At 51.5% G+C, this 141,113-nt stretch overlaps 3 protein-coding genes across 3 annotated transcripts in view; 2 read left to right on the top strand and 1 right to left on the bottom strand.

Moving 5' to 3' along the window:
* Nucleotides 1-11,574, top strand: part of LOC311597544 (uncharacterized protein) — a gene marked incomplete at both ends in the record, with an annotated part of 20,528 nt that extends 8,954 nt beyond the window's left edge. The window contains 3 exons of the mRNA XM_084781736.1: nt 8,306-8,710; nt 10,673-10,778; nt 11,538-11,574. Of these exons, the coding sequence (XP_084637862.1) occupies nt 8,306-8,710; nt 10,673-10,778; nt 11,538-11,574 (548 nt within the window). The remainder of the gene's footprint in view (nt 1-8,305; nt 8,711-10,672; nt 10,779-11,537) is intronic.
* A 25,603-nt stretch (nt 11,575-37,177) lies between these two features.
* SLC12A7 (solute carrier family 12 member 7) lies at nt 37,178-90,487 on the top strand. The gene is made up of 24 exons (XM_084781633.1): nt 37,178-37,418; nt 59,200-59,294; nt 59,725-59,847; nt 63,346-63,492; nt 64,753-64,807; nt 65,286-65,416; nt 67,003-67,244; nt 68,494-68,705; nt 69,658-69,825; nt 70,121-70,219; nt 70,962-71,019; nt 71,711-71,885; nt 72,654-72,772; nt 73,176-73,274; nt 73,647-73,766; nt 74,762-74,866; nt 75,344-75,512; nt 79,496-79,691; nt 80,132-80,301; nt 80,412-80,543; nt 82,338-82,445; nt 84,606-84,784; nt 88,052-88,185; nt 88,725-90,487. Exons 1-24 carry the CDS (start codon nt 37,292-37,294, stop codon nt 88,814-88,816), a joined length of 3,255 nt encoding a protein of 1,084 aa, XP_084637759.1. The 5' UTR covers nt 37,178-37,291; the 3' UTR covers nt 88,817-90,487.
* Nucleotides 90,488-92,603: 2,116 nt separating this feature from the next.
* Nucleotides 92,604-118,199, bottom strand: NKD2 (NKD inhibitor of WNT signaling pathway 2). The gene is made up of 10 exons (XM_084781088.1): nt 117,297-118,199; nt 117,163-117,198; nt 116,794-116,897; nt 99,138-99,198; nt 97,916-98,043; nt 97,290-97,385; nt 96,537-96,684; nt 95,728-95,812; nt 95,209-95,336; nt 92,604-94,051 (listed from the first exon to the last, which is right to left on the bottom strand). The coding sequence occupies exons 1-10, from the start codon at nt 117,319-117,321 to the stop codon at nt 93,474-93,476; spliced, it is 1,389 nt and encodes a 462-aa protein (XP_084637214.1). The 5' UTR covers nt 117,322-118,199; the 3' UTR covers nt 92,604-93,473.
* Nucleotides 118,200-141,113: the final 22,914 nt, after the last annotated feature.

The raw sequence follows: 141,113 nt of genomic DNA, 5'->3' as shown, positions 1-141,113 counted from the left end.
ATGTAAATTTGGCTGTGTCCTCATCTCCTCAGTAACAGTCATTGCATCCCCGGTGGCCACATGTCAGATGCAACCAAGCTAGGAGGGCACTCTTTCCAGAGTCTCAAGAATTAATATATTCTGTTGGTTTGACTCTGTAAATTTAGGCCTCAATTTTTAAAAAGATTTATTTACTTTTATTTCATGTGCCTTGGAGTTTTGCCTGCATGTATTTCTGTGAAGGTGCCAGATCCCCTGGAACTGGAGTTACAGACAGGTGTGAGCTGCCATGTCGGTGGTAAGGATTGAACCTGGGACCTCTGGAAGAGCACCCAGTGCTCTTAACCACTATGCCATCTTTCCATCCCTCAAGCTCATTTTTAAGAACAGTTTAGAGTTACAGAATTTAGTGGACAGAACAAGGCAGGTCCCACATGTCTGACTACCCCCACCTTTCCTCCACTGCTCCTGTGAACTCAAGTTCCCAGAAAAAAGCCACACCTTTGATAAATATTCAAACCGCCAATTGGCTGACTAACACGCCTGTGATTCTGGAGATTTGGAGTGTTGTAGGTCTAAAGTAAAATCTTTAGTCCCTTTAATAATTAACTATTCACTGGCCACCTCTCTGTCGGACATAATATCCTATGACTATTAAATATATTCTTACAATGTGTTAATTTAGCAGACTAGCTTTCACCAACCCAAAAGCTAAGAATGTCACCAGAGAGCGCACCTGAGACTTCCGGTGGAGAGTCCCCCACTTGGCTATAAGCAATCTATCCGATGTTCCTGCCGATGTCTTTATAACCTCATTTGTAACCGAAAAACTTAATGAAACCTCCTCATGGTGCATGGCATTTTGGGGCATCCTGAATCTGTGATCTGGGGCCACAGCCATTCATATCTGGCTCCAGCATAAATTCTGCTTCCCTTTGAACTGGATACCACCTTCTTGCAGTGCTGAGCCACATGAACATACCAGGATCGGCGCAGCCATCTGGCTTGTAGTTGCCCTGTAATCTCTCCCACACGTGTGGACCTGGGGGTAGAGATGATGAGGTGAACAGGGAGAGAGGCTTCTCTGCTTCTCTCAGCACCCTCAACACGGCTACCAGCACAATAGTGAGAGTCTTGGGACAAGGAGATGAGGTCCAAGACTTGCAGGAGGGGTGTCAAGGTACAGACACCTCCCATAAGCCATGGGGCTAAAGGTCTCTGAGAGACAAAACTGTCACCAGAAGAGGAGGCCAAAATAAAAGGAAGCCCTTTTGGAGTGCAAAGGAAGCAAGAGTGAACAGAACCTTTTTTTTTTTTTTAATTTTTAAAAAATGACTTTTTAAAAATTTTATGTGCATTGGTGTGAGGGCGCCAGAACACCTGGAACTGGAGCTACAGACCCTTTAGCTACCATGTGGGTGCTGGGAATTGAACCCGGGTCCCTTGGAAGAGCAGACAGTGCTCTTAACCACTGAGCCATCTCTCCAGCCCCAACAGACCCATTTTAAGTGGAATTTCCCTCTCTGCCCAGAAAGCCTCAAACTGGTCCACAACACATCTTCCTTTCCTTTCTCCTCCACTCAGGAGGGGCCACTTGTTTTTCTGGGAATTCAGGGTTGGCAGCAGGGCGCCCTCCGAAAACCCAGAACTGGCTGGATCTGGTTACTGTGGGAACGGAGCCTTAGGGAAAGTCTGACCTCCTGCTGGGTGAGAACATCCAGGAATTGTTAGAATTGGTGGCAGGTTCCAAGACTGAGAGGGATCTGTGACTATTCACTCCCAAGCCTTCAGCAGGCTGGGATTTGGTCCACCTTAATGCCTAGGGCGGAGGGGGTAAGGGGGGGGGGGCACAAGAGAGTGGGCAGGACCTCACTGTCCTGTATCTGTGTGAAGTTCTAGTGTGAGGAACCCTGCAAAGGCCAGAGCCCCAGCCAACCAGATCAGCTCCGCTGGAGCCCTGGCTCACACCAGCCTCTGGCTCACACCAGCCTCTAGCTCACACCAGCCTCTGGCTCACACCAGCCTCTAGCTCACACCAGCCTCTGGCTCACACCAGCCTCTGGCTCACACCAACCTCTGGCTCACACCAGCCTCTGGCTCACAGCTCTTGGCTGATCCTCTGTGGAGAAGAGCAATGCCCCATCCATACCTCGTTCTAGGCCCTGGTATGTGGTGGAAGAGCTTGTGACACCCTTCTACCTGCTTCTACCTGGAGAGGACTGAGCACCTCCCAGGGGTTGTTGAGCCTGGCTGGAAAGAAATGCTTACAGGGTCAGAGAACAGTTGACAACATCTCCTAGGTTGCTCCCTGGCCAGGTGGGTAGTGATGAGGGTCTCTGACCAGGCATGGTCCTACTGTCCTGGGGTGTCCACGATGATGGGACAAGCTTCAAACCATCTGTGAAATAGCATCTAGGGTTTCCTTGCTCAGGCTTGGGTTTCCTCTTCAGCACCTGCTTGTGTGCAGACATGACACAAATCTCCATTCAGGGCAGTGAATGGGGGGGACCCAGAGACGGACAAGAACCACTGAAGCCTCCAAACTCCACTGCCCACCTCTGGATGGAACTTCTAGTCTTTGTCATCTACGATAGTTGCAGCCAAACACACGGACGCCTCCTAAATGGGCACCAATGAGACTGACTGCCAAGAGCCGCATGGGGTCTGAGGGAACTAGCATTTCAATCCAATCCGTGGGCCACGTCTCTGGCCTATGCAGCGGCTACTGCTCTTACTGTCTCAGCCCATCCCATGAGGGCCCTGAAACCCCAAAGTCCTAAAGGCCCTGTCCTGTGGGGTAGCTGGGGCCTGTCATCCTATGGAGAGGTGGCTGGTAACAGCCCTGTCTCCCAGCCACACTTCTCTCTCTACATCTCCGTTTCTCTGACATCTCTCTGTGACTTCCTTTCCCGTTTCTCCGTGTCTGACCTTCCTGCCCTTTGATCACTCACGCTTCTCTGGAAACCCACGCCCCAGGCAGGAGGAGGCACACCCTGGGACACTCCCCACCTCCAGGGGCCTGCTGGAGTGAGGTCAGAAGAGCCGGATTCTGAATCTGGTGACCTTAGAAGTAGTTTCCCAGGCCAGCCCTGGAGCCGCCGCTCTGCCAAGGTCTCTCTGAAATAAGTTGAAATTAAGTTCAGGCCGTAGCTGCCCGCCTGGCATGGGGTCTGGAGCAGCCTTATTCGTGCTTCTTCATAGCTCTCTCCAAAATGAGGACTTGTGGACCTCACCTTCCTTTGGGCACTATCTGCCTCCCTCCCACCACTTCTACTTAGAGTGCCATCTTCCCTCATGGACTCAGAGACCCTTGATGCTTTTCCAAATGTTCCTGAAGTCTCTGTTAGCTCTCATAGTGGCCTGAGCAATGATCAGACATACCTTAGTGTCCCTTCTGGAGGCTTTGGCTCAGGTTCAATGGTGGCCTAGACAGTAGAAGGGCCACTACCCAATATGGCAGGTCGCATGCTCCAGGGGACCCTTAAGGATGCAGACATTGACAGACTGGGTTTCTGTAGCCAGCGCCTGTGGCTGAATGGGCAATGGAGAGGCCTCCTACTCATACAGTCCCATGACAGAAGTTCCATCTCTGCTACATGCTCTCTCTCATCTGTGTCACGGCCTTCTGCTTCCTGTGCCTGTCATAGTGACATTCAAGGTCCAGCCAAGGATCCATGTATTGGCACCTGTAGTTTGGAGAGGACTATAAAGTCCCGACCCAACTAAAGTGGTTCCATTCCATGGCCAGGGAAGTGTCTTCCAGATCGAGGCTCAAAATGTTCCTTTCAGTAGGAGGTACCCCTGCAGAAAAGACAAATCGTTTGGACAGAGTCTGGAGGGTGTGGGATCAAAAGTATGGCCTATGGGACTCTGAGGAAAGCATGACACTCACAGGGTTAATTCAGACCTCAAGTAACAGTCCAAAAAAAAAAAAAAATGCAGAGGCTATAAATAGTTTGCTAGCCATCAAGACTGGGATTACAATTATAGCCCAGGGAAGTGTGGCTCTGAGGCCATGTCTGTGTTGGAAGAACAATGTATTATCATCAGTGTTTTCTTCTTTACTGAGACATAACAGAGGCAACTTGGTGAGACCTGGATGAGGTGGCGCATGCTTGTCCCCCAAGCACTTGAGGATGGCCACGGGTTCAAGGCTACCCTGAGGATTGTGTTCCAGACCAGCCTGGGCTATAACATGAGACCACGCTTTCAATTCAGATGAAAAGAAGGAGGAACAAACTAAAAGCAGCAGTAACTGTAGAAGCTCACTGATGAATTATTGGAGACGACGCTGGAGGAGCCCTGTTGTTTCCCGGAGATGGCGCTCCATCCTGGACCCTGCCTCCCGCATGACACCATGTCCTCTACCTGTCTCCTGCTGTCTGAGCCTCCTCCTGGCTCAATGTCACCTAGTTTTCCATCCTCACCCCATTTACTGCTCAATATTTGGGTTTCATGTAAAGCAGATTCCATTTCCCTGTTTGTCATTGTTAAAAAGTCTCTAGACTTTTTTTTTTTTTTTTTTTTTTGGTTTTTCGAGACAGGGTTTCTCTGTGTAGCCTTGGCTGTCCTGGACTCACTTTGTAGACCAGGCTGGCCTCGAACTCACAGCAATCCGCCTGCCTCTGCCTCCCGAGTGCTGGGATTAAAGGCGTGCGCCACCACCGCCCGGCTCACTAGACTTTTGATGGCTTTTCTCTTGAGCAGATACACAGCGGTGACCAGGACGAGCTGGGCTTTCCATGGGGCAGTCTTGTCTGGCCCCAGCCTAGATGTGCCCAAGCCCCAGGGAGGCATTTCCAGGACCCTGGCCTCTGGCTGCAAGACACTCCCCACCCAAAACTCCTTAACGCTGGCTGTGAATAGTCTGGCTAACATCTCTGGGTGGCTATAGAGCCTTGCAGATTCTTGGGACACTTGCAAGCAGAGGGACAATGTGACTGGACGCTGTGTCCAGAAAGGCTAGATCTGAGCATTCTTTTTTGTTTGTTTGTTTGGTTTTGGTTTTTTTGAGACAAGGCTTCTCTGTGTAGCCTTGGCTGTCCTGGACTCATTTTGTAGACCAGGCTGGCCTCGAACTCACAGCGATCCACCTGTCTCTGCCTCCCGAGTGCTGGAATTATAGACATGCGCCACCACACCTGGTCGATCTGAGCATTCTTAAAATTTAAAGGTAAAAGTGTAAGCTGTCTTTGAGGGGCTTTCTGGGGTGCTCTCAGGTTGTGAGGCCTCCTTCTCTACCATCCCAAGCTGTCTCAGAGTGAGAAGGTGTGTCTGAGGCACAAGCCTCTCTGGCCCAGCCAGTGCCTGAGGTGGGCAGATCACAACACTGAGTCTCACCTAAGTCTATGAGATGTTCCATGAACAAAGATGGTGAGGGCTGCCCTGAAATTTCTAAAAACAAAACAAAACAAAACTCTTCAAAATAAGAGCCACAGATGAAAAGAAAACAGTAGATGTTTAAAAGGGAATGGAAGTTTTAAAAAACTATTATTTATAACATAAAAAAAAAATTACCTTTAGTCTCAGCACTCGGGAGGCAGAAGCAGGCAGATCTCCAAGAGTTGGAGGCCAGCCTGGTCTACAGAGTGAGTTCCAGGATAGCCAGAGCTGTTACACAGAGAAATCCTGTCTTGAAAAACGAACAAACAAAAATACCAAACAAACAAACAAACAAAGAAACAAAAACCCTCAACAACAAAACAAAAACAAAAAACAATCCTTGCAAAATGCCAGAACCGAAGCAGAAAAAAAATCATTTGAATAATATAATTTAGAATTCCAAGCTGGGAGTGGTGAGCACACGCCTTTAATTCTTGCACTTGGTAGGCAGAGGCAAAAGGATCTCTGTGAGCTCAAAGACAGCCTGGTCTATAGATTGAGTTCCAGGATAGCCAAAGCTACACAGAGAAACCCTGTCTGAAAAATAAATAAATAAATAAATAAATAAATAAATAAATAAAATATCTTTTAAAAAACCCCCAAAAACCAAAAAATAAAAAAATGTGGAAGTTAGCCAAGCAGCGGCATTCATCTCTGGGGAATGCTCAACATGGCTAGCTGCCTCGTGCCACCATCATCACAGCCTCCCACTAAAATGGATTGTATCCCTTCTTAAGCCATGAACCAAAATAGGCATTTCCTTTTGTTTGTTTGTTTGTTTTTGTTTTGTTTTGTTTTTCAAGACAGGGTTTCTAGCATTTCCTTTCTTAAGTTGCTTTTGTCAGATATTAAGCAATAAGCAAAGTAACTAACACAGGGAAACTTAAAATATGATGCAGAAGCTCATCTTGGGGGAGTATTTTATCCTCCAAATGATAGCCAATAATAGCCTTAGAGATGTTGGAGATTGATTGGAGGAGAGGCCAGACTCCTTGGAGAGCCTCCTCCTGCAGGGACAGGACCCTGAGAGGGTGCATCTGCAGGAGAGACAGCTCCTATCCTGGTTGGTTGCCCCCTCCCCTCTCCGGCTGACAGACAATTGGAAGTGGGTGGTGAAACTAACTTCCTAAGAAAGAGACCCTTGGGCTGGAGAGGTGGCTCAGCTGATAAGAGCACTGTCTGCTCTTCAAGAGATCCTGAGTTCAAACCCCTGCAACCACAAGGTGGCTCACAGTCATCTGCACTGGGATCTGATGCCCTCTTCTGGCATACAGGTGTATATGCAGATGGAGCACTCATACATAAAATAAATAAATACAATCAAAACATTAAAAAGAAAGAAAAGAAAAGAGATCATAGTTTTCACAATCGAAATGCTATCTTTCCCCGAGCTGTGTATATGCTGGAGAGGCTTCACGCATAGCTAGTGGTACTATATGCCACAGCCAGGTTATACCATAGGCCGGGCCACATAACTTCCCCTCTACTGCTGAGGGACAGATGTGGTAGCTGGAGCAACAGTATCCATGGTGACTGCAAGAGCAGAAGCCCTGCTCCCTTAAACTTCTTCCCTTTATTCTTTGCCTCTTCATCAAATACTTTCTCTCTACTCCACTCTGCGAGGCATGCTTCAGAGAAGCAGGCATTTCTGCCTCTTGTCACTTTCAGAGCCTGGCACCCGTGGCTCTGATAATAAGTATTTGAGTGAAGAAATACACAAGCCATGTTATATACGGTGAAGAACTAGGTAAGTGAAGAGCTATGAGCAGGGGCTGGAGCAATGGCTCAGCGGTTAAGAGCACTGACTGCTCTTCCAGAGGACCCGGGTTCAATTCCCAGCACCCACATGGCAGCTCACAACTGTCTCTAACTCCTGTTCCAGGGGGTCTGACACCCTCCCACAGATACATGTGCAGTCAAAACAACGATGGGCGCAGCGGCTCATGCCTTTAATCCCAGCACTTGGGAGGCAGAGGCAGGTGGATCACTGTGAGTTCGAGGCCAGCCTGGTCTACAAAGTGAGTCCAGGACAGCCAGGACTACACAGAGAGACCCTGCCTTGAAAAACCCAAAAACAAAAACAAACAAACAAACAAACAAAAGCCACTGATGTTCATAAAATAAAGAAATTTAAAAAAAAAGAACCATAAGCAGTATTTGGTGTCCCCACTTCCCCATAACATTAATTTCGTTGCTACTTCATAACTATAATTCCGCTACTGTTATCAATCCTAAATGTACATAATTTTGGAGGTAAATGTTTGCCAGAGGGGTCATGACCCACAGGTTGAGAACAGCTGCTCTAAGCCCAGTGGCCAGAAAGGCCTCCACACCCCCCTACTCCTAGAATTCCCTTACCCAGGCCCTCAGTGGACGTTCATCAGACGACATTCCATTCCCTGTCCCTCCAAGGTCCTGAATGAGCTGTGCTTGCCTCCAACAACTAACTGTCCATTCCATAGCCTGTCCCATCCCAGCCTGGCCCTGTGCCAGATCCCTCTGACCTTGTAGGTGGTTGGTAGCGAGGGATGAGGGTGGGTGGGTTGGGGGTGTGGCGGTAGGACTACCCTACTCACTTGTCATAGCCCTGAAGCTACGCTGAAGTGACTTGACCATCCTGGAATCTAAAGACCGAATCTCTAGGCCTGGCAGTGACCAGTAGGATACGTTCCGCCATCATCAGGTAGGCCATCAGATGCCCTTCCCAGGCCAAATGCCTGTCACCTTCCTGCCCCAGCATCTTGCCTGTCTAGGTCCAGGACAGGTCCTTCCCATAGGTCCCAATTTGTCCCTGCCTCTCAGGCCCACTCCACGGCCCTTCCCTACCCTCTTCTAAAGCGCTCCCTCCTCCTACCCAGGCTCCTGCTCCCTTCCCACCCCTGACCCAACTCCAACTTTCACACACTCCCTATGCCCATCCCAGCCATATCTTTTACTCTCCCAGATCCACTCACTTCTATCCAGGCATCCTCGCCCCGACTGCGCCTGTCCCGCCCCTCCCCACCCCTGCCTCGGCTTCCTCCTGCCCCGCCTCCACCTCGTGCCCCGCCCCTGCCCCGCCCCGCTCCCCGAGACCCACGGTCCGCACCGGCAAGCTTCGCATCCAGCAGTCATCGCGGCGCCCGGCGTTCCGACGCCAACATGTCTCAGCGCTTCGTGGTGACCCCAGCACAGAGCGGGACCGGGGACGCGGGACCCCGGGCAGAAGGCGGCGGCAGCCAGCTCCTGTGTTCGGATCCCGACCCGGACCCGGACCCCGACCCCGACCCCAGCCCGGAGGCTGTGCTGAAAACACTAGAAGTAGATGCGCTGCCCATTCTGCGCTACTGCCGCGAGCCCAGCCGCTATGGTAGGTGCAGTTAAGACGTCCTCCTGGTGTGTCACTGCTGCCCCTGTGTGGGAGCAGCGAGAGGCAGACTCCTTGCCTGCTGCCCAGGTGTCAGGAGGTGGCCATTGCCTGCTGGCCTTGGGAATGGCTGCAGGTCATCAAGTGTTACAGCGCTGGCTCTGGAATCAGCTGGTGTCCTTTGTCCCACAGTTTAGTCCTGCTAATCCCTGGCCCTGCCTGATGTCCTGTGGACCTAGGATAACTTTCTGTAGAGAGGCTATAAGAGCCAGGGGATATTGGTGGTTGGTGGAAGACAGCTTCTGGGATTGCCTTCTGGTCACTAACTCCGGATTCCCCACAGTTAGGACCACTGAGAAAAGGAGCAGCTGTAGCTGCTCACTTGACTTAGGGTCCTTTATAATGACTGTGACCCATGCCACGCATCTGCTAAACCAGGTTTTTCTGGGGAGCAAGAGACAGAAGCAGGCTCTCACCGTACACTCTCCAGATTGTTCTAGAGCCCTACTTTGGGTAACAGAGTGAAGATGAAACCAGAACTGGCCCATGAGTTGGTGTTTGCCCCACACACCTAGAGGACAGACACCACTGGACAGGCATTCTCTGAGAGACTGCTACCTTCTGACTCTGCCTTCCTGGTCTCCTCAGTTGGATTAGCACTGGCCTGAAAGCAACCTGTCTAGTACCACAGATGCCCTGCCCTGGTCAGCTGGGGAGAGGTACCATCACAGCTACCCATGTTTGCGTTGCACACATGCAGAATTTTAGAGATCTGGGTGAAGGTATACCGTGACCGTGTGACTAAGAACTTAGAACTGTCACTTTTCCTGGAAGTTAATTTTTGTAACAAAATCTGAGCGGTTTGATTCCCCTTGTGAAGCATTGACTGTTGCAGCGTGTGTGCACGTTCATGTGTGCTCGAGCACGTACTCACCACAGCTGCCCATGCCCTAGGTTGCTAGCCCGTGGGCATGTTGAGCTATGCCCCCACCTGCCTCTGTTCTGAGCCTTAGGGGACAGAGTTGCCAGGATGCTTGTCCTGTTGGATAATGGTTGACTTTCCCTAATCTTGGAGTGGCAGCAAGGTCGTTATGTGGCTGCTTCCCTACTTGCCAAGGGACACGTTTCTTTCGGATCTCTCTGTGGAACCCAAGAAGCAAATTGGGGATCTGTTAGGTCACCAAATACAGCGACTTAGAGCTATTGTGGTATCTACAGGCCAGCCGGAGGGTGTGGGTGGGAGAAAGCAGGACAGCCCTAGCGACGGGATCCTCTTGAGATCCTGAGGCAAGGAGCCCACTGTCCAAGTATCCCCACCATTTAAGCAGAGCATCTGCTGCTGGGTGATGTGACAGGGCTGGGGTCTATGTTGACACCCCCCCCTCCCCCAGGCTTTCTGGCTCCCCGATGCTCCCAAGGAAGTCAGGCCTCCAGGACTTAGTCTAACCTTTTAGGCAATAGATTGATGCTTAAAAATAGTGTATATCACCAGGCGTGGTGGCGCATACCTTTAATCTCAGCACTTGGGGATGCAGAGGCAGGTGGATTGCTGTGGGTTCGAGGCCAGCCTGGTCTACAAAGTGAGTCCAGGACAGCCAAGGCTACACAGAGGAACCCTCTCTTGAAAAAACTAAAAACAAACAAACAAACAAAAGGATATCGTACACAAACAGCACCTTGAGCCAGGAGCATGGGACAGGCCAACGCTGTAGTGTCTTCTGCACCTCATCTTCAAAGCCCTTTAGGCCGGACTATAAGCCCCACCAGAAGTCCTTGAAAACAGGATGGCGGGGACAGGTATGGATGGAGACTTCTCCACACCCCCTTCCCCATTTCAGGCTGCTGAAGTAATGTGAAGGAAGAACAGGACCCAAAGTCCTGTTTGTAGCAGGTGAGGCAGGAGTAGCAGGGGCCCACCAGACCCCCCCAACCCTGCAGTCTCCACCTTTTGCTTCTCTCTTGTAGGTGGGGTCTTTGACTTCAGCTTAACAGGCCCAGAGGGCCAGCGGTCCAGGGCTCAGACCCAAGTGGAGGCTGGAGATAGGGCTGGGCCAATCCCTGTCACCCCCATGTGGGTTCTAGGGAGGTGGGACTCAGTGCTCTGCTGGGGCCCCAGCTGTGCTGTCGCATGGCTGCCTGACTGAATCTGTCCGTGAATCTGGCTCCAGTTGTGTGGGATTTCGTATGACGGTTCCAGACAACGGTCAATCCATTGGTTTTTGTGCCATGTTCCTATGTGGGAACAGAAGACCTATTATTTGGTGTTTCATTAACACAGTGTAAACTAAGTTTGAAAAAACAAACAAAGGTTTTATTGGTCCGACTTGGGCCCAGTGCCAGAAGCCAAGCCCTGGACGGGATGCTGTCCTGAGTCAACCTTTGGTTATAGATGTGTGGTGGGTGATGACAATGAACTTTCTAAATCTCCAGAGACATCAGGTCTTGTGGCTTACAACTCCCTTTAGGACCAGTTCCCGAAGCTTTCCACTTCTGTTGTATTCACCACGATACATGGATGCTGGCCCAGTTGGCCTTTTGACTCAGGCCAGGACCCTCCATGAGTGTTTTGGCCTCATCTCATTGGCTGGGGTGTGAGGGGTAGGTGGCACATGGTGGCATATCCCTTTGCTGTATGGCAGGATATGAGTGTGTGTGATGCTGTGCTTCATGTCTCCAGAGCTTGCTCAGATTGCGTCCCTAAGACACAGAGCTCGACAGTTTTTGAACTGTGTTCCCTTTGCTTTGATGAAGACGTCACACTCATAGAGGGACAGAGTGAGTCTGTCACTTGGTAGGTGTGTGACCACCTGCTCCCTGGTTGTTACTGCAGCTTCTGTGAGCGCAGGGGGAGAGGCAAGGGCACATGAGCCCAGGGGAAATGACTCAGGAAAGATCCTGGCCCCGTGGCAAGGGTCCAGAGAGGTCCCTCTCTGCTCTCCAGTTGAAGGGGACTCTGGTGAAAGTCCTTCCGGTAATGACTTGGTGGAATAGTCCAAAGGTGTTCTCACAACCATTAACTGACATACAAAATGAGCAGTCACCCAGAATGCTCCCGAGACAGAAGGGATGAGGAAAAGAGTAGAAAAGATGTCCAGAGGGCAAGAAGAGCCTTATAAGCAAAGCTTCCCAAAGAGGACCCCCAGGGAGGTCACAGCAGCCTAGAAGGGTTGTAGGTGGCCTGAACACCCTCTGCCTTTCCTGGTTCCCCTCCCTTGCGTGGTATTTGAGCTTGCAGACCTCTGTGGTTTCACCCCTGTCCAGGACAAAGGCCATTGTGAATCCCTGATTGGAGGTTGGCATCTTGCTTCCCGTCACTGTTATGGCTGGTAGGACCACATGTCTGCCAAACCCTGATGATTACATTTGGAGGGGTGGCAGTACAAGGCTTAGCCACAGAGGTTCAGTGACGCTGCCTGCAGCTGTTCCTGCCCCTGGAGACCCAGATCCAAGAGAAACATCATGTCGCCCTCTATGACAGTGGCCTCTCTAGTCAGGTCCCCAGGGAATGCAGGCTGAAATACGCTGACGGGTACATATATCCACATGTGTGTGGCCGTGAGTCTGTGTGTCCTGTGTGTCTCCTTGTTTCCTGCAATGTCTCCATGCTGTGTATGTGTGTCTTTGTGTTTTCTTGTGTCTCTCTGTTCTTCCATATTGTCTTTGTATGACTCTAGGAGTCCTAGTGTCCTTTGATGTGCATGCCTATGTGTATGTCATGTTTTCTCTTTGTGTCTCTGTGTGCCTGTCTCTGTATTATCTGTGTGTTCGCATGTTGTCTCTATGTTGTCTGCATGTGTGCCTGTGGGTGGTCTCCATGTCCTCTGTGTGTCTCTGTGCTGTCTTTGTTGCCTCTAGTGTCTCTGTGTGAGTTGGTGTTGCCTTGGTGTGCCTGTCTCCATGTTACCTGTGTATCTCAGTGTCTCTGTGGTCACCACATGTGTCTCTGTGGACTCAGCCCTGTGGTTTGTTGCTTAGCATTTTTTTCTGTGGCCTCTGAGGCAGTTTCAATGAGAACACTTCTCAGTGAGTCCTGTGAGGAGTGCCAGTTCCGTGATGGGTTCACACATTGGGCAATGTCTCTCATCTCAGTTCTAGGTCCTGCTTAGGGAGAGTCTTGGGGAAATTTTATTCTGTCTTGGTTCCCCGGGACAGAAATACTACTAGGCTGCCTCCCCTCAGGCTTGCAGAGGCTGGAGAGCTGGTCCCAGGTGACGGCCAGGCTCCTGGTGCCTGAAAACCTGCTGCCCGCTGGGCAGACTGTTTACTTTTTCTTAAATATTTCATAGGGTGTGGCCCTCCTGGTAATCGGTAAGATGCCTCTAGCTCTCCGTGAGCAGCGCCGGCTCAAGTTCTGTCACTTTGCTGTGAAAGAAGCCTTGCTTTGGTGACTGTTGACTTGACTTAACAACACAATGCTCCATGCACGTCCTGTTCTCTTCTTGGCTACATAATATTTGATTTGACTTCTTTTTTCCACTGGGGTAGGCTAGGGTTTGAGACATCACATCTCTTTATGGGAAGGAATTTTCTTTAAATAAAGCAGCAGCGTCCAAAGGAGATTCACAACTAGGTCACAAAGAGCCTGAGTTAGAGGCGTCAGGATGGGTAGGCCCTGTGCAGACCGACAGCAAAGCAGGGGATCTTGACATCAGGCCATTCTCCCCAGCCCGTGGGAGAAACAAATACATGAGAAATCCATGTCTGAGTGACACCCACCTTCTCCAACCTACTAGAGAAACAAACACATGAGCATATCTGTGTCTAGGGTACCCCAAGCTGAGTCCAAGCAGCCCTGCTTGCAGAAGAAGCAACTGGGTGAAGCTGGTGTTGTTCACATGCAGATATGGGTCTGCAGGGATCCAGCTGGTGTGTGTGTGTGTGTGTGTGTGTGTGTGTGTGTGTGTGTGTTTCCAGTTACTGTATGCATGTGAAAGTGGAGAATACAGTTCCTAAAGCCACAAGGTGAAGGGTGTAGCTGCAGGGCCCGGAAGAATCTGTTAAATGTGAATGGGTGGGGCCCTGGCAAATTGTCTAGTGGTGATGGGTTAATGCCCAGGATAGAAGGCCCTTCTGTAACGGCAATTAAAACACTCAAATGAGCCAATTTTAAAATGGACAAAGGGGCTAGGCATATAGCTCAGTGACAAAGCATTGTCTAGAAAAGGCCCTGGGTTCCATCCTTAGCACCTCAGAATGAGCACGAGGACTTGATAGCTGGCAAGGAGGCTCCTGAAAAGATGCTCAGTTGGCTGCTCTGCAGAGAAACGCGGGTTGGAACCTCAGCTGAGGCTGAGGATGTAACTCAGTGTCAGAAGGCTTGCCCCTGCCCCGCTGGCTTTTATCCCAGTACCAAAATACAAACCAAAACAAAACATTCCAACCCATAGTCATACTCCCGCTGACTATTCTTTTAAAAAGTCAAAAATATCAAATATTATCAAGGATCTGGGGAACCAGAATCCTGGGCTCTGCCGCTAAGATGTCAAGGGCTACAGCCCTGGGAGGAGGCGGCATAGATTTCCTCAAGGGTTTAAATGTAGTCATTTGGGGCTTCTCAAGATGGCTCCGAGGGAAAGGTGCCTGCCGCTGGACCAGACAACATGACTTCAATCCCTGGGACCCATGTAGTGAAAGGAGAGAACTGACTACTGATTCCCATACATAGTGCTCCCACCGTACAAGTGTCATGGCACATACTCTCCCACATTCTCTCTCTCTCTCTCTCTCTCTCTCTCTCTCTCTCTCTCACACACACACACACACACACACACACACACCACACACACACACACACACACACGCACACACACGCGCACACACACACACACCACACACACACACCACACACACACACACACACACACAGAGCTCACAGATAAATGTAATATAATTTTTAATTTAGTTCTACCATAACTAAATTAACGACAGTTGCATCCCTGTACGTGCTGGGATGCAGTGCTACAGACAGATCTCTGCACACCTACACCTACAGCAGTTCTGCTCATAGCAATTAAAGATGGAGCAGCCCAGTGTCTGTCAGAGGGTGAGTGGAGACCCACAGTGAGGTAGTAATGGTGTGAAATGAAGGCATGGAGGATGCTGTCTAGGTCGAGCCTCTGCCCCAGGCCCCAACTATCAAAATCAGACCAACATACTGTATCATCAGATGGACTCTTACAGGCAAAGCAGCGGGTCCCAGGTGCCACCCTGACACTCAGGCTGGTAAAGAAGTCTCTGCTGCGTTAACCTTTTAAAAAGAGGTAACCTGGGCTAACCAATCAGGTGTTTCCTGTGGTCTTATTTCCTGTTCCCGCTTATAAAACTCACCAGCTAGGGTTGGTGGCTCGTAGTACCTGAGTTCATTAGAGTTTTACCTTTTGACAATGGAATGTCACCCAGCCTTTAGAGAAGGACACAAGTGGCCTGGAGGACAATGTACCTAGTGACAGCAGAGACTAAATAATTCTGCTTATTTGAAGCTGCTGGATTGTCACATTGTGAGAGACAGAAGGTGGTCCAGAGGTGATGGGGGCAGGATGTCATTTAGTGGGGACAGAGCCTTGGCTTTGAGATCTGGATTGATTTTACCAGGTGGATGGTTGCGTGTACACAGGTACACAGCCAGGCTCACGTGCTTGATGCTGCTGCTGAACCTCACCTAGAATGGTTGAAATAGTGAAGTTTATAAGATGTGTATGTATTTTAGATAAATTTATTCATTTTTACTTAGTGTGTGTGTGTGTGTGTGTGTGCGCGCGCGCACGCCACATGTATACAGGTGATTTTGGAAGCCAGAAGAGAGTGTCAGACCCCCTGGAGCTGGAGTTACAGGTATTTATTAACTACCTTATGTTGGTGCTAGGAATTGAATTCAGGCCCTTTAAAAAGAAGCAACCATTCTTCAGGCACACACAGACACACACCACACACACATGCGCGCGCGCACACACACACACACACACACACACACACACACCAGGAAAGAAGATGCAAGCAGGAAGTAGAGGCCTGAGAGAGACAACCACATCCTCTCTGTCCTCCCTTCCTGGAGGTGAGAGCGTCTGCTGACTCCTTTAAGGGAGGTAGGAGGGGTGTCAATCTGATTAAATCAATTTACACCAAGGCAGCTGCTCTCAGAGGAGTCCTTTATCTTTTAAATTACTCTCAGCAAGGCATTCCTTGAACAGATATTTCTGTCTAGGGATCTTCCTGTTCCAAATTACATCCTATTACTTGTAGCTGTGGTCCTGTAGGGTGGGGTTGGGAATGTGGATATGTCACGTGTGCATGCACACACACACACACACACACACACACACACACACACACACACACACACACACCCCTGAGTGTGCAGGCAGGCAAGCTGTCTTTGGTGTATTGTAAGCCCTATCTAGTGTATCAGAAGTTACTTTTCTGCTCAGAAATCCTTTTATTTGCTTTGTGCTTTCTTTCTAATTTTAAAGGCAAATCATTATATTTTAGGGTACAATCCCATGCCTGTAATCTCAGTACTCAGAAAGCTGAGGCAGAAGGATTTTCCAAGAGTCTGAACTCAGACTGCGCTGTATCGTGAGTTTCAGGATGGCCTAGGCCATAGAATGAGGGCCCTGTCTAGTACTTAAAAAAAAAAAAACCAAGACAAACAAAACAACAACAACAAAAACTAATTGCAGACCCAACCAAATCGAATTCAAATAAGCCAATGTCTGGGCAGAGTGGCGCATGCCTGTAATCTCATTACCCAGGAAGCAGAGGGCTTACAGGGTGAAATTCTGTCTCAAACAAACCACAGCAAAAAAAAAAAAAAAAAAAAAAAAGAAAAGAAAAAGAAAAAGAAAGAAAGAAAGAAAAAAGAAAGAAGGAAAACAAGACAGCCGATGCTGGTGGGGTGGCCGCTTTCCCTCGTGACTCAAAGTAAGGCCGAGCCTCAGTTTCCATCTCTCTAAAGAGCCATGACTCAGAATACACAGAATAGCCAGCCCAGAGGCAACAGTGTGGCCCGCATGAGACGGGGCCTGGTGCTGTAATGTGGCGAGGCGCCTTCTGCTGCAGGTTCCAGCCTCATCCTGGGAGGAATCAGAGTTGAGAATAAACTTGTCTCCACAGGTCTTCTCACCAGTCACACCTCTGTGCTCTGTATTGTGTAGCCAGCGTGGAGCGATCGAACACGCTCTTTGTGCCATTGTGATGCGATGAAATTGGCAGACGGGGCTGTAAACAGGACATTTGGGTGCTGGCTTTGCATACATCACTGTCTCCCCACCTGGCAACCTGTGAATCTGCAAGTAAGAACCAGATGATGAGTGTACAATACAGTGTACACCATATAGTGCTGCTGTATCTGCTCCTTCTGACAAAGCAAGTGCCCACAGGGCAGCTTCAGCGTCTCATTTCGTTCTGGTGTGTCAGTTTCTGCACTGTGAGAATCAAGAATCTTCCCACTCACAGTTCTGTCAGTCCAGGGCCTCTTGTGCTGATCAAGAACGGTGGATGAGAGCCAGGCGTGGTGGCGCACGCCTTTAATCCCGGTACTCGGGAGGCAGAGGCAGGCGGATTGCTGTGAGTTTGAGGCCAGCCTGGTCTACAAAGAGAGTCCAGGACAGCCAGGGCTACCCAGAGAGACCCTGTCTCAAAAAAAAAAAAAAAAAAAAAAAAGAACAGTGGATGAGGAAGGCTCAGAATTTCATCTGTGGGATGTCAGCAGAGGGGTAGAGCTCTCCTCACTGAAATCACTTCTGTGCCAGGGGACCCCAGTGGTGGTCTGAGGTAGAGTCAGGTACCCACTCCATAGTGGGTGCTGGGTATTTAGAGATGCCTTTCTAGAAATTATACATCTGCATTTTTTTCCTGAGAACATGTTAGGTGAGCCTGCACAAACCAGACTATAGGGCCTCCTTGCCTCAGGAGCAGGGAGGGAGGGTGGGGGCGGGGGGCGAAGAGGTGGGCAAGTGAAGGAGCAGCTGAGAAACGCGTGAAGACTGCAGGGTCTAGAAGCTGGGCACAGATGCCCCTTGGGTTATCCTGAGCTGGGATTTCGCTAGCAATAAGGCCCTGCTGTAGTGCTGGGTTTGCTGGGCAGACTGAGGAAAGTCTGTGGTGTGCTGAGACCAAGCAGTGACAGGCACCCAAAGGTGTATGCAGGGTGGTTGGTTTGAGGCTGCCAGACTACCTGGAGCTCAGGAGCCAAGAAAAGCCCTGGTTGAGAGACAAGACTGGAAGGTTAGGGGAACCCCTCAGAAAATCAATATAAAGAATACATCTGCTATGACTGGTGAACAGGTTAAATTGCCTCTGAGTAAATATCCAGAATAGAGCCAAAGGAGGCAGCAAGGAGGCCCTGGGCTGCTAGAACAAACAAGGACAGAGAGTATTGGGGACATCAGAAAACTGAAGAGAGAGGCCCCAGGGACACTGGCCCTTCTGGGCAATGCCCCACGGACGCATGGCTCTCATGCCCTGTGCCCCACATTTCGCTCCTCCCCATCATTCTTCCCATGGTGGTTCACCAGGAGGTCACTGTAAGCCTGCGTGGCCAGCACCGGTCCCTCTCAGGTGAAAGTGTTTTGTCAGTTGCTTACCAGGGAATACCCTGAAGCCACCTCTACCAGGTTCTGCTGCAATCCCCTCTGCTGGCCACCTGTGCCCTCCCTGGGGCCCTAAGCTCCTCTGATGCCTCTACCTCGTTGCTTGGCAACTACAGCTTTCTTGTCCCTCCGGACTAGACAGCTCAGGGCCTGGACAGCCCATCTTCCTGGGCAAACCAATACCCCTGGTAGTCCTGGGCCTTCATCTCTTCTGTTTACAGAACAAAGCTCCCCTAGGGGGCTCAGGGGAAAGCCGAGGAGTAACCCTGTGAACAGGAAGTACCAGCAGCTCAAAGTTAAAACACTGCCTGCTGCCTCCTGCAGTTCACCTGTGACTGGCAGGCCCCCCCACCCCCCCACCCCCGTAAGTGGTGATCTGGACACAGGCACTACGGCAGACAGTTACAACCAACCTGGAAACCTTGGATGTCCTCCTTGGGCATCCTTGGAACCTTGGAGCTGCCCTGGTGTGGGGGAGGGGAGGGGGCTGCAGGTCCTGTGGGCTTGGGTCTCCTCCAGCTTCAGGCACAAGAGAGACCTATGTCTTCCCAGGAGCCAGGCCCAGCCATGCTGGCTTCCAGGCAGGCAGGCCCAGGACATGTTCTTTGTACTCTTCAAGCCCCGCACACCTCTGCAGCTCGCACTAATTGTGAACGCAGCCTGTGGACTGTGGGATGCTGGTCCTCAGCCAGCTGCCACTAAACATAGCACTTCACAAGTGGCTCCTGAGAATAGGATGGCTCCTGGAGGAGACTCTAACAGATGCAGAGGTAATGTGGCCCCCTCCCTGGTCAACGCGTGCTGGAGTATTCTGGACAGTAGCAGAGCTCAACTGGGTGGTCTCAGCTCCGTGCCTCCCATGTGCTGTGGTTTGATGATGCTGTAGATGCAGGGGTGTGTGTGGGGGGGGGGGGGAGGAGCCATATGCGGACCATTCTGGCATAGTCTGTGACCACAAAGGTCTTCTTGGGCCAGTAGGCTCCCCAACAGGCCTAATTCACAATGACTCATTTTCTGAGACACCTGAGCCCTCCATGGAAGGAGATAGGGGTGCAGAAGTGGAGAATAGCCACCCACTGGCTCAAGAAAGACTCTTGCAGCCACTAATAGGCAATACAACTGAGTTGACTTCTGACAAGCAGCTCTAAAGGTCATTCTGACCCCTTTCCTTAGACACACATGTTCCCAGGGACCATTGGCCAGTCAATTGTCGAAGGGACCGTGTGTGGCACTGTTACTGCCATGCGGTTCCATTCTCAGAGGAAATGAGTCTTAGTAGACTAAGGCCCAGATGATAAAAGCTCTCTCTTCATAGTCCTGGTCTCTGCCAGTTATGCCTTCGAGATACTGAGCCACACGGCATTGCCTGGGAGTGTCCCATGTCCCTCGGGAACTGCCTTTCCATTCAGCCATGGTGTGGCCACTGTGTCACTGGCCGTCTTTCCAAGCACCAGCAAAGGCCAAGGGATGCCGTCCCCAGGGATGGGGGTAGCCTGGGCTATAGGACCAGAGAGGCTCCCACTGGGACCTGCTGCTGCTCAGGGTCTCTACATATTTGGAGAGACCCTGAATCAGCCTGCAGCTCTAGTGGTCACCTGTATGTGGAGGCAGCTGCTCGAATGCCAAGTCCCCGGGGAACTGAACATTGGTAAGAAGGAGTCAGATTTAAGGAAGGGTGCCAGTCCTGAGAAGGCTGTGGCTTCCTCAAGGCTCAGCCTTGGGCAACCCAGAGCTACCAAAAGCTTTTTGCTGGGAGGGAAAGGAGTTCCAGGGAGACAGTGCGCGGGTGGCTACTGCTGCTGAGCAGTTGTCAAGGTGTATCTAATTCTGCTCAGGAATGCACACTGGACTTGGACCTCCTGCCTCTCTCTTTTTAAGCCGATCCTTTCAAGAACTGAGTATAAAATGGGAGGAGGGTTACTGAGGTCAGTAGAGGTCCTGGGATCTGAGTCTAAAGAAAAGCCAATGTGCTGCAAAAGATCAGGGACATGAAAGGATTAGGGAGGCACAGCAGCCTTGTAGAAAGTTGCCAGGGAAAGCCCAGAGAGTTGCCTGTTTGCAGCGGGCTAGGCCATGTTGTGGGGAGGTCCCTGTCAGAGATATGTTTCTGGGGCGCTCCTGCTCTGTGGAATTTGCATACCTGCTGCCCCTGTCTCAGGGCCATCACTGCATCCTCATCCCTTCTGTCACTGTGTCCTCCATGCTCTCCCATGTATGGCTGTTCTGCATGCCCAGCTTAGGCTAAAGAATATATCTTGTCTCCGTGGAGACTGAACATCTGAGCCCTGGCCCACTGAAGGTGGCGCCTTTGTTCTCTGGGACTTCATGGGTCCCCTATATGAGGTGTGGACAGCAGTGTGGGATGGAGAGGACAACTCATGGAGAGGACCCAAGCCAGAAATTCAGTGACCAGAGCAGGGAAGCCAAGGGGGTACACAATGGCCAGGTCATCTGCTCAGAGGGGAATAGAGGTAGGGTACCCAGGAGGGGTCATTATTCCCATTGGTTCACCAAAGCCTCACCATTCCGCCTCATGGGATACCTTCTCTTGACCTTACCCTAAGGATGTCAACAAACATCTGCAAATCCAGATTTCCTGAAGGAATGTGAAGGTAGCCCTCGATGGAACTGTGGGGAGTGACATGTCCCCCTCATGTGCCTGCCTGAATTCTGTCTTAAGCCAGGGCGTCCTGCACTTTGCTCATGTTTGGGAAGAGCTTAGCTTGGAAGCTCAGTTGTGACTTTAAACCCAGCTCAGGTCAACATTTTGCTGGATAGCTGCTTTATATTGCACCCTGGTTTCCTGATGGTGACATCGGGTAACTGTTCTCCTGCACAACAAGAGCACAGAGCTGCAAAGGACTTGGGGTCAGGCCAGTAAGCCAGAGGGGGACACAGCTGGGTGTCCATCAGAGATGCAAATGTGAAATGAGCGGCAGAGCTAGCCTTGCCCTAGCAGAAGGGACCTTATTCAGTGTCTGTGTTAGCACCCCATTCATATGCTATTTCTAAAGCTGCAATCTTGCCTCCCCCCCACCCCACCCCCACCCACCCCCACCCCCAGACAGGGTTTTTCCAGTGTAGCCTTGCCTGTCCTGGAGTTACTTTGTAGACCAGGCTGGCCTCGAACTCACAGTGATCCACTTGCTTCTGCCTCCTGAGTGCTGGGATTAAAGGCATGCACCACCACACTCAGGCTAAAGCTGCAGTCTTAAGAGGTTGGACCTTGGGAGGTCAGCCAGGAGAGTCAAGCTGTTGGGCCTTTCCCAGGATGGGTGATGTGTTTTAACAATGGCCTCTGTTTACCAGGAGGCTGGCCATCGGCAGTTTGACCCTGACCTTCCAAGGCTGTAAAAAATGTCTGCCGTTCATGAGATATACAGTCTAGGGTGTCTGGCAGCCAAAAGAGGCCAAGGCAGAAGGCCATGTGCCATGTTGGAAGTTTACTTGAAGACGATGATGGCTATTTTTAGGTGTCAATTTGACGACATCTGGAATTAACTAAAACCCAAGGAGCTGCATAAACCTGCGAGGGATTTTCTTAATTATATCATTTGAAGTGAGAAGACCCACCCTAAATCCAGATATTTTGAGGTGACAAGATCTACCTTAAATCTGGGCCACACCTGGTGGCAGCCTACATAAAGGACATGCAAGAAGGAAGTGCTCCCTCTTCGCCTGTTCACCCTCACCCTGGAAGTCCATTCCGTCACTGGCATTAGAGAAACTTCTTTGGGACTCCAGCTTATACTGAAGACCATTTGAGAGACATCCAGCCTTGTGGACTAAACAGCTACTGGATGCTAGGACTTTCTGTTGGTAGACAGCCATTGTTGGACTAGCTGGACCACAGCCTGGGAGTAAATCCATTTACACACACACACATGCTTTCACTAATATAAAAACATTGTATTGAGTTTAGTTCAGAGTGCAGCTTCACTATATGTAGGCTGATGGGATAGCTGGATGTCCCCCCTTCTTATCTGGGACAGGGAGAAGAGCTGTCTTATCTGTGGAAGAGCTAATGCCGACGAAGCCCCTGGGCAGCAACTCCTGATTGGGGGCTGTGGGCAGTTCACATGTCTGGAAAGGGACCCCTTTGTTGGCTGTTTTTTTTTTTTTTTTTAACAATTTAACTTTATTATACAACCCAACTATCCTATATAAGAGGGGGAAAAGGTTAAAGGGAAACAAGAATAAATCTTTTGGTGTCTGTTCTACTTGGTCCCCCTGCTGCGCCTCCCCCCACCCCGCCCCCACCCCGCCATCCGTGTGTGTGTTTCTGCTCCATTCGAACCTGCAGCTTCTTTTTCTCTCTGCCTGCACATTATGGCCAGTCTCGCTCTCTGATCTCTCTTCTCATCGAAGTTCATTAGAAACACAATAGCCTGGTCTGTTTCTTGAATTTTGGACCCAAAATGGTTCCTCCCAGCCTTTAACAATGTCCGTCTTGGTGGGGTATCAGTGGTGTTTCCAAGCAGCGTAGTTGGAGATAATACCCACCCAACTGTTTTCACCTGGGATAATGTCTACACTCCTTCTACACCCCTTGGCCAGCAGGTTTCCTATATTGTCCTTTATTCTGTGTGTAATGATCTCTAGAAAGATCAGTGTGGTCCTGTAGCCTTTCCACCTTCTAGTGGCACTCCTCCCCTAGCCACTAGGGCAGGAGGGACTGCTGAGGAACGAGGCCACCCGGTGGGGGCACACAGGTGGTCTGAGGGGGTTAGACATTGGGCAAGGGTAGCTGTGGGTTATGGAAGTGTGCCTGAAGCTCAGAGAGGCCCAAGTTCCATGGGGGGCTTTTCCTGTCCTTTATTGCCTTACAAATCCTAAAAAGCAGTCTCTCCCTGAGGGTCAAGCTCCCTGGGTTTTCCTGGAGCCCTTGCAGGGCCTCCTTGTACCTGAGGAAGCCAGAGGCCCCCTCCTCGATCTCTCACCAGCCGTAGGCAAGCAGAAGAGGAAGCGAAGCAGTAGTTCCTTCCTCCCTGTCAGGCTCCAGGGAGTGTCTGCTCCTCTGCCTTGTCCTTACAGCTCAAAAGCTGCTGCCCAGGCGCTGAGGCAGAGAGTTAGAAGGGGATCTTCCAGGAAGGGTTCCGTGAGTCACAGGCACAAGCAAAGTTGCCACCATTTCTGGGAGATTTCTGCCACCTGAACGGAATAGCGGAAAAGTCACTCATAAAAGAACTTGCAGGTCAACCAACCAAAAGCAGTTTTAGGATTTGTTTGTTTGAGGTTTCACGAAGCCTAGGCTAGCTTTTAAGTCTTTAGGTAGGTGAGGCTGGCCTTGAACTTCTGATCCTTTTATATCCCCTTCCCAAGTGCTAGGATTCGTTTAGTGCACCACCACACCCAGTGCCAGTGTGAATTCTGACCCACAGCTAGAAATAAAGCCAGGTGTAACATCCAGGCCTCCTGCTGGGAGTTTACGCTCTCCTGTTTAAGGGGAGAGGCAGAATAGAGCTCTGCTTCCCCGCTGGTGACCCCAAATCCTGCGCGTCATGGCCAGGCTTCGGGTTTGGGGACAATAGCAGAATAGAGCTGCCTCTGACAGCAGCAGGTGTGGTTAGTCACCAGTTTCTGGCAGTGGGTAATGCAGAGGCTGGAGAGCGAGGGCTCCGTGCTGCTCCTGAATGTAATCTCAGCCAGAGTCTTTTATTTCCTTCCTGCTTAATCATGTCCAGAAATTATATCCAGGAGAGTGGAGCTGCAGCCTCCTTCCTGAAACAATGGGTGGTTCCCGAGAGGTCTTGGGTTTGTTTGTGTGCCTGAAGGCCTGCCTAGAGCTGCCAATCATGTTCTGGGAAGAGGTCGGCTGATGCCAGCCATCGCCTAGGAATCCCCTGGGGAGGAAGGAAGGAAAAGAAGGTGACCTTATATCGGGGAAGCACTGGAAGTGTCTGTGGTCCTCTTGAGACTGGAGTCTCCCGGGCATATTCCTTGTGGTCCTCTGTGCCATGCGGCTCTGCCAAAGCTCCATAAGACTCTTTGCCCCAGAAAGAGGGTTCTGGAGAAGTGTCCCCAGTGTATCCTAGGCTTCCCTCAGAATCCGAGGCAGCACTTTCTGCCACTCAGGCCGGCCCACAAAGATGGACGAAGGAGCCAGTGTCAACGGCAGATGCGACCATGGGAGGCGCATATCTAGGCTCTAGGCACAGCAAGCCTGGGTGCTGCTTGTTATCCTGCCTTGCGAGGGTGTAGTCCTCACAGAGGAGCACTCTGTGTGGCCATCGGATTTGGCTCCTATCCAAGTCTTGCAGGAGTGGCAGGGGCGAGTAAAACAGAATCAGAGCAGGTAATGGCGACTTAGCCGCGCCGTGGAGAAAGGGAAGGTGTGGCAGATCAAGCCACAAAGCACCGCAAAGATGGGAAGGGTTGAGGTGACGCTGAGGCTCCCTTGTGTGCCTGTGCGAGCGTGTTTGCAGTTGTGCCCAGTCTAGAACAAGCCTGAGGGGAGGAGGTGAGGCAGAATCTGGTACTGTGGGGAAGAAGCTAGGTCACCTCGGGTGGATTTTAGTCAGGGTGTCTGTGCCCCCTTCCCCAAAACATTTTCTTTTCTTTTTCTTTTTCTTTTGTTTTGTTTTGTTTTTTGAGACAGGGTCTCTCTGTGTTAGCCTTGGCTGTCCTGGACTTGCTTTGTAGATCAGGCTGGCCTCGAACTCACAGTGATCCACCTTCTTCTGCCTTCCAAGTGCTGGGATTAAAGGCGTGTGCCACCACGCCTGGCTTCTTTTTGTTTTTCAAGACAGGGTTTCTCTGTTAGCCTTGGCTGTCCTAGACTCACTTTGTAGACCAGACTGGCCTTGAATTCGCAGCGATTCGCCTGCCTCTGCCTCCCTAGGGCTGGGATTAAAGGCATAGGCCAACGTGTCCGACCCCAAAGACATTTTATGAGGCATTATTATATGATATTTAAATAAGGGGCAAGTCTAAGTGTAGAGTTTCCGCAGAGGTTGTAGAACTTGGTTTCAGCAGGCCTCCGCAGGGCCACAGCTCAGCCTGTTTTTCCCAAAGACTCTGGTTATGGAAGATGTCTGCCTCAAGCCATATGTGACAGGAGCGCCAGGAACATAAAAGCAGCACATGGCACGGTTACATACAGTGTGCATACTCCACAGACCAGGGGGTCACACAGATGTGCCCCAGCTCACTGGAGTTCTCACTCTGTCACCTTCCTGATGGTCAGGGCAGTTCTTAATTTTGTTTTGCTTTGTTTTGTTTTTCTGAGGCAGGGTTTCTCTGTGTAGCCTTGGCTGTCCTGGACTCACTTTGTAGACCAGGCTGGCCTGGAACTCACAGTGATCTGCCTGCCTCTCCCTCCGGGTAGCGCTAGGTTTCATCCAGCCTTTTTCCTTCCCCCAGCATGAGATTTCTGAGAAAATTCAAATTTCTTGGGGGTCCATAGTTTCAATAGTTTGATAACCACAGGGAGGGGCACGAATGTCTCAAATATCTTTATTTCTGCCAGGATGGCAAGTGTTGTTGCTGGATTCATTTCCAACTTCTCAAAGGTCAATATTCAAGAAATGTGAGCTGGAAAGAAGGATCAGACTTACTCAAGGTCTGGCCCCTGCAAATGGAAGGCCTGCCATTCTCAGTGCTCTGTCTGCGGGTACTTGGGGATTTCATAGAGCGGGGAGGAAGGACACAGGACAGTGGTCTGAAAGGCTGTGTGCCGAAGAGCATCTTTGTCATCTCCAATGGGTCATTTCCATGTCTCCGTTCAGTCTTCAGGTCTTTTCCCATGAGGATGCCAGGCATGGAGTTGGTGACCGCCATACCGCAGGGCACCCAACTAGACGTTTGCAGAGATGCAGTTTCCCATCAAGGTCCATTCCTCTGGGTTCAGGTCACATTCCCTGTGATTCCCATGCTAGGACCCACTGTGCTCGAGCAGCCTAGGGAAATGAGAGCTGCTGTGTGGGGTAGCAAGGCACCTGGGGCTGGATTTCCACATGGCTTCTCGGAAGGCAAAACTTAACCCTTCTGGGTTATCTTTATAATTACTGCTAGAGCCACAAGGAGGGAGCTCCCCGACCCCACCCTGGGGAAAAGATACTGCTAGGTTTGAGCTGTGACTCTTTCAAGACCTCAGGTCCTTGGAATGTGTTGCTTAAACCCTTAAGGCTCTAACAATTTTCTTGTGGTCTTTCTGTGGCTCATTCCTTTGTGTGCAGAGGTCACATTCTCTTTTGTTCCCACGGTGGAAGGGTAGCATGGTGGGGTGAGAGGTGCACTTGTGCCAGCTAGTTTAGTCTTGTTTGGTCTTAATCTCTGTTTTTCTGTCCAGTAGGTTTTGTTTGTTTGTTTGTTTTAACCAGTTACCCAGCCCAGTGTTTTGAAATCGCTAGCTTCTCACAGCAAATTACTTATTATTGGGTCTGCAGGCCCTGCAGTGAATGCCAGGGGTGTTCTCTTTTGCCATCTTTGGGATCAAACAAGCAGTAGCTATTTGTTTGTTTGTTGCAATGCTAGGGATTGAACGTAGGCGTGTGCCAGGAAATTGTTCTACAATCGAACTGTGTTCTTTTCTCAGAAGAGCACTTTTTATAAGTAGGAATCACAGAATGTGGCTCTAGCTTTTGTTGAAACAGCTGCCCATGTCTTGCTCAGAGAGCTTGTAATTAAGGCACTTGCACCTGAGACCTCTTAGGAATTACAGCCTACTTCAAAGCCAGCTCTGTTTTTGGACTCTGTTCCACATATACCCTACCGCCACGTCTAGGCAGTAGCTTAGATTGACCTCCATGGCTGCCATCTCACCGGTCTATATTTTTGAACTTTCTCAGGGCCAGGCCTTCTGCCTGGATGCACCCTTTGGTTTCATGGGCTTGACGATGTCTTAATTCTTCCTTCATTTTCTTTCTTTCTTTTTAAAATTTATGTATTAATTATGTATACAGTGTTCTGCCTGCATATAGACCTACAGGCCAGAAGAGGGCACCAGGCCACATTACAGATGGTTGTGAGCCACTATGTGGTTGCTGGGAATTGAACTCATGACCTTTGGAAGAGCAATCAGTGCTCTTAGCCTCTGAGCCACCTCTCTAACCCCTGCCTTCATTAGCAAGGAGACATTTGCTGAGTGGTAATTTAGGTAGTACACAGTTCAGGCTCCTGAGTCTGGCCTTCTAAAACAAGAATTCTGCCATGGCCAGAGATGGGGTTAAAAATATTTTTGCTTTTGTTCTTTTTAAAATTAAGTTCACTTAACTGATACCTAAAAACACAAAGTTAAAAAGAGGAAGAAAGATTTTTTTGTGTTTTTTTTGTTTTTGAGATAGGGTTTCTCTATGTAACCTTGACTGTCCTGGAACTCGCTCTATAGCCCAGGCTGGCCTTAAACTCACAAAGATCCTCCTGCCTCTGCCTCCTGAGTGATGGGATTAAAGGCGTGCCGCCACCACCCAGCTGGAAGAGATTTTTTTGTTGTTATTTTCTTTTTGTTTTTTTTTGAGACAGGGTCTCTCTGTGTAGCCTTGGCTGCCCTGGACTTGCTTTGTAGACCAGGCTGGTCTCGAACACGAACTGCCTCTGCTTCCCTAGTGCTGGGATTAAAGGCGTGCGCCACCGCCTGGCTGGAAAGAGAGATTTTTAAGTCAGGGTGAGCATATCTATCTCCTCAAACATAGACCACCCCTATGGTAAAACATTCACAATCCTACTCGGTGAACTCTCTCTCCAGTCCTCCCCTCCCCCATCCTTTTCTCTCTCCTCTCCTCTCCCTCTCATAGTGCCAGATAGTGAACTCAGAGCCCCGTGCATCTGTGCAAGCTCTGTGCACACCTCAGCCCAACCCTGCCTCTAGAGTTTTGTTTTTTGTTTTTTTTTCCCTGGTCTCTGGACTCAGCCATCTCTTGCTATTGCATGTGTTTGGACTGAGCACTTTGTCTCATAGGAAGGATCTAGCTTGCCTTGGGGAAGGCTGACCTGGTGTAGTGAGTTTGGAGCTGTGAGGGCCATGTGACGTTGCTGTACTTCAATAGCAATCAAAGCTCATTTTCAAAATGTATTTTTAACTCATGCCCCGAGGAAGAAGAAATTAATGACTTGCATTATTTGCACAAAGAAGTTCACTCTTGATGGCAGCACTTTTAACATTGTGTTTGTCTGACTCTGTCATGGGACGGAAGCCAAATATTTAAGGTTTGGATAAGGTGATTAAGCCAAGAGAGTTATCTAAGTCAGCAACTGTGAGGCAAACATATTTCTCCTTCTCTCTTCTTTTAATGAAATCGAAGAAGAGAACTGGGGTAAAGAGGTAGATTTGAATTTAGTCTTTAAAGCAAAATTTGAATTTTAAAATATGAGAAGATGAAAAGACAGTCTGTTTGGCAAGCACCCTTAGCAACGTGCATGCAGGTCCCCCTGGCACATTAAAAAAAAAAATGCTCAGAGGTTGAGTGCTCCACAGCCTGTTGGGGGAGTGTCTACCCACAGTGCCTCAGTCTCCAGCTGCGCTGTGGCCTTGCTGAGCGGCTGCCCCTCAGGGTGTAAAACCTGACTAAACAGTTTTACTTATTTTCTGGGAGTCCATCCTCTGGGTTTTGAGGAACTGGTGTTATTTCCCAGCAGGGCTGCACTGCAGATGTCTGAGCCCCAGGGCGCAAGGGCCCAGGGTTGGTCTCCATGAACCCTCCAGCGGCTGAGGGTCCTGTAGTAATTTTTGCCCTGTTTGCTGCGGTGCCTTTCTCTGCAGCAACAACACCCCCAAGGGTCTGTAAGACTACCATCTCCACCTGCCTGCAACCTTTAACCCCGGCCCGTGGCACCTTATTAGTGCTAGGTTAATTATAGGACAGAGATCATGGTGGTGGTGGGGGGTAGCCTGCTTATCTCTGGGCAGTGACATCTGGTTAATTTAAAGGCTTGTGACGTCTCTGGACAGTGCTGCCCATGTTACAATATATGCTTGGTTTAGTCAGGCCAGGAAGTCATCCCCTAGCCCTAGCAGAGAGACCCCCGCCATGCCGTGTCTTGCTTTTCCCTTGTATGTGAATATGGTTCTCTCCACAAAAGCAGCGGTGCCCTTTAACTACTTTTATTCCGCTTTAGAAATACACCCCAGGAACTGTCCTGCTCAGTCCTTAGAGCGGAAACTCATTTAACAAGAAAGAAATATTCATAGTAGCTAAAAGGTGGGAAAGAGCTGCTCAAGTGCTCATCAGGTAAGCTTGGCACGGCCCGTCACATGGCGGAGTGCTACTGGCTCTGAGAAGGAAGGACATTGGGACGCAAGCTGCACCATGGATGAGCCTCGGGGGCAATTGTGCTCACTGAATCCAGCCAGTCATGAAAGGACAAATGTGTGACTCCATTCCCATGGTGTCTCCACAGTCACTGTGCTCTGCTCGTAGACCAGGAAGAATGGAGGGATCAGGGGCTGTGAGGTTGGTGTTTCTTGGGGACAGAGTTGCAGTTTGAGAAGAGGAGAAAGTGCTAGAGATGGGTATTGGTGATGTCGTATAGCTGTGGTAAGCAGTTCAGACCACAGAATGATTGTTAACATTTCTTCTGGTTTTTTTTTTTTTTTAAACAATTAAAGAGAATAAATTCCTTCAAAAAGAAAAAAAAAAAAAAGAAAAAAAAAGCAAAGTGTGTGTAGTGGTGTATACCTATAATCCCAGCATTTGGAAGTCAGAAGCCGGAGGTTGAAGTTCAGAGATCAGCTTGGTCTACATATTGAGTGCCAGGCCATGAGGGCTGTGCATCAAAAGTCTGTCTCAAAATAAGCAAGCAAGCAAACAAACACTCCCCTCTGAAAACCAAGCCCCCCACCCCCAAGCCAGGAGAAAGCAATGAAATGACTAGATTAAGTTTTTTTCTTTTTTAATTCATTAGTGTATGTGAGTGATGTGGGAGCAGGGATACTCCTTGGCATGCATATAGAGGGCAGAGCATAAATTTGTGGACTTTATTCTGTTACCTTTGCTTGGGTTGGAGGATCAAAGTCAGGTTATTGGGCTTGAGTGGTAAGTGCCTTTACCCATGAGCGATCTTGCCAGCTCTAAATAGATGCTTTTTAACAATCTCCCACAAGGTACCAGCAACAGCTAGAGGGACAGTGACCCGTGGCCAGCTCTTTATGTGACATGTGACAGCTTAATGGCCACAGCTACTCTGCAAGGAGAAAATTTCAACTTGGATGGATGCCAACCAGGATTCTGATACGGAGTGGGTTTTGTAAGTCTTACCTCCAAAGTCACCTTGGTCTTGACTGGCCCACGGGTGGGGGGGCATGGGGGTGGGCACACCACTGGCTTCATCAGAGGGTCAGCTTGCCCTGAGCATCACTCAAACTGGAAGGAGAATGGGAGAGTTGATGCAGCTTGCGTGTCTAGAGCGTGCAGGGGTGGAGGAGAGGAGCGCACTATTGGGGTAAAGCTGGCCCTATCTCTGTAGCCTGAGACAGATGAGACAGAGCTACCCTTGTCCTACTGTGTGCACAGCCACAGCTGTGATGCCATCTTGGAGATGTCACTTAGGAGTGGACTGCTGGGTCAAGGAGGTTGGTGTGGCACTCACCCTGCAGTTCAGGAGCCACACGCTAGGCATTCTACCACCCACAAGTCACTGGGTACCAGAGTGAGCATCTATTCTGAGGCCAGGATAACGGCTTTTCCCAGCAGAACTTTCTCAGTTCCTAAGGGCAGCCTGGGCATGTATCCCATGAGGCCTGGGCAAGGCACTGATGGGCAGAAGCTTCCTGACCCTTCCATTCATTCCAGGCTCCTAGAACTTGTTTCCTTATCTTGACCCTGTCTTCCTTTTTGAGCAATTGACTTGGCCACCCTGGAACCCGCAGAAAAGGCATATATTATTATTATGCCTATAGATGTTTGTCTTCTCTTCCGGGGTTATTTGAGGCTATGAAAAAAAAAAAGGATGAGTATTAGTCAGGGTTCTCTAGAGGAACAGAACTTACAGGCGTACATGTTACATACATACCTACATGCATACACACATATATGACATGCATACCCACATATATGTACCACACACCCTAGGGTAATTAAAGAGCTTCAAGTGTTCCTAGGGCAAAGTAGACTGCTATCCTGATGAGAGGGCAAGCACTGGCCTTGAATTTAGTTCTTCTACCTACCCAGTGTGGCTGTAGAGGTTGTGAGCTGTTGGGGAGAAAGTGTTGGGAGTCTTCCTGGTCTTGGTGCAGGCTGGCCACCATGGGGCCAGATCCATTGTGTGGGCTGGACCACTGTCTGGGAGTTCTGCCTGTAGAAATTCATGCCTTGGAGCCAGGCACCTTTGTCCCGGACCGGGGACCAGATGAGTCCTTTTATCCTATGTCGACTTTGTGATTTAACAAACATGCTGGCTTGTTCTGTTGTGTTGACAAAAGGATGTGTCAGAAATAACCCAGGCCTCTCCTTGCCAAGTAAATATAGAACTTGCAGACTAGCAGGCAGTCACTTGGGCATGGGCCAGGACCCAGGCTTAGGTAGTCCTGGAATCTCTGTAACAACCTGAAGTGAGTTTTGGGTGCTGAGATTAGGAACTAGGAGAATGCTCCTGTGCTTTCAAAGGCTGAATCAACTTCCTTTCTCTTACTGAGGGCAGCTCAAGCATAGTGAGACCCATGTCTACAGTCTGAATTCTCTGCACACAGCCCCTGCTCCCACCAGATCAGGTCAAAATATGACACCCCCACGTGCCGGAGGTGTCTCCTATATGGTCCTCAGGTCTGAGTTTTCCACTTCAAACTACAGGTGGACAGAATTGCAAGCACCTGCCTTGGCCCTCAGCAAGGTCACGAGGGCACCTGTGAAATGTGTGGCAACGGCTCTAACTTTCAGGACTGTGTGGATACTCTGGGTAGCTCTTTGTAACATGTCTGCGGTCTGAGCTGTTGTGAACATGCCCAACCCCCTCTGGTGTCTGTTGAGCTGGTGCTTCCGGGTCATTGGCTTTTCTGGCCTCTGCCATATAGTGCATCAAGGTGACTGTAAGTTAAACATGCCTCTGCTGTCCTGGGGACCCGGTTTGCTACAGCAGGATGGAACTGTCACTCGGAGAAGTCTCCTGCATGTGCCTACAAGGACTACCCGGGCATGATGTCCCCTGTAGAGCAACTGCTTGGTCTCGGCCTCTTTTCTATTGCTCTGTAGCCAGCTGTATGGAATCCACATGTGTATAGTGGCTGTCTTGTACACTGGGCGCCCTCCTCCTCCCCCTATGGGGGAACAGAAGTGTGCAGATTTCACACGGAGGACATTTTCCCAATTGACCCTGGGCGAAGATTACATTTGGAGGTCACAAAGGGATACTGATCGAAAATCTGCACTTGACAGCTGCTGATGACAAAACAATACTGCAAGCTAATTTTCCTTGTCAGCCTCTGGGGGCCACATATGGGGTCTCCTGCCCAGCCAGGCTCCCATCACTTGAGAACATCTGAGCAGCGAACTGGACTTGCCAGTCCCTACAGCTGAGCAGAAGGACCCTGAACTGATAACAGTGATGGGCAGTGTAATCTGAGAATGTGACCAGACAGTGACATTGAATGGCCTTTTTGGTGTACACTCTGTGCATCCCTTTGGTTAAGTGGACTGGATTTTGGATGAAGAAAGAACAGCATCGGGGAGCTGGTTGATGGAAGCCAGATGGACCTTACAAGAGCTCAAGGCTCCTGTCCCCAGCTCACTCCTCACAGAACAGTGCTAGGGGGTCGCTTCCTGACCATTGCTGGGATAATGTGCCTTGGGGAAGTCCTTTAAGAAAGAAGCTATAGCCGGGTGTGGTGGCGTACGCCTTTAATCCCAGCACTCGGGAGGCAGAGGCAGGCGGATCGCTGTGAGTTCGAGGCCAGCCTGGTCTACAAAGCGAGACCAGGACAGCCAAGGCTACATAGAGAAACCCTGTCTCAAAAAACAAACAAATAAACAAACAAATATATATATTTATTGCCGGGCGTGGTGGCGCACGCCTTTAATCCCAGCACTTGGGAGGCAGGTGGGTTGCCTACAAAGTGAGTCCAGGACAGCCAAGGCTACACAGAGAAACCCTGTCTCTGAAGAAGAAGGAGGAGGAGGAGGAAGAAGGAGGAGGAGGAAGGAGGAGGAGGAGGAGGAGGAGGAGGCAGCTATGGCGTTGGTCTACTTTGGAGGTAGCCTCCCAAGGAAGGGCTCAGGCTCGCCCTCAGGTGCTAGCACCTAGGATTGTGGGTGACAAAGCCTAGTGGCTACAGGAAGTTCCTTTCTGCCTATGACTGTGCACCATAGCCCTGGACAAGAGGTCACAGATAGAAGTAGGTGTAGCCAGTGTGCCATGGTTTCTTGACGCTAACAACTTGAGGGAGATGATACCATATAGTGGAGACAGCTCCACCTGTAGCTGGGGATCCGTCAGGGCTTCAGTGTGGCCTGGCTGGTCCCCGTGAGCAACGCGGACTCACCTCTGAGCGTTAGGCTGGGGGAAGAGGTGACCGGAGGGAGAGCCAGGCCTTTGCATTGGATTTCTTGATTTTTGTGCTTTAAAAGTGCTTCCGAGGGACTGGAGAGAGGGTCTGGTTGCAAGTGTTTTCCCGAACCCCAGAACCCACATAGAATTCTGGGTGCTTCTTTGCACTTGTAATCCCAGCACCACTGGAAGATGGTGTGTGGAGGCAGGTGGCCCCCTGGAAGCTCAGTGGCCAGTTTAGATTAGGCTATGTGTCAAAGTTCCCAACCAACGACAGACCCTGTCTGGAGCAAAAGGAGGAAGGGCCTAAGGGCCCACAGTGGAGGTGTCATATGCACTATACATGTGCATACTTACAACATGTGAGCGCGCGCGCGCGCACACACACACACACACACACACACATACACACACACACACGGAGGGAAGGAGGGGCCACAATGGAGCATATGATACATATCACATTGCAGCTCACTGAATAACTGAATAACGTTCTCAGAGTTAACCACGCTTCAACCTCTGCACAGGTGGTTTCATGTCATATGCTTTTCTTTCTTTCTTTTTTTTGGTTTTTTGAGACAGGGTCTCTCTGTGTAGCCTTGGCTGTCCTGGACTCGCTTCTTAGACCAGGTTGGCCTAGAATTCACAGCAATCCGCCTGCCTCTGCCTCCCAAGTGCTGGGATTAAAGGCATGTGCCACCACGCCCAGCTGTCATACGCTTTTCATAGGTTGAGTGTTTACCCATCAAGACATTGGTGTCCTGTGTGGAGCAGTTGTAACCTTTGAAGTCAGAACACCATCACATGCCCAGAGCGGTGTGGTAGCTGACCACTGGTCCTGTTTGTGGTAGCTGACCACTGGTCCTGTTTGAGCCACTTACTCCCTTTCAAGTTAGCATACTTGGCGCCGTACTGGTCCTGAGGCTTTCCACACAGGGTCGATGGAAATCTTCCATCTCTACTTCGTGGGGATCTAAATCACTCCCTCAGACTACTCTGCCCTGGTCCGTGGGCTCTTGCTTCTGTTAGCCAGCCATAGTTTCACCGGGTGCACTGTTCAGTGTGGTTCCCCAACTTGTGGGTATCACGCCGTAGTTGTGGACCTTGCTGGTGATCAGCCAGCCAGATGAACTGGGGCCGAGGGATGGACATGTTTGAGAAATGAATTGTAGCTGGGCACGCCTGCACGTGTGTGTAATCCCAGTACTTTGGGAGCAGAGGCAGGAGGATCAGGAATTCAGTCATCTTTGGCTATTTATCGAAAATTGAGTCCAGCCTGGGCTATGAGACCCTGTGTTTAAAAACAATAGAGGGGCCAGGCATGCCTTTCATCCCAGCACTCGGGAGGCAGAGGCAGGCGGATCAATGTGAGTTCGAGGCCAGGCTGGTCTACAAAGTGAGTCTAGGACAGCCATGGCTACACAGAGAAACCCTGTCTTGAAAACGCCCCCCTCCTCCCCCCCCCAAAAAAAAGCAATAGAGAGGTAGGGCAGGGAGAGAGTGGGACTAAGTATCAGGGGGTTGCCTGTCTGGAGAGGGCACTTGTAGGGAGCTGAGCTTGAGAGGGTCCCTGGAGGGCTTCTGGGGCTGTACTCTACTGCACAGGAGTTCTGTACTGACCCACTTCCACAGGGGTCCTTGTACCTGTGTCTGTTCACTCCAAAAGGGCTCCAAATCTTCCCAGGTATCTCTTCTGTGCTCACTTTGGGGATGAGCCTAATAGGGTCCCTGTTGAGTCTTGGTACTGCACTGCGGGATGCAGTCATTGGGTGACTGAGGGCTTGCCCTCAGGGACCTGTTCTTTTTATTTATTTATTTATTTATTTATTTATTTATATATTTTTTTGATAGCCTTGGCTGTCCTGGACTCGCTTTGTAGACCAGGCTGGCCTCAAACTCACAGAGATCCGCCTGCCTCTGCCTCCCGAGTGCTGGGGTTAAAGGCACGCGCCACCACCACCACCGCCCTGATGGGGCCTGTTCTTAACTGAGAGGCCACTTGTCTCCCTCCCAGCAATGCTTCCCCATCTTTCAACAACCAAGGGTGTTCTGAGGTAGGAGGTCACTGTCTCCACCTAAGGTCCTGCCGGTCTGGGGAAACAGGTGATAGCCCTCCCCTGTTTGCAATGGATAGCTCCTAGAGGGGTGACCGAATGGCCTGAGCAAACTACTGCACCTTACCCCCTACAGGACCTGGAGTTAGCTGTATAAGGGGCCGTTCCTGAGTGGCCCATGGCCCCCTCAAGCTCCTTTCTGGCACAGGGCAGAAAATAGGCCGTGCTGGGCACGATTGGGCTTTCACAGATTCGGCTTTTCTGAGTCGGTTTCAGAACGTTTTATTCTCATTGGTAGTATATGCAAAGTCCTGTAACTTTTGCATCCCAGCCTGGCCACTGGCCTTCCAGACCTCGTCCCTGACTGAACTAGGCAAGGCCTTCCTGGTTGGCCCTGTTCCACTAGTTGTGAGCGGCTCTAGTGGTGCCACCTGTGTTTCTATTTGTCCATCTAAAACTGTTTTGGGTGACTCCTTGCACCTGGGGGCTATGGCCTTTTGTGAGATGTGTTGGGTCTCTGAAAATGGTAGGGAAACGCTCTCCTACAGAGCGACACCCCAAGCCTGCCCCGTAACATTTTAGTTCAGTTCTCTCCTGATGAGCATTTGTTTCTGGTTTTTCAAGAGTCTTTCATTGAAAATGTACAAGGTCCTGAAAGGAAGATCTGTTATTTCCTCCATGGTGGTATTCTAGAACTCCTTGCTCAGAGCTTCTTGTCACTGTTACCCTGGGAATTTACCTTTCCTTGGAGCCAAACCTAAGGGAGGAAGTGCCATCCTCCTCATTGGGCTACAAGGGTTCCCCAGGTTGGGTCGTGGGACACCCTTGCAGCAGGTACAAAGAGCCTGGGGATTGGCAGGCCAAACCAGTGACATTCTTGGGTGGGATTACTTACCTCCCCCCCACCCCCCCCACCCCCGCCCCTGTCCGGGTGCACAACTCTTCCTGACTAGCCATGGATCATTCGTTGGGCCAGGGTCCAGATCGCCAACCTCGGTAGGGATGGTGAGCTGCAGACAGGCTGTGGGGTGGTGGGAGAAGAGCCCCACGTGAGTTTGGAGTGAGAATGAGAGAACTGAAACTGAGGAAGTGGTGAGTGACCAGCTTTGAAGGGCGGGAGGCCACGGAGCCTGTGTTGTGAGTTGGGGGGAGGGGAGGACGCGGTCCTGCGGGGCGGGACTGGAATCTCCTAGGTGCTGAGGGAGGTCTGCTGCTGTGGGCAGTTCATTAGGCGGTGGCCTCTGGGGGCTGGGTTTGCGGGTGTGGAGTCCTTGAGGATAAGGGATAACAAGGGACTACGGCTACATGGGCGGAGTTGTAGGGGCGGGGCCTTGAGGGGGCGGGGCCATCTGGGAAACCGCCCGGCCCCGCCCCGGGCAAACTTTTCCTGGGCCGTGGGGGCGGGCAGGTGAGGTCACGTGGCGGCCGGGGCGGGCCAGGCGGACCCCGCCCCTACGCCGGAGTCCCGCGGCTGCTACGGAACAGCGGGCGGCGTGTGGCTGCGAGGCACAGCCGAGCCTAGCAGAGCCATGCCCACGAACTTTACCGTGGTGCCTGTGGAGGCGCGCGCCGACGGCGCCGGGGACGAGGCTGCTGAGCGCACGGAGGAGGAGCCGGGGTCCCCGGAGAGCGCGGATCCTGCCTGCCCTACGCCGGGTGAGCTTGGCGGCACCTGCCGCGGGACAAAGGCAGAGTCTGGGCCCTCTTGCCGCCGCCGGCGGGCCGCACTGGCTTGTTAGTTGGCGGCGGCTCGTAGCGGGGCGGTGGGAAGGGGTCAGGAGGGCCAGCCGCTGCCTGCTTGCTTTGGAGGAGTGACCCGGGACCGGGAGAGGATTCTTGGGCTGGTGGTTTGTTGGTCCTGATCATTCGATCTCTAGAATCCACTTCCCTGCTTCTCGCTCCGGCTACAAGGGGAGCCCCACTGCATAAGTCTCCCTGTTGGCCTGAGCTGCTCGGTCAGCCCTGGGGGCGCGGTCTTTACCTCTTTGCAAATCTTGTCTGGATCCCGGAGGCTGGAGCACCGGAAACTACTTGGTCTGGCAACTCTGACGGGACTAGGGAGGAGTTGCAGAGCTGGTGGAGGTACCTATGGAAACGGCAAGGCCCAGGTGCCTAGGTGGCACCTAGGAGAGCTTAAAGTACAGACCCCTGGGTGGGTGGTCTTACTGACTTACAGCTTCCTCTGGCCAAGTTTCCCTTTGCTTCAGGAAAGGACTGCCCAGGGCGGTTATCCAATAAATTCGACTAGGATCCCAGATCTGCCTCCCCTGACCTTGGACCAGCCAGACCTCCCCGGGATCTTAGAGGAAGGACAGAGGCCTGTGTAAGACTGGGGAGGGGGCTGTGCTCTGTGAGCTGAGCGCGGGCTTCTCTTCTGCGGGTCTTTGTTCCCTGATTTGGAGCTCTCTGGCACTTTCACTTTCCGCGGGGTAGGGATGGGCCTGGGAATCACCATCCCTTCCCCAAGCACCCAGCTTCCCCTCTGCTGATGGCAAGTCACCTTGTACTGGCTGCTGCCTCTCTGTTTCAGCTCTCCTCTAGACCCAGATCCTAACAGGCCCTTGACTCAGGCGGTTGAGGTGAGAGGACCCAGCACAGAGCCACAGCTGCAGCTGGCCTTGCACAATCCACAATCCCCCCCCCCCCCCATGTCTCCCATTGGAGACTCAGGCCCCAGGCTCTGGGTCTGGAAGGAAAAGAGGGTGCACTCCTCAAGAGATGGATTTTTCGGATGGCCTCAGAGCTTCTGCTGCCCAGTGCACAGGCAGGAAAAGCCGTACTTCCTCTGGTCACACTTTAGGAGCCTGCAGACACAGGCTAGGCGTCCTGGGCCGGAAGTGGCCTAGCCCAGGTCAGCAGCCTGCCCATCTTCACTCTGTGACCCTTTCCATGGGGTGCTGGACTGTCGAGGCTTTCTCTGCATAGACAAAACATGGTACGTCCCAGGGCTGCTGCCCGGCTAAACTCATTCAGTCAGTTGAAAGGTGGAGGCAGAATCTAAGAAGTCCAGACTCAGTGTCCGGCAGTCAGGGAAGTGTGGAGGGTCTGCGGCATTGCAGAGACCCCCAGAGTCTCGCCCTGACAGCCCTTCCTGGTGCCCAGTGGCCCGAGGCAGACAATTCTGCATATCTGCAGACGTCCCATATGATTACTGTCTTAACCAGAGGTAATTTTATTCGGTTCATTTCGTGTTCCCTGTACTGTCAGGGCCCTCAAGTGGTGCCTGAAGTCAGGGCTGAGGATTCCGCTTCTAAGTAGCTATCAGGGTTCTTACTGCTTGCACATGTTTAGACTAATAGGAGGGCAAGCATGTGCTTTTAATTTATTAATTGTTTTGAGACAAGGCCTTAATGTAGCCATAAACTCGGTAAGTGGCTGAAGGTGACCTTGGTGATGATCCTGGTGCCTCTGCTGACTGCCTGTATTACTGTAATGTGTTGCTGGTTGGGATTGAACCAGGGCTTGGTACATGCTAGGCAAAGTCTCTGTCTCCTGACTGAGCCACATCATGAGCTTTTTTGCTTTAGTGACCCTTTTTATGGCTCAAACTGAACTTGTGTGCCCTGGCTGGGCTCATGTAGGACTTGCAGTTTGATGTTCTGTTTTCACTTCATGTCCCTATAAAGATGGTTTTAGAAGCTTCAGCCGCTGCACCTTGATGGGGGTGAGCGCGCTGTAGTCTCAAGTCCGCTGGGGTTTTGTCCTGATTTCTAACAGCAGCTGCAGACCCCAGCCAGGGGTAGGAAAGGGACCGCACATGTGGGATCTTGGTGGGAAAGTCCTAAATAGGTGGGAAAGCGGCTTTCCAAAGGTCTGCTGTGTGCATCTACACTATGTGTGTGGGCAACAGGTCAGGGCCAGCTTGCCTGATCCCAGGAGTCATCTTTGTGCACTGTAGCCTTGTCCTGCCTCCTATGCAGATCCCTTGGTAGTTCTTGGAAGTGCTGTTTTCTGGACATGTCTCGTGGCGCGTTGCTTGTGGTGAACTTAATGGGAGACCTCATTAGGTGTGCCTACAAAGATCAGGCTGCAGTGGAACTGGGGCCTCCTAGGCCATCCCAGCTTACACAGCCAGAGTCTTTGGGACCAGAATGAGGGGCTGGCGTCTGTCTAGTCTGTCTAGAGACCTCCTCAACCTATAAATCATGGCTCTAGGGAGCCCGCAGCCCTCTTGGGCCTGCTGCAGCTTCTATCCCAGGGAAGTGGGTAGCAAGAGGATAGGAAGTGGACCTTCCCCTGGGCCATACAGCAGGCTGAGCCTTTTTCTTCTTTCCTTTTTCCCCCCCACCAAGACAGGGTTTCTCTGTGTGTCCTTGACTGTCCTGGACTCGCTTTGTAGACCAGGCTGGCCTCGAACTCACATCGATCTGCCTGCCTCTGCCTCCCAACTGCTGGGATTTAAGGCATGCGCCACCCCACCGTCTGGCGGCAGGCTGAGTCTTAACCTTGACCTCCTCTGTTGCTGTGTGACCCAGGCAGGGCTTGGGCTGGCAGGTTAGTGACAGAAATGCATTTGGCCTTCTTATCTGGCCCTGTATGAGGGGCCAGCCTCCCAACCCATGTAAGTGAAAATTGTTTGGGCAAGGAGAGGGGCAGGTTTGGTAAGTGTGACACCACCCACATTTTGTTTCCTCAGTTTCTGAGCTTCTGCTTCCCACTCTCTCAGGGTCTGTCCCTTCAGCACTGGGTCTGGAAGAAACAGGGATCACATCCCTCAGCCGTTTCGTAGGACAGAAGTTGGACCTGGCTTTTACTTATTGAGATAGATTCTTCTAGAAGTGGAAAGGGCACGTGAATTCTTGGTGTTCTGTTGGAGTATGGTTTTTTGTTTTTGTTTTTTTTTTTGAGACAGGGTTTCTCTGTGTAACCTTGGCTGTCCTGGACTCCCTTTGTAGACCAGGCTGGCCTCGAACTCACAACCATCCGCCTGCCTCTGGGATTAAAGGCATGAGCCACTATGCCTGGCCTGTTGGAGTATCTTAAGTGAGTCGAGTAGGGAGGATATTGCTTGGGGCCAGGACACTGCCTATCAGAGTAGGGTATCATTAAATCTCAAGACCTTATGGGAAGCCCCTAGTGAGGTGCCCCAGGCCTGGGAAAGTTGCTTCCTCAATGGGTACTTCCAGGTTTTACTGCACTCTAATTGCTATCTGGTGCCTCTTCCACTCTGGCTCAGATCTGCAGGCCTCTTTCCAGGCCTGTTGCAGGTCCCCTTCCAGATTCCATCCACGTGATGTCATGCTCTGTGGCTGACTTCATGCTAGTCACCTGGGGACTTCTTATTTCCCTGTGTAGAGGTGACCCTGTCCCCTGATACACTGAGGCAGTCCTGCGTCACCTTTGTCCTGTCTGGGCGTTGAGTGTAGTCTGGGCAGTGGTATAGTGTCCTGTGTGTCCCTCAGGGCTGCTGCTGACAGGAAAGGGATACTCTGCCCATTTGGCCATGGGGGGGGGTGCGGTGTCACAGTTGAGGGCGTGAGGATTCAGAGAACAGTACCGCTAAGAAGTGGACTGAGCACGAGGCTTCAGGCCCTGCCCCCACTAAGGCTAGGACAGGAATTCACAGCCTCATACCGGGATTTTCAGGACCAGGATGCACCATACTGGTGCTGGAGATCCAAGCAGGGCCTGGTGAATGTGGCACTTACGCCCTCTTGCCGGGAGGCCTTGAAGGGGATGCTGAGCATGTGAGCACAGACCCTAACACCTTGTTGGGAGTTCTTAAAGGTGGGATTGAGGGTCATTTACAGAGATAACATTTGATGTGTGTGGAGTCAGAGTAGGAGGGGAAACAGGCTGTTTACCTTTTCAAACCAAAGTTGGTGCTGGGTTATTATTGGTCAGTGGTAGAATGCTTGCCTTGGGTTTTGATCCCCAGTATTGTAGGACAAAGCTGCACAAAACAGGTGGAGGAAACAAAGGTGAGCAGGTGACTGCTGGGAACCCAGATGGCTGTATGCTGTCTTACTTCCTGCCAGCTGTATCCAGTGCGACAGGCACCTTCCCTTAGGAATCATGTGTTCGTGTGTGAGCATGCATATGTGCACATGGTATTAGGCATTGCCGTTTTCCTTCGTCAGACTGCCCGGTGAATGGCTTGGCATCACTCTTCCTGGTCCTTAAGGAGTGTGATGAGGCACCTGTATATTCTAAGTGTAGGCTCAATTTTCTTAACCAATATTCACTTATAACCCAACTAACCAAAACAATAGGAAATGAGGATTAAGGAACACAACAACAAAACCATAAGGATGTCAGTTCTGAGGAGCAATTCTCCTTGCATAATCAGTAGGATTTCTTCTGTTGGAACCTGGAGTAACCAGAACCTGTTACCTCAGCAGGAGCCGGAGCCCTGAAGCCTTCCCTCGAGCGGTTCTCTCTAGGAGCGTCTCGAAGTGCAGCGATGAACAGCCAGATCTATCCAAAGTCTCCAAAAAGCCCCCTCCTCTAGTTCTGGGCTCATTTATATATGTCCTCCCAGAGTCTGTTCACAGGATCTTTTCAGCTGGCAACAATCAAGCTCCCGCACGAGGTGGTTGGTCTTCCAGTGGATTAACATCACCTGTTCTCTCACGAGACCGTTCTGATCCCGTACTTGGGATCCTAAAAAACAGGTTTATCTCTCCCTCATCTAAGTGTGACTCTTTCCCCAGCCCTCCCCTACCCCCTCTAAATTTTATTTTAATTATGGTGAGGGCCCTTCTGGGCCTGGAAATGTGTCCTTTTCAGGGATGTTGCCCAGGCTTCCTGACTACTCTGCTAGGTGGATGTCTGAACTGCTCCAAAAGGTTGAAGAGACAGGTCCTGTGTTGAAGGGCTCTCTAACGGTCCTACATAATACCGTGACCCTTAAGTCCAAGCAGACTTGGGCTGTCTGGGCACTGGGCATTGCAGCAACATTGATCTAGAAAGATCATCTACTAAGGGTGTGTCCCTCTTGGGCCTGGTGCATCTCTGTCCAGATGATTCTGTGCCTCATCCTGGCACAGTCGAAACAACAGATGATGGAGAGTGAGCTCTGTGGGGCTGGGTGTCCAGCGGACACATGTAGGATGCTGGAGCAGGGGGAGAGTGGACATGTATTCCCTGTGTGAGGGCCGGATAGGAACCACGCACCATTAGTGACAAGCCAATAGTTGGGGTCCAGAAATGCAGCCTTATAGCCTTAGAGGACATGAGAAGGGCCTAGGCCGAGGGTGAGCCTAGCTCTGGATGGTGAGTCAGGGTAGCCACGGGGTGCTGAGTTGGCCACGGGGAATTCCTTAGGAAAGATGGCCTTGAGCCTGCCAGGTGCAACCCTGTGTACAAGTGCGTGCATGCCACAGGGGCCGAGGCAGCTCCCGCAGAGCAGGGCTCACGGACTCTCTAGCATGGAAGAGGCTTCCCCCAGAAGGAAGCCAGCAATGGGTAGCCTTGCTGAGCTGCTGGACTGTGTGTCCTTAGCGTATTATTCCACCCGTTTGTGCTGGGTGTCGTCCCGTGGAGTCGCCTGCTAGTCCTGCTACATCCCAGGGGTAATCTAAGAGCTGCTTTGGGTGTTAGACTTTGGCTGCAGGCATAGGCAGCCACATGCAGGGACACAGTGTCACCTTCTGATCCTGGAGAGACACACCCCCGCCCCCTCCATTTTAACTTTCATCTGGTACACAGTTGTGGAACAGCACTAGGGACCATGTTACTCTGCCTCCGTGAGCGGTGCTCATAGATTCCGGGGCTTTCCTTTAGGTAGACGACCTCAAATGTCCCTCGCTTAGAGTCATATAGCTTCTGGTGTACCTGACCTGTTCTGCGCTCAGGAAGAACACTCAGAAAGAGGAGGTGCCCAGAGAGGAGAGAGGTTTTATGGTGGCACAGTAGCTGTTTACCCAGGCAGCCCTGGAGCTCTCAGCAGTATCTGCCTGGATGGGATTTTTGCTGCACCCCAGCAAGACTTCTCAGACCCCAGCAGGCATGGTGGCCACATCCACCCTCAAGACCATCTGGGCGCAGTCTCACTGGCAGCCTGGCTGGCAGTGAACGAGAAGAGGAGGTGGTCAAGGAATGAAGAAGTCATTGCCTCTGCCCACTGGATGTAGGACCGCCATTTAGCAGACTAGATCTGACCCGGAAGTGTCATGGGCAGGCCTGTGCTTCAGCGTTGAGGGGCAGACATATCGGGCCAGGGCCGAGGCCTCCTGGGGCTTTAGACAGTGGCTCCCTCTTGTTAGCTGTACAATTGGGTGCAGTGTGAGGTCAGACACCCAGGAGTATAAATGGGGAGTACAGTGGGCTAGGCTGCCTGCAGCTCCTCTTTCTCTCTCATCACTAAGCCCCCGCCTTTGCAGGCCTAGAGGGCAAAGTTTGGCGGCCAGTGTTAAGCATTAACCACTGTTCCCAAGCTCCCATGGTGAGGCCCTGGCCAAGTGGCCGGGGTGGAGTTCCGTCATTTGGAGTGACAGCTGCACTGGAGTGTGAGTCCTCCTGGGCTGGGCCTTCCAGAGGGAAGACTCCTTTACGTAGAGGCAAGGGAGCCCTGTGTAGACAGGAGTGGGTGACACGCAGGAGTAGGGGGATAGTCTTGGGGCCTTGGGTGGTGTGAGGTAATGCTGACTCTGAGTCCCCACTAGGGATCGATCAGTCATAGGAAGCTTGCTACCTTCCTATTAAGAAAGGAAGGAAGCTGCCCTTGAGGGTAGGGTCTGGGCTGTGCAGAGAAGCCTTCCACTTCTGTTCTATAGCAAGCCCACCTTGGTGATGAGGCTTCCAGCCTCTATTCATGTGTATGTCCATGCTGGGTTTGGAGGTTCTGCGCATGTCATTTTGGGGGTCTCTGCGTCTGAGTTGCTGAGTAGGCACGTCAGATGTCCTCTTTGGCTGGAGGTCTCAATAGAATTCATGTCCCTGCTAAGTAAGGGCCTGTGTTGCTGGTGCTGGTATTTTGGGGTCTAGGATGCTTGTAGGTGGGAGAGAGGCCTGGCTCCAGCAGCCAGTCGCTAGGGTACCTAGGCTGTTTCTTCCTTCTTGGGTAGGTTTGTTTTAAGAAAACCATTGGGAGCCGGGTGGGGTGGTGCATGCCTGTAATCCCAGTACTCAGGGAGGTAGAGGCAGGAGGATTGCTGTGAGTTTGAGGCCAGCCTGGTCTACAAGGCAAGTCCAGGACAGCCAAGGCTACACAGAGAAACCCTGTCTCGAAAAACCAAAAGAAAAAGAAAAAAAGAAAGAAAGAAAGAAAACCATTAGGTCAGGGTGTAGAGTTGGGCTGCTGTGCTAGCATATGACCAGGTAAGGTCACTTCTTGATCTGGTATTTTCAGAACCACACAAGCTGCTGACCCACAGCCCCATGAGGAAAGGGTCTTCTAGGGAGGAAAAAAGGTGGCCCCAGACCTATGTTTTTACAGTTAGACACACTTTCTCTTTCCTGCTGGTTTGAGCGGCTCTAAGCTTTCAGTGCTGGGGCCAGGGAGTTGCCGTCTCTGTCCTTAATGGTAGCCTGAACTCCTGTCTTAGATGCCTGTCCACCTTAGGGTGACCCATTTCTGAAGATGGTAAACGACTCTTGAGTTTCTCTGTGTGCCTCAGTTTTCCTCACCAGGGCTTGGCCTCTTACGAAGGAGGCCACGACCTCTCGTCTGTTGGCCCATCCTTCTGTGGGTCTCTGGCGCCAGCAGCCTGGGCCTGGCTTTCAGCGAGGCCCAGGAAACATCTGATGGTCACGGTGGAGGGCTGAATGCTCTGGAGGTCAGAGGAGAGAATGCCAAGTGGCTCTTGGGTTTCCCTTTTCATTTAATGGAGGGACTTGACCACAGCCCAGACTAAGCCTGTAACTGAAGCTGCCCTTGGGGAGGGTCTAACTGGTGTCCACTGGGGACACTGATGCAAGCACAGGCCCCGACCTCCTCTGCTTTGTCCTAGGTATTTGGGGATCAGCGTAACCCTTCTCAGCCTCAGTGCTGCTCTGGTCTCCGGGGAAGACAGGCTGGATCATGGCTAGCACCAGCCGTGTGACATGGGATGTTGGAGAACAAGGTCACCAGAGGCTCTTTCCTGAAGGGCAGGGCAAGTCCCGGACACTGCTCAGGCAGCTTCTAGGGCTGAAAGAGTGTAGTTATGGTGTGTCAGGCTCTGACCTCCTGGCTGCATTGGCTGCATCTCTGCATAGAGCCCCTCAGCGTGGCAGGCTGTAAAGTCCCTCTGTCTCTCTGGGTTTTAGTCTGGTTTGGATGTTAGATTTAAAAGCCCGTTGGAAGGGATGCCTACCCAGGCTGCCTTGTAAGTGGACATACAGAATGCCAGTTTTGGGGCACGTTTTGGGGCTAGTCCTACATGTCCCAGGGTAGGAGGAGGTGGAATGGGCTTGCGGCATCATTTGGGCAGCCTTGCTTTGCCTGCTCCCTGGTCCCCCAGATCTTTTTAGTGTTCCTCTGAGAATTTTTGCTTTTCTAAACCGTGTGAGACACGTGGTGCCGCTGAGTTGGGGTGAGCAGGAGAGCGGAGGGCTATCTGTGCATGTTTGTTTGTACAAAGTCGCAGGGTTTCCAGCCCTTGCTCATGCACTTGGTTCTGCTCAGACCCGGACTGCGCCTATGGAGCCTTGTGGAGGGATGTGGTACAGGGGCCCAGAGAGGCTAGGATGCCACCACTCAGCGTGTGGGTGATGTCAGGGCAAATGTTCTTCAGCCTGTACATCTGCAGCTCACCATCCGTGCAGTCTTGAAGTTAGGGGTGTTGTTTTGCAGGAAGAAAGTGGGGCCGGGCCTGAGTGCAGAGGAAACACTCAGCCGCTCACTTCAAAAGTTCCCACACTGAATCAGGGTGACGGAGAGGCCAAGTGGGGCCTGAGAGTGTTGAGCAGGACTTGGGGCAGGTGGGAAAGGGCAGGGCCTGTTCCCTGAAGGACAGCGGCCCTCTACCGGACCTCACTGTCCTGGAAGCCTGAGACGGGAGACAGGGCTTAGAGGAATGTGCATGGAAAATGCCACGAGGAGTAAGCGGACCTCTTGGGCTGGAGTTGTGGGTGGTTCTTGTTTCTCAATATTTCCTTTGTTTTCTCTTTAGAAAGTGTTGTTCGCTCAGCCAGCAGTTTGCTGTTGGAAGTGGAAAGGCTGTCAGCTCAGGGCCTATCAGTCAGCCTGTGGTTCGCTCTCATCAGCCTGTGTGCTCTGTAGTCTGTTCCACTGGCCCGGATCTTCAGATAATCTGGAACACAGTCAAGAGCCAGTGGTCATTCTTTGATTTTTTTTTTTTTTTTAAAGGGCCCTGGAGCTCTGAAAGACATTCTAGCACATAACCATTTCAACAGCGCAGCCACCAGGGTGGTTGTGTGGTGCTGTTCCTAGCTCGGGCCAGACTGTTCTTAGGAAGCCAAATAGCACCTCGAGGTTACCAGGTGGGACTCCGTTTTGTTGTGAGTACTTAGTAGCCAGCCTTACCAGCTAAGCAGTTTGTCCACCTCTACCCCCAGGCCTCTGCACAGACTGGGTTCTCTGTGACCCATGCCCCATCTCCAGGGTTGCTAAGCTAGGTAGACTTTCCGCCTACACTTGATGGCAGGAAAGGGAGGAGGCTGCTGGACTTTGCAGCCAGCTCTACTGGCCAGCCTACTCAGCCTACCAGGGGATATGGCAGAGTCTCAGAGGTTGCTTTCCACCCCCTCCACTGGGGGATTGGTGGTAATACCCTGGAACCCTGCCCCAGGAAGAGTGGGGGTGTGAGGAGGGCAGTGTGTTGACTACAGTCACGGAAGAGGCCATGCCAGGGTCATGCTGTTAAGGTCTGGCTGCCTGGGAATGGGTCTCAGGGGCTGCCAGGTTGTGCCTGGCTTCTCCCTTCTAAGACACCACTCTGCAGGGAGCAGGCTGGGAGTGGGGATTCAGCTTGCTGTCCTGGGGCAGATCCTGGGCTGTGGGCCAGCAGTGACTGGGTACTGCTTGGCTATGTCTATGAAACTTGGCTGACTTTCCCAAATACCTGATGCTTATCCGGTGGAGAGGTTGTCTCCTCCCATGCCCAGGACCCTGGTCACCTCTGGCCTGTACACACACCTCTCTTACAAGCACGGTCAGGTTCTCTTGAAGGGACAAGACAGAGTTCCTGAAGCCTGTAGCCCATAGCCCCTCCTTCAGGGGGACCCGAGAGACTGACTGCAGCTACAGGAAGGCATTTTGTTATCTGCTTGCTAAAAAGGGATGCTGCGTTTGCATGCCTTAGAGGACTCCATTAAGATATATTTGAGCCGGGCGTGGTGGCGCATGCCTTTAATCCCAGCACTCGGGTGGCAGAGGCAGGCGGATCATTGTGAGTTCCGAGGCCAGCCTGGTCTACAAAGTGAGTCTAGGACAGCCAAGGCTTCACAGAGAAACCCTGTCTTGAAAAACAAACAAACAAACAAACAACAACAACAAAAAAGATGTATCGAGAAGCTAGACTTGAGGTTGCCTCTGAGGACAAGGGTCTTAATGAGAAGGTGTTTGAGGGGTTTCCAAGTAGAAGATGAGTAGGTACAGATCTGCTTTTCCATAGGTGAAGTCGTCCAGACAGAACCTTAGCATGGTAACTTTTCCAGGCATTGTGCTTACAACTATCTCTGGTCATGTTTGTGTCCTTTAAAATGCATCAGGCTTCAGCTGGCCGTCTGTGAAGCAGGGACAGCCTACAGTTGGTGGGCGTATATGAGCTGCCATCCCGAGGCTAACATAGGGTTGTCCCCATGTAAGATGACAAAGTGGAAAACTAAGGTGAAGCTCTTTCTCCAAGTTGAAACACACTCTTGTAGCCTTCATAGTAGAAGTCAGAGTTGCTAGGGTTTTGTGCAGCTTATAACATCCCTTCCTGAAGAAGCGTTTGATCCATTTGTAAGAAAACTCCGTCATCTCTGAGGGCCCAGAACTGGCCCAGACAGTATGGGTTATTTTGGGAGGCCTTGGAGTGGCTTTTCCTTGTGAAGACCTCCAGCCTCGGAGGATAGATGGGCTTGTGGGCAGCGTCCACACAACTGCTGGACCTTGCGGAGTGAGTGACAGTGTCATGTCATAGACAGGATGTCCAGAAACCCTGACCATCCAGGTCAGAAGCAGGGTGTTTGAGCAGATGGGTCCTGTAAAGCCCTGGGGGCTTCCAAAGTTGGCAGCTGTTGGGGTGTATGAGCAGGAGCTAGGCTTCCCCAGGTCCCAGGTAGGAAAGATATTTCCAGCCTGACATCAAGGTGGGATTGTGAGGCTGTGCTGGCCCTAGTCAGCACCAAAGCATCATGACAGCACCTCTCCCTGCTGGGCTGCCAGATTCTGGAGGGGCTCTGTCTATCGATGCCAAGGTGCTAGGAGTTTTTTTGTTTGTTTGTTTTGTTTTTTTTTGTGTCATGTATGTCTGTGCCATATGGGCATCTGGTGCCCATGGAGGCCAGAGAGGGCACCAAATAGTCCAGAACTGGTATATATGGATGGTTGTAAGTCACCTTGTGGGTGCTGGGAATTGAATCCTGGTCCTCCAAAAGAGCAGAGTTCTTAGTGTCCCAGACTTCCTCAGGCTATCTCGTTTCTCATTTCTGATAACCTGATAGTCCTGGGAGTGAGGTCAGGCATCCTGGAGATCCTCTGCAGAGATTGTTTCACATCCCCCCCCTGGGTCTGTGTCTGGGAAGGAAGGATTCAGGGGGCGGATGTTTGTCTTCTGGTATCATATTGGGTCATCCACTGTCCCATGAATCAGCGCTGTTGAGGCCCCTCTACACTACCTTCTCTCTGGGTATCTCCCTTAGGGAGTTGCCTGTCCCTGTCTCTTCACTGAATTCTCCACAGTCAGCCTCTTTAGCCTTTGTGAAAATTTGTGTAATTTTTTTTCCCCCAGCAAATGACATGAGACTTAGGGACACTGCGCTGATATTCTGTCACTCTCTAGTTTCTGTTCAGGCCATCAGCCCTTGGAACGGTCCTTTGCTGCATCAGCTGGCAGGCTGTGGGTATTACACCAGGGGTAGGCTCTGGCCGCAAATGGCAGTGAAGGATTCTGGAGCCACTGGCTGCAGGAGACGTCTGAGACCCTTAAACGTGCATCTTCAAGGCACAGGATACAGATGTCAGAAAACAACGAGGCATGAGGGGCAGGGCTCTTCCACTTGCATCTTTTGGGAACCACCAGTTGTTTCTTTCTAGGGGTCTGGCTGGCTTCCCTTCTTTTTGAGGTTCTTTGCTATTTCTGTGATCAACTCGGCCCTAGTTTTTTATATATGATGTTGCCATTGCAGGCACCAACTCGCTTGAGAGGCTTGACAGAAGTGCACGCCTTCGTGAGGAACTTCCATGGCGGGTAGCACCCTCTATCTCCTCAATGCTTTAGGTACTTTCTTCTGTGTACTAAGTCTTTTGGGTCTGTGTGCTCGCAGGCTGTGGGGGGCTTGCAGCAGATCCGTGACAGCTCAGCCACACAGACTTCACCTTTCTGTTGTTTTCTGTGAGCAAGGCTTGCAGGAAGAGAGAGGGTCCATCCATAATTCATTTGTTCTAGTCTAGATTTTTGACTGAAGATCCTTGTTTTGAGATCTTATTTGTCATTTATTGTTTCGTGTTTTGTGTGTGTGTGTGTGTGTGTGTGTGTTTTAAAAGATTTATTTATTACATGTACAGTGTTCTGCTTGCATATACACCTGCACACCAGAAGAGGGCACCGGCTCTCATTTATAGATGGTTGTGGTTGCTGGGAACTGAACTCAGGATGTCTGGAAGAATAACCAGTGCTTTTAACCGCTGAGCCACCTCTCCAGCCCTATTGTTTTGTGTTTTGTTTGTTTTGGTTTATGTTTTTTGAGACAGGGTTTTTCTGTATAGCTCTGGCTGTCCTGGAACCCACTCTGTAGACCAGGCTGGCCTCACAGAGATTTATCTGCCTCTGCCTCCCAAGCACTGGGACTAAAGGCGTGTGCTACCACTGCCCAGCTATTACTGTTTTTTAAAAAAAGATTTGTTTATTATGTATACAGTATTGTGCCTGCATGTGTGCCAGCAAGCCAGAAGAGGGTGCCAGATCTCACTATAGATGGTTGTGAGCCATCATGCTGTTGCCGGGAATTAAACTCAGGACCGCTGGAAGGACAGACAGCGCTCTTAACCGCTGAGCCATCTCTCCAGCACCCCCAGCCCCCGTTTTTGTGAGACAGGGTTTCTCTGTGTACTTCTAGCTGTCCTGTGGACCAGCCTGGCCTCAAACTCACAAAGATCAGCCTGCCTCTGGGTGCTGTGATTAATGGTGTGTGCCACTGCTGCCAAACTTTGTCATGTTTCTTTCTTTCTTTTTTTCCACTCGAGATAATGTTTCTCTGTGTAACAGCTCTGACTGTCCTGGAACTCTCTTTGTAGACCAGGCTGGCCTTGAACTCACAGGGATCTACCCACTTACACCTACCCAACACCCTGCTTTGTCATGTTTCTTGGTTTTTGTTTTTTTGTTTTTTTGTTTTTGTTTTTGTTTTTTTTTTGCTTTTTTGAGACAGGGTTTCTCTGTGTAGCCTTGACTGTCCTGGGTTCACTTTATAGACCAGGTTGGCCTCGAACTCACAGCAATCTAACTGCCTCTGCCTCCTGAGTGCTGGGATTAAAGGCATGTGCCACCACCACCCGGCTTTTGTCATGTTTCTTAATGACAAAAGCAGTCAATAGAGATAGACACTGTGAGGAAAAAAAAAATGGGGGGTGGGTTTGAGTGACTTACGCATCTCTGCCCTTGTCCCATCACCCACCCTTACAGACCCAAGCTATCTTCAGGTTGTGCCATTCTGTCTCCCTGCTCTGCATTTAGAGAGACTACATGGCTTTGCAGTTTTCTAAATTCTGATACCTCTCAGCCTTTCAGGGTCCTGGGCTCAGCCTGACTGTGACTTCCAAGTGAACCATTTCCAATTGTTCCGTCATGGAGTAAATGGCAGGCTACTGCTGCCTGGGGGGGAAACAGACAGGTTTTTTAAAAGTATCTCTGTAAATGAAGGAAGTTGACCACTTCTGATTCTTAAGTATGGAGGGAGGGCTAGCTTTGCTAGAGAGCCTGTGGTCTTGTGACCTGGCTACATCTTACCCACAGGTGAGAGAGTCTGTCTGCCTGCAGCGCCCAGGTGCCTGGATTTTCCTCCTAGCTGGTGATGAGGCCTGTATTTAAGTGCTCGGCTGGCAGTGGATACCTGACCTAGTGTCCATTCCTCATGCCATCCCTCTGCCTCCTTGGCAGCTGTATATTCATCTGTCCTCTACCCAGGATGCTTCTGGTTGTTATACATATGTAGTCTGATACGCACATACACACGTGTGTGCAATGCATGTGTGTGTACACACACATACACACACACCCACACACACACCCATGTTGGAGGAGGTAGTGTACACACACACACACACACACACACACACACACACACACACACACACGTCTGAGGAGGTAGTATATATACACACACACACACACACACACACACACACGTCTGAGGAGTTAGTATACACACACACACACACACACACACACACACACACACACACGGCGGAGGAGGGCACTACCTCAGGTGAGCAGCTTTGCCTGTGCGGGGGACCATGAGGGGCTTGTCCTGTATGAGGGCTCCCCACTACCAGCAGCACTGCAGTCAGAGCCCCTGGGTGTGTGGAAGGATTGGCTGAGAAGACCTGGCGACTCCTGAGCTCTGAGGGTGTGCTTGAATCAAAGTTTCCTTTTATGCAGACTTTTAAGTGGTAACATATCCTCCCAAAATTTATGATTCAGATTTGTTTATTTAGATATAAAAGTAATTAGGGGAGATCTGAAAATGAACAATCATCTAGATGACAAAATGGCTCATGGTGCTTTCCTTTCAGGCTAATGCAGGTGCACTTCTCAGGTGGAGGTACTCACTTTTGTAGACCAGGCTGGCCTCAAACTCCTAGAGATCCGCCTGCCTCTGCCTCTGCCTCCCAGGCGCTGGGATTAAAGGCGTGTGCCACCACACCCGGCAAGTCTATGATTCTTAAGTATCTCGTGACTCTGGTAGAATTAGGAAGGGAGGACCTTTGGATGCTCTCTTGATGCCCTGTGGATGAGGTACCATAAGCACTTCTCGACTGTTTGGCTTAGGTGTGAGCCCAGCTGTGATGGAATCTCTTCGTATCTGCCCAGCTAGGGCACTTTGCAACATATGCTTGGGCTTTGATGATGGGTGTAATCACCCCCGCACCCCCCCAGTCAGCAATTCCCTGTGTGTAGCTTTGGCTGTCCTGAACTCACTTTGTAGACCAGGCTGGCCCTTGTACTCAGAGAGATCTGCCTGCCTCTGCCTCCCTGGGATTACATGGGTGCGCCACCTCACCTGGTAAATAGGTGTATCTTTTAAAGAATTGGTGGAGTTGTGGTCTGTGACTGGGTGTGGGGGATGGGGATGGAACTAGAGAGAATGCTGTGGTTGAGATTGCAAGCTTACAGGATTTTACCGTAGTCCCAACTAGGCTTACTAAAATTCTGATGATGTGTTTTGGTGTCTTTAAGGGGTGGTGTTGTTGTTGTGTGTGTGTGTTTCTGTGCTATGAACTCATATATTGCTTTGATAACTGATAAAATGAAAAGTCAGCTGTGTATGAGCTACCACAGTGAACGGCTGTCTGTGAGCCAGGTTGAAGCCTGTGTCATGTCTACCTCAGTCTTCCCAGCCTTTGTTTGCATCCAGGCTTAGCCGCCTCGACCATCCTGTATAGCCATCCCATTGGACAGGCTGTTTAAATATCTAGTCCTCAGCTTCACAAGTGTCTGGCCACCTCATTAGTACAGGGCACCAGTGCCGCCTCTCCCCAGGAGTGTTGGTCGGGCTGTGGGAGTGGTGTTTCCTTAGAGGAGTGATCACTGCTATACCTTACACATCTGGGCAAAGGGTCAGATAAGAATCTTGAGAACACAGCTATGACCGACTGCTCAGGATGGCGTTATGGCTGTCCTTTGTGAAAGACCTAGGCAGTGGGTGGGTGCCAGAGGGATGGCTTCTGAGTAGCTTTTGCCCTTTTGTGTCCTTCCATGTCCTCCCCCCTCTCCCTGGAGACTGGCAACCTGAGCCGCACTGGAGGTGAGCACCAGAGCCTTTGTTCAAGGTCATGAGCTCGGCTCCATCTTAGCATCTGAGGGAGAATCTGAAACCCTGTCTCCTGACCCCTGGAGGGTAGATGGGTTGAGTCACACCCTGGTCCTCTGTGTCCTCAGAGCTCGTGACACCAGGGCGTATTGTCTGCAACTTAACAATGTAGACCAGGCTGGCCTGCAACTCACGGAACTCCTATCTGCCTCTGCTTCCCAAGTGCTAGGATTAAAGGCCTGTGCCACCACATCTGGCTTCTTTAAAACCTGATAATACTTCATTTCCACACACCAGAAAATTGTAAGAATACAATTGGCCTCCGCTCTCTGCATGTGACATTTCTCCATGATGAAATAGTCTCTTTCCCTTTCTCCTGTGTCTGTCCCTCACGCATATATTTGTTCCTAAACTGAATTGTTTGAGAGTATGCAGAGAATGTAAGGTTCTTTTGGGGGCATAATCTCCCCCCCCCAAAAAAAACACATTTTCTTTCAGGATCTCTATAGCGGTTACCAGGTGAGAGAATTAATTTTCACACAACAGAGATCTTATTTGAGTTTCACCGTGTTGTAGCCTTGTGATGTCACCACAGAAAGCCTGCTGTCTTCCATCATTCTAGAATTTTCCTGTCTGCCTCTGCTGTCTAGGCAGCGGGAACTGCAGGCTTGTGTCTGTGGGTCTTACAGTCTGGATAGTGGCATGGTGGGAACACCCCACTGATACGTAGGGTCAAGAGTACTTGCTTTCCAGCTACCCTTGACTGTGATGTGATAGCTGTGATCCCTCAGTGACTTAGCTGGGCCTATCCCACTGGACTGTGTACCTCCCACTGCCTCCTAAGGCAGGTTCTTTTCCTAGCCTGACTATCAGTCTACACACCAAGGTGTCACAGGAGGTCTCCATGGCTCCTGTGGCCCTCAGATGTCTATGTGTATCTGTGCTCCAATCAGCTGATGCTTAGATGGCCTCAGAAGTGGTCATGGGAGACCATCCACATGGTGCCTCTTGACTTTTGACATGTCACTGACATTTCCTGGTTACATTTAGTCTTAGTGTCCATCCCCCTGCCGTAGCCCTGTAGTTGATGGCTCTCCTGAGATGGTCTAAGTGGAAAATGAGCTTAGCAAGTCAGCTATGGGTACTGAGTATGCATTTTGCTAATAAGAGTGTCCACCCTGCTTCTTGGCCTGTTAGAACTGACAGAGCTAGGAAGCTTCCAGAAGCGTGTGCATGTGGGTAGCATGTACACACACCCTGAAAAGCCCAGAGTTTCCATTCATACTTCAGTTGTGTCACGACCTCAGTGATCATCTGGCCCTCCCCCTCCTGGATGGGGGCGGGGGAGGAACTGGCCTCCACTGTCCACAGTCTACTTGAGTGTTTGCTAAATTTATATCACACTTATCAGAAGACCTGGGATGCTCTGGTGTGGTTTACTCATATTCTGTGAGGAAAGAACTTAAGAATGAGGATTCTGTGTTTGGTTGTAGTGTTTTGGGTGGGTAACATAGTTATGTTGGGTCAAAGGTTATTAAAGGTAAAGTATTGCCTCAGGACCTCCAGGACCAAGTTCTCAGCACAAAGGAGATTTATTTGCAGGGAATAAGAGACAAAGACACGAGATAGAGGGTGAGGGAGAAGGGGAAAGGGGCAGTGGAGAGGGAGGAGGGGTATTTGTCCCAGAGGACAAAGGACTGCCTCTGGAAGAGAGGAGACAGATGGTGGTCCATTGGCAAATGGAGGTTTATAAAGTTTACATAGGAAGAAGGCCCATAGCAGGATGGGTTGTCTAATTTTAATTGGGCATGTTAATTTAGGTGCGCCAAAGGGGCTTTTAGTTGCTGGACTTCAGTACTTTGATAGCTGGACCTTGGTAGTCAGCCTCAGGAGGAGGGATTGACCAAACACAGGAAAAGACCCTGCTGGCAGAGAGAATCAGGGAGAAGGGCAAGGCCTGCCAGAGCCACGCTCGCCACACTTGAGCTGGCCAAGGAGACCCGTCACCTTATGCCTCTTCCCTTTGAAGATTTGAGCTACACTGCTCTGCTGTCTCTCAGCCGGGGTCTCTTATACCTGATAAGTTTCTGTCTTGCTGTGATACACCTCTCCTGCGTCCGTCAGTGCCATTTCATCTGTCACTCGACTGTCTTGTATCTGCCACATGCCATAAGATTTGAAGCTGGTGAGGTGAGGAGATCCTACACTGGTGAGAGTTGACAGTACGGACTCTGACCTCCAGGTGGAGGATGCTGGTCTGGTGTCTGTGTCATGGCAGGTATGGGTTTGTTGGGGAGCCAGGGAGCTTGTGCCTTGGCCTATAAGCCTTCGCTTGTACGAAAAGCTCTGCATGGTTATACAAGGGTGAGCATGTGTGCACAGGTAGACACACCTCACGCTGCCCCCAGCTTCCCTAGTCATCCAGTTAAAGGACCAGTCAGCCATATTTTCAGCTCCATTCTACCGAGTGGCATACAATCCTATCCCCTCCTATTTGCTCTGAGGTCCTGATGTGAGTGGAACTTGAAGGAAGTAAGGTCCTCACTAGGGAGCATAGGTCGTGTGTACAGAACGCACAGGGCATGATCTCTGGATGGGATATTGTGCCTTGCTGCCTGTATCCCTCTGCATCCTCAGAGCCCTTGTCCTATCTGTGACACTGCAGAGAGGCATAACGTGGCTGTGTTTTCAGCCATCTGTGCTGCCCCATGGATTCTCTGCAGAGGACTGCCATCAGAGGTCTGTTCCTGCCTTACTGCGGTTCCTTGGTGATCTGGGGGAGGCTAAGGGACACTAGGGGGGCTTGTAGCATTTAGGTGAGTACTGGTGAGGGAATTTCTGATTAGAACAAAGCTGCTTGTGGGCTGTGGGCCCTAATGAAGGTTTCTCCCTCTGCTTTGGTTTAGCATATGTAATCAGATGCCACATTGGGGGGTGGGGCAGGGCTAGTTAAATTCAGGGCAGGGCACAGCGCTTTGCTGTGTTCTTTTGTTCCCTGTCCCCATGACCCTGATTATTGGGGTTAGTTATCAGGGCCTGGGTCAGGTGTATCCTGAGACAGAAAGGGTCAAGTGAGCTTCAGGGACCTGCGTCAGCTCCTTCGGTTCAGGTATTGTTCCAGATTGCTGCGAAGCCGGGCTCTGAACCAGCTAATAGGGTAGGAGGTGTGTGTGGGTGTGTCCGGAAGGCCAGCATAATCCCATTGGGATTTGAGGAATTTGAAATTCAAAGCTGCCGTCCTCTCTCAAAGAGGGTTTTAGTCTTTAATGGGGCCAATGTGTTTGTGAAGATGTTGGCTTTTAGGATAGTTGTCCCCAGAAGTGTCACGTGCGCGTAATTTGTAGGACTTGAAAGGGGACATACTGTAACGTGCTGTTCGCCAACTGGAGGCTGTTCAGAGTTCTTTTTACCTGGTTCCTCCTTCCAGGTTGCTCACGACCCTGCTCCCAGACTTCTCCACCCTGTGCTGCTGGCCCAGGGAATGCTTAGGAAATCAAGGCTTTGGTTCCAGACACCAGCACAGGGGGCTCAACCAGTTACCTCAGGAATCACGTTCTGGTCCTCGTGAAGCCCTTTGGTTTTTGTCATCTGAGGTTCTGAGCCTGAGTCTTACTGCTTGAAGGTGACCTAGGCTCCAAGAGGTCACCCACCAGAGGTTGCCTTCAGCTTCCTTCCTTCTCCAAAGGTGCTCCCTTTCTGCAGACCCCTGACTGCAGTACATCGGGATCCCTGCTTATCTCTCACTGGATGCCACTTGTCGCCCATATGTCCTTTGTGACTGAATGTCTCCATTCACATGCAGCTGGAACATGAGGGTTCCAGGCCATGTGCCAATAATGGCCTGGGTATTCCCTGCTCAGGAAGCCAAACCCCCAAGGTGTGGTCTCTTCTCATCCCAGGCTCCGTAAGATTAGGCTGGTTACTGGACCTGCCTGTCAAGGGCCGTGAGTGTCCAAGGCTCTCTAGACATGTAGAGGGAGCAGAGCTGAGGTTCCTCCTGCCTGGTAAGGGTAGCTGGCTCCCCTGTAGGGTACTAGTGTGGACCACAGTGTAGGACCTAACCTGTTGGCATCACCATGTCCTCCACCCCCTTGTTGTTTGTCAAGGCTGCTCTTGATTTTTTTTTTTTTTTGGTCCCTTTTTTGCCACCCCTTGTTCTTACTCCCCAAGACCCTTGAGGCTCTGTGTGGCAGCTCTCTACCTTCCTTATATCATTCCCCTATGTTTGAATGTAGGCCCCTAGACCATAAGTTACTGGGGCTCCAGAGAAGTACTGCCCATCTTCTCCCATGAAGCTCCCCTTTGTGGGACGCCCCCTTTTGTGCAGCATGCTTCCTGTGGTAACCTCCGCATGTGATCCAGCTCGGTCTAGGTTTGTAAGTGACCAGATAGTGGGTACCCAGCTTTGCTCTCAGCTCCTGGAGGTATTAGTAAGGCCACATTTCAGTATGTGTCTCAGTCTCATCTCATGTGTGAACACTGAGGCAGAGAGGACTAATCTAAGAACCTGGCATCATGAGGCATGCCCTGTGTGGCAAGGGCAAAGGAGTGCCGTGGAGACACATCTCTGTCAGGACCCTGACACAGGAGGAGTTAAAATACAGGGTCCCATTCCTACAGACTTGGCCACTCCCTGGCTCAGGGCCTGCGTGGTGTGGGGCTGGCTGTGCTGGAGGGTTGGGACAGAATCATGTTGAGTTATTCAAATGGCCCCCGGGAGTGGATGGAGAAGAAGCTTTAGCAAAGGAAGATGAGACAGGTGTTGGCATCTGGCCACCCGAGGACACACGAAGGCTCCTTTGTGGGTGGTCTGAGAAGGCTGACTGTGTGGCCATTCCTGCCACTTGGGCTGAGAATCCCAGCTGTCTTGTGGCCAGGAGTCCTGAGAAGCCACTGTCTCTGGGTAATGCCTCTCCTGGTCCCCTCATGGATGTACATAGGGAACCATTGAACCTGGAAGTCAGTGTTCAGCTCTGGGCTGTTAGGTCCCACAACAGGAAGTGTAGAGAAACCTTTCAGTTTCCTTCTGAAATGGTGGGGTGTGCAGGGAGGGCCTGCAGGTGCTCTTCAGCTAAGGTACCAGCCCTACAAATGGGTGGGTGGGGGGATGGGGGAGACTTTCAGTCCTCAGTAGGAGTGTGGGCAAATGTACAGATGCTTGACACCTAGTCACATAGACACACAGTCCACAGTGTGGACAGCATAGACACTTGTGGAACGTGGGCACGGGAGCAGAAAGAAAGCTTAGACAAAGCCAGCCACAGTCATGCGTGCAGATGGCTTGGGAACAAGGTCTGTCTGGTGCCTGCCTCCCGGAGCTGCGAGCTCTGCTTCTGCCCTTTCTTCCTGAGGCTGACCTGACTGCCTTCCGCAGGAGATGGAAACCCCAGGGAGAGCAGCCCGTTCATCAACAATGTGGAGGTGGAAAGAGAGAGCTACTTCGAGGGGAAGAACATGGCACTTTTTGAGGTAATTTTATTTTAGTTTCTATACAAAGAAGGTAACATTAGTGAAGTGACTTTCGTGTGGGAAAGTAAAAGAGTGGTCGTCCCTTGTGTCCCAGGCGTGGGCGGCCAGGGCTCTGATGAGTAAGGTGCAGGATGCTTGGCCTCAGATCCACCGAGCTTATCTATCCCTGATAAGTGAGGTGCAGCCTGGGCGGGTTCATGCCCTACAGCTCCCGAAGCCTTGGGGAGTCTCTCAGAGGCCCTGACTTCCAGTTCCAGCCCTCCTGGGCAGATGTCCTGGGGTGTACAGATCTGAGGGATCCCGGGCATTTGGCTGTGGGTTCTTGGGCTCCCCACAGCCCTGGGACAGAGGGATCTGCTGGTCCAGTGACCTGCTGCCCTGGGATGTCGATGCACCTGGCTCCTACCTATCTGATGCTTTGCACCTGTAGGAAGAGATGGACAGCAACCCCATGGTGTCATCACTGCTGAACAAGCTGGCCAACTACACCAACCTGAGCCAGGGCGTGGTGGAGCATGAAGAAGATGAGGACAGCCGGAGGCGGGAGGTCAAGGTACCCGTGCTGCCCTCTATGTAAATAGCAGCCTTGGAACTTTCTAGTCGGGGAATGAATACCCTTGCCAGGCTTTCAGATCACACCTACCCTTTTCCTTCGTGAGGCTTGGCCAACCTTCGTTTTTCTGTTACTGTGTCTCAGTGGACACCTCCGATGTTCTGTGCTTCTGGGTGACCCCCAAACTTGGATGAGGAAGGGACAAGGTTCTGGACGTCTGCTCTGCACACTCAGTAGCTGTCCATGGGGCCATATAGCTCCAGAGAAAAGAGGAAGGACGCTAAGCCCTTTCTGAGAGCTGACCTTCTGTTTCATTTCATTTCATTTCTTTCTTTTTTTTTTTTTTTTTAATTTACTTTTTTGATTTTTCAAGGCAGGCCAGTCCTGGCTGTCCTGGACTCACTGTGTAGACAGGGCTGTCCTCGAACTCAGGAAGATCCACCTGCCTCTGCCTCCCAAGTGCTGGGAGGCCACCACGCCTGGCCTGTTTCATTTTATTATTTTGTTGTGATGTTTGTTTGTTTGTGTTTGAGACAGAGTCTTACTCTGTAACTCAGGCTGACCTGGAACTCACTGTGTCACCCTAAGTTGGGTTTGAATTCAGGGTCGTTCTCCTGCCTCACCTTCTAGGTATTGGGATTAGAGGTGTGTGCCGCTATGTCTGGTTTAAAGCCTTCACTAAAGACTTTTTATTCACCTTATGTTCTTTGTTTTTTGTTTTGTTTTGTTTTGTTTTGTTTTTTTGAGACAGGGTCTCTCTGTGTAGCCTTGGCTGTCCTGGACTTGCTTTGTAGACCAGGCTGGCCTGGAACTCACAGCGTTCCACCTGCCTCTGCCTCCCAAGTGCTGGGATTAAAGGCGTGCGCCACCACCTCCCAGCCTCGCCTTATGTTCTAGGTCCCAGAGGCCCCTGCTTTCTCTGGGGGGAGGAGTTCAATACTGGTGAACACAAATGAAGGTGTTCATTGGTGTGACACTTGCCAAATGGGGTGACAGCCAGCTCATCTGCCCTCCACCTCTTCCTTCATCTGTATCCACCCTGTGTGTCGCATCTGGCTGCTTGCTAGGTGCACGAGCCGGTGCCCAGCCTGACTGAGGCTCTAGAGTGGCATTGGCTGCCTTCTTTCCCTCCTGCTGTGAACACAGCGTAGCTTGTACTGTCTTCCAAGGCTTCGCAGTGCTTTTGAGACTATTCAGATCTGGGGCCACGTAGTCTCTGGGGCATGGACCATCTTCCTGGCAGTGGTGCAGTGGCTTCCTTAGAAGCGCTCTCTAGGCTGTGCCTTTTCCTGCGACCTCCCAGGTCCTCTGGGCACCCATAGCTGACCCTGCTGAAGTGGCAAAGTCAGTGCTGAATGAGGGTCTACGAAGGAGAATTTAGGGGATGCAGTGGTAAGTTTGTCACTCGCATGCGTTAGTGGGGTTTACTTGGCCCCAGCAGTGCCTCATGGCCCAACGGACTCTTGGACCTAAGAAGCCCCAGGCCTTCCCTGTCCATAGTACACGTGTCCATTTGTCCATCTGCCTATCTGTTTTATCTTCCGGAATTTGTGTCCAGGGAGAACTTGGCCTGTGCTAGGGAATACACATTGGCCTAAGTGCGCCTTGGAACTGACCCTCAGCTTCCACTCCACACAGTCAGGGCCCTGCTCAGGTTGGTCCCACAGTCTAGTCTTCATTACCCAAGAGTGGAGCTCAGCAGGCTCGGCTGCCCCCTATAGCACAGTGGAAAGAACCTCCCTGCAAACAGAGCGTCCAGGTTTGGGGAGATTGTACTTCGTATGGCCTTAGTGTAGTTTACCCCAACCCAGCGTATGGTAATTTTCTGGGCAGTGTTGCCTTGGGGACATTGCTTCTGGCCCGGATCTCAGTTGTTGAAGGGTTAGGCCCGCGGCAGAGTTGCTTATCTTGGTTGAAAGTGAGCAGATGCCCCACTTAGGGATCCACTGGGTTGGCGGGCAGGAGTAGAGCCTGCCCCTGTGACTCCTCTGATGGCACAGAAGCTGTCCCTGGAGACGGGAGTCACTTTCCTTTGAGCTGTCTTCTCGGCTGTAAGCAGGTCTGATTCATCTGGACAAAAGCTAAGAGTCCCCTTTAGAAGGATCTGCGAACCCTGGACACTCAGTTATCGGGCAGACAGCTAGCTCCTGAGCCCATTGTCTGCGTGGGCTCTGAAGCTACATCATGTGACCTGGCAGCCGCTTGTGCACTCTCAGGCTGCCCAGCAATGGGCTGCCTAGACAAGTTGTTTTCTGCCATGTTTCTGTTAGAGACATTGGCTGTCTTTACTGTCCACCTCACGCTGTGGGCTTGTACATATACATTCTTTCATTTAACTGAAGAATTCAAAAGACAGCTTGAAGAGATGGCTCAGCAGGTAAGGGTGGTTGCTGCTCTTCCAGAGGACCTGTGTTGGATGGCTCACAAACACATAATTCCGTTCCCAAGGGACCCAGTGCCCTCTTTTGCCCTCCAAGTGTACTTGCACTCGTGTGCATATACCAACACACCTAACATAATGAAGATAAAAATAATTCTTAAAAGCCCTAAAGGCCTTTCTCTATCTGCCAGCTTGCATAATTCAAATCCATAAAGTCTTTGTCTTCTGATCGCAGAATGCAGTGTATAGACCTTAATGCCAGGGGAGGGCATGAGGTCCAGGCTTAGGCCTCTTCCTTGGTGTACTCCTCCCTTCAGTGTGAACACTGATGCCCGCTGGCCGAGGGCTTAGTCTAAGGCCACCGGGCTTTCAAGCCCTGAGCTCTCTACACTCTGTTTTCCTGTGAGGTCTACGGACTCGAGTTGGTAGAATTGAGGTTGCTCTGCCTTGGGTGGCTCTCAGTGGGAGAGCCCTGTACAGGCCTGAGCTGCCATCAGTCCTTTCAGTTTTAGGGGGTCAGTTTGTTCTCCTTAGGGTCCACTCTTTGGCATTGGTCTGTACCAGCCTTGTGGTAATCGTCCAAAGCGAACGTACTGCAGCCAGGCCTCCATGCTCATCCTGTGGTCACCTGACCTGAGATGAGCTTCCTTTGCTGGGGTCTGGCTTCTCAGCTCTTATGCCCCCAAATCCCGAGCCTGGTTCCTTTCCTATTACACTGAGACTTTTGAACTTTATTGGCAACCGTACCTGCATTTAGCTTGTTTCTGGCCTCCTCTCTTTCATGCCTCAAGGTTCAGGCTCCTCGCTGTCTCACAGCTATTGTGTTATTTCAGACTTCTTCTCCCCAGCAGGAAAGGCAAGCCAGGAGGCTTGTCCCTGTACCCTGCTTAGCATGGCTTTCCTTGCCTTCAGCACAGTGCCCCGGACGACTGGGGTCCACTCTCTAGAATCAAGGAACCTCATCTTCTTTGGGGCATAGATTTCTGTCAGGCATCTTTGCTATCCTTGTAGCTTTGCTGTTAGCAGTGACCTCCAAACCAAAGCACAGGGGTAGGGTTCCAGGCTGGGTTCCTGGGTCCAGGCTGTGAGCCTTTCTGACAGGTGGCACTCTGTTCCAGGCCCCACGCATGGGCACCTTCATTGGAGTCTACCTGCCCTGCCTGCAGAACATCTTGGGTGTCATCCTTTTCCTGCGCCTGACGTGGATCGTGGGGGCAGCTGGCGTCCTGGAGTCCTTCCTCATCGTGGCCATGTGCTGTACCTGTGTGAGTATTTTCAGCTGGCGCAGGGGCAGGTTCTCAGGAGCTGGTGCTGGGGCCTTGAGAGACTGCTGTTGGGAAATCCTGGCCTGCCCACCCAGCCTGGCAAAGGCCAGCTTTCCCATTAGTCTGAGACCTCATCTAGCTGTATCTGTGTTGAGGGTGGGATTTCTACATCTGGGGACATCAGGAGCTGAGGACTGAGTTGGGCAGGTACCTCTTACTGGGCTATGACAAGGCTACCCCTGGTTTGGGCATTTTCAGGGTCTCTGTTGGAGAGAAAGGGACACAGGTCTGTAACTTGTTCAAATCCAGGCCTCTATCGTGTCTCCTTATTTTTAGTGACATTTTTGTCACGCCTGGTTTACCTGTCTCCTTATTTCTGTTGACACTTTTGTCACGCCCGGTTTACCTTTTCTTATGCTCACAGCCTGTTTGTCTACCAGCCCTACTCTCTCCCCTTCCCTTTTTCTGGCGAGGAGGGGTATAAATTTGTTTTAGTTACCCAAGTGTCACCTGAACGTGGGTCTTTTCTGTAGGGAATTCAAATACTGTGTTTGGATGGGAGCTTCCTTGACTTGCCATCTGACCACTCTCCCAGGCTACCTGCTGTCCTTTGACTGGGGCATTCCTTGTGGCTGCCTGCTCTCCCGTCCCATGACTGGTCAGTCTGTGTGTCACTTCAGGCCACCAGCCCATGCTTCCCAACTGGTCACTTTCATGTGTCTGCCCCACCATGGCCACCTTAGGGCTCTCGCGTATATTTCCCGACTGGTCATTCCATGAAGCCACCCCAAGGCTGTCCTCTGGGTACTCTGTGTGGACACTTCAGGCTACCCACTTCATTTGTCACCCGGATGCCACTCTTTGTGGCTTTTGGCATTCCTGATAGCTACAGATCATTTTTTCCTGAGCAAAGTGTGGTTAAATACAAGGTGAGCTTCTACGTTCCCTGCTGGGTGCACATCTAGATGAAGTGTCCCTTTTGGTGCCTTGTGGGTTGATAGAGACATAGTTGGGACTCCTTATGGGTCAGGCGCCTAGAGGAGGTTTGGCTTTCAGGGCTGGACTGAGCAGGGTCTGAAGCCTGCACTTTTCTATGACTTTCGAGAATGGATCTGTGGAAATGGTTGAAAGCAAGGAGCGAGGAGGCTGTCTTCCCTGGTCATTAGCACCTTCTTTGAGGTCAGACTCCTGCTCCCAGGGCTCAGCATGTTGGAGCGTCTTGAGGCAAATGCTTCCTGAAAGAACTGTCTCTCTTTGCAGACGATGCTGACTGCCATCTCCATGAGCGCGATCGCTACCAACGGTGTGGTCCCAGGTGAGGGCGCCGGCGCCTGTGGCCCTTGAGTTGGTTTATCGTATAGGACAAGAGCACGGTGTGTGTGTGTGTGTGTGTCTGCCATTCCTGCCCTACGCTCATGGTGACAGTGACATAACCCATGGTACTGATGTGACACTGAGGTATTGTGCTGCCCGTGGAGAGGAGAGTGTGGCCCTCTCACTAGAGGCTCTGATGTAGACACACCCTCACATCCTGCCTGCTCCTAGAGATGGACACAAACCTAAGTAGAGTGCAGGTCCTTCTGAAGCTATGGCTCTCATCACACCTGAGGTGGCCTGTGCCCATGGGCAGGGTAGACATGAAACAGTAGCCCAAGGATTCCTAGTAGTTCTGTTTCGAGGGAAGACTAAAGCTGCTTTTCCCTTCATTGGAGACACTTCTTTTTTCAGGACTTTTCAGTGTTCATAGTGAGTAGAACTTCCTGACCTATGTTTTCCTTGGGCTATCTTTACAGCGGGAGGCTCATACTACATGATCTCCCGTTCGCTGGGGCCTGAGTTTGGAGGGGCTGTTGGCCTCTGCTTCTACTTGGGCACAACATTTGCAGGCGCCATGTACATCCTGGGTACCATCGAGATCTTCCTGGTGAGTCCATCTCTGCACATCTTCTTTTCCAGGCACTTTTTCCTTTGAGCTCGTCTGTGCTTTGCCTCTGACTGTCCTCTGTTCTGCTGCTCTGGCCACCTGGGCTCTCAAAGCTGCTATCTGGGCTGAGGGTCTGGGTCCCTGATGGGTAAGACCTCATCATAGCCTGTGCTGCCTCAGGACACGTGGCTAGAACTGAACTTGTGTAGCTCTTTGAGCAGGACTCTCAAAGGCAAAGCAGCCCTGCTCAGCACTGCTTCTTACTGATTGGCATGCAGCGCCCATTGCAGAAGGGGTGGCCTGTGACTTGAAGTTGGGCTTGTGCTCAATGCCTCTGTGGGCTTTACAGCATAAGTGTCTGTAGCCCCGCCCCTTACCCTCCTCCAGGTGCAGTATGGTCAGCTTCTGTGAACCTTGAAGCTGAGACAAGGTAATGGCTGGGCCCTGCCTTATCTCACAGAAGCCTGGGGAACTTACTCTCTGTACTAGTTATTTTCCAGTTGCTGAGAGAAATACTGTTACGAAAGCAACTTTAAGGGGGTTTATCTTGGCTTTCAGTTTGAGGGTGCTGTTCATCGAGACCAGGAAATCATGGGGCAGGAGCTTGAAGCAGCTGGTTACATTGCTTCAGAGTGCATGTACAAAGAGTAACCTGGCCAAGGCATCCAGGAAGAAAACAGAGATGGATCCTGGTGCTCAGACAGCCTTTCCTTTTCATACAGTTCAAAGTCCCAGCCCAGAGCATGGTGCCATTGGCTTTTAGGATGAATCTTTTTCCACCTTTAATTAGCTCAGTATAATCCGTCGCTGGTCTGGCCAGAGGCTAGTGTGGATCACAGGTGTTCCCAGAGGCTTTTCTCCGAGGTGAGTGTAGGTTCTGCCAACTGATAATAACCATTAACCAGCACTATAGCCATCTCCATAGAGATGCCTTTTAGCTCTGGTACCCAGCTCTCCCAGAACCTGTGGGGAAGCCTTCCCACGCTTTCTAAGGAAGGTTTCAACAGAGGAAAATGCGTATGGGCCCGAGGCCGCAGACACTGTGGGAGGAGGCTGTGGGTTGTCATGCCCATCCCTAGCATCCGGCTGGTCTCTAAGCAAGCCATTTCTTACGGTAGAAAGGCTTGAAGGGCACGCTGGCTGTTTGGTAGCTCTCTAGAGATGGTGCTCAGCAGCCGGCTGGCATTAGTGAAGACAGAGGAGCTGCACTGAGCTCTGCTGAGGCTGTTGACAAGGGTCTCTGTCCCCTCACCACAAGGGTTCTCCCCTGCCTGTGAGTAACCTGACCAAGGCAGGCTGGCCACAAAGATAGTGTACTGGAGTTGGCTGGCAGCTTTCCTTCCTGGATGTGCCCGTCTCCTGTACTGCCGCTTACAATCTGGCTTGGGCAGTTTCAGGGAACTGGACAGCCATGACTGCAGGCCTGATGCCCTGGGTCCATCTTGGATGGCACACAAGATTCTGTCTCAGTGTTCCCAGTGGCCTCAAGCCTGACGACAGCATCAGGGAGAGAGAGCCAGTGTGAGGGTCAAGGCAGGGCCGAGTACCTGGGCAGGACCTTCTTCTGACCCACCTTATTCCCACAGACCTACATCTCTCCAAGTGCGGCCATCTTCCAGGCGGAGACAACCGATGGCGAGGCAGCGGCCCTGCTGAACAACATGCGTGTGTATGGCAGCTGCGCGCTGGCCCTCATGGCAGTCGTGGTCTTTGTTGGTGTCAAATATGTCAACAAGCTGGCGCTGGTCTTCTTAGCCTGCGTTGTGCTTTCCATCCTGGCCATCTATGCCGGGGTCATCAAGACAGCCTTCGCCCCGCCTGACATCCCGTGAGTCACAGGGGTGGTGGAGGTGGTGGTGGTGGCTGCAGCAGTGGCGGTGGTGGCTGTGGCGGCGGCAGCGGCGGCGGCGGCGCACTTGATCTGACGATGGGTTGTCTTGCAGTGTTCTCCTGGGGGCTGGGCCTCCTGGTTCTCTCTCCTCCCAGCTTCTCTAGGGAAGAGCATGGAGGTGTCCTGGAGTCACTTACTCCTGGCTTCCAGTGTGACAATTTAGGAACTTTGGATGTGGGGTAGTCACAGTGCCCATGCACTTGGTTCTGAGGTCAGGAGGCCAGGAAGGTTGTCCATACTTCAGGGTGGCCAGTGGCCCTGTGGACAGTGTATTAGTTACTTTTTGGTTGCTGTGATAAAGCGTCTTGATTAGAAACTATTACGGATGAAAGGGCTTATTTTGGCCTATGGTTCTAGACGGGTAAGAGTCCGTCATGGCCGGGATAAATGGAAGCAGAAAGCAGGCATGGCAGCAGGAACAGGAAGCTGAGAGAACACTTCCTTCAACCTCAGACATGAAGCAGAGGGGGTAGGGGGGAAGAGAGCATGAACACAAAGTGCAAAGTCTGTCCCCAGTAATAAAACCAACAAAGGCCTGAATGTCCCCAAACAGTGCCACCAAGTGGGGATCAAGCATTAGATGCCTGAGCCCACGGGAACATTCTCCTTCAAACCATCAGTCAGATGGTTGAGTTTTCCAGTCCATTCTTACCCTATGAGACATGGCTTCCTTATCTTCATAGGAGCCCCTCAAATGGGCTGGGCTTGAGGAGGTTAACCAAGGTGGACAGGGTCACAGCAAGTGGGTGGACATAGGACCAAGGTGGGGTCTGGGCATGTTCAGACTGACCAAAGCCATGACCCTTGGTAGGGAATGGAATGCAAGAGCCGGGATGTTATGAAACCCCCATAACTGTGGTTCCACCATCTTTGTGGAGGGTCTAGCCACCTTCCTTCCACAGCAAGTTGCCCTAGGCAGGGAGAGGACAGCCCTGACCAATTGAGTGTGTGTGTGTGTGTGTGTGTGTGTGTGTGTGTGTGTGTGTGTGTGTGTGTGTGTGTGTGTGTGTGTGTGTGTGTGTTCTGTCCCCAGACTGCTGGAGTCTGGCTTGATGCTTGCTTCTGACCCGTGGCACCTGCGGTAACTCGGGCCAAGCACATCAGAGCTACTTGGGAGGCGCAGATGCCCACCGCTGAGTCACCTGAGCAGAGTGGTGAAAACGAACTCCACCCTCTCCCGCTCTAGGGTCTGTCTTCTTGGGAACCGCACGCTGGCAAACCGCAACTTTGAGACCTGTGCCAAAATGCAGGTTGTCAGCAATGGTACAGTGACCACTGCACTTTGGCGGCTTTTCTGCAATGGCTCCAGCTTGAGTGCCACCTGTGACGAGTACTTTGCACAGAACAACGTCACTGAGATCCAGGGGATCCCTGGTGTGGCCAGCGGTGTTTTCCTGGGTGAGTGCTGGTAGGGGAAGGCTATGGCCACGGCCCTGGGATGTGTGAGGCAACTCTGAGGGCCTTGGTTCCTCTTGATAGCTAATTCCTGCAGTCCTGTCCAGCCAGACCGAAGGCTGGACTGGCCTCCGTCTGCTGCAAGTCATCTGGGAAAGACCAGGCATTCAGTCTTTTCTTTGTTTGAAATAAGCACTCACTTTGCAGCCCCTCATGGCCAAATTGCTGTGTAGCCCTGATTGGTCTAGAACCTTCCACATACTAGGATAACAAGTAGGGGGCAACTTCATCTTCTTAGAAGAAGCCATTCCTGGGGAGCCTGAACACTTGACCATAGTAGTCTACCCTCTGTGAGGTTGGGGTTCTACGCCCCCATGTGGGATGTCAGTGGGCAGCTGAAGGCTGTGTCTGGGTGGTGGGAGAGAAGCACATGGGTCCCACACTCACAGGACCTGCTGGAGTCTCTGAGGCAAGACCTCTGGAGAAAGCAACCCCCAAAGGATCTCAAGAGAGGCAGCAAGGACGCATGGATGGATGGGTGGATAGAGGACACCAGTTGCTGGCTGGAGGCCACCTATAGAGAGGCCCCTTGCGGGTGTTCACAGTCAGTGCAGAACGGCACTGGGCCAGGCTGGGATACAGTAAAGGTGGCCACACTCCCGGGATCCGTGGAGGAGCATTAGTCACAGGCTCCGTGTCCCTGCCTTGGTGGTGGTGCCCAACAGGAAGGGCACCAAGACTGGGCAGCTAGCTGTTCAGGAGCACGTGAGTGCTGAAACCTCGTGAGGTTTGGGGAAGAGTGGCCTATTGCGCAAGATCCTCACAATCAGAGCCATGGAAGAACCACCTGCAGTTCTGAATGGCGCCGCTGGGCATGGACAGTCCAGTGAGCACACTGACAGAAGATGAGGAGCCCTAATAGGAGGCCCACTGGTCCTGACTTTTTTAATTACAGATAACCTGTGGAGCACATATTCGGACAAGGGGGCATTTGTGGAAAAGAAGGGTGTGTCCTCAGTGCCTGTGTCCGAGGAGAGCCGTCCTAGTGGATTGCCGTATGTCCTCACAGACATCATGACCTACTTCACCATGCTGGTTGGCATCTACTTCCCCTCTGTAACTGGTGAGGCCACATCCCCCCTTCCTCCCTGTCTGTCTGTCTGTCTGTCTATCTGTCTGTGTCATTCCCCCATGACTCTCTCTCTCTGACTCTGTCTTTGTATCTCTCTGTTGCTGTCTCTGTCTCTGTTTTCTAGTCTCTGTGTATGTCTCTCTGCTTCTGTCTTTCGGTCCTCAGAGACCACTTTTCTAGCAAGCGGTAGTGGTATTGGCTTATCTTTTCTGACCTACAGATAAATCTTTCTGTGGGCAGCATCCTCTGTAGGTTTCTGTCACTGTCACTCCTTTCTACTCTGCAGGGATCATGGCAGGATCCAACCGCTCTGGGGACCTCAAGGATGCCCAAAAGTCCATCCCAACAGGAACCATTCTGGCCATTGTGACCACGTCTTTCATTTGTATCCTTAAAGGGGCCCTGGCCAGGGGCGTCGAACTCTAGCCCTGCTGCCCTTGCTCAAGTCCCCTCACTCACATCTCCGTTGCACCCATGTGTGGTGTACTGTCCAGATTTAGGTCCTGATAACAGCCTGCCCTATGTGTGTAGCTGTGCCGGCCCTTTGTGATGTGCCATATTAAAACATGGCATCTGGATTCCTGTTTTCCTATGATTGTATTTGACACAGTGTCTCTTATAAAATCCAAGAAAGGAGTAGGAGTTATAGTTCCGTGCTTATCTGGCATGTACAAAGCCCTGGGTTCAAATCTCCAGTAATACTAAAGGAAAGGAAATACAACATACCATTGGATTGGCGTTTGACACTAAAGGTGTAAAGCCTTGGTTGGGTGTAGTGTAGTATGTGGCATGAACACAGACCACAGTTGCTTTTGTGAGACTGACATTTCAGGGGTCCTGTGTCCTCCCAGCCTGGTGGTTAGGCCACCAACCAAGCACCTTTTAAGTACCCTGTGGCTACATTCTCTGTAGCTAGACTGATGTGAGGACCGTATATACACAGGAGTGTGGAGATACAGGACACAACTGTGGGGACAGGGTGTAAGAATATCTCGCCGCTAGGTGCCAGGGAGCAGCGTTGCTCCAGGCCCATGGGATGTGACCCACTGCCCAGCATGCATCTGTCTCCCTGGGGCTTGCATGCTGTCCTGTCCCCCTGGACTGCCCATTCCTTGACATCAACTCAGATCTTTCCTGCATCGTGCTGTTTGGGGCCTGCATTGAAGGTGTGGTCTTGCGAGATAAGTACGTTGGGTTTTTGTTTGTTTGTTTTTTGTTTTTGTTTTTGTTTTTTTGCTATATGGTATTGTCTTTCCTGAGGGAGACTTCAGCTTTGGACCTCAGAGTTGTATCTGAACTAAAAGGTCTTGTTGGGGTGGGGGTAGGAGTGGGGGTGGTCATGCTGCCTTTTACCCAGGTAAGCATTGATGTGTCACTCCTTGGGCCTGGACCTGAAGACTGCTCAGAGCAAAGTAGATGCCTGATGAAGCTGGGGGTGGGGAGTGAACACAGCTGTGATGCTGTGGTACTGGGAGAGATGGGACCAAGGGACCCCAGCCCTGCTGCTGAGTCAGAGGGACCTTAGTGTGCACTACTGTGGACCCTTCCTTCTTAGGGCACAAATTTGTGAGAGTCTCGGGGCTTCCAGGGTTCTTACAAACCGCATGGTGAGGAAGTAGAGTGCCACCAGACCTACAGCGATACAACCTCTGCGGAAATGGCAGTGGCCAGCACCGCCTTGGTATCAGCCAGGGCTTCCTGTTCCTGAGAGGATTCTAGGGAAACCAAAGCCCCTCTGAGGGAGGCTGCCAAGCTGGCTGACTGGGTCCTAGTTGAGTTGGGCCTCTAACATGGGCCCTTTACCTTTCTTCTCCACAAGCCCAGGGGTTTACACTCAAACAGGGGATCAAGATTTTTTTTTTCCCCCTGTCTATAGGTTTGGGGAGGCCCTGCAAGGGAACCTAGTCATTGGCATGCTGGCCTGGCCATCCCCTTGGGTCATCGTCATTGGCTCCTTCTTCTCCACCTGTGGCGCTGGCCTGCAGAGCCTGACAGGGGCACCCCGCCTGCTGCAGGCCATCGCCCGCGATGGCATCATCCCCTTCCTGCAGGTGAGCCCTTCACTCGGGCTGCAGCAGATGATGCTGGGCATCAGGTTTGGGTGTGTAGGGTCCCTTAAGCGTCTGTCCTGCAGAGCGGGGACCTGTAGAATGGAGATGGGGGGCATCTGCCCTGCCTTTGGACTCTAACACTGGTTATAGCTCACACTAGCTGCTGGGCTGCGGGTGCAGTCCCAGGGCAGGGCCTGCCCAGTGCTGTACCGTACCTTTCCAGGGGGCCATATTTGTCCATGTGACCTATTGAGGCCAAGGATGGTCGTACTGATGTTAGCCAGGGGTTTGGTACCCCTGGACCTGGCCTCTATCTATAGCTGGGACTGAAGTTCCCAGAGTGACCCTAGAGGTGCAGGATGTAATGAGAGTCCTGGACCCATCAGAGTGTCATAGCCCAATGGCTTAAACCAAAGGAAGTTGTTTTCCAAAAATTCTGGAGACTGCAGGTCCAGCAAGGGTACTGACCACACAGAAGTGGTCTGAGGATAGGAAAAAAACAAAAACAAAAACAAAACCCCCCAAAAACAAAAACAAACAAGCAGACATGGAAGACCATGTGTGGCAGGGATGCCCACTGAGCCTGTCTGTACAGCTGTTGGGTTTTCTTTTGGACCTGGCTGCATACAGTATGGTGACATGTGACTAAAGCTAGGTTTTTGCACGTAAGTCCCCGAAGACTTCAGATGACGTTGCCTCATAGATGTTCCATTCACACACAGTAAGGCATCCTCCTGCCCCACCCACTGACCTCTCTCTCTGCTGCAGGTGTTTGGCCATGGAAAGGCCAATGGGGAGCCTACATGGGCCCTGTTACTCACCGCCCTCATCTGTGAGACAGGCATCCTCATCGCCTCCCTGGACAGTGTGGCCCCGATCCTGTCCATGTGAGTAGCCTGCAAGGACACCAGTGTGTTAGGTGTGAGGACTTAGCTACTGCTCCTTCCTATTTGGACGTGGGATAAGGGATAAACATAGAGGGCAGGCACAGGAGGCCATGTGCTGTGGGGCACATAGCTGTTGGGTCAGCTGAGGCCAGTGTAGGTGGACAGACGGCTGCTGTGGCGGGGGGCCAATAGCTGCTTCTGTGGTATATGGCCAGAGATGGTAGGGATGTGACTTGTTCGTAGGGTTTTCAGCTGCTGTGTAGAGGCCCATAGAGGAGGCACCATATGTGGGCAGGGAGGGTCTCCCTAGAAGGCGGCGAGCAGTTTGTGGTAGGGCAGCAGCAGGATACTACTGTGCCACCTGGGCGGTCAGCAGCCTCCCTGGACCTTCCTTCTGCTCCAGGTTCTTCCTCATGTGCTACATGTTTGTGAACCTAGCCTGTGCCGTGCAGACGCTGCTGCGCACCCCCAACTGGCGTCCACGTTTCAAGTTCTACCACTGGTGAGGCCTTGTGTGCGGATTCCCTAAGAGGCCCACATGCCTGGGCCCATGCAATCTGTTCTGGAGGCTGCCGGTCTTCCTGAGGCTCCTTTTCAGCACGGAGCTGCGTGGGTGGGCGGAGGGCATTCTGTGTTCTGCGTGTGGCTGGGTGTCTTGTCGTGCACCTCAGGAGGGAAAGAGGCAGTTGCGCCGTCCTCAGGCTGAGCTTTGCTGTACCACAGCAGGGTCCCTGGGAGGCATTTCATATTTCAGGGATGACTGAGTGGCAGGCCTGACTGCCAGGGGTCACGGGGCTGATTTTCATAGTGGGGAAAGTCTTCCAGGTGCTAGCTGGGGGCTGTGTGGCCCTGATCTGAGCTTCCTGTGCATTAGGACCCTCTCCTTCCTCGGGATGAGCCTCTGCCTCGCCCTGATGTTCATCTGCTCCTGGTACTATGCCCTGGTTGCCATGCTCATCGCTGGCTGCATCTACAAGTACATTGAGTACCGCGGGTGAGTGGCTGTGACCTCCCCACACTTCTCATGACCACACAGAACCAGGGGCCTCCCCGGGGCATGAGTCTGGGCGCTGCTGCTGAGGTCTCATGGAGTCCTAGGTGTCTGTGTCATCCCCTAGCCCCAGCCAGACTGACTTGCTCAGGTATGTGCAGGAGTAAGTGTCCAAGTAGCTGGGGCAGATTTTTTTTTATTTTTATTTTATTTTTGTTTCACGTGTGTTCTAGTTTATTAACAGGCACATCTATGGCTGCATCTGTGGCACATGTACGGCAGCTGTAACTGTAGCTGTAAACAGTGTATTTAAGGAATTTTGGACTCTGTCAACCATAGCGCTGATACGTGATGCCCACTGTAAACGTGTATATAAACATACATACACACACACACACACACATATACTCTCACACACTCATACACACATACATACTCATGCACACTCACACATATACTCACACACACTCATACAATACATAAACACACTCACATACACTCATACATTTCACACTCACATACACACTCTTTCACACACACACACATACATACTCTCACACACTCACTCATATACACAGTCATACACACACTCACTTACACTGATACACTTACACTAACACACATTCACACACACTCACACACCCTATGCCAGGATGGTGTGTCCCAGGAGCTACATTACATTTCAGGGTTCCATCCTTACAAAGTTACCTTTGCCTTTCCCTGACAGTTCTGTCCCCACGCTGGGCCTTGAGACCAATCTAGTTCAGGGCATTCAAGTCATACTGTCACCGTCATTCTTCCCTGTCCCTGGTGTCCCCAGTGATCAGTACAACAAAAGAAGCCCTGCTGCAGGCACCCTTCCATTTTACCCAGTAGCCCCTGCTTGTCTTGGGAAGCCCCTTCCTGTCCTGGGTTTACAGAAACTGCGAATGGCCCAGCTAAGCAAACATTCTTAGAGTGCTACTGGGACAAAGTGGCCTTCCTCTGTACTCACACAGGGCTGAGAAGGAGTGGGGCGATGGCATCAGGGGCCTGTCGCTGAATGCTGCCCGCTATGCCCTGCTGCGTGTGGAACATGGGCCCCCACATACCAAGAACTGGAGGTGAGTACACCCCACAGCCCCAGCCCCAGCCCCAGGATAGCAGAAGACCCTTACCCTCTGGCTGGGTGCTGTCTCGGAAGCTTTTGCTTTTGGCTCCCTGAGGAGAGATCGGGCAGGGCATCACTGCCTGATGATGGAAGAATAGCCAGCTATGGGTCCTGACATCCAACTAGTGACCAGCGGTGTGTGTCAGAGGCATACTCCTTTAAGGGATTTTCCTCTGTCCTAAGGCTGAGCAAAGCACCCTTAGCTGGGACACCTGGAGCTTCAGACACAAGACCTGCACCTGCCCCACCTGCCTCACCTGTTGTCCTTCCCGTTTCCCTTGTCTTCCCCAGCCCACCTGCCATCTCCCACCTGTTCTTCCTGTGCCGTCTACTTGCTCTTCCCCCATCTCTATCCCATCTGGGTTGATAGCACTGGAGCCCTGGCTGTGTGTTGTCATTGTAACTCCTGTGCCTGCCCGACCGTCCACAGGCCCCAGGTGTTGGTGATGCTGAACCTGGACTCCGAGCAGTGTGTAAAGCACCCCCGCCTGCTGTCCTTCACCTCGCAGCTGAAGGCTGGGAAAGGCTTGACCATTGTGGGCTCTGTGCTGGAGGGTACCTACTTAGACAAGCATGTGGAGGCCCAGCGTGCTGAAGAGGTAGGCAGGTGGAGGGGTGGGTGAGTGAGGTCAGGGTTACAACCATCTAAGACGGGCTAAGCCATATACTGCGTCTCGAGGCTTAGGAGCCGTTTGTACACAGTTTGTACAAGCTGCCACTTGTTTCTGTCAAGGTGGCTACTGAGTCTGAAGTAAGACTTGAAGAGATGAGGTGTGTGTGGTCTCCTGAGACAGGAGGGCAGTGGCAGCTCCCCTCAGCATGCTGTGGGACTGAAGCACTGACAAACCCCGTGCCTAGCCTTGCCACTCTGTTCCTGGTGTCTGTCATAGCTCTCTGTTGGACCCCAGCTCCTCCTAGCAGGTAGAGATTGTGGGTAACGAGGCTGTGTGCTGCCAGAAGGGTGAGTCTCCAACCCTGCTCCTGCAGCTTACTGGTGCCATCTCTGCTGCCTGTTGGCCCTGTACCTCCCGAGTTCCTGCATGTGCCTTCAGGCTGTGACAGGAAACCCCCAGCCTAAGCAGAAGCAGAGCAAAGTAGTGTCTTCAGTCCCCTTGTGTCCACCTCTAGCCTCTGCTGTCCTCACGAGGCCAGTGTCCTGTCACCTCCAGTGTCCTGTCATCTCCAGTGTCCTGTCACCTCCAGTGTCCTGTCACCTCCAGTGTCCTGTTACCTCCAGTGTCCTGTCATCTTCAGCTTGTCAGAAATCTGTCTTACTCCTCTCTTTCCATTTGTTTGTGAACCTTACCTAGGGCCCCGTCATGGCTGCCGTGCCCGGGTGTCACCCTCTCCTCTGGAGGGGTGATCAGCCAGCTTTTCTCTTACGGCCATCCATATCCGGTCTTACTTGTGCATCTAGGCTTCCTGCTGTCTGCGTGTCCGCAAGCTGCAGCCCAGTTTCTGAGTTCAGCCCCTGCCAGGCAATAAGACTGCTCACAGGAGCGACTGGGCATGGATGATGCTGGCTGTTGATGGCCTAGTCTGGAGTGACAGTCAATCCTATGGCATTTTCAATGATGGCATCACTTGCCTGGCCAGCCTCTCAGGCCACTGTGAGATCTGTCAAGTTCAAAGCGGGCAGGAGAAGCCGTGGATCCTTCTCTTGCGTCCTGAACGGGCAGCAGTTGTCCTTCAGTTTGCGGAGCCTTGGATCTGAACCGTGGCTGCTGTTGACTGCACACCCGTGAATTTAAGCATTCTAGCTACTGTCCTTAAGGATGGGTGGTTTTCTGTCTTGTCCTTTGTCCTTGTCCAGCTGCTGGTCTGAGGGGCATTCTGTTATGGGGAGGGGGTGGCTCTGTTTTTGAGAGACTCTACTTTTTATTCTGTGATATTTATTGGGCACAAAGACACCAGCGCCTGCTTTAGGCGCTGCCGTGCACATGTCCTGTCCAGGTGTCTCTGCCACCCTTGCGAGGAAATCCTAGAGCTAAGGCCGCCCCTTGGACAGATTGCAAGGGTGTGCATGGACCACAGCACACGGGGAAGCATTTGTGTTGATGTGAGCTTCTGGGGGGACCCTCTGATCCGCTTCCCGTCTCCAGTCTGATAACACATGAGAAGAGCATCCTTAGCTTTCTTACTTATGTCTAGCAAATAGATCCTTTTCTATTCTGTAGTGCTGGGGGCTGGAACCCAGGGCTTCATACGTGCTAGACAAGTGCTTACCCACAGAGCCACAACCAAACCTTGGTTGGATGACTTTAATCTAAGTGCTTTTAGGCGGAAGCTTCTGAAGAACACATGTTGAAAAGCAGAAGCCCAAGTGTTTGCCTCTCCTGGTGACCACATGAAAGGTTTTAGCTTTGGAATTAGTCATTCCTCCTGATCAGCAAAGGCAAGAAGGAGCTGCCGGAGGACCCATCTGTCCCTCGTGCCAGCATCTGGGACCTGCGGCACCTTTCTGATGGAGCTCTGTCCTCCAGTCAGACTGGTGTTGGTAGTATAAAATTGAAGGCAGTTAGCTTGTTTAAGAAACTTACTGCTTGGCGTTTCCTTAACTTACCAGAGTTAATATTACCTTCCCTCGGCTGCAACAATCTCATGAGAGGGCTTGAGGGTTTGAGTCACCCCATCCTTCCCCGAGCATCCCACCTTCTCCTCGAGTGAGTCTCTCTCTGCCCACAGTAGCCTTGGCAGGTGTGCCGACTTCTTGTCTAGGCCAGGTGCCTGCCTGGTCGGGGCTCTGGCCTCTAAAGCAGCAGGCTGGGCCGGACTTTCTCTGTAAGGCAAGAGCTAAAACCCAGCTCCAGCTTCTTGAGTCTAAGCACAGGAAAAGCAATGTGGCAGCCAGTGTCAGGGACACAAGCATCACAAAGCCAGGGCCGCGGTGCATTGCTGCCCTGTACTGTAGGCGTGCCCTTCCAGACAGTACTCCATAGCCACCTCTGTGCTGTGACCTTCAGCCCATAGGAGAACAGGGTAGCTTTGCCACATGCCATCACGCTGACTCAGCCTCTCTAGTACTTCTCCTGTGAAACCCCCATCGTGGGCACCGTCCTTCCCTGCCTGCCTGGGAGCAGCTGTGTCCCTGTGACCACACCTCCTGCCTGGGCTGCCTCCCACTCACTGGCATGTTCCCCTTTTAGGACAGTGCATTTAGATCGTTCCTGACTCACGCAGAATTCTATAAGTGGAACGTGCTTGTGAGAGCCTCGTCTACCCTGGGTGGTTGGTGGGGGAGGAGGGGAAGGAGGACGGCTGGGAGCCATGTGTGTTCTCATTCTCAGTACAGCTCTAGGTGTGGAGCTGTGCGATACAGGGCAGTGTCACTGTGGGGCTCACGCAGGAGGTAGTTGAAATGAGGCAGAGGAGGGAGAAAAGTGTCCTGGGACTTGTGGAGCAAACGCAGACCAGGTGAAGACTTAAATTTGAGGTGCAGACAGGGTGGGCTGTACTTCCTGCCTCTTCTAGTTCTGGGGCTCCAGGCGTCCCTAGGCTGGAGGTGGCACCTTTTGGCCTCAGCCCCTGTTTCCACTTGGCTGCCTTCCTTCTGTCTCAGATCTCTCCCTGCCTTTTCAGGGTTAATTGTTACTGGGTTCAGGGTCCCACTGAATGGGTCAGGATTCCTTCTGCAAGGACGCTTTTCCAAATAAGGTCACATTTTCCCATCTTGGCTATAACATGGTCCTAGTGAACCCCTCTTGGGACATCGTTCAGCCACTCACAGACCTAGTTCCCCAAGCACATCTGCCTCCCATGCCAACCACATCCAGCTCATTACAGGGGCTCCAAAGTCTTGACCCTCGCAGCATCGATACCAAGTCTGAATCTCATCACAGGCTACATCTCTGTGTTTACCATGAGATGCGGAAAATGGATGCCTAACGGGAGAGTGCAGAGGTGTGCGGGTGACCGTCCACATAAGTGTGAAGTCGAGTAGGGCTGTTGTTCTCAGTACCACTGACACCCTGCACCCAATGGGACCTAGGAGCCGTAGAGGGAGAACAGCACCCCTAGGGGCTGTTGAATGCTGAATGGTGTGCCCCGAGTCACTGACCCCAAGCGGCTCTGGAGAGGGAGGAGCTGTCCTGGTGGATGCCTGGCATAGTGATGGGATGACGGAAGCAGACGAGTGTGGACGCTGACGTTGTGTCTTGTCTGATAGTTCTTGCTAGAGCCCCTGATTTGCTCAAAGGCTGTTAAGGTCAACCCATGAAACATGACCCTATGAGCACTTGATGCCTATTGTCTCATATGAACCCCCCCAACTCAAACAATAGTGGATGGTTGATAACGTCAGAGATGGCGTTAATGCACTACCTGGTGCACCCTGGTGGTGACCCTGCTTGACACCTGCACTCAGCTGTACCTCATGGTGTCAGGTTCACTCTGTCTCTTAACCACACGTGTGTGTAAACACACATGGCCAGCAACTCTTCAGCACTCCTCAACGTCTCCATCCCTAAACACCGGGCTGTGGCATGTGTGTGGACACCCACACCACCGTGGTGATGGACGCGATGCCCCTGACGTGTGTCTTGGCATCACACACTGACGCCCTAACTCGCCTCAACTCCCACAGAATATCCGGTCTCTGATGGGTGCAGAGAAGACGAAAGGCTTCTGCCAACTGGTGGTGTCCTCCAACCTGCGAGATGGTGCATCCCACCTGATCCAGTCAGCTGGCCTCGGTGGCATGAAGCACAACACTGTCCTCATGGCCTGGCCAGAGGCCTGGAAGCAGGCAGATAACCCTTTCTCCTGGAAGAACTTTGTGGGTGGGTGTGGTAGCCATCCCTCCCTCCCCCCCCCCCCCCAGGTTCCATGGTAGCCCCACAGGTGTTACTGTCATACCCAAGTGTCTGGCCAGAGAGTATATGTTTGGGACCTTTGAATGTGCTGGCCAAGTCCTTTGTCACTGGAAAAGCAAATGGCTGCTCTGCAATCTTTAATACTTTCCTGCCTCATGTCCAAGCCTAATCCCCATTTAGGGATTTTCCTAGAATGTAACACGTAGCTCCCTGTAGATCACAGAGCGGCTGGTGACATGAAAATTCTTTGATGCCCTCCCTGGGTAGATGACTTCATGGCACCCTGCCTACTTAGCCTGTGACAGTCTTTCCACTGCCTAGAGGAAAGCTAGCTGCCCCTCCCCCCCATGATGTCCCACGGTCCACCTGGCCCTTGGCAACTCACCCACGGGCGCCTCTCTCCACAGACACTGTCCGGGACACGACAGCAGCACATCAGGCGTTGTTGGTGGCAAAAAACATTGACTTGTTCCCGCAGAACCAAGAGCGCTTCAGCAACGGGAACATCGACGTGTGGTGGATCGTGCACGATGGCGGCATGCTCATGCTGCTGCCCTTCCTGCTGCGCCAGCACAAGGTGACCGCCCTAGGGCCACAGGGCAGGGGGTAGGCTACAGGGATGGTCCCGCAACGTGGAGGGTGTGGCCTCGCCCGAGTTCCTGCAGAAACGTCCCCTCCCTTCCCCAGGTGTGGCGAAAGTGCCGCATGCGCATCTTCACCGTGGCCCAAGAGGATGACAACAGCATCCAGATGAAGAAAGACCTGCAGATGTTCCTGTACCACCTCAGGATCAGCGCTGAGGTGGAGGTGGTAGAGATGGTGCGTGCACGGCTATGTGCCCTGGGCGGGTGGGTGCGGGGCAGAACCTGGATGTCACGGTACACCTCTGCAGTCAGAGATGACACATCCCGACACATGCCTCTGGGTGACGCTTGCGTGGTCTCACTGTCCCCATCCGTCCTCCGTGTCTGAGCATGTCTCAGTTGACAGCAGCTCAGTGGAGAAGCCCCATGGGTGGAGGCTTGCCCAGAGGTCTGGGGCCTGCTGCTCGGTTTCTGTCGCGTGGCATCACAGTTCCACAGCTAGAAATGACCTGCCCATCCGTGGGTATATAGGGCCACGCATGACATCATGCTGCAGCTAACAGGCAGAATAAAGCGGCTATGGGCCACAGTCGATGCAGTTTACTGTGTCTGAATGCCTAAGGATGCCCACTCCAGCTGTCCCTGAGGACCCAAGGTCAGATTATGGACTGAGCAGCCCCATGTGGATGAGCTATGTGCCCTTTTCTCCTCACTGTCTTCTGCTTTCTCTGAATGCCGCATCCTCACCTGTGTGGTCTATATGCCTTACTCCTCAATCACTTGATCATGGCTGACTTGATCGGGGCCCTGTCCAGTCTGTGCCTGGGTAGGTGCAGCCCGCTCCTTGGAGTAGAACTGAAGGGTGTCACATTTAGTAGAAGTAGTCGCAGAGAGGCCTGCTCTTCCACAGAGGGGTTATGTTTGGTGAAGGGTGTCCCAAAAGGGCCCACTTCCTTTCTATGGCTATGTGGAGTGTCACATTAGGTAGAGGGACCTCCCAGCATCCTCCCATGGTCACATTGGAGGAGTCCCAGCCCAGCCCTAGGGCCACAGAGGCACTTCTTTGCTAGAGCTTGCAAACCGCTTGTCTCTGCCCGTGTCTCTTTAATCATGGATGAGGTCTGGCATCTCTCTGCATTATTGACGACCTCTTGCATTTTCTTGTCAGCTCCCAGGGAACCTTGTGGTACGGGGCTGTGTTCTCCCTCTGTAAGAGCTTTGTCTAAGTCAGGGCAGATTGCGTATCGCTAGGTTTTATGCTCTGGGTGTGCTGTTCAGAAGCGCATGTCCACATCTGGCCATTTCTCAGGCATATGGAGTTGCAGATTCGCTCTCTGTGGCTTCTACCTGCAACCACCTCTGTAGATGGCATCTACAAGTCATAGAAATAGCATCATTAGCAGTCAGAAACGATCCTTTTGACTAAGTAACGGAAGCTGCCCAGAAAGGAGCCCTGGAGGAAGAGGTCTTGCGAGGCAGCCCAGGGCTAGGGGTGGAGACCAGCAACCAGGTGCTGGCCGCCACCTGCCAGTATCCTTAGGTCACTAGTGCTTAAACACTGCGTCTCTTGCTTTGGTATCTCTTTCCTATGGATTTAGTAACTCTGAAGAGTGAGCTTGTCTGGACAGGACACGACACCAGTTACTTGGAAGTATGTGTCCCTTAGGACCAGCTCCTGCAGATAAGCCAGCAATACCCTGTCCATAACCCTGATCAGCTGTGTGCTTGTCAGTGTGAGATGCAGTAGCATCGTTGCCTGTGTGGTCGTGTTACAGAGTCCCCGGCAGGGATGCTGGTTGGCTGTAGTATTTTCCCACCTGTTGTTGCAGACTGCCTACTTCCACCCATGGTCACACTTTCTCATGCTCTCCCAGGCTGCTCTGAGATAGAGCGCCGACACTCAAGGGACAGAAATCATGGCCACTGCTCGCTCGGCTCCACTTGACAAAGAGGGTTAGGTAGGTGGGGTTTGTCAGTGACGCCATGTTTTGCATACACTGTTGACTTTTGTGGCTTGGCACTCTTTTAGGTTGAAAATGACATTTCTGCATTCACCTATGAGAAGACACTAATGATGGAGCAGAGGTCACAAATGCTGAAGCAGATGCAGTTGTCCAAGAATGAGCGGGAGAGGGAGGTACGTGCGCTGGGGAGAAGAAAGGCCAGGGTCACGGCCTTGTGGCCCCAATCATGGGATCTGTGCTAATGGGCGCCCAGAGCAACCCGGCAACACATGCCTCCGGATTCACACGGTTCCGGTGGCATTTGGCATGGGTTGTTAATGGAAAGCGAGCGTGGCCAACCTGTGCCCGTTGTTACAGTGTGACTCTGAGGGCTGGTGTCTTTGTGGTCACTTCAGCCCTAGGAAAGGTCCAGGTGGTAGATAACGTGACATCCACCTTCTTTGAGGCTGTGCCCTCGCGTCTTTTGTTGTACAGACTCTGGAATCTGACCTGTGGCTCTGCAGTGGCAGACGGGGTAGAAGCAGTGATTCTTCATGGGATCAGTGATAACACACTGTGGTCACAGTGGCATAACAACCCTCTGCTTCCCACCACCCTGTCACCTCACTGGGTCACAGGGCTAACTGCTGGAATCAGAGCAGAGATTGCCCCCAGGTTCCTAGGAGAGCTGGGGGCAAAGGAGACAGGAGACCTAGGGTCCAGACGGGATGCCCTCCATGACTGTAGACAGAGCCTCTAGCATGGGTGCCTGGCAGCTGGCTCCAATGCTGTCTGTCTGGGAAAACTCGGTGGCTTTGTTTCTGTCACCGTCCCTATGGGCTTCAGGGTGCCAGCCAGTCTGTTCTGGCCTCAGCCAGGACAAAGAACCCATGCTAGGTTAAGTGGCATCTTTAACCTGGAGAATTACTACACTCGGATAAAGAAGGGTTTTGGAGGTAGGAGGCTGGCATTCAAGAGTCTGACTTCAGCAGAGATGTTCTTCCATGCGAGGCAGAGCCCCTGGTTTGATTGGAGCAGGGCGGGTGGGAACGTTCACTTGCATTGCTAGAATCTCCTGGACATGCTCCGGTAGGTTACCAGCAGGCTCTTCTTCCCTGTGGAGACTGGAGAAGTTAAGCCCATGTTGGAAATGAGGACACTAGGACCGTGGGGCTCAGATACAGCTGAGTTGACCCATGTTGCCGTGGGTCTGACAAAGTCAAGGCTGAGCCTTACCTTATGGGTCTTTCAGTGTCCATCACGGAGGCCCCTCATGATAACCTCTGCTGTACAGACAACACTGAGTGGCTCAGGCTAAGTAGCATTCCCTGGTGGATTTTGACCCATCCTGGCTGGGGCTCTGCAGGTGAGCGGGCAGTAAGTCCTTACTCACATAGGCCGAGGCTACGAGGGTCAAGCAGGTGGCAGGTCCTCAGCCAGCCAGACTCACTTCTTTGGATCACACAGAGGGTATGTGTCCTTATGTGTCCTCATCTACCAGCGGCTTCCTCACATTGCCAAGTATGAAGAAGACAAGTTGCTACCTCTCGCTGTTGCTCCCCTTGGGACATCCATTTGTCATGTGGGGACATTTATGCGTCCTAGGGGCGTCTGGGGATTCCTGTGTCTTCATCTGCATGTTGCCCAACTTAGTCTCCACGTAGGTAGAGATATGCCTAGTGGAATAAGGCCTCCTAGAGCCTTTTGTCCTCACTGGACTCTGAGAAGTTCCCTCTCTCTGAGCTTTAGCTGTGGGTCTGTGAGACAGATACCATGTTCCCTTTTCGTCCTTGGCTGTTGACAGCCCAGATTCAGAGCATCTGTGATGGTTCGCAGAGCCCAGATAAGAGGAAGAACTGCTCTGGCCTTTGACCCTCTCAGATCTTTAAACATTCACTTCACTCCCTTGATGATTAAGCCATGGGACGGGGCCGTGTAGGCAGACGCTCCCTTGCTCGTCCCCCCAGGGCTACCAGGCACCACACACTTATGACCCTCCAAGGCCCCTGATGGAAGCCGTGCACCATGGTGTGTCTGGTTGACGTGTGCATCAAGGTTGATGATTGAGAGTTCAGGGGCTATAGCAAGTAAGGAGAGTCTGGTACCCGTGTTGCTTTAGCTCAGCAGAAAAGTGAGGAATAAAGAGGTTGTGAGGAATATGGTAATATAAGAGATAGGGGAGATGCTTGTGGGGTGGGGACGGGGCCAGGGCCCTGTGTGGAGGGGTCCTAGCCAGTTGGCACGTGAAAATTCTTGATTCCTTCTGCAGCCTGCTTGCTTCATTGGTCATGTTCTTTCGAGGATGGCTTCCAAGAGCCACTATCTGATCCGACCTTCTGCTGTTCCCTCACCAGGCCCAGCTGATTCACGACAGGAACACCGCATCCCATACCACAGCGGCCGCTAGAACCCAAGCCCCACCAACACCCGACAAAGTCCAGATGACGTGGACGAAAGAGAAACTCATTGCGGAAAAACACAGGAACAAGGACACCGGCGCGTCGGGCTTCAAAGACCTCTTCAGCCTAAAACCGTGAGTGTCTGAGCGGCCTGAGCCAGTGCACAGAGAGGACAGACTGTCGTCCCTGCCTTCTAAGGAGATTTGGAGGGCACTGGCCCACAGGCCTGCAGAGCACTGGGACCAGCCCAAGGCTGTGCTGTCAGTGCCAGCGAGCCAGGTCATCAGGGGATTGAGCTATGAGCCTTACTCTCTGGCTGGGAGAGATGAGCTTAGTCTCCTTGGGAAGGTGGAGCTTCCAACCCCTATAGTCTAAGCTGCCACCATGGACCTCTGGGGTCCCGCCATCTTGGCTGACTTGAGAATCTCAAGTCCGAAGGCTGTCACAGAGCTGTGGCAACGCCATCAATGACTGGTTCAGTTAAGTCTTAGTGACACAGCCTTCAAGCCCACAAGAGGGCCACAGCCCCCCTTTAACTGGGTTTTCATGGCAGGATAACCCTAAAGCTCCAGTTTCCTAGGGAGGGGAAGGAGTGGGCATCCACTGAAGGGCCCAGGCCAGCCATCTTCCCACTTAGCCAGCCGTACTTGACTTGGTTCAGTCGTGTGGCGTCCTCTGCTGGAGTAACCTGCTCTTTGTGTTTTCTTCCATGTAGAGAGTGGGGAAACCTGTAAGTGAACCTTCATTTTTAGGCTGCCTCTTAGACCGAGTTGCCTTGCATGCCTGCGTGTGTACAGCCCTGTGTGCATAGAGCGTCCTGTGGACCCCTCACTGCCTCCACTCAGAGTGGCTCAGGGCACATACCCAGATGTCCCTCTCTAAATGACACCAAAGAGAGTACGGGAGGGCTGGCCCTGCGCTGCTCTGAGAAGGGGCAGGTGTGTGCTTCCTGCAGCAGTGAGCAAGCTCACCCACATCCCTCAAGTCTACTCAGTCAATATAGCATTGCTTCCCTGGCTCTGCACCCACCCAGGAGGCTGCCATCCTTTCCTTTCCAGTAAGAAAGGGCTGTGGATCAATTCTGTGTGGTCAGACTTCCTGTGTGTGAGCTATGGGGCTGGACGTCAGGGGCAGTTATCCAAAGTCTGAGGGTCCACCTGCAAGCCCATGGGAGGGAGCAGGTAGTGTACAAGGCAGTGTACTGGAATTACTCAGACCCTGAGTAAACCTCGAGAAGCTGAGAGCACCCCAGGCTCCCTGCTGTATGCAAATATAAAAGCCATCCCACCCCCACAGCTTATTAAAACACATAATCAGCATAGGAACAGGGTTGACCCACACCCCTTGTGCACATGTACCTATACACACACGTCCCCACACGTACATACAAATGCCTAGACACACACACGGGGACTCTTGGTGGTGTACTTATCTATCCTTCAGGTCCCAGGCTCAGCCAGGGTCAGGAAGCCGTGGTTAGAGGTCAGGCCTGTGTCCTGGTGAGTCTAGCAAGAGATGTTGTCTCCTTTTACAATTTCCCTGGAGCATACATGGCTGTGGCTGTGTGTCAGTTAGAGGGCATGTGAGTACAAGTTAGAGAACATGTACACTGGCTAGAACATGTGTGCCCCAGTGAAAGCTCATGCATGTGTTACCAGATGAGCATGTGTGCTAGCTTGAGTACATTTGTGTTGTGTACACACCAGTGTACCTACCTGCATGTGTGTTGGTGTGCACCTGTTAGCATTTGTAGGCATTTGAGTGCATGAATTTTCTATTTTGGGTGGTCTTGGGCAGCTCTGCTGACAGCCAGCCAAGGACAGCCAGCAGGACAAGTCCTGCTGCCAAGACTGCTGTGTAGACTTACGCTCCCAGGTCTGGACACTGACTAGAAAGTTCATCCAAGACATTTTACTGATTAACTCTGCTGGGTTACTGGGAACAGAGGTGGGGTTCAGTTAGCTTTCAGAACTCAAGGACCTTTCCTGGACCCTCTGATATTTTTCTAGCTTCAACAGGGCATGCCATATTGGAATGGATAACAGGCCAACCCAGAACTCAGGTTCCACGTGACTGCTGTACTCTCTCACCCCTAGGCTCTTGCATTTCATGCAGTTTGGGAACTGCTGTTGGACCAAGCACACAGTAATTGTGCCCTTTCCACGTAGTGAATTCAGGGTTCCTGTAATGAAAGGCCTTGAATGGTGCCACAAAGACTGACCTATAATTTTATCAAATTAAACTGAAGAGAGACGACAAAGGGCCGACGACTGTTTGCTTCCCTGGAGAACAGCAGTTACAAGCTGAACTACTTGGCTTAGAGTTGAGTTGATCATGGGTGTGACTGTGGGGCATCTGAGGACCTCTCCGTGACCCTCTCAAATGGCAGCTTCATCTGCTTGTCCCTGTATCTGAGGCACAGATGCCTCCTCTCAGAAGGGCTACAATCAAGACTGTGTGGCCAAAAGTTCTGCCCTATGGCCTGAGCTCAAGCATGTGCCAGATGTCCCAGTGCAGGCAGAAGTGCAAATGCACTGGGACAGGCAATGCTCTGAACATTGATTCTGTGTGTGGTTGGTCCGGTTCTCCGGCTGCCTGAGCACTTAGGTGTGCTAGTGAGTATAAACCTCAGGTGTCCTCAAACGTACGTGGCTGTGATCCCTGCTACCCAGGGACACTGAGGAGTACCGTGCCCCTTACAGCCACAGAGCACACGGTGTGAGAGTGATGGGAGTTAGTGGTGCTCTGCTCACTTCAGAGGCCTCAAACCGAGTCTGGACCATGCAGTGCTAGAAGCTTCTTATTTGATAGTCACAGCTTGGCAGTGTCATCTGGATTGGCTAAGGGCAGGAAAGAGGGCACCTGAGTCCAGAGCCAGTTCTCTGCTGAATCCCAGCCACAGCACAGAACCTGACGGTACCTGGATGGTGCCATCGTGACTGGCTAGAGGACACTAGCCTCTCCTTTTGAGCACCTAGTTCCAGCCACACCTTAGTACTGTGTACTTAGCTGAACAGATAGGCTATGGGGAAGTGTGTGTTGTCAGGAGGATGCCAGGGATTCAGCAGTCATAAGACACAGGGCGGTGCCCTCGCCTGCCATGACATTACCACTTCGGCCTGTACCAATGGCTGCTTCGCAAGTGCAGCTTACTGTGTTGTAGTTTACCTGCATTATTACCTCGTGGTCCCTAGGCGCTTAGCAGCTTAGTGACGCTCTGTTCTACAGTGTCTAGAGCCAAATGCTTTCTGCTGCTAAGTCACCCCCCCCCACACACACCCTATCCTCAGATAACTTGCTGAGCCCTGCCCTTCCTAGCGCACATGAACACAATGGGAGGGGCCGGGCAGACTGCAGGCCCCGGGCCCACTGTGCTGCCCACTATACTGTCCTCCTCCCAGGGACCAGTCCAACGTCAGGAGGATGCACACCGCCGTGAAGCTCAATGGTGTTGTTCTCAACAAGTCCCAGGATGCCCAGCTGGTGCTGCTGAATATGCCAGGCCCTCCGAAAAATCGGCAGGGGGACGAGAATTGTATCCTTTTCCAGTGCTTCCTGCTGGCGGCGGCGTGAGCAGGGTTTCAGATGTGGCACGGCCAGGCATTCTTCCTCTCATTCAGAGCCTCAGTGACTATGGACGGGGGAAGACATGCGGCGTGGGGGGGGGGGGGTCAAGACAGGCAGTGATGTGGGGTACAGTGAGAAGGTCCACCTGAGCCCTTCAGTGCCAGAACATGCTTTTCTACCTGCTGTGTGCCCTGCATTAATTAATTACCCTGGGGACCCTGGAGATGGAGTCTTTGGGGGAAGTGACATTGCCTTTGAGCTCCTGCGGATGAGTGATGGGCCCTTCCTTAGTGCTGGGGACCAAACACAGGGCCTTGACTATGGTAGAAAGCAACTCTACCCAGGCCACAGCACCACCCCAGGGCGTGCCTTTGATTTGCTTTGACACCTGACCTGAGGTCTGCCCATCTACCACCTGGCCTTGGCTCCTCAGGCTGAGTCCTTAGTATGAACTGGGGTCCTTGGTGTGGCCAGTTGAGATTGATACAGCCTTAACAACCCACCCAGACATGGAATTTCTTGAGGTCTTGACCGAGGGTCTGAACAGGGTCCTCCTGGTCAGGGGTGGTGGCCGGGAAGTCATCACCATCTACTCCTAACACCTGCAGCCTGGACACACCTGGCTGGGGTCAGGACTGTTGCTAGCAGCCTGTGGCCAGGCTGGGGCCCACCAGCGTGCTACCTGGTCGCTGCCCTGGCAGTTGTTGCCTGGCCTACCAAGATGCTGCAGTGATTCCGGCCACCTGCCACACATGGCTTCCCACAGACATAACACCCCCTAGGCTTCCTCCAAACAGAAGATGCTCCTGGGGGAGTACCTGGGGCTGTTCTGATGGGAATGGCTCCAGCCTCTCTGTGGGCAGTGGTTGGTGTACCCAGGAACTCTGGGGCAGCTCTTGCCTTTACCTCCAGATATTAGGATCACTTTTCTGAGGATGGCAGTTAACACTTCATTTCTACACAAGCAAGCACACAGTTCCTTGGGGGGGAATAGAATGCCAGTGAGCTGGCAATGGGGATTGGCTTGTGCCTTTTTTGGTTCCTTTGAGTATCCTTGCTGTGCTTTCCGTACAGTAAGCAAGCTGAGGACTGTCTACCCTCCCGTCCTCATTCCGTGCCCACACTCCTCAGGCATGGCTCAGGGTACCACCGGACAGTGAGATAGCGTTTACAGGGCTGGAGTGGGTCACCCTTTGGGCCGGTGGTGCCTGCCAGCTGTGTTCCCACCTGAGCTTAATGCCCTAGGAGCTCCTGCAGAGTGAACCTTTGTTCTGCAGAGCCAGGACTCTCTTGCAGCTAGTCCGCTTTCTCTTCTCATGGGGTCCCGGCTAGTTTATTTCATAAGCACTGGGTTGGGAACATCACGCAGGTGGGCGCAGCGAGCCACAGTGTGACAGCAAACAGCAGCAACCCTGAGGATTCTTCTGCACATAGCCCACGACAGCAGGTGCCTTCCAGAGTGTGGACCACAATGTGGCTCAAGCAAACAGCTTTGCACACGACATGCCGTCCCATCCCTCACCCTCCTCCTGGGGAGAAGAACCAGGCCCAGCCCAACGCCGTCAGCATCAGCATCAGCATCAGCAGCCACAGCCCTGGGTCTCTGGCTTCACTGAGCTGGGGCCACAGGTGCCTCTGTACTTTTCAGGAGCCTGGCAGACAGACGATTTGCACTTTACCCCTGAGCACTCTGCTCTGTAGGTCATGGTTTGTTCACAGGCTGTGGGCAACAGCCGCAATCCGTTCATCACGTTCTGTAATGGCGTATTTATTTATTTAACCCTCCGTGGGGAAGCGTGATAGAGATCGCTTCTGTGTGGATGTCCCGTGCTGCCATGCACTGGGGCCATCTCTGGCTTCCTCCAAGAGACTCAACCCTGTCCACATTCACAACGTCTCTGTTGGGGTAGAGGCCAAGTTTGCACCTGCATGGGTTCCTCAGAGACTGGTAGGCTGCCAGAGTAACCACGGCCCAGTACGTAACCCCATCAGCACAGTGGTTTCTGCTCCTGCCTTGGCTCACCTCTGACATTGGTTCAGACTCCTGAGCCCTCAGTGCTCAGAGCAGGGCAGGTGGGGGTGCCCCTGCCAGCGGTTAGGAATGCCCTGGGTGGCTGGCCTTTCCAGTCAGCGTCCGGGCGCCTTTCTCTTGCAAACTCTGTGTTCCTGGTAATTGTGGCCATTTGAATCAGCTTCAGGTTTTCCTTTTTTATAGGCTTTTGTCTTTGTATGACTTTGTTAGTAGAAGAGTAAAGTTCTATGAAATGTAAGTGTTTGAAGAACCTCATGTGTCTCATTTACCGTGAAATTCAGTGGTGGGAGAAGATGCACTTCCCCAACCCTTCCCAGAGCTCCTCGGAGGTCTACTGCAGGACTGGTCGCTCAGGGTCAACCTCCTGCATCGGAGAAGTGCTACAAAAATACCAAGGGAAACTCCCGCCAGCTTGTTAGGGTTTGCTTAAGGATGGGAACCCCAGAATCATCCTGGCCTGGGTAGCAGGCAGGAGCCGTACGGCTGTGTGCCCAAGTCTGAGCCCTAAAGAGAGAGAGCTAAACCCTATAGAGGAACAAGGACCCTACACTTGCCTGTCTTTGCTAGGGGGTGTTAAGAGACCTCCATGTCTGAACAGAGCATGTGGCCAGCACAGGGCAGCAGGGTTCCACATCACACTTGAGAGGGCATTTGAATAGAGCCCAGAGTCAAAGAGTTCATCCTGAAAGTGATGGCACACCTGCTGAGAAAGCGGCATCTTCTTGGTGATGCCTTGGTTCCCTTGATGTCTTGTATTTGGTTGTTTACAAAGATCAGGTTGTTCAGGGTTAGGAACACAGTAGCTACAACCTCCACATACACAGCCGAGGCTTGCTTGTTTTCCTCACAGTAGCCACCCTCTCCTGTTACCAGGTACTGCCAACCGCCATGGAGACACCGTCCTGGTACCCGCACAGAGTACCAAGCATCACAGCCTCCGGCTTTTGCCTCTGTCTCCACTTGGGGCTTTTCAGTTTTACTTCTAGGCGGTCCTGGAGTACCCGAGTCAACCCAGGCCAAGTTACTACACCTGAGCAGACCCACTCACTGCCCTCATCTACATGTGCAGACACTAGTGACCATGTCCAGAGTAGCTGTTGAAGAACACAAGCAATTTGGGGTGGGGGGAGGACGTAGCCTTACTAGACTGTCCACGCTGGTCTTGAACTGTAGCTCTTGATGTAGCCTCCCACAAGCACTCACTCCACACCCAGCTAAATGATCTGGGGTTTTGCTTGTCTGTTTTGTTTTTCATTTTGTTCACAAATGATTTCCTATTTCTTGTGGCCTCACGCGTGCAGCACTGGCACTGAGGACCCTGCTGAGGCTTGGTTCCTCACTGATTGGAGTGCAGCAGACTCCTGCTTAACAACTCACATAGTTGCAGATTCTTGGTCTTGCCATGAGCTTGTTAGGGCTTCTACCTGGCCTGAAGTTTTAAAACATGAAGTCAATGCTCAGACTTGGCAGAATCTTCCCCACTTCCCTAGGTGCTCAGCTGAGACATGGCCCAAGATCTCATTAGGGATATCCCGTATGATGCCTCTCAGAGCCTGAAAGGACCTTTTTTCAAGATTTACTTATTTATATATACAGTGCTCTACCTGCATGTAAGGCCTGCAAGCCAGAAGAAAGCACCAGATCTCATTACGGATGGTTGTGAGCCATCATGTGGTTGCTGGGAATTGAACTTAGGTCCTTTGGAAGAGCATCCAGTGCTCTTAACCTCTGAGCCATCTCTCCACCCCCTGAAAGGACCTCCTAACACAGCCTAGTATAGGAATGCTGCATGCTGGGTGGACACACAGATTCCTGTCCAATTCCTCTGCTGTGGTGTGGGTGATGGAGCCTCACATGTACCATCCCTACATCTATGACATGGGGACTTTAGTCATGTTGGAAGGAAAAGGGCACACTCTAGTCATTTTGGTATTCAGAGGTATTTCTAAACTGTGAAGTGACCAGCAGGGACCTTCAAAGGGCTGACAAACCCAGGTCTCCCTGTGCATGTGGGGCTGAGTCAGAGGAGAAATCACATCCACATCTTCAGGAATTCCTTAGAATAGGCACAATGTTTAAGGAGAAAGAGAAGCACGGGGTGTGTTGTTTCTCAACAGTCTGCATAAGCCATGGCCCAGGTAGCCTGTACAGTGCCTAGTGCTCCTGTTATCATAAGCAGCTCTCTGAGTTTAGTGTTCTAATTTTTCTTAGTCCAAAAATCTGTTAACTAAGGAGTGTTCCTATGAAGTGTGCATCGACCAACATAAGCCAAGATGATTGCAGCACTCACCCTCCACATCATGTACCCGCCGTCGTCACCTGCAGCTGCACAGTACAGGTAGGCTCACCACAGCTCTCAGAAATGTGTTTTAATACAGAGTATGGTGTGTTACAGAATGCACAATTTTTTTTTATTACACCAAGAAGGCATATTGCCACCTGCACAAATTCACAAGAGGTAAACAGTTCCCCTTGCACTGTCCTGTTGGTGGAACTATAAAGACCATGGCTTGTTGCGGTTCCCCCACCCTTGCAGCCCTTATAAGCGGGACACTTGGCCATGCTACAAAATGAGCCTGTATGGGGACCTCCAGCATGGTCCTTGATCCGTCCCACCCCAGCCTGTTTGGGTCTTATCCACATCCACCTAGGATGCTAGAAGCTCCGGAGATGCTTCGTACTGCCCAATGGACATCATCACTCTGCCCCTCTGCTCATTTGTGCCCTGTCCAATCCTGGTACTCTGCCTCTTTGTTATGCTTGACATGTGGGACACTAAGGACATGGTACACTGGCAAACAACCACTTCCTAAGCCCAGCTCGCTGACTTGACAATGAATAAACCTCACAGAAAGCTTCGCTTTTTCCATTCACTCCTGGCCTTGTGCCAGGAACAACCCAAGGTACCCAAAGGCCAAAGAACCACAAGGGTACAACGTCTAGGCACAGTTCCTCAGACACTGCAGGCCATGACGCAGCCAAAGTAAGAGCAGGTATGTGTGGACTTTCTGCATCATACAGGAACACATGTTACTGAAAATCATCAGCTGCATCAAATGGTATCCAAATGGCATGGAGAAGAAGGTATTGTTCATGAATGTCCAGCCTGGTGCACTCTTGACATCTGCAGCTGGTGTTCTGCCAGGGGATGCGGTACAGTCCTGGGCACATGCCAGCACCTGCTGTGTCCCCGAGGGCATGTGGGCAGAGTGCTTGTTTGGGTGCTAGGACGGGTGAAAGTGGTGGTGGTGGTGATGGTGGTGGTGCTCATGGTGATGGTGGTGTTCATGCCTCTGGATCACAGGCACCACGTAGCCCTCAGGCCCCAGCATGGGAGGCAGGTCCCGTACCACTTCATGCTCTACCACAGTAGGCTGGCCATGCCCTTTGAGTGGCGAATGACCTTCTCTGCCCTTCTGCCGGTACCGCTTGTGACCATAGGGCTGTGGTGGGGGCTGCGGTGGGGGCTGCGGCAGGTGGTGGCCATCCTGAGCACTCTGGGGCAGTGGCATAGCCTGCAGGCCATAGCTGAGTGCTTTCCCTGGCTTACTGCTGCCTGGTGCCCCGAGAGGTTTTCCTGAACCTTTGGGAGACCTGAGGAACTGCTTCTCCTGTCCCTTGAGCCGAGACTGCGCAGCCAGGGCGCGGGCAGCAGGCTCACTGGTTGGTACGACATGCTCAGCCAGGACCTGGGACCTGCGGTGGTGTATAGCGTGGGCGTCCGACTCCTGCGATCGGGACCGGCTTGGAAAGTGTGTGGCCCTGCTGTGATGTTCTTGCCTGGCCTGCTCAGGTGGTGACCCTAGGGACAAGACACAGTGATGGCCCAGAGTAAGGCTTGGGACACATGTCATATCTGCGCTATGGGTCTGCAACAGAGGTAGCCTTCTGGCTGGTCATAGCTCAGATGGACACATACCCCAAGCTGGGCATGGAGAAGAAGTAACAGCTCAGTCCCAGGCACATCTTACACTATCTGGGATCAGCCCCTCATTAAAGACTCAGTGTCAGTCCTGAAAGGGGTTTGGCCACCTCTCCCCTTGTCCCTATTATGGGTCCTATTAGGGAGATTCTCTACTGCATAGTCAGAACCCTGTCTAGGATATAAGCTGGGGTGACAAAGTTGAGTCACATCAGGCGACACTGCAGTGAAGGAGCATATCCCCAGCCCCAGACAGACAGAGATCACAGACTTCCACAATAACCTGGTCACAGCTTCATGAAATGCTTTAAACCCTTAAGGTCAGCCCTGTGCAGTGGCCATGAGGCCACCTAGGGGTCAAGCTCCCCTCTAAAACCCTAGGAACCCCATCTACCTCTTCAGATGCCCCTATCATCAGAGGATTGACACTCTAGTGCAAAGCATATGGGACCAGCTCATCCCAGGTGAGGGTCACTTTAGTCAGGGACTTCTAGCCCAGGTTGTCTGAGACAGCTCGGAAAGGAGCTTATCAGAGCTACTGCCACAATGTCAGACTCTCAGGGATGCCTAGTGGAAATTGGGGGTGTGGACCTCAGCTGTTAAGAGTGCCAGGCAGGCTGCAGTTCATGTATCTCTAAAGGCTACAAGAGGCACAAGAAAGGAGGCACACTGAGTAGAGAGGACTACAAGTGTTTACAGTAACGGCTGCCCACTTCTAACAAGCTGGCAACTCTAGCCTGACACACCAGCTCCCCCGGCTGGAAGGTTCCTTAACCTAAATCTAGCAGTTTTACATCTTCCTTAAGCTAGAGTATGTCTCACACGCATACCTGGATGTTTAAAACCACCTTGCTTTCCAGGGCCCTGCCAGGGACAGGAGGGTCCACAACCGTGAGTCCACAACCAGGCAGAGGATGATGGTGAGGATACTTGAGACCCAACACCATGAGAGTCCCAGAGCCCCCTGCCTGCTTGCACCTTCAGGGAGGCCCTGTACACAGCCGTTAGCTACAGGGTGAGAGTCCGCCAGTACCTACCAGGACCAAACTTAGACGTGTAGTTCTCGATGCCAGCGAGGTCTAGGTAGTGGTTTCTGCGCTCTGTGTTCTCATCCACACAGTAGGGCCCTCTCACAGAGCAGGGCTGGGGGTCAACGCTGGGCTTCCTGTGTGGAGCGGAGAGGAGAGGCCTGACCATTCGCTCAAGTCCAGAGCTTCAGCCATCATATGGCAGGAGTGTCTGCAGAGGGGGACGGCGTTCTAGGAGGCCTAAGCAGGGACTTTGACGTATACCCATGGTCCAGAGAATTAAAGGTCCACCAGTTCATTATGGCAGCCTACCATGACCCAGGATCCCAGCACAAGTCTCTCAGCCTTGAGTGGCCCTCAGCACTACGGTGCTCTTTAGCCACCTAACAGGCCACAATGGCCCCTGCTCCTTTCTTTTGGAGAGACATGGTGCTTAGCCCCACCCTCGCCCTTCACAGCACCCAAAGTCTACCTATTTCATCACTCTGCCTGACAGGCCATCAGGAGACCTGGCCCCACACACCTCACCTGCTGTAGGCAGACAGCCTTCTGTCGGCCACTCGGAAGTCCTCTGCGAGCTCACTCTCTGTTCGGCCACGAGTGGGCTCCCGTTCTGAAAGAAAGGAGGTGTACCCTCTCACGCCTCACTCATTTGTTCACTCCTTTGGAGTTCAGGCATTCACTCATCCCCGACTGACCTGCTGATCCATGCGTTCCCTCAAGCATTCTGCCTGTTGGCCTTATGAATTCATACACCCACTCACTCTTTTTTTTGTCATCAGGTTGTTTTGTTTTGTTTTGTTTTTCGAGACAGAGTCTCTCTGTCGCCTTGGCTGTCCTAGACTAACTTTGTAGACCAGGCTGGCCTCAAACTCACAGCGATCCCCTGTCTCTGCCTCCCAAGCGCTGGGATGAAAGGCGTGCGCCACCATCACCATCATATAATTTTTTTGAGATATTTTTGAGACATTGTTTTTGTTGTTGTTTAAAACATTTGTTTGTTTGTTTTAGGACATTGGTCATGCTATAATGAATGCCGGCCTTGAACGTTTAATCCCGTTGGCTTCCCTAGTGCTTGGATTGTTAACGAATTACTTCTGCTGCTCATCCATCCACTCACTAAGTTAACAGTTTCGTCCCCTGCCAGGTACCAGGTTCTGCTTGGGTCAAGTGGAAACGAGAACATTTTGACAGGAAGTGGTTGGGGAAGGGCAAATGTGAAGCCTAAATTAGGTGGCTGTGGAAGTTGCCCGCCCCTCCGTGTCTGCCTTAGGGGCGGTGCTCAGGGAGATGGCACCATTTGACCAGGAAGGCTCTTGGCATAAGACCCCCCTCACCTTGGCCAGTGGGAGGACATTCCTTCCTCTTGCTGGATGGTTCAGGGCTGACAGTTAGCTTCACTCGGAGGGTCTTGCTGCTGCTCGAAGGATGGTTGACAGAGGCATCGACAACCTCATAGATGGTGTGCATCAGGCTGGACATGTCCTGGGACCAACATGACATACTTCGAGGGACATTTCTTCCTTTACTAAGCATGTATTCACCCCCTGGCCACAGCAGGCACCTTGGGTCCACTTGTTCCCCATTAGACTGATTTATACCTAGATTTGCCCCACCATGTCATACATGGCTTAAAGGTGGCCCTGCTGCATGTCCTTGAAGCCACAACACAACTCTGACTTTTATACTCCAAAATATTAAATAAGCAAGCAGAGAAGCTTATCTGATAACACTTATCACAGCACCAATGTCTTGTGGCCAATATAGATGCTTCATTGGCCCTCCTGGTCACAGTTCAGTGGAGTAGGGGGCATTCCAAGGATGCCAGGCTGCCCTGTGAGGGACCACTGGCCCTGGCTTGGCCTGGGAACATCACAGCTATAAAGAAAGGCCATTCTGGACTTGGTAGGGAGCCGTGTGCAGTCTGCCAGTGTAAGGAGACACACACAATAGCTGGAGGATGTGAAAGTGGGCTCTGCCTCTCCTATCAGAAAAGTTCTCATCGTCTTTTTCTCCAGTCAGGGCTCATTTTGTCTCGGCATTATCTGTCCGTGTGTCTACCGAGCGTCTGACTCATGTGGGCATATTACCTCTCTGGTGACTTTCCCACTGTTGTCAAAGTCATACAGTGTGAACGTCCACTCCTGGCGGTTGTCTTCTTCCACTGAGACATCACACTGGAGGGCCTGTAGGCAGTGTGCAGGGGTAAGAGACAAGGAAGAGCCACTCAGGACTTGGGACTGGGAACGCCCCCCAGATGTAGTCCTTCCCAGTTTCTAGCCAGGGAAGGGAAGCTCAAGGGCGGGTTGGTCTGCAACCCTCAAAGCCCGCTGTTGCCCAGCTCCACCCGTGCCTTCCTAGTGCGTGGAGCTCACTTCATGCCTTTGACTCAGTTTCTCTCCTGTGGCATAGGTCTCTGCTCATGCAGACACTCAGGATCACTTTGAGTAAGAGCAATTAGAACCGTGTGTTTCTGCCGCTCCCATGCCTTTTGTTCCCAGTAGTGTTGGGCACCCATCTGCCCAGCATTGTCAAGGTCACAGCAATACCATGCAGAACACCAGAGGAGCACATTTTGGTCCTGCTTTAAGGCCTCAGAGAAGCTGAGGAAACCGCAAGGCTGGAATGGCCATGGTCCCCATTGAGGGCCACCACTATTCATCTTGGGCCCTAGGGACCCATTCACTCATGCAGGTATGCAGGGGAGAGGACTTACGTCAATGTTCAAGTGCTTCTTGCTGAGTCTTAGCGGGCCCTCGCGGCTTGCTGCCTTCTCCTCCTCATCTACGCTGAAGGGCTGTCCTTGGCCCTGGTGGCCCTCAGACTTCTCAGGGGGCAGCACAACTGAGGGGACAAGAGGAGGTGATGCAAGGGCCTGTCCCATGTGGGTAGCGTGAGGACAGGGCAACTGGGTTGACTATCTCTGCTTTTTTCTGCGTGGCCCTGAGCTAAGAGCCTGCTTCTATAAAATAAGTAGAGCGTCAAGAGAGGCCTCACCTGGGTTAGCATGCAGTTCATAGTGGCTCCCAGTGAGCAGTCTGTCCCCACTAGGCTGACATAGTAGAGATGGGGTGGGAGAGGGGCTTTTAAGATCAAAGCAAGAGTGCCCTCCCCCCATGAGTCCTTAAGGAGAGTAAATCCCTGAATCTCCAGGCTTCTCATTTTCACGGTGATTTTTCCAATGCCTTCAATCCAGAACCCACTGACCAGGCCACGTGTGGGCTATCTGTTGGCCAAGCAGTCTAGTCTTCTGTAACTCCCAATGTGGATGGATAAGAAGTTTCTGGGGCTCATATATTCTCTGGGTCTCAAGCTGTGTCCTCAGGAGATGGGCCCAGGGCTGTTGGCCACATGTCTGCCCAGGTATGAGCTGAGAGGAAGTTCAGTGCCTGACTCCAGCAGGCAGTGCTGGGAGCACCTCGGGGCTTCAGCAGATGTCTGAGGATGGATCTATAGGTCAGTGCACTTACTAGTAGCCTGTAAGAACCTATCGCATCTCGGTGGGACTAACTCCCACCAAAGATGCAGGCATAATGCAGTGACTCAAGTGGAATTCAAGTCACAGGTGGCATGTTCATCAGGACTGCTCCACCACTCCACAGCTGGGGCAGTAAGCAGCCATGATGCTAGCTCAGAATTCAAGAGCCCTGGTCCACGCAGCCCGACCCTCCCTGCTCAGTCCCGTAACTACAAACACAGAATAACCAAGTGTCTGGGGACACTGTGGCTCAATATTTTGCTGCTTCCATCGACAGATCCAAGCTCCCGGCTTGGTAAGGAAGCACAGCTGATTGAGGCTGCTGTTGACTCAGGAGCTAAGTGCTTCTGAGACTAGGAACCAGCTGATCCTGGCTCTTGTATGCCATCGTTGAGGGTTCTGTGGTGTGAGCCTTAGGGTCAGGGTGAAGTCTGGGAGAATCTGCTGAAACTAGACTCACCTTCTAGGGAGCCCTTCTCCTCCCAGAAAGGCCCATCCTTGAGGTCTCCATTGGGCAGCTCCTGAAAACAAAAACAAAAACAAAAACAGAGCAACATTATGACCATGAGGCTCAGCAGAGCAGAGGGAGACAACAGAGACGTTTCTTTGAGGCTAAGACCTGAATAAACACCAGCATCAGGACCTCAAGAGGCGTCTCGTTCTCTGGGCTCACAAACACCAGCTCCTCCCAGCTTCACACAGCAGAATGGACAAGTGCCGTGTGCTGGAGTTATTTCCAGGACTGGGCCCCATTGCCTGCAAGCAAAACCCACTTTCCAAGTGGGAATCTCCCTGAATTCAGCCACAACCCTGCTAGCCCACAAGTACGAGGAGCCTCGAGTGCAGGAGGAACCCTAGGTGACACTCTGCTCCTGGCCTAGCTTGCAGGGCTTTCCACCAAAGCTGTCCCCCACCCCCACCCCCACAGTACCCATGGGATGAACTCAGGGTAGCATTCACTGGAGCTGCAAAGGGGCCACCGCCTCCCCCAGGGCTGAGCTGAGGAGCAGGGACGGCTGCCAACAAACACCCTCAGCCCACAGCTGATCTCAAGATCAGTTATGGAAAAAACGGGAAGGACTTCAAACACATCCAGGCGATGTTTAAGCCAAGAAAGCCTGCAGAACAAAAGCTCACATGGTTCTTGTAAATAATCCACAGAAGCGGAGGCTACGAAAAAAGGAAATATAAAATGTGCCGTGGAAGCCATCTGCCATCAAAGGGCCCTCCGTGGCAGGAGAACTCAAGGCTGCCAGGAGTATTTCCCACCAGTTTCCTGGCGTCTCTGTTTGACTCCAGGTGGCTTCAAAGCTTTGAGAACCCTCAAGTAGATGGGGAGCTGTGATAAGACCCCTCCATCTGGCCAGCTGGCATGTCCCCGGGGATAGCAAGGGCCAAAGGATGCTTTTGGTTTGTAGCTGGAGGCAGGAGAAAGCCAAAGTTCCTCAATTTTATATCTCACCCAGAAAGCCAAGCGTCCCAGGGACAGTTTGTCACAGTCTCACCCTGTCAGTGACCACAGGAACCAGAAATACCCGCTACCCTATTCCTCACTGTAGAGAACATGTGGTGCCTGGCAGGCTGCCTAGTACAACCTGGTGGGTTCATGCCCATCTACAGATCACAAAGGACATACGTCTCATTTAGACCCAGAGGATATTTAAAAACCTGATGCCTTTGGGATGGGATGGGATGGGGAAAGCATTCTGTCCCTAGTAGCAAAACCAGACAATAACCATGAAGAGTAGCAGACATGCTCAGGTGCATGGGGCAGAGGCAGGAGCGCAGCACGATTCTGGGCAGTTTTAGCTGTGTGAGGACAAACCCAGTGATAGTCCTCCTGAAAGGAGAAACCAGGATAGGCTTGGGGGCTCCTTAGAACTGCCCCAAACCACAACAAGGGGAATAGGGCGGAGCTTCTCTCTAGGTCTTTTTTTTTTTTTTTTTTTTTTTGGCTGTGCACCAGTTGTGGGAAACACAACATTTGAGGAGCCCTCACTGTAGGAGACCAAAATGGTCAAGGCTGAATGACTAGGGCCAGGAAGTAGGGGAGACCCCTGCTCATATCTGCATCATATAAGTACCACCAGAGTCTTTTTCTCTCTGGACCTCCCAACTCATAGGAACCATTAGGGATAGTGTGCGTACACAGCTCGTTCTTAGGATGTCATTTAAGGGACCACACTGGAGAGCACCTTAATGAGAAAACCTCCTAATTACTAAAGAGTCTCCTCTACAGCTGCTTATGGTAACATGTGCCTTTAATCCTAGCATTTGGGAGACAGAGAGGCGAGAGACCTCTGTGAGTTTGCAGGGGACCTGGCCTACTTAGTTCCTGGACGAGGACTATATAATGAGACCCCTTTTCAGAAAGGAAGAGGGGTGGGGGGAAGCGGGAGCCCTCATTCATTCACTGATCAGATAACCCACAGACTCGAGGCTCAGAGGATCTGACTTTAATGAGGTGCAACAAGGAGTCCGTCCTGCTCTGTGAAGCTCTTTCAGGTCTGCAATGCATAGTGCCGTGTCCTCAGACCGGATGCCTGAGCCTAGAGGAACAGGGAGCAGCTCATCCCAGCTGAACATAAAACGAATTTCAGGAACTTCTAAAAACCTGATCTCAGTTTTTTTTCCCCCTTTGAAGCCAGAGTAACTTGAAAAGCTTCAGTTCTCGGTCCTTGAGTTATGGAAGATCAAGGGACGCAAGGTGCCGTGGCTAACGAGTCCTGTGTCTGACTACAAGTCCAGTGGTTTCATGTCACTGCTGAGAAAACACAGTTACGCAGGGAAACCAAAGCTGGCTGATGGCCAGGGAGAGGGTCTGAGACTTGAGTCACCAGGCCCAAGGGCAAGGGGAGCAAATGTGAAAGCGGACATCTCCTGAGCCAGCTGCACCCACCTTCAGGTGATGGGAAAGCTGAGAGTGGGGAGGATCCCCAAGATTCTGGTAAGTTCTGGGACTATTTCTTCCCCCATTAGACTCTTGGTCAGAGAGCTTGAATCCTTCGTGAACAGCTAAGTCTCATCTTACTAAGAAATTGGTGGGTACTGTACCCCAAGATGGAGATCCAGCTGCAAGGCTAGACCTTAGAGTTGCCAGTCTCTGACTTGCTACAGATGCTTGTCACCAGTGTCATCCTCCATCCTGTATGTGAGGCTGGAACTTCTAGCTTTCATGGACACCTTCCATTTCTTATTTGAAAAACAACCTTGAATACCAGATTTTGGAGCCTTGGATGGGTTACACGCTTTAAACGCATGGTTGGGTGGGGAAGGCAAGGGCATTCAGTTCAGAAAGGGAGCTGGGAGTTGAGCTTAGTGGAAGACAGCGTGCTTTAGATGCAGTGCCCAGCATATCAAGAAAAGAAGAAAAATAAAGAAGATGCTGCACAAACTCTAGACTGGACTGGTCTCCTGGGACATTGCCAAGGCTACAATCATAGGCCAGAGCTGCTATAACTGACCAAGGCCACACCATCTGTGGGCAAGGCCACTGCCGCAGACGATCAGCACACACCAAACCCCAGAACATGAGGATTCTAAGCACTAGCCCAGAGGTGGCTGGAGAGGCTCTGGATCAAAGGAGAAAATGGATGTTTGTGGGGGTAATTCTGGCCTCTCCCTGGTGATTTAAGTCAAATCTGTCCTGCTTACATAGAAATGTCCTTTAATCTGCCCTGTTTTAGTTAAGTAGAAGATCCAGGAGCTTTAATTACATCATATAAAATTTGTACAGGGCCACCGGCCGGACATGCAGCCCCTTCCCAGTGCAGCCAAGTCCCTGTAACTTAGGCTCACAGGAAAGGCTGTCAAAGGCAGACCACATTATACACCCCTGCTGTGACAGAGTCTGGTGACCCCAGGCCCAGGCAGACTCTCCTGTTTGTCAAATGTCCCCGTTCACCCCAGATCCTCTTGAAGAACCAGAAGAACCACATCCTCTGCCCTGCCAGACCCTCTTGCTCTGGCCTCTGAGAAGTCACTCCTCTCTGGTCAAGCTTTACATTCTCAGTTGCTAGACACTGATGTCCAGGTCACCCCAGGTGTCCTAGCCAGGTCAGCAGGGACCCCAGCTTCTTGATGAGGCTCCAGCGTAGCATTCTGCACACCCCAGTGTCTGACCCACAGGCACCTCCCTCCAGTACTTGCCCTACTCCAGGTGGAAAAATCACCAGCTCATTTTCTGGTCCGTGATGGCTGCTCTCCTATCCACTGGGGACCAGTGTCATGACTGTGGAGCCCATGCCACCGTGGAAACATGACCCATGACTATGGTGACAAGCATCTATGGTATGTCTGGGACTAACTTGTGCTGGCTTATGGAGCTCCTTGCCCTGCTGCTAAATACATGGATAGTTTACATCATACACATATCCCCTTTATTCACATCCAAAACGAGGGGTCCACTGTTCTCCACATTCCTGCCCTGTTTCATCATCCCACAAGTTATTCAAGAGGTGACAAGGCCTCAGGACCAACCCAGGTCACAGTCCTCAAACATTTCCCAGAATTGCCACTGGGTGGCAGCAGCAAGTGGGGCTGTTTCCCGCAACAAACCTGGAGTCCTAGTTTCCTAAGTCAGAGGGCACACTTGTCCTGCTGTCAGCACAGAGTAGGATCAGAGATGGTGGCGCCCACACCCACCTCTGAAAGAGGGTCATGTTCCTGAATCATCACATGCCTGAACCTGCAGGACTTGGGAGACCATACCTCGGAACAAGCACAGGGCAACGGGCCTCGGGACAACCATATGCTGCTACCTGTTCACTGCCCGAGGTGTCCTCAGACTCAGAAATATGAGAGCACTGTCTCCACTTGGGCCCCATGCAAGCATCCTTTATTCCTGTCCAGGGAACAATCTGGAAATCTAGTCTAAGAGATTCGACCACATCTTCCTTCCTGAAGCCAGGCCCAAGGACTTCTGCTGTCAGGAGAATACAGGCCCAGGCAGAGGAGAAACTCAGGCCTCTGGTGGGAGTAAAAGCTCCCATAATTCCCTATTCTCTGTGACGAAGTACACGTGACCTTCGACTAAGTCCACAGCCTTGTGGAAGCTCTGGCTCCACCTGTCAACTTTTAAGTTCCCAGTTGTCCATCCTCAAACACCGACTGGGATGAAGGGCCAGATCTTGTCAATGTCTCTCTCAGACATGGGGTGAGGTTGTGGGGAGAGACACACAGAAAGACTATAGATAAAGTCAGGTAAACAAACACCGAGACAGAAACAGGCAGGGATGGGGAGAGAAAGAAGTGGAGATTAGGCCTTTAGTGGGTACTCTAGGGTAGAGGAGAGAGAAGGTGGGGCCAGGGCAAATAAACTGACACTGTCCAGAACTGTGCCCAACAGGGCAGCTGACACAACAGGGCCCCTGCGAAGGGTGTGTGGCCTAGGACATGGTTACCAACTACTAAGATGTATGCTCGCTCCCGCATTAGCTCCTGACCATTAGAAAAAAAAAAAATCACCCACGTTAACCTCCTAGTTCCCGGCAGAGCCCTGCAACCATCCTACCCAGATGCAGAACTCTCCAGAAACATAAGGCAGAGGCCACCAGGATGACCTGTGGGGCAGCTCTGCAGCGTTAGTTAGTCCTGGCCACTCAGTAAAGCTGGTGCTGGAGCTTGAGGCCATGCTAAGAATAGCTCGCTGGTGGGACGACAGAGCTGCAGGACCTATGTGAGCTCTATGCCCTGTTTGTGGGGTCAGACAGGAGGTGGAGGGCACACGGGAGAGTGACCAGTAGTGCCCTCAAGTGTGGGTTGCAAATACCTTGCGGGCTATGCAGAAGAGCATAGTGAGCTGGGAGAACACCTGGGCTTCTGCTTGTAGGCTGTTGACATACTGGGTGTGGAATTAATGTGGGCATCACACATCTCAAGTTCAGGGCATCACCCGTAGACAGATTACACTTGGAGAGCCACAAAGAGCTGTGATGCCCTGCGGTGTCTGAAGCCAGGTCTGTCACAGTACTGGAGCCAGTAGGGTGAGGAGGGAAATGAAGGAAGAAGGCTGTAGGGTAGAGATAGCAAGGCTAGGGCCTCTTCTGCTGCAGAAGGTACCAGATGGAGCCAGGACCAGAAGCAGGAAACAGGAGCCTAGGAGGAGACAGTGGGCAAAGTGGGCTGCAGACATCTTTGGAGCAAGGAAGCAATGGATGGGGGAGGGGGATGCAGCGTGGGGGGAGGGGGAGTGACTATAGCTTTGAAAGTACTAAAGTGCAGGGGCCTTGCTCCTCTCACAGTTTTCCAGGCGTGGCATCTAGCACCAGGCTCCGAGGAACAATGTTTTCTTAGGAAAAGGTGAGGAGGCCCACTCCGCCTGCCGCCTGGGTCTGGAATTCCACTTCCAGGTGCCGGCCGGCTCGTCTGTCTGGAAACGCCTGACCAGCTTTGAAGTCACGTCTCAGTTTCAGCAGCTAAGCAGTTTCAGATGTGACAATCTAGTTTTATGGGCTTAATAATTCCGACACATGTGCAGTAGGGGCCCAGGAGTTCCTGTGGGGCCTGGCGGGTCCTCTGCAGGGGCTGAGGGCCATGAAGCCCTGAGTGCCTGAATCTAAAACAAGCTGTTTTACGGATAGTGAATCCAAAGCCCCATCCCAGAAGGGAAAACAGCAAGTGCACGTTGGCTTCTCGCTTCTTTCTAAGATCTGCAGGGTGTTTTTATTCCACACACTCATTTTTTTTTTTCAATTGAGGGAGAGAGTCTAGAACCAAAAAAAAAAAAAAAAAAAAAAAGGAATTTATAAAAGATGAGTAACTGGGAGAGTAACAGGGTTCCTGACACACACACACACACACACACACACACACACACACACACACACACACACACACATCTTTCACGGCACTGTTTTGTCCTTCTCCAGGCCAGAGAAAACAAATTTTTCCATTATCATCTTCCTCCTGTTCCTACCACAGTTTCCCAGCATTTCCACTATTTGATTAATGATAGAAGTTGTAACTCGGGCTACATTCCCAATACTCACTCACCCAAAAATACACTGATCCCCAAAATGGTCCCTCAAAGAGCTCACATTTGCTATAGGGATTGATTAGCCACCCGTACCATGGGCAGCTGGCCATCTACTGTCCCCGTGCACAGAGTTCTAGACAGGAGGGAGAAGGTGAACGTGTCGCTGGTGAATGCGTTGCAGGATGCACCTTGACACTTGCTGGAGAAACTTGTGCAGCGTGAGATGCTGCCAGGGAGGTCATCTGCAAGTGGTCAGCAGCCTCCTTTAAAGTCTGGCAGCTAGCCGGGTGGTGGTGGCCCACGCCTGTAATCCCAGCACTCGGGAGGCAGAGGCAGGTGCATCCCTGTGAGTTCGAGGCCAGCCTGGTCCACAATGCAAGTCCAGGACAGCCAAGGCTAAACAGAGAAATCCTGTCTCGAAAAAAGGGGAAAAAAATAAAAATAAAGTCTGGCAGCTAAGACTCTCTACCCCTCAGTCAGAGAGAAGGGTTCAGGCGACCTGTGTCATCCGCATTAACCCACACAAGTGGAAAGCAGACTGCTGCTAGCTCCATACCTCAGCAAAGAAAGGGGGCTCCACATCCTCCCAAGAATCCATCTCCAACAAAGACATCCACTGAGGACCCACCTTGAAACACAGTGCTGTCAGCACACGCATTAAATGCATGAGTGTGAAACCTGTACATAAACATGTCTGTACTCACTGCACATGCAAATGCACACAGGTAGGCACACATACGCATGCACGCACACAGGCATGCATATTTACCCGGAGAATTAAATAGCCATAAGCATGCTGACCACTTGCCTTGTTTCCATTCTCAGCCCACTGAGGCTGTTTTTGGTTTAGCCCTCGGCGTTCCACAGTCACCTTGCCAGTGGTCTACACCTGGGCATGCTGACACCACAACTGTCCTCCACAGAAAATGATGACCGAGGCTGGCCAACCTTCCCTGATGGTTGACTACTCATGGGTCACAGGGCCACAGAGAGGTTGCAAAGTAACAAAACAGAAGCCACGCTCAGCTCATCTGCCAGACTCGGGATGAAGGTGGACTCCGTGGCCTTTTAACACAGACCCCACACAGATGCCTCCACCTCCACTCTTACTCAGGAGATCACCAGACATCTTTGTTTCCTTTCATTCCTACTAAAGCTTTATGTTTCTCCTTTCAAAGGCAGATTAATTCCAAAAGCTGGTAGAGAACCCTAAGTTAGCTTTTGTTTTACTTTAGAGGGTACTGTGTGATGTGCTGTTCTTACGCGAGATAAGCAGGCTGAAAACTGGCGCCAGGCCCCTGGGGAGCTCACAACTCAGGAAAAGCAATAAATGGCGTTCATTTTTGTTAAGTGCTCTCTGTCGAGCTCTGTGGAAACATACCCTTCGCTGGCTCTGCCGCCTGGCTGGGCTGTGGAGATCAAAGCGGGCCTCAGAGCTACCCTATCTGGCAGCAGCTGCACGAAGGCCTTAAAGAGAAAAAGGACAAACCTTGGTCCTCCAAACCCACCCTAAGGAAATTTAGTGGGGTCCCTGTTAACAAACTTGCAGTGCAGCCTCTTAACGAATAATACTGTTTTAGAAACGGTACTAGCTCCAGGCAGCTGAAGGCCGCACAGCCGCAGGGAGAGCTGAAGGGAAGTAAGCCCAGGGTCATCCAGACACAGAAGAAAGCTTGGACATAGCAGGGGCTCCTGGAATATGAATGAGGTCCAAGGGACTGGCTAGCGGGCCGAGGATATTCTGGCTGTCAGGACTGGAGATGGCCAGGAGGAGATGAGAGCTCTGACCTGGTTACTTTGCCCACCGACCATGGGCAGAGATATGGTACCCACTGACCCCTCACTGCTTAAGGAGCTCCAACACACACACACACACACACACACACACACACACACACACACACACGGGGGATGGGGGAGAGCGAGAGCGGGGAGGGAGAGGAAGAGAGAGAGGCAGAGGCTCCTGTTCAGTCCTTTATGCATCAAGAACAACACGAGCCCTGAGACCAAGTCCAAAGAACCTTCTGGGCAGCTTCCCCTCCCTACAGATGAACTGATCCCCTCTCTGTCAGGATGTGAATATACAAAGGCAAGCCAGTGGCCAGCTCCTGCTGCCTTGCCATGCCTGGGAGGGATGGGGTCCCTAAGGTCTCCCCACAAACACTCCTGCCCACTAAGGTTATCAGATGGGGTTGGTTCCTCACTCCGATCATGTTCAGCCACGACCAACTCCACCACAGCTGGCTACTGCCCAAAGCCCAGCCCGCGGCACCGAGGATAAAGTGCCAATGGGATATCTTCCCAGAGCCAACACCAGCTGTGTTTTCAAGGAAGCCCAAATTGTTTGAAACAAGTCTGAAGTAGAGATAAGAGTTTATCCCACCTCCTTGCTCCCCAGCCATGGAGTGGATCCCAGAATCCCCCATACGGCCGCAAGCTGCAGGGGGGTGGGGGAGGGGACAACGAACTTCCTCAAGGGCTCCCTGTACCCTTCCAGCTGTTATGTCTGTCCTAGACAGTAAGTACCCTCCTGGAGCCACAGGAAGGCTGGTACACATCTTTGTTTACTGTAGCTTCTAGGAGGCAGGCCACTGTCAGTTCTCTGTATATACGTCCCCTCTTTCTGGAATGTGTGTTGTTTACCCCTGCCTTGGGGGCCTTTGCACTGTCAGGGCCCCTGTGGTGTCAAGGCGGCCTGTCCTCTATGTCCACACCAGAGCAGTACCCTAACCATCTAGTACACCCTCTGCACCGTGCAGAAGCCCTTGTCTGGCTTCTCCTTCAGCCTAGAAATAGCTGAGGTGAGCAGGCAGGCAACCCTGGGGCAGAACAGCAGTTCAGGAGTGGCTAGGGGGATATGCAGGGGTGGGTGCTCAGGAGTCTTTTACAGGTTGGGGTCCATGTTCCAGGACTCAATATAGCATGACTTAGTGAACTGCCAAGTCCCACTGTCCCTGAGTTGCCTCCTTTCTAAAGAGGTCTCGGGGCAGGAATTGAGTGGCCACAAGGACCTGCAGAATAAGCTCAAGCACACGGGGGGGGGGGGGGTCTGTATCCAGACCTCCTCTCCTTCTCGCCTCGTTCTGAAGACCTTTCCTCTTTGACCTTTGACCTTTTCTCTTCAGATGCACCCTGATGTGGCTTTTCTCACCTGCTTAGAATACGTCTCGCTTTTATCCCAAATACTTTCTTAGCATCTTCCTTACCTCCACTCCGGTCCACACAGGTTAGGCTGCTAGATGGTGCCTGCTGCAGCTTGTATTCTGTCGTGTGTGTTCTAGGACCTTCTTTGTAGGCCTCATGTTGAGTTATGTCTACCCCCTGTAGAGTCATCCCATCATTTTGGACTCTGCACTCCATAGGAGCTCCGCTCAGGCTCATCTACTTCTCCCTCCACTGCTCACTCACCAGTTGTGGCCTTCTGGAACCCATTGCTTCCTGGAGCACAATTCTAAAGCATATGGAGTGCCCCCCCATCTTTCCAAGGAATTTGTCAAAGCAAGTATAAGTGTGGTTTCACTTTCCGCCCCGCCAATCTTTCTTGAAACACAATGCCATCTTCAGATCAGAACTGGCTCTCCCAAGCCCCGGGGAACTAGGCTCCAGGACTCCCAGCAAAGGTGAGGCTGACCTAGTGTTGATGGAAGCAGACAGCAGCTCCACCTAGTAAATCACTATGGAGTCTGAGGGCCAACAGAGAGAGAGCACCAGGAAAGAAGGACAGGCCAAATCCACAGACACTCCACTCATCTGGGAGACCGGTGGGCATGACTTCCTGAACTAGGTAAGGTACACAGGGGGCTCTGAGAGTACGCGTGCACACGCGCGCGCGCGCACACACACACACACACACACACACACACACACACAGCAGGAGGGCAAGGGCCAGGGTTGGATGGAGCTTTAGAGACTGATGTACAGTCTAGCTAAGGTGCCCAGTCAGCCATGGGAAAGGAGGACTGAGTGGCCAGGGGACACTGAGTTTTGGGTGAGCAGCCAGGACTTCCTTACCAAGAGTACCAACAAGACAGGAAGGCTGTGAGTGCCCTGTGCAGGGTAAGCAGGAGGGAGGGGAAGGGTCTGGCCAGTCCACCTGTACTCTGAGTCTCTCTGGAAGAGCACTGCAGGGCCCTGCAGTGAGGGCGGCAAGAGAAAAGTACTATGTTGCCAGGTGTGTGTGGTTTCTGAGCAGGTTCTTCCCCAGTCAGAATTCAGTCAGGCTTTCACTTTGAGGAGATACAAATATTCATTTCACTTCACTGGAGACATCAACTCTGGATCTCCACATCACAAGCATTAACAGAAGCTAGGAGGGTCTTGCCACACCCCCCCAACCCCATCCCTGTGCCCCCCCCCACCCCCCACCAGACAGGGGCTAGCAGAACCTAAGATTCTGGGGACAAACAGCAGAAAAGATATGCTTCATAACACACAGAACAGCCTTCGCAGAGCTCTGGACACTGATCCACCAGGATGCCTAATGGTATGTTAAAATAATCTCCATTTGAATTTCCGTATTAAAATATTACATGCTTTTTTTTTTTTTTTTAGCTTCTCTGATTTCAGGGCTCAAAACTAGCCACGGCTAACTGAGAAGATTCTGAGGAACAAAAGTGAAACAAATCCTCCCTTCTGGCTGCCGGGCTTCGTTGCCATCAGTGCATTCCAGCTGTGCGTGGCAAACAGGATCGAACAGACCCAATTTGTTCAATGTTGGCATGAAGGGCTGCCAGCCGGATGCTGCCAAGTCTCCCATCAACGTGAAAGCTGATTACAGCACACGCCAGCCCAGCAGTGGGTGTAGCTTGCTGTGAGGCAGGTTGGGGGCCAGGAAGGGCTTTTTGATCACTAACAGGCTTATCTGTAAGCAGCAGCTCCAGCGAGCCACTCTTGCCCAAGCCAGTGCTGTGCTTCTGCCCAGGATGGTCCTGAGCATTCAACAGCCCATATGTGTGTGCCTGGTGAGGGGGCCAGCACATGGGATTATCACTTTCACATCTCATAGCCTGAGACAACGCTGTCCTCTTTAAAAGTAGCCGCCCATGTTCCAGGCCAGGCTTCCGTGCTACCTGGCACCAATCTCAGTTAATAAAACAGAACGGAGTCTGAGGATGACCCTCCATCACCACTGGGTGGCTCAAGAGGAGCCCACTTGCTCTGCCCCATGCTGGGTGTTCACAGTAGGCAGAGGAGCACTCATGCTTTGACAGCTCAAGGATAAGGACGGAAAGCCAGCCGAGCAAAGGGGCTGGGAAGGGGGCAGGGGCTGTGTGGATCACCTTTCCACATGCCACCTCCAGTGTGTGGAGCCCAACTTGAGGCACATGTTCCAGTGACTGGAGCCATCCCACAGCCGCATGCTCTTCCTGAATCTATGGCCACCTGGGCCCCACCCAGCCCTGCTTGTCAGCATGACTACCAAGTACTTGATGGATGAAGCACATGAACAGTGTCCCAGTAGGACCAGACAATCATGTGTAGCAGGAGGGCATATCCCACTCTTTCACACCGGGGGGGGGGGGGGGGTTCAGTTTCTCACAGAACCCAGGAGAGATTCTAGGGGCCTGCACCACAGGCTTGCACTTCACCTGCCCCCAGGGTCCTTTTGCTGAAGCACAGAACTGATTTCTCAGACACGTTTGGCTCTTGGGTTCAGGACCCTGCCTCTTGTAAGAAGAAAACTCCACCAGGAGGCTATAAAGGGAAGGCAGACACGGCAGGAACACACCCGTCAGAACTTTCCAGGCACAACTGTCCTGAGCTGCTTTCCTGTGCCTCGGGTTCTCCTCAGAGCAGAGCCTTCATGAAGAAGCCAGATGACAAGGGGGTAATGTACCATTCAGTGCTGTCCACATAAGAGCCGGCCACAAGATCATCCACAGCAGCTCCATGAACAGACAAGATCACCATCCAATGCTAACCTCACCTTCAGTAGTACAGCACGCATGCAGGGGCTGTCCACGTGTGCTTCTCCACACAGCTCTATAGACCTCCTCCATGTCCAGTCAGGACATCGGCCTTCATGAGCCACTGTGGGTCAGCTTCTGCATAGTCTCCTGAGGTGATGCAAGCCTGTCCTCATAACCCAGAGACTTTCTGACACAGGCAACATTCCTGGGAGCCCCTCTTAACTGTAGGAAGAACTGGTCTATATCCACAGGGCTCAGCTTTCCTAAGCACAAGGCTGACCACTGTGCTTCCTAACCACATGTGGGTGGTCCTACTGCGTGTTGGCAGGGCCTGGCCAGGATGAAGCACATGAGACAGCCTCTACCAAGCTCCTACACCCCATGCTAGACCCTTACATCTGTCCCCTCATCTCTCCTGATATCATTATGAGATGTACATGGCCTCAAGGCCACAGGAAACAAGCTAAGCTGAGTTCCAGAGACATGCGGAGCAGGCCACAAGGCCTGGCCACATAGCTAAGCCATAGCATGGAGGCTGGGGCCAGTTTGCTGCCTCCTGATCATAGGGGAAAAATCATGTTTTAGTTGGCTCTGGAGTGGGGCTCCCAATGCTAGCTCCGACCAAGATTTCGACAACCTCTGTGCGGATGACCAGTGGGTACCGCTGATGTCACTACTGAGAGGCTTGGGACTGGAATCATGGCTCTACTTTCTAGTTCTGGCTTACCAAGAAACAGAGGCCACCAACTCCCATCCCCGAGGCTACAGAGCAAGTGGCAAGGGATACAGAAACACACACAGAAACACAAAATTTCCACACATAAATTACTCAGCCACGAGTGGAACTATAAGGAGGTAGCCTTAGTTCTGGAGAGGTAGTGCCATTTGCCGCAGTGGCCCATCTGCTCACAAGGCCAGGGGGAAGCCACTGCCCCACTTTTATTAATACTTGCAGCAAGCCAAAACTTTTAGCTCCCTCAGTGGCAAAATAAACAGCTGTGACTTGAAGCTGTCTTAGAAACCTAGATATGACAAGCCACCCGGGTCCAAGCCTTAGTCCTAGCTGTCTATGAAACGCCCCCAAGTCCAGTGGGGAAAGATGTCTCACATTTTCAGAGCCTTGTCTTTATATGGTGGTGCTCTTCCGGTGCAGAGGTGCTCCAGCAGAGAGCATTTGATGATCTTCCTGGGAACCCCTCAAAGAACCTGAATCCCAGGAAGACTCCTCCAGTGACCAAATTGCACAGGGAGAGTCTGTGCTGGCCAGCCCTATTCCCTAATGTAGACATCAGGAATCTGCCCCTCCAGCCTCTGTGGCCGCAACCCTAACTGTGGCCTCATATGCTCAAGTGTCCCAGAGCTCCTGTCATAAGACACCAGAGGACTAGCCAAGCATACACTGTCCCTCAGTGGCAGAGTATAGCAAAGCAGTCTCAAGGCCTCCCACAAGTACCAGACTGGGTCACTGACACACTGGCTGCAGGGCACCTGGCTAGTCCTTGAGCCCTTCACCTCTGAGGTAACTCTAACACCTTCTGCAACACAGGGATAGCCCAGTGGTCTGTGCGTCCCTTCCCTCCTCTGTTTAGCCCCATCTATATCTTGGGAGGTGCCTAAAAACATGGTTCTCAGCTCCCTCAGGTTGCCTCCCCTCTCCTATGGGCCTTTCCTGCAAATCAGTCAGGTGGTTCCCTGAGGCTTCTGCTAATTCTAATCCCCTGGTGTAAGAACCACTCAGCTCAGCTCATCACAGGTGATGTGGGGGTCAGTGAGACACCTGCAAATCCAGAAGCACAGAAGGGGCAGGAAGTCAGTGCCATCTGACTACTTGACCTTGAGGATTCTCAATGCTCCTTGAGGTTGCTGGTCCCCCAGGCTTGTTCCCCCTTGATGTTCCTACATCAGAGTGAGCCCCCAAGCCCCTATGCACTTGTGTGCCAACATCTCAAGAGCCAGACTGGGTCCCAAAAGCCAAACACAGAGGGCACGGGGAGAATAAGGAATGACAATGGTGTGGTGTGGTGGTTGCCACTGGCAGGAAAGCTATCCCTTCTTCTAGCCTGGTACCTCCCTTCCGGCTGCTCTGTGTGCAGTCCCAGGGAAATACTGCTTCTTCTTGGGGGCTACAGAGCTTAGCAGTTGAGGAAGAACCGTGATGTCCCCGTCATCTCCCCGGAGCTCCATATCTCCCCTGCAGATGTCTTATGGTCCATGTGCCATGCTTCTGTGTCAACCACGGGGGTGGGGGAGGATAGGCAGTGTTCAGGCTGAGACAAAAACATGAGGTTCTCAAAGGCTAACATCTCCCTAACAGAAGCATGTACATTTGCAGACAAGGCGGCTCCTGGCCCAGCTCCAGGAAATGACCAGCCCACCCCTGGCCAGCAGGAGCAGCAGAGTTAAGGGGCTGAGGCTTGACAGCCAGCTCCAGAGAATTCTAGCCAGAGAAAAGGAATCAAAGGATGAGTGGGCAAGCTTTCCAGATCTCAGGAACCTGTGGATGACATGATAATGAGGGCTGACAGGTTTTGCTAGACGCCAAGGTCTGCACAGTGGATTCAGCCCCTAAAGGCACTATAGGGTTTCACACTGGTCACTTGCATATCTTCCAACGTTATCTATCTCCTTCTGAAAGGCACGGCACGGCAGCACACAGAGAGTGGCCATGTAAGTGTGGGTGGAGCTGGTGAGTACCATTGCGAAGTTCCAGTTTGCCCAAGACAGCCAGCCACACATAGCCCTCAACGGGCTAAGCAGAGTGTCCTTCCTGTTTGCAAATACGTACAGCTGTAGAATGGCCAGAAAGCCATGGGCACAGTTCTTGGTGGCCTCCTTAACTTACACACAGGAGATTCCCTCAGCGTCAAGTAAAACCCCACCACTAGAGTGAGCAGCATACTCCTTCCTCGGGCTCAGTGAAAATCTGTGTTTAATTCACGACAACAACAAGACAGTGACTCCTGTCTTCTTAGTAATTTCCTGCCAGCCTCAGGGGGAGCTGGAGAAATTAAAGACAGCCTGGTGGAAGAAGTGACACACATAGGAGCCTATCCTGTGTGGAGCCTAAGCCCACTTTGAGCAAAGCCACCACCAACTGCTGGCTGAACTACAACCCCATCGGTACTGTCTCAAAGCCTGTGACCACAGTCGTTCTGATGTCACATGCTTCTCTCCAAACCATCACTTGGCCATTGCTAATAAACCCACACCCCTCCCTCCATATCCCCGCAGGCAAGGAGCCACACAGGTGCTGACCCACAGCAGAGCTGCTGGGAGTAGCAACGATGGCCACTCAAGGCAGACTCGAGTGGTACCCAGGAGACTGTCAGACGGACATAGATGCATAGGTCCATACAGCTCAGCAGCAGAGTCAAAAGCAACTTTATCCTGTTGGTCTTAGGGGATGGGGAAAAAGCATATGAGAAGCCAGAAGAGGAGATGCAAGTCTCCCAAGGACCTGACACAAGTCACTGGGAGTTGGTGGTATGGAGTGTTGTGTAGTTTGATCAGGCTGGCCTTCCTCAGGACACAGCTCCTGGGAGGACATTAGGTTGAACAGAACTCTGGGGACTGTGAAAAGAAGGATTTGAGAAAGGGCACAGACCCAACACTGACTGTCTGCACTGACTGTCCAGACAGAAGAAACAGTGTGAGGACAGGGTCCCTACCAGACCTGGGCAAAAGCTGCCTAGCGCAGCTCAAGTGTCCAGGCACAAAGGCAGCAATGCAGCTTCAAAGTACCTGACCCTAGTGAGGGCGACTGCTGGCCAGGAGCCATAGCTAGATAAGGAAACCCCAGGAAATCCAGTGTTGTTGCTTAGAGCTACTTAAGCTGGGCCAGACCCTGCTCTTCCCACTTTAGAAAGGCCTTATCATAAAAGGACAAAGCTGAGAGAAACAATGCAGAGCCAGAGCCCACACAACGAGAACAAAACAGAAAGTGGCCCAAAGTGTGGTATTCACGGTCCTAAGATCTCAGCTTCACTTCAGTAATTCCACAACGACACAGGAAGCTGTGCACCCGCCAGGGGAGACGCTCTGGCCCGCACACTCCAGTGACACACATTACCTCATCAGCTAAATTGTGCCCCATTCCGAACGAACACTACTGCTCTCAAGTGGGGATCCCGAGGGCCGAGCCTAGGCCTGCTGCTAGGGAGAAAGAGCCCAGGCTTGACAGCTAAGCGGTAGGGCCAGCCTACACGCTCTCCCATGGCACAGACAGGTTCCCAGAGACCAGCCCCAATTTTGTATCTCTGGCTAACATGCATCTGAGAACCAAGCTGCCACCAAGAATTCCTCAGCAAATGTGAGCGGGAGCATGATGGACCTGGGCAGCTCTGGATACCTGGCCTGGCCTCCTCTCCCAGAAATGGCCAGGACATAACTATTTAGAGCTCCACTTGGACCCACAATACACCAGCATATGCACGTTTAGGGCGACAGTGGATCATCCCAGGAAGCACAGATCCAAACTCAGGTCAGGGCCACACAAAGTATTCACAAACACCCAGAAGTTTCTCCTATGAACCTCACAGAGCTCTGGGCCATTAAGGAGCCAGCAGAGGGGAGCCAGTTGTAGAAGAGCAAATGTAGTGTTCTCTCTAACATCAATTACCTCTTGCTGGCAGATATATGGGCGTTTCACCAAAGCTCCACTACATCTCACCCCAGGGGCCTTGGCCCTCCCTGAGCAGTTCTCGGCTCTTACACAGGACACTTGGATAACCTACTCTCAGAATACTGGGTAAAACTTGTAGTTTAGGGGCACAGTTTTCCCACTGCCCATCTGTCCTGGGCGGGGGGGGGGGGGGGGGGACGACTGTGGTCAGCCCTCTAAAAGAGGTAAGGCAAGAGTAGCCCTTAACTTTTGACAACTTCACTGTGCAAGTAGCATCCACCAAAAGAGGGGGTGGTCCCTCAACTCCTCAAGCCTGGGATACTGAGACCATGGCCTCCAGCTGAGCCCCAGCTCAACTTAACCAGCTCCTCCTGCCTGAGGGGTGGAGCCACCAGTCCACTCCAAACTTAGGGCTTGGGGATTTCAGTGCCTCCACCCAGCCCCCTCTGGGATACTGTGCCAGATGCTGGGAAGGGACAGGCTATCCTGGCCAGCCATCTGAGCCGTGCCTTTTGCATCTCCCAGTGATAAATAGGCACAACTCCTGGCATATCTCCTGGTACTACGAAGCCGGTGGTTGCGCGACCCCGCCCACCTCCCCGCCGCCTACCTGCTTGTCCCGTGCGCGATGTTCCACGCCGCCGCCCGCGCGCCGTTCGGTCTCTTCCGTTCCTTTGCGGCCGCTCGGGTACGCAGATACCACGAAGCTGTCCCCTGCGGCCCGCCCGCAAACGTGGCGGGAAACACGGCACCCACGAGAAGGAAGGAAACCGTGAGCCTCGCAGGGTGCGCTTCTGTCCAGTCAGCCTCGCGGCGCCCACCCGGTCACTCCCCAGAGCCCCAGGGCTACGCGCATCCGGAGACTCGAGGCGTGTCCCACCCGAGGGCGCTAGGCAAGGCGCGCCCCAAGCTCGGCGCTCGGCGCTCGGCGCATCCGGCCCCCGGGGCCGCCTTGCGCCCTGACTGCGCCCGGACTCACCTTCGGGGCTCTCTCTCCTCTTGCAGGCTGCTGCGGCTGCGGCGCGGCGGGAGGACACGGGGAAGAGGGAAGGGACAGTGAGTGGCGGCGCCCACCCGCGCCTCCCAGCCTCCGGTCCCCGGGCCGCTCCTCACCGTGCTTGGACTGAAATTTCCCCATGTCGCCGCCGGGCCTGGACCCACCCTCCGGCCGAGCTCTCAGGTGCACGTCCGAGGTTCGAGCCCGGGGCGCGTGAACCGCGCGCCAAGGGCCACTCGTGGAGCCTGGATCCGGGGCGGGGCAGTCGGGCGAGGCTTGGCCCGGCAGCCCGGAGACAGCGGCGCGGGCAGCGGCCGGGCTCTCTGTGAGCGCGCGCGCCCGCGACGGGGCTTTAACATCGGTTCTCGCAGCGCCCCCCGCGGCCGCGGACCATAGCGCACTGGACCGGAGCGTCTCCTTTACACTAGGGCTTTACTAAGCAGGCGGTTGGGAACCCACGCGATTGAGTTCCACCACGCTCTATGCAGCCAAAGAGACTAGCACAGGAAACCTGCAAGTGCATTCAGGGCCTGCAGTAGACTCCAGGTTTCTGGCTCTCTGAGGTTTCTTGTAGGGGACAACCTCCACCTCTCACCAAACTTTGGTCTTGAGATCCCAGTGTTAGAGTCCTCTGGAAGAGAATCCTGAGGTCTTATAGGTCTTAGAGATTCTCTTGATTCCTTTGGCTGGAAGAGGGCATGGATAGACACAGGCTGGGTGTGTGGAGATGGGAGTGCGGAGATAGAAGGCCACTGGAAGCTCCCTTCCTCCCGCACTGATGAAGGACCGGTGCTGCCCATCAGCGTGGACAGTCCCGGCACCCTTCCCTTTGACTTTGGCTGGGACAGGGTCCTTGCTGGTCTTGTGGTTAGTCCATCTACCTCAGACCAGCTCCTCCGTGGCTGGCCAACCTCTCAAACCCCTCGCTGTCTCCCTTCCTGCAGCTTCTCCCTTGTTCTTTCTTGTTCTCTGTCCTGCTTATCTTCAGAGAGCTCTCTCTCCCCCCTTCCTTGGGCGCCAGCTTGCTCTGGTGCTATTTCTCTGCTTGGCTCCCTGCTTTGCCCACAGAGCCCTGCCCTCTTAGCATACATGGCTCCAGGAACAAACACATCATTTCCCCCCCCAGCTTTCTTGAGATGTGGTTCACATAACCTAAAACTCTCCTGAAACACAAGGTTCATGACCCAGTGGCCCTTCATCTGTGTGTGTCAGCACAGTCAGCTCTGGAACTTACCTTTAGCACACTTCTCCCAGGAAACCACGGATCCTCTTTCTTTCTGCGTATTTCCCTAGTCTGGCATTTCCTACAAATCGACTCATTTGATGTGAGGTCTTTTGTGCGCTCCCCCCCTTCCCTCCCTCCCTCTCTCCCTCTCCCCCATCCAAAGTCTATAGTCCAGGCTAGCCTTGAACTCACTGTTAGCTAAGGATGACCTTGGACTTCTGAAGTCCTTTGCAATTGTTTATACTGAGGATTCATCACTGCCAAAAAAAAAAAAAAAAAAAAAAAAAGCAAATTTGCCTACCTTAAACACGACCATGCCGCAGCCACGGTCATGACAACAGTGGAATGGACTCCTACCTATGGGCTCCTCACCCACCAGGTCACTCACCTAGCCTAGCCTCAACCCGCCCTTATCCGAGAAAGGGGTCTACGCACAACCAGCAACGGGGGAAGCAGGAAGGAATCCCAAGGAAGGACTCACTGATCAGTGTCCACAGCTGTGGGGGAGTGTTTGCCCACACAGCCATCACCGTCACTGAGGCCATAGTGAGGAGTTCCCAACAAGGACAGGCTTCCCTGTGCCTCGCTGCCTCCCACGATCCAGGCTCACCTTTGGGCGAGCTGGATGAGATTGACTTGGTCTATATCCTCTGCTTCATCCTGTTCAGGTGTAGGCAGAATGGCTTCCCAGTTGGTGGAGACAGACCTGGATGGAAATTTCCAGGAAATGGCTGCTCTTCCCGCCCTCACCCATGCCCCACTCCCAGACCCGATGGCAGGTGCATCATTGGCCCGAGGAGATGAGACCCAACAGTAGCCTCAGGTTGGGCTTTATGGAGAGGCTAGGACTTGAAGCCCAGGAGGCAACACGAGGTAGGTAGGAGTGAATTTCCCTTCAGTGGTCCTGTGTTCGGCTTAACTCTGACCCTGGAAGTCAACCCCTCCCCAGTACTGCTGTGGTCTCTCTGAGCTTTGAACCAAGAGCACTGATGTCAAGACAGAACACCAACACCGAGGAGACGTAAAGGAACGTTTTGCCCGGAAGAGAGCGCAGGCAGACCAAAGATAGTTCTATCCAAGTGCAGTTTGGCGAATCAACTCGTTTATTGGGAGCATATTAGTTTATTCACAGGAGCATAGGGGGTGCCCAGGCAGCTGCACCACCAAGAAGTCCAATGTTTGGCACCTCTGCTTCTTACATAATCTGAGAGAGGGGAGGAGCTTAGGGAGGTCTCCCTGAAGGTTTCCTGACCCTCATGACCCTTCCCCTTCCCTCCATGATGGGAAAGTAATATAAAATGAGAATCCAGGGCAGGTGGCCACGGCTGGCCTGCTTCAAGACAGCAGTGGTCATTTCTAACCTGGAGGAGATACAACACAGCAAATCTACACGTATGAAAGCATCATCCCAGTGTCAAAGCAAAGCCCATTTGGACTGGAGGCTTGGTCTCAAGACCTATGGAGCTGGCACCCTCCTTACATCCAGACAGCCTGACCTGGGCCTTTCTCTGGTTCCCTTCTTGCCCCTAGACTCATGCGTCTTCTCAGCCTGTTTCCACCTCCTATTTCTCACTGTAATCTTTTGAAACAGCCTGAACTTGGGTCCCTCTGGCTGAGGAAGCAGTTTCTCTGCCCAAATGTCCCTGTTCCCCTGGCTGCCCGGTGTGTTCTGGTTGAACACAATTGGGCTGGCTATATAAAAGAACTCAAGTGTGCCCAGTACCCGACATCCTGCATCCTTGCTCTAACACCTTGGGTCCTGCACCCACACCTAGTGCTCAGGCCTGAGGCTCTGGGAAGAGTCCATCAGCTGATAAAAATCAATTCTCAGAACTTTCAAAGAGCAAGGCTGTGCTGTGGCCACACCTGTCTCATTAAGTCGTGGGCTTGAGGCTTTTCAAAGCGCTTTGTCATTATCTGTCAGGTGGGTAGGGCAGTGCCCTTATCTCTAAGATGAAGAGACGCTGCCCTGCCTGGCGCCCATCTCTGCATCCAAGCTACAGCTACTCATGTTTGCCCATATTGGTGCCCCATGCTGTGCCACCTCCAACAGCGAAGGCTCAAGCTCTCCAGCAGCAGGGTGACTCTGCTCTTAAGGCTGAGTCCTAGTCTAAATGAGGGGGGGGATCTCCAGGAAGGGTCCTCCATATGGGGGGCTCTCACTTCTTCCTGTGGTGGTGATCTCTAGTTGGGTCTGTCTCAGGCAAGGGGAAGGGACACTTGCCTTCATGAATTCTTCAGAAAGAAGCCCATTGTGTGCACTTCACCGAGACAGGTTGGACCGCCTCTTAGCTGACGCACCTGAATGGGCTGCCCTTCCATAGTTGTCTCACTGTACAGTGAGGCAACTTGCCCTGTGTCTGCGGTTGTCTCTGTTGTGGTTGCTGTTAATCACTACTCTATCCTCTTCAGAAGTGAAAGGTTTGTGGTGTGTGGTGCTGTGGGCAGAGCAGAGGGCCTTGGGTAGAAGGTGGCTCTAGGGCCCAGAACTGAGGACTGCTGCTCCTGCTCTGTTGGAGGCTGCTCAGCACACAGGGAAATGGCTGGAATTGTAGACCAGGGTGCATGCAGGGCAGCCTCCATGTGAGCCTGGGGTCTTGCTTAAGAAACAGGGTCTGCTTTGGGACAAACACAAAACATTAGGTGACAAAGTCAGAGTGAATAGGCCAGTATATCATTTCAACCTCTTCAATGAAGATATCTCACACACACACACACACACACACACACACACACACACACACACACGCAGGCAGAGACTGAGTGTGAGAGACTGTTTCCTGCACCCAGTGTGTGCTCCTCATGTTGTGGCTGACGTACAGAATGACCTCAGTCCGCAGCCTGGCCCCGTGCTTTCTGCCGGCCTCTCCTCTGATGCAGAGTTCTGCTACAGCGGAGATTGTTTGTGAAATATTAGCTGGCAGCTCTCCTCAGGCATCTGTTCACTTCCCACCTACACGCTCTGGTATTCTACAGATCCTTCTAAGGCCTTGATAGAAAAGGCAACACTGACTCACAAAACACAATGTCTTATGTTTCAAGCTGTGTCCTCCTGACTATCACCACATAAGAGCTTACCCTGAGCACAAACGAGGTACAGTGCCATTGTTGGTGTGACAGCTGCTGAAAGCGAAAGGGAAGTGAATTTGAGGTAACAAATCCCTACCTCAGGGTGCCTGGAGGTTTCTACACATGGAGGTTCTTTCTTTTCTTTTCGTTTGTTTTTGTTTTGTTTTTTGAGTCAGGGTTTCTCTGTATCCTTGGCTGTAGACCAGGCTAGCCTTGAACTCACATCGATCCACTGCCTCTGCCTCCTGAGTGCTGGGATTAAAGGTATGCACCAACACACTCTGAGTCACCCCCAATAAGTGAGGTGAACTGTTCCTCATAGAGCCTAAATTGCTCTTCTTTATGGATGGGAAGCAGATGTACCTTTCCATATCGAGCAATATTTGTGCAAACCTTTCATGCAAAATTGTATTTAGAAATCCAAGAGGGAGCCAGGCGTGGTGGTGCACGCCTTTAATCCCAGCACTCGGAAGGCAGAGGCAGGAGGATCGATGTGAGTTCGAGGCCATCCTGGTCTACAAAGAGAGTTCAGGATAGCCATGGCTACACAGAGAAACCTTGTCTTGAAAACCCAAAAAAATAGCCGGGCGTGGTAGTGTACACCTTTAATCCCAGCACTTGGGAGGCAGAGGCAGGAGGATCAATGTGAGTTCAAGGCCAATCTGGTCTACAAAGCAAGTCCAGGATAGCCAAGGCTTACACAGAGAAACCTTGTCTTGAAAAACAAAACAAACAAACAAACAAAAACAAAAACAAAAAAACAAAAAAAGGAAAAGAAAACCAAAAAAGAAAAAAGAAATCCAAGAGGGGACACTTTGCCCTATTCACAACGTGCTTTTTGTAATTTGTGTGTGTTACTAGTTTTAATCACAGTTCAGCTTTGTGGATTGTAAAGCAGGGACATGTGGAATGTAGAGTGAACAACAGAGGTCATGGAGGACGAACCATTTCAGACCCAAGTGCAAACATGCGCTGGCAGGTGCATATATAAAAGCCATGACTCTAGGATAGACGGCTATCTGAGGAAAGATATATGGCAGTGAATGTGAGTGCCGTGCACTCTCTTCTGAAAGCCTGCCCTGTCTAGTGGTGCATAAGGCTGCCAGATGTCTGAGAAGGGGGTTTAAGAGTCAGTAGATAATGGCTAGGGCTTGACCAGTTGCAAACCTGTAATGCTACTCCCATCCACACAGAAGTTCAGGTTGTTTGCTCTCGGTGGCCTTATCAGCTCTTACGTGGAGAAGACTCCAGTCAGAAGGTAATATGGATCTATGGGTAAGCTACTCCTTTCTGTTCTCAGATTATAGTTCAGGCCCCATGTTTCAGGTGCAGGACAGAGCTGCCCATGGGATGAGGATGGACTGACAGTGGGCTGCTGCCAGAGGAGGAGGTCTCAGCAAACACAGGAGGTGGGAACATAGCACTGCTGTGTCACTTCCCCCTGGATATGAAGCACAACGTCGTCGTCCCAGCAAGGGTGATGTGGAATCAAGGAGCAAACACAAACCACTTCACAAACATCGTGCCTCCCAGGTCTCCTCACTGCGTTTCCCACACAGAACGTTTGCACACAGGCACCCAAGGTGTCTGGGGCAAGGAACACATGGTGGCAGTTTGTGGGCCAGAAATTTCAGGCTGATTAGGAGTGGATCCAAGCTACTTTGAGGAACTCCAAGGCCAAGGCAGGCAGACGGGGAAGACAGAAACCATAGCACTCATCCTGTGTGCACCCTCCCCTGGGCCGAGAGTATGAAGACACAGGAAACAAGAGAGTGACATGGACAGAGTCCCTGTTGTGGCTGGCTGGAGCTATTCACCCCCTCCTGTTGGAGGTATTCACACCACTGCTCAAGTCAGAAGTACCTTGTCCCCCAAGCCCGCTGGGCTTTCTGGGACCCGGGGCCACCAACTCTCTGATACACTTGCAAAGCAGCAAGGCCTGAGTCTCCTCACAGCCCCATGCACTGCCTGGATGTTTTCTGTCACACAAAAGGCGAGGTTTCTAGGCTGAAGAGCTGAGGGACTCTCTCACCTTCTGTTTCCCCTCCCACCTCTCACTACTGCCTGTAGCGAGGCTGGCATCTCCCAGAGGTGTTGGAGTAGATTCCGATAGTGTGTTAATTTATTTTGGGAGGTGACGGTCTAATAAGACCTGTACAGTTGAGGGTCAAGATCTGTACAGCTGGCCTCTGGGGGAGCCGGAGTGGCCTGTTTTGTCCCCGACTTTCACCTCAATTGGGAGCCTTGTCCTTTGTGGCTGGTGGCACCCGGAGTGCTCTGCCTCTTCCTCAGGCTTTCTTCTCTCTAAAGGAGGAAGTTATCTTAATCTGGATGTGCCTAAGTGAAATAAATATTCACAGTCATGAGACAACAGGAAGTACTTTGTCATCTAGAAAATTGCTTGATTTAAGGAGGAGACACCACAGGGTCACTGCCTAGCACTGGGGCAGAGAGCTGAAGAGGTGCCAGGGCAAAGAACTTTCCAGGCTGTTCCCGATCTGGACCACTCCTCATCTCCCTTTCTCTAGCAGCCAGAACCAAGCCTGGGCTCTGTGATCAACAAGGACAAAGCCTGGGGCGTGGCCTCTAACAGAGATATGTAGCTATGCCAGAAGTACCAGGGCACAGGGAGGCAGCCAGGGCACTAGAGCTAGGCAGGATGCCATAGCCTGTGGAAAGCCTGTGGCCTAGGGAAAGCACTGCTAAACCTGCGTTCCTGTTCCAGGCAGGGAAGCACCCATTCTTAGTGGATAACAGTGTGGTTCCTAGTGGGTGCTTATAGCAGGTACAGCTTTCCTTCACCTGGTTCAGTTGGTTGTGGAGAAAGATTGCCCTGGCCAATTGGCCCGTCAGCCTGTCTCAGTGTCTGTAGACTAGGGCCTAGAATATATTAGACCTGTGGAAATGCATTCCATACTGCTCCCCACCCCCCACCCCCAAACCAGGTCTCACTTGTAGCCTTTGCTGGCCTGAGCTTGCTATGTAAATCAGGCTGGCTGGCCTGGAGCTCACAGATCTACCTGCCTCTACCTACTGAGTGCTTGGATTAAAGACCTGCACCCCAACGCCTGTCTTAGGCTACTTGTGTCAAATATCTTAGAAGGTCGGTAACCACCATCTCATCTGACCCTAGAGGCTAAGCAGGTTCAGGCCCTGCTTAGTAAGTACTTGGATGGGAGAATGCCAGTGTCTCTGAAAGTCACAGATATGAGCATAAAATGGCCTGTAGAGTTCCCAGGCAGAGGGCAGAGGCCAGCAGGAGAATTGGGCACAGGAAGGCAGTTCCTACAGAAAACACAGATTGGGGAGAGTGCGTTTGAGATAATGTCCTTGTGGAATACACTGTGTGAAAAGTGAATATAGAGGGAAGAGGATAGACAGGTTGGAGCAAGAAGAAGGCTCATTTTTGCAGACTCAGGGGCCATCTGTAGCCCTAGGGGCCTTCCCTAGAGCAGAAGCTGTTCAACCTCCTTCCCTGTGGTAATGGAACCACTGAGCTCTGGACTTCTAGACTAGGCTCAGCAGCTGGCTATGCTTCCTGAGGTATTCAGGTCAGTGGGGTTCTCACATTGCTTCCCAGCAGGCTCCCCAAAGGATATAGTGTCTTATCTATGTCCTAGGACAGAATAAAGCTTGAGAAATGCTCTGTTCTCTCAGAAGGCTCTCTGTGCTGGACGTCATGATGCTGGCATTGTCAGTTGAGGTGTTATCTGCTCAGCTTTAGGTAGCCTTGAGACCCCCATGCCCGGCTAGGTCAGAGAGCTGGTACCGCCCAGACAGTGTATTCCCCAGAGCCAAAGACTGAGGCATAAGTCACCAAGTCTGCCAGAAGCCATACATTAACATAAAGAGCTGTGGTCAGATGACTGGGGTAAGTTGTCCCAGACATGTGCACGGAGTCCTCTTGGTAACTGAAATAGTTTCTGTCTTCCCATATAAGAGTAAGCATAGTTGCTGTTCACCCCACTGAAAAGCCTAGAACCTGGGCCGTGGTGGGAGAAGCCAAATCCTCAGGCTCAGCCTCAGAGGCGATGATATCTGAACTTCCAGCACCAAATGGCCATAGCTCCAGGTTCCTTCAGGACTAGCTAGGTGGGAGAAACATTGTAAGCATCCAGTGGCCTCCTGGCTTTGGTGAGAGGTTCCTGTGGAGTGAGCTGAACTCTGTCTCGCTGGGCTAACCTCTTAGTGAGAAGTCAGCTCAGTAGTGCATTCTTTTTATTTTGTATCTTGCAGCAGCTCCACATGACCAGCGCCTCAGTGCTGGGTGTTTGTAATGTTCATCACCTGGGCCTTAATTGCCTCCAATCAAACTATCCATCGACTCCCTCAGCCCAAGACAGAGAAGGTTGTTGAAAAATAGCAGAGCTGACAGGGTATAGTTTATCCCATGCTTGCCCCCCACCTCAGCGCTGTTCTGCCTGCCTGCCCCCCACCTCAGCACTGTTCTGCCTGCCTGCCCCCCACCTCAGCGCTGTTCTGCCTGCTCCTCTGAACTCTGTCCTAGCCTCACTGACCTTCATTATCACAGCCTAGTGATACCAACCCAAGTAAGTAGAAATTTGGCCACACTGAGTATTTTTCTCATGAGGATAAAAAGCCATCTTGGAGGGTGTGTGTGGCAGAAACAGGTGAAGGCAAGCCTCTAAAGACACACTGGAGGTCCCCTGAGAAAGCCTTGCCCTGGGGTAGTGAACAGGCTGCTGGGACAACAGCTAAACCAGAACTCACAGCCGTGGAGGGCATGACAGAGAGACAGTTGGCTGTGCCTGGACCTGGTGTGTGTCTCCCCCACAGTCCGGCTCCATAGGAAGGACTGAGAACCACCCGGTCCCTAGGACCACCAAGACCAGCACTGAGAGAGCACTCCAAAGCCCTAGCCTAGAGCTAAGCATCCAAAGTGATGGACGCCGCTTGCTCAGGACGGTTGCCAATGTTCACGGGCAGGTTTCTCAGGGTCACTTTTCCCAGGTTTTGTAAGATGAAATATTATCTTCTCTTACAACACCAGCTCTGCACGGCTATGCAGGAAAGTCAGGAAGCCCAGAAGAGTATCGACTGGGAAATACAGTGCTCTCCCAGCTCCATCTCTTTCCAACTGGCCCCGATGAGCTGCAGTTCAGGCTACTGCTTCCACTTGTGCTTTTGTAGTAGCATAGTTGCGGTCTTACCTAGGTCTCCTGGTGCCTGTGGGGCTTGGTGTCACTGCTCTCCCCCAGTCTACTTGACGTAACATCTATCCTTCAGGATGCCTAGCTAAATATTCCAGGGAGTTTTCACCAGAGGGAGACAGAACTGCTTTCTCTCTTAGGCTGTAGAAGGCTCTTGCCGGTTAACATCAGCAACCCATGCTCTACCACCTGAGGAGACTGAGACACTGAGGAACAAGCAGTGGGTCACTGGCACTTTCAATCTTGGCTGTGCAGAGGCTGGCATACGAGATGCAGGTCTGTGGTTACATCTCTACCCCTGCATGCTCATAATGCTTAGGAGAGATTTTCATTTATATTAAAGTTGCAAACAAACCTAAGAGCAAATGAGATGTTTGCAGAAAAAAGATGTTTTCCTTAATTTTTTTTCCTCACTATGTAACCAAGGTAACCTTAATTCGTGATCCTCTTCTTTAGCCTCCTGAGTGTGGGGGTCACAAGTGTGTGCCTGACCACTTGTTTATTCTAAGAGTGTTTATTATTAGAATATTTGTATTTCCCTGTATGAGAGAGTTGCAGTTATCCTAGACTCCTGACCCTGTGTCAATGGAAACTAGAGTTGAAGAATCTGGCCACCGTGTGCACCTGCTAGAGGCTGAGTCAGCGGGATAGCAGCAGGCTCTGCAAGCAGACGGGTAGATGCTCAGAGAGAAACCAGGCTGCACCACAAAGCACTTTGCAGTCCGATCTGGGGCTCAGAATGGGCCTGAAAGGCTCCAGAAAGAATGTCTAAAAGAGCAGGGCAGAGAGGCCAGGGTCCAGGAAATTCCTCGGTGGAGACGTGAGTGGGCTCAGGTCACCAAGGTTTCCTTCTGTGCATAGGCTCTCTCCCAGATGCTCTCGTTTCTTCAGAAAACACCTGGTTTGCAAAAGGAAACTGGCCAGGCATGGGGCCAAGATTAGAACTCTCCAGGCCAGTGGGACATGGTTGGGTGGTTTTGATCCAGAGGGCTGTGGTGTTGGGAGGGGCATGATGACACTCTGGCTAGGTGGTCAGAGCTCTGCGGGGCCTATAGATCTTACCCCCTCCCAGGTGACTGGGCTCACTGGCCTTGAGTATCCATGTGGTGTTAGCAAGAAGTGATCTTGAGCACAGTCTGTGCCTGAATCAAGCCAGAAAGGAAGTGTCAGCATATAACTTTCTCATAAGGTTCCCTGGCCATGGGCCGTCTGTTTCCTAGCAACCAGGTACACATAGCCAGCACTCTGCACAGCCTCAATAAATTCTTGGGGGTAGGTCCTGAAAGGTGGCCCTCACTGTATTCCCTCAATGTTAGGGTGTGCCTAGGGCCCACCATGGCAAAGCAAGACTACGTGGGATAGCCTTCCTCTTCGTTCGGCCCTAAATATTCATACAGGTACACACAGTACCTGCTTTGGTAAACATGCATGCATGTGTGCATGTGTGCAAGCATGTGAGTGTACATACATGTGTGTGTACATGCATGTGCATGCGTGTGTTCGTGTGTGCATGCATGTACATGTGTGTGTGCACACATTTGAATGCCTTCCCCAGAAGGTGATGAGCTAGACTGTGCTGCCCTATATTTGTTCAGCCTGGACCTTAGAGTCCAAGTGTTATTTTCTTCATGTGAAAAATGATGCCCTCAGTCCTAAATTCAGGATTCCACCCGGTGGGATTCCGGGACCAGAGTAGCACCTGTGGGATACATCGTCCTCAGGGCTGGCAACTTAGCTCAGCCTCATTATCCCCATATGGCCAGAGCTTGTAACTCTACAACCACACCAGTCCCATAGTTCAGAGTTATAAGGTCCTGGTGATTAAAATAACACAGGACTCACACACAGCTGGCTACCACATGGTGCTTACTAGTCTCTGTGTGGCATGTGATCCTGTGTGAATGTGTCTGGGCTGAGGCTGAGTCTTAACTGACAGGACTTGGGCAGGGGACTGTCCTTAGGGCAGTGAGATTCTGCTCTCTCTCTCTCTCTCTCTCTCTCTCTCTCTCTCTCTCTCTTCCTCTCTCTTCGTTTCTTTTCTTTCTGAGACAGGATTTCTCTGTGTAACATTGATTGTCCTAGACTCACTTTGTAGACCAGGCTGGCCTCGAACTCATAGCGATCTGCCTGCCTCTGCCTCCCGAGTGCTGGAATTAAAGGTGTGCACCACCACTCCCAGCTTGAGATTCTGTTCTCTTTACTTCCTGGGAAGACAGACTAAATCTGAAGCTTGTGCTTGTTCTTATGTGTCTGTCTCCCACAGCTCTGGGCATTCCATCACCTTACATCAGAGAGAGAGATGGTGAGACCACTGTGGAGAGAAGGTAGGTAGCATGGCTCAGTCCCCTGGGATGGGAGGTTGAGGCCTGGCAAAGACAGGATGGAGATAGCGTGGAGCAGGCCTGGCCTAGCCTCGGTGGATGGGGGAATCTGGTGGATCCTGCAGCAAGCAAGAGGTCTGGCAGGTTTTCTTCCAGACTACCATATGAGGTGATACACATCTGTGTTCTTGTTCTCATCGGACTGATGTGATCCAGCACTTGAGGACCCTGACACCTGCCCTTGGTCCCACCCTACCCGGCAGGGCAGTAGAGACCCCCCAGAATGGATCTTGTGCAAGTGGGCTGAGAGAGAGAGAGAGAGAGAGAGAGAGAGAGAGAGAGAGAGAGAGAGAGACAGAGACAGAGACAGAGAGACAGAGACAGAGACAGAGAGAGACAGAGACAGAGACAGATAGAGACAGACAGAGACAGAGACAGAGACAGAGAGAGGGAGAGATGGGGAAGCCTCCCAGTAACTGGGAGTATATCCTAGGAGTGCCCAAGGAGGTAGGTCAGCCCTGCTCCAGAACATGCTCAGCCTCCAGTTACCTGAGGGCCAAGACCTAGTAGAACTCCATGTGGGTAACCTTGAGCAAGGTTCCCAGTAACCCCAAGGTTCCAGGTGGATTCCATATACATAAGTCACTAAGTTAAAAAAAAAAAAGCCAACCCAGAGGACCTGTAAGGTTCTAGATACTGCCCGCACATCTTCCCTTCCCAGACTACCGTGGGGTATAACTGTATCTTCTTATCAGGTACCTAGAGTTGAGGATGTAGGGCTGAAAGACTAGGGCTCCTTTTACCCAGGGACTCCCAGACTAGGCTGCCCATGAAACCAGACTTAGGGTCTTGTGTCGTCAGCAAGGTCCCACACAGCTGTGTTTCTGAAAGCACTTGTGAACAGTCAGGGTGGGGTCTGGCTTAGGGCTGTTTAGTTGTGAAACATTGGGCAGGTTCCTCACTTTGTGGTTTGGTAATAGGCATAATTACGGACCTCTCCAGCCAACAGATTGATTATAAGGATAGACCAAGGCAACTATTAGCAAGGACATGCAGGAAGCCGGCACTGCCCCACCTTGCCCCAGTGCTAACCTAACCTTATCTGGACACCGGTGCAGAGTTGGGGGGAGGGGGAGTGCGGGGGTGGGCAGGGCTCTGGATGGTCAGTGATTGCCAGGACCTCAGCCCCGTTTCCTTGCTCTCTCTTCTGGAGGCCTTATGCTGTGCCTGGGCCACAGAGGTCATGTCAAGACATGCCACTTGTCTCCAGAGACTCACAGATGAACGCTGTGCCTGGAACCTTTTGGAGGAGGCTTGGGCATCAGGTGGCCTGCCTGCTAGGCAGCTACCATCGCTCTGGGGCAAGCCTCATCACTGGATGCCTCCTGACATAAGGAGCCATGTTAAGCATGTGTGTGCTTTCTTTGCTAGGGCCCTTAGGCCTCGGGCTAGTGCCATTCCTCAGGCTAGGGTCTATGGGTGCTATCCCGTCTGTACTGCGAGGTACTAGTGCTACTTTAGCATAGGTAAAACCAGAATTGGATGGAGGGGACACTAGGGGAAGAGCATGTGATTATGTGGATTCCAGCATTTTACAGAAGAACGCCCTTTCAATTACTACTGGAATAGTATGGGCTAGCTAAACCCCAGAGGAAGAAGGTGCCAGGGTCCTTCACTGGGGACAGTTTCCCCTCTAGGGCCAGCTATTCTAGGAACATCTGAGTCCAGATGAAAACGTCAACTGAGACCAAAGAGTCTCAAGTGCATGTAGACCGGTATGGCCGGGTACCAGCAGGTCCTCTGAGGCATATGGACCCAAGCCTGGGCTGCATAGGAAGAGCATAGACTATAGCCATTCACCTTTCTGCCTCCTGCTACAGAGTTCCCTTTCCGAGGTGCTCGGGAAGCCTCCAGCCACTTCTAGCTTTGGGTTTCTAGCAATGGCACTTGCCTGGCAGTCACCATCCCGAAGACCTTGCAGAGCAGTGCAGCAGACAGAAGCTTGAACCTCTAAATCCAGCTCTGACCTGTATCATCACTTACCAGAACCTTCCCAGACAGGAATAGGCAGGGAAAAAAAAATCATGCCGTGCCTGTGAGGTTTGGATATAACATGTCCTGTTCCCTTCCAGGCTCATGTTTGGACACTTGCTCCCTGGCTGGTGGCACTGTTGTTGGAAGTTGCTCAACTTTGGAATGAGGATCCTGGCTGGTGGAGGTGGGCTTTGAAGATAACACCTAGTTCTGTCCCTCACTGAGGGCTCTGATTCCTGTTTGTAACCAGGATGTTGCACGCTGTGGGCTCCTGCCATCAGAGCTGCTGCACTCTACCCTCTTCTCCATGCATAGTGGGCTGCAACCCTCTGAAACTGGGAGCCAGTAAATCTCTCCTCTTGTTTCAATTCCGTATTTTGTTTAAAAAAAAAAAAAAGATCAACAAAACAAAAAGCAAGCAAACAAACAAACAAAAAAGTAACTAACAAAGAACCCTCTGTGTTAGGAGTGACTTTGACCTCATGAGAATAAAGGTCTCTTGGGACTTTGAATAGAGAAAGAACATTGTTAGCAAGTTGGCTCCTGCTGAAGGAAAGGTTCAGGTGGCAATAGGCTCGGAGTAGCTACTGGTGGGCAGCACCAGGGGCTGTGAAGGACATGGCAGAGGTAGCCTGGCCTCACAGGTGCAGTCATCATCCTGCAGAACTTGCAAGGCAGCGCAGCAAACAGATTTCAGCTGCTGCGTTGTTTTGTTTGCTTCAGGGGCTATGACTGCCCTTAGGCAACCCAGAACTTACTAATGAGCATAAAAACAGGTCCCTTAGCTGGCATCTCCTCTCCCGCCCTGTTGACATCGCTGTTGTTTTACACAGCTCTAAACCTCAGCTCCAATGTTTCCATTTTGGCCGGAGGCTGTTGGTCAACTGTCTGTAAGGGTCTTTGTAGTGAGAAACTTCCTATTCGCTTGCTCAACCACTGATGCTCTTCAGCGCCTTCTTTAAGTTCACCTTCCCCCTTGAAGGTCTTTAACTTTCCTCATAATGTATGTGCTTTTAGAATTACCACTGTTTTTAATGTCTGAAGGAGTCACTGCGTGTGTGTGTGTGTGTGTGTGTGTGTGTGTGTGTGTGTGTGTGTGTGTTTGTGTGTTTGTGTGAATTCAGATCCTCATGTTTGCACAGCAAGCACTTTACTGACTGAGACGTCTCCCCAGTGCCTGCTCTTGGCTTTACAAGTTATTTGTATTAGGTAAAATGTTTTAGCTGATGGATATTTTGTGTGTTTGTTTTGAGACAGGATCTCACTAAGTAGCCTTGGCTAGCCTGGAGCTCTCTATGGAGACCAGACTGGCCTTTAACTCATGAGATCCTCCTGCTTCAGTCTCCTGAGGCCTAGGGTTAAAGGTATGCACCACACACCGGTTTAGTTGGTAGATTTTTATTATCTATCTATCTATCTATCTATCTATCTATCTATCTGTCACCTATATATTTTTGTTGCAGTGTTTTCCTGTGGCAGTGTAGCCCTGGCTATCCTGGAACTAGTTCTGTAGACAGGCTGGCCGCAAACTCAGAGATCCACTTGTCTCTGCTTCCCAGGTTCTGGGCTTAAAGGAGTGTGCCACCACACCCAGCACTGATGGATTCTTAATGTTGTCACTTTAAAGATTTTTGCATTTTTGTCTCTTAGCTCTGGGCATAAAGCCTGCTGTCATTTTACATGAATTCTTGTACACAATGGGACTTATTGGTTTCTACTAACACTTTTCTCTTTATTCCTGACTTTAAACATATCTGATCCCAGCACTCAGGAGGCAGAGCACGGGAATCTCTTCAGTGAGAATTTTGGTTTCTTTAAAAACCTAGTTGTAGCCGGGGATGATGGCGCACGCCTTTAATCCCAGCACTTGGGAGGCAGAGGCAGGCGGATCACTGTGAGTTCGAGGCCCGCCTGGTCCACAAACTGAGTCCAGGACAGCCAAGGCTACACAGAGAAACCGTGCCTAAAAACAAAACAAAACAAAAAAACCTAGTTGTAGAGGAATGTTAACTCAGAACATGGCTGCTCTGGCAAGAGATCACATCCGAAGATCTTCTAGGTCTGTGGGATCTGGCTGGAATACAAACACACCTTTAATCCAGGAGATAGAGGCAAGCAGATCTGAGTTCAAGGCCAGCCTGGTATAGAGCAAGTATCTGGTAATCTCAAACAAAGGTAAAGTTAGTTTGTAGAAGGAAGCACCGTGTTTGAAAGTGATGTCTAATTGAGTGGCAGGAAAGGGGACGAATCAAAGAAGAGTTGACAGAATACGATACACCCAACTCTCACGAGAATAGAGAGGAAAGGGAAGCTACTTAAGAGGCAGTTTTTACCAGGACAGGAATAGAGAGATGGGTTGCAGTGAGAGAGCTCAGGTGAACGTGGACTGAGTCAGAAAATGAGAAGCCCGAAGATTAGAGCAGATTGCTGAGTTAGACTGAGGCCAAGCAGAGCAATTCTGGGCCAAGAGAGAAGCCAGATTGAATAAGTCAGCTGGGAGAAGAGTTTGAGCCAGCACAGCTGAGTTGAACCAGCCAGAGCTCAGAAAGAACAAGTAAGGGTGAGCTCATTCAGCAGTTAGTCTCCAAGGCTAAAACATTCTAGGCCTAGGTTAGATTGTATGGAGGCTAGAAGCTTCCAGGACTAGGCCTAGGTTAGCAGGAGGATGCAGTTAGACTCGCAGCCAACAACTGAGTGAGAAGAATAAAAGATACTTTTACACCCAGTTATGTTATATGAATATGTGTTTGTTTTAATGCCAGGTGTGGGGTAGGAAGCCGCTGCTCCCCCTGCTGCTCCTGGTGGCTGTTACTGCAGTTTGATGGGACGTTGGAGATGTCCTGACAACAAAGATTGGACTTGTCCCAAGGAACCCAATGCCTCTAATCAGCAGGAAGTAGTCTGAAGAGATCTATGTCTTCTTTCCCCTTTAACCTACTTCCTCACCTACCTAATATCAGGGTGTTGGAAGCAATTGGGGTGAAGGGTAGTAGATATAAGAACCCAATAAAATAGCTTAAAAGGTACACCTACCGATCTCTTTGAGTTTGAGGTACATCGCAAGCTCCAGGACTACATGGCGAGACCCTGTCTCAACAAATAAATGAACCGAACTAAATCAGGCATCTGTAACAAAAATAGGTGTCTGTGCTAGGCATGGTGGCACATGTCTTTCATGCTAACACTCAGGAGGCAGAGGCAGGTGGGTCTCTGAGAATATGAAGCTAGCTTGGGCTACATACAGAATTCTAGGACAGCCAAGGCTATATAGAGAGAACCAGTCTCAAAATACATACATACATACATACAGACACACACACATACATATACATACATACATACATACATACAGACAGACACACACACATACATATACATACATACATACATACATAGACAGATAAACATGCATACATACAGGTACCTGCGATGTACCAATCTGTCCTTTTCTTGTTTCTCATGCATTAGTTTGTTAAGGGTCACAGATCTTTGGGTATGCAGTTTTCATTAAATTTGGAAAAGCAGACTATTATTACTTCGAATAGTATATTTATACATTCCCATCCTTTGGGAATCCTACTTAAAACGGAGTTTCCTCTTCTTGGCAATTATTGGCTGCTGTTATTATTTGAGGCGGGGCCTTGCGAGCCTGGCAGCTTACTGGCTTCCCTCTGCCTTTTAAGCTTCCTTAGCTTTGGAGAGAATGTTTCGCTTCAGAAGGTAGCATCTATACGGAGCACACTTAGGACGCTCCAAATTCAAACTTCCCATGCGTTTCATACTAAATTCACCACCCCCCCCCCGCACCCCCTGCCTTCTTTTCCTTTACCTGTGTCATTTTGCACAGATTCCTTCATTACAGCTTCCAGGTCATGGATGTTACTCTTTGCGACATCTGTTTTGTGTCCCTTACACCCACTCCAATAAAACTCTCCTGTGTTTCTACATGCCTGTTTAAGCCATCTATCCTCTGGTGTTTTGAAATGTGGTCACATTGTTTTGATGTCATTGTCTGTGGAATCTGTGTCGTTTGGAGATACATTATGAGTCACATTTTCCTGCTTCTTTGCAGCTTGCCAGTTTCTGACTGACTCTCAGACATTGTGGACTGTGTGCTGCTAAGGTACTGGGCATCTTCTGTAAACACCCTAAGCAGCTTTGCTCTGGGCTGAAGCAATGCGGAAATGGTTTGGCTCTTTATACTCTTGCTTTGAATCCCTGCAAAGTGGGTTCAGGCAGCTTTCAGCCTGATGACAGTTCTGTGACTCTGCTATAGGAAGACTGAATTTGATCTCCCCTCACTCCTTTGTTGAAATCCTGATGCCTGGGACCTGGGAGTCAGACTGTTATTTGAAAATGGAGTCTTTGTAACAACCTGGGTCGGATGAGGTCATTAGGTTGGTTCTTATGCAGTGTGAGCTAGGATTCAGATGCACTTTGGAGAACACAAAGGGCATCAGCTGGTGCTCCTGCAGGCCAAGGGCCAAAGCTATTAGGGGCAGGGGGAGGACCAGGAGGGGAGGTCTCCTTATCACCAGGGGAGCTAGCCTGGCCTGGGCTTCTTCTCAGTCTCTGGATACCAGAACTCTGGGCTGAATCATTTATTTTACTTACACTATTTGCTCCGTTGTGCTTTTTACTGTCAGCCCTAGCAAACCCATGCACCTGTAGAGCAAACTCCTCTAACTGGTGAGATGGCAACTGGGCTTATCTTGTGCAGATCTGGAAGGTGGGGCCCATGTCTCCTGTCTTCTTTCAAATAGCTTTGGCCCCCTGTGCCTTCTGTTTTCTCTAGTGCCTCCCTTGCTTAATGAGGCTTCCCTGGAGCTCTGCCTGAGCTTCCTCCCTGGAAGCTTAGAAACTGTTGTAGAAAGTGTACTGAGGACATCGGGCTCTCTTCCTTGTCTTCTCTCTCCAGGGTCATTGTCTTTTGTGGTCCTATGCCTTGAGTCTGGAAATGTATGGTTTCATCTACTTTGTCTGATACTTTAGTATTCAGGTAGGAAGATGAGCCCAGTGATCGTCTATACTGTGTTTAAGGCAGAGGGTTAGAACACCTGAGCTGAAAATTATGTTCAGGCAGAGCACAACGTCTTTCTATGTTGTCCTTTTGGCTTTTTTTTTTTAAACCAGCTTTCTGTTTTATTGATCAGGTATAGTTACATTTTGTTTGCAAAAACCTTCTCTTTGTATTGTGTTTATTTTGTCATTTTTCCTATCCCTTAAAAGTATAGTGCTTAGTCTACTTGTTTTCAGTCACTCTGTGTCTCTTGAATACAATATTGTTATGCGCAAGCCTCTCAGAGCTGCTTTGACATTATTCATAGGTATGTAAAGATTATGTTCTGGGTAAGTTCTACTTTGCCTATGTGCTAATCCTTATTTCTTATCAGCTCAACATAATAGTTATTAAGTATATGAATGAATTTTTTGTTTTTTCTTTTTCTAGCTAGTTAAAGCTCTTTGTGTTGTGCTATTTAGTCTGTCTATATTTTGTTTGTTTGTTTGTTAGCACTGGTAAAATTCCATGAGTGTTTAAAAAACTTTGTACCTTTGTTTTTCTGGGTAACTGACTTTCTATGTAGATAATACTTTAAAATTCATAACCACACATTTAACTCACCTAGTACTATGTTTTAATTCACTGACTATGAGTTTATGGAAGAGGCAAGTTAATCTCCAGCTGTGGATTTGTCAATGAGTCCTAGTTCATATTGTATATTTTCAAAGCTATGTTTTATTACTTATAGCTCAGTTCTTCCCTCATGTTGGCCCGAGTCTTGTATGCAGTGCTTACCTTGTTACATCTGATGTATTTTGAGACTTTTTTTAAAAAACCACTATTTGTGTGTGTGTGTGTGTGTGTGTGTGTGTGTGTGTGTGTGTGTCTCATTCATATGTGCCTGCTCAATTCTTCCTAGATTTTTCCTCCTCTTCGGTAGCATTTGGTTCAGGGGAGTCTCTTGTAGATGGAATTAGCTACATTTTAGATTTGCTCCAACTAAGGACAAGCTAATTTAGCTGGGCAGGGTGGCACACACCGTTAATCCCAGCATTCGGGAGAAGCAGTAAAATCTCTGTGAGTTTGAGGCAGCCTGGTCTACATATTCCAGGACAACAACAGGGCTATGTAGAGAGACCGTCTCAACACCCCCTCCTCCACCCCAAAACTAACTGCCTATGCTCTACACTGTAAGGTAAGAGACTGAGCGTGGAGCCAGCACTGCTCCTGACTCACCAGCCTTGTCACATGCATTATAGGTTCATGAACTCAGCCTCAACTTACCCTCCAGAGCCCAGAGCACAAGGGAGGGGGAGCTGGCTGTGATTCCTGTAGCCAGGGGTGGGGAGCCCCACCTGTGAGAGCCTGTGGTCAGGGGTGGGGATCTCTGCAAATGGGATTCCTGTGGCCACCAACACAAAGGCGGCTCTAACAAGGAACATTTATTTGTCACACAATCCCTCCTTCAAGTCAAAGAAAAGGAGTGTGCAGGTCTGTCCCCTGGAGGCTGGGGACATCAGGCCCCACCCTTCTCAGCTCCTCAGGCTTTTACGGTCCTTGAGGCCTTTGGCTTGTAGACCTTGCTGTCAGTTTTCAAGTCCTGCCCACTCTCCACTTGCAAGTCCATCTAAAGTCCCCCCTTTAATAAAGACACTGGTATGCTAGACTGGACCACTCTAACCAGTTCACCTTGAATGAGCTTTCATGCTGAGATTCTGAAGGTGCATAACAATCCATAACCCTCATGCCACTGCTGTGTAGGCCAGCCTGGCCTCTACCTGCCCGAGTGGGATTAAAAGCCTGTGCCACCACCACCGTTCTTGTTCTGTAAGATCTCTCTGTCTTGTATCCCTTCTCTGTGCCTGACTTTGACTGTTTCTCTATCTTCTCTCTCTATCCCTTTGTCTTTCTGTATCCTTTCCTGTCTCTCAGTCTTTCTCGGTTGTCTCTCTGTATCTCCTTATCTCTGACTTTACATCTCCGCCTTTCCCCCTCCCCACCTCAAATTTTGCTTCCTTGGATGCCCTTACACTGCCCAAGGAAACAGGTCTGGGCTTTCTCTAATCAGCTCTGAAGCGTCTGCTGCCTCCCCAAGTTCAGGGGAAGGGCCAGCGATACTCCTTTGTGTGGAGAGTGCCCATGAATTTCTTCTCCAACCTTTATCAACTCTTAAGGAAAACTCTCAAACAGAGAGCAAGTAGCCAGCCCTGCTGCTCTCTCCTGCAGAGGGGCAGGAATGCTCTGGAGCCCAAGACTGTCTCTACCCTAGGCTCTTGGCCTCATGGGATTCACTGGGATTCATCTTCCTGTAGACTGAGGCAGCTTCTTGTGGGCTGTCACTGGCCGGAGAACAGGGTTTTGTGAGTCGTTGGAGAACACTAGCTTCAGAAGTTGCAAATAAAGACAAAAAGATGGACTCTGCCTTCTCAAAATCCAACATCCTCATCCTTGTCCCTCATCTATGAACTGGAAATGATGAGCTATACTCAATGTGTAGGTGGACTGCTATAGGCTCCCCATCTCTTTCCTACTGCTATAGGCTCCCCGTCTCTTTCCTACTGCTATAGGCTCCGCATCTCTTTCCTACTGCTATAGGCTCCCCATCTCTTTCCTACTGCTATAGGCTCCGCATCTCTTTCCTACTGCTATAGGCTCCCCATCTCTTTCCTACTGCTATAGGCTCCCCATCTCTTTCCTACTGCTATAGGCTCCCCATCTCTTTCCTACTGCTATAGGCTCCCCATCTCTTTCCTACTGCTATAGGCTCCCCATCTCTTTCCTACTGCTATAGGCTCCCCATCTCCTTACTACTGCTATAGGCTCCACATCTCTTTCCTACTGCTGTCCCTCTACACGCTATCCCTCCCACTCTCTGGCTAGCACCAGACCAAACTGTGATGTGGAAGGAATGACAGCTTTCTTCTCCTGGGAGTGTTTGTGGGGATATTTGAGTTGGAACAGATAACTTACGAGCTGAAGTGTCATGTGTGCTCACTGTAACCAGGTTTACACACAGAGTTAAACACTAGGAACACTAGATGGTCATCTATGGGGGGTTGAATATGAACTGATCATGTCACTGGCATGAGTACTAATCAGCTTTTTAGAAATGGCTAGATCAAGACTTGGTGTCGGGCTGGAGAGATGGCTCAGTGGTTAAGAGCCCTGTCTGCTCTTCCAAAGGTCCTGAGTTCAATTCCCAGCAACCACATGGTGGCTCACAACCACCTATACTAAGATCTGGTGCCCTCTCCTGGAATGCAAGCTAACATGCAGGCAGAACACTGTATAAATAATAAATAAATCTTAAAAAAAAAAAAAAAAGGACTTGGTGTCTTAGTCACTGTTCTATTGCTGTGAAGAGACACCATGACCAAGGCAACTCATATAGAAGAAAGCATTTGATTAGGGGATTGCTTACAGCTTCTGAGGTTTAGTCTATTACCATCATGGCGGGAAACTTGGCAGCAGGTATGGCAGGCATGGCAGGTATGGTGCAGAAATAGTTGAGAGCTCCTGTTGGTTTTAAATGAAAATCCCAATCATTCTATTTTACCAATAAAGACTCAGGAACCAGATGCTGGGGTGAAAACCTGCTAGCTCTGAGAGGCAGAGAAAGCACCCAGCTGACCTTCCTACTCAACTCACGTCCTGATGGAAAAGGACCAAAAGGCTCACTAGGTCAGCTGACAGCCCAGGAGGAAAAGACAAAGAAACCCAAGGCCAAATGCTTGCTAGTTCAAGGCCCAAAAAGCCAAAGGTCAAGGAGCTGAAGAGCTAAAGAGCTAAAAGCTAAAAGCCCCTTCTACTTCTCCAGGCTGTCTTAAATACCCCTCAACTCAAAGTCCCTCCTACTCTTTAATCCCTGTCAGCTGGTTTCTTGCTCCACCTCTTGACCTAGGGTTGGCTTAACTAAATCCCATGTACAGAAAATTCTAGGATTAAAGGTGTGTGTTAGGGCTCAACTACAACAAACAAAAGCCAGGTTTTTACAGTTCACAATCTCAGGGATCACAATGGGATCAAATATCCTGCCATAAGCTACATCCTGATCTGGAGAGAGAGAGAGAGAGAGAGAGAGAGAGAGAGAGAGAGACAGACAGACAGACAGACAGACACACAAAGGGAGACACAGAGAGACAGACATACAGAGAGATAGAGAGCGACAGACACACACAGAGAAAAACAAACAGAGAAAGACAGAGACAGAGAGACAGGCAGGGAGAGAGATAGACACACAGAGAGACAGAGACGGAGAGATTAGGACTGGTATAGTTATTTGAAATTCAAACAACCCACGATGTTATGCCTCATAATCTCAAACAGTTCCACTATGTGATGACTAAGCATTTAATTCTATGGGCTTGCAGGAGCATTTTCATTCAAATCACTACACTTTAAATAACCATTTATTCTACCATGTGGTCAGTGTCCAGAAAGATGCACAATTGATCGTTAATGGAAGCTACTCATTTTAGAACTTGTTTTAGTTCTGCTCTTATAGTTATAGTAACACATCTTTTTAATAGGTAAAGAGAAAAATCTCTTTAAAAATTAAAAGTTGTATGTCAGGCATGGTGGTGTATGCCTTTAATCCCAGCACTCCAGAGGCAGAGGCAGGCAGATCGCTGTCCGTTCAAGGCCAGCCTGGTCTACAAAGTGAGTCTAGGACAGCCAGGGCTACACAGAGAAACCCTGTCTCAAAAAACAAAAAACAAAAAATTAAAACTAAAAGTTGTGTCTAATTCAATTTAAAGGGCACATATCTTTAGGCCCAGCACTTGGGAGGCAAAAGCAGGGGAACTTCTGTGAGTTCAGAGCCAGCCTACTCTAAATAGCAAATTCCAGACATGGTGAGACCCTGTCTCAGAGAAAAAAAATGTTGAAAGAGGCCGATGGCAAAGCACGCCACTCATTCTGTGGAGCTGCCCTGGGCAGAGCCCCAAGCCTTGCTCAGTCTGGTCATAGCCCTAGCTTGTGAGTCTTGGGCAGTGGCCTGGGTGCAGAGGTAAGAAGGCTGGCTCCTTGTTTCCCAAAGGATGGTGGAAAAAAGACAGAGCTTAATTTGTGCTTATGGTTCCATAGGGTAGTCTATAACCACCAACAGGGAG

The sequence above is a fragment of the Acomys minous genome, assembly GCF_964271855.1.
Source record: "Acomys minous genome assembly, chromosome: 5".
In the NCBI taxonomy this organism is placed as follows: Eukaryota; Metazoa; Chordata; class Mammalia; order Rodentia; family Muridae; genus Acomys; species Acomys minous.
Note: the sequence above shows the minus strand (reverse complement) of the source record. Positions and strands in the feature narration are given on the sequence as shown.

What these genes read in the sequence shown, in the direction of transcription:
- SLC12A7 (XM_084781633.1), top strand. Translation starts at nt 37,292, where the DNA reads ATGCCCACGAACTTTACCGTGGTGCCTGTGGAGGCGCGCGCCGACGGC. An exon ending in GTGGCCCCGATCCTGTCCAT is followed by an intron (nt 72,773 to 73,175) that starts GTGAGTAGCCTG and finishes CTTCTGCTCCAG; the next exon opens with GTTCTTCCTCATGTGCTACA. An exon ending in TCGGCAGGGGGACGAGAATT is followed by an intron (nt 88,186 to 88,724) that starts GTATCCTTTTCC and finishes CAACCCACCCAG; the next exon opens with ACATGGAATTTCTTGAGGTC.
- NKD2 (XM_084781088.1), bottom strand. Translation starts at nt 117,321, where the DNA reads ATGGGGAAATTTCAGTCCAAGCACG. An exon ending in GTGGGAAAGTCACCAGAGAG is followed by an intron (nt 96,685 to 97,289) that starts GTAATATGCCCA and finishes TGTTGGTCCCAG; the next exon opens with GACATGTCCAGCCTGATGCA. An exon ending in ATGTCCTCCCACTGGCCAAG is followed by an intron (nt 95,813 to 96,536) that starts GTGAGGGGGGTC and finishes CCTTTCTTTCAG; the next exon opens with AACGGGAGCCCACTCGTGGC.